The sequence below is a fragment of the Aulostomus chinensis genome, chromosome 21, assembly GCF_037954235.1.
Source record: "Aulostomus chinensis isolate RoL2024-O1b breed Wild chromosome 21, RoL_Achi_v1.0, whole genome shotgun sequence".
NCBI classification, from domain to species: Eukaryota; Metazoa; Chordata; class Actinopteri; order Syngnathiformes; family Aulostomidae; genus Aulostomus; species Aulostomus chinensis.
The window spans coordinates 8,861,258-9,002,898 of record NC_141340.1 but is presented as its reverse complement, the minus strand read 5'-3'; the positions used below and the strand labels follow the sequence as shown (position 1 = coordinate 9,002,898).

Genomic DNA, 141,641 nt, shown 5'->3' with positions numbered 1-141,641 from the left:
AAATCTGTCGTTCACATATTAGAAGTAATACCTGCATGAATTTTCTCGTTCTTCAAACGACAAAAACTTGTTACCAAACAAAACAACTATCATCATGCGTACCTAACAATCTTTATACGGAAAAGATAACCAGGCAACCTTGGAAGTCAGGTAAATGTAAAGGAAGTTTTTGTGTGTCGCGCATCGCTTCACTTGGTTTAAAAAAAACAATATTTTTGCTCTCTGATATAAATACGAGTCTAATGATGAATACGTTTTGATTAAAACGTAGGTTGTAGGTGTTTTCCACTCATGAACCTCTCTTTGAATCTCTCTTTGACTGAGGTATAATTGCACTCACCATGTCTCCCAGTTGTGCCATTTGCCTCCATTCTGAATCCAGCTCTAAACCACCATGCGCGGAGCCAAAGTCCACTTCTCCGCTGGAGTCAGCTCGATGATAATCATTCAACAACAACAAAAAAACACCACTCCAGTGACGAGACAGAATCCAACTTATGTCCCCCTCTGACTCGAACCACACAGTGCGCAATTGAGCCAACCCATGAGGTTCTTATGCGTCCTCAGTCAGTCCACACCCACAGCAACACCGGTCTGACGAGCTGTGTTTGCCCGTGTGACTTCCATTCACCCATTGGAAACAGAAGCTACACCTTACGCAGGAATTCTGTTTAAAAGCCTAAAAAAATATAAGCTTACGATAAGGTGATGTTTGAAACCTTTTGTTGGAATTTACAGTTGGACTTTTGACGTGATTTCATGAGGCATTCAGGTACCTGATTTCTTTAGGGTGTTGACCTAGTTTGGCACAGACTTCTCATTTATAGCGCTTGCCTCTCCCCTCTGTCTTCACACTTAGAGGTGGGTGCTTCATCACTCCACATCCCAACATGTTGACAGTCATCATTACTGTAATACCAAAGGTCTTAACACAAAGTTAAAGACACTGTAACAAGCATGTCACCGCAGGAACTGGCTGACAGTTTGACAAACCCAAGTATGGAGGTGCTGGTGAAAAAACAAAAAGTGTCACCAAACTCTGTATTTGAAGTCAATGGGGAAAAAGTGTTTGTGTGCGGGACACAAGCTCTCCTTTTCATGGATCATGACTTGAATGTCATATTCGAGGACTGGGACAGGCCCTTCTTTGTGCCTTTTTATTATCAGTGTCAGCAGGCCCGTTCTGTCCTATGAACTCCCGTGCTAGAGCAAAAACAGCTCCCTGACGAAGCACGCGGAGCTCCCAAAGTGGGCTTGACAATCATTTCTTTGAGATTCCTACTTGAGCACCACATGAGTTGATCACCACAGTGCAGGGTTTCGTTTTGAATGCTTTTGCCATCCATCTGTCACGATTAGTTCTATTTATTATTTTGTGACTTGTTCTCTATTACCCTGGGACTGCCCCCTTTTTTTGCAACCCAGTGCTCAAAGCTCAACAACGATTTGAAAAGATCTGTTATGACTCAATGTGAAATCATTTCTCCGTACTTCAGCTGTGGTTATAGCGACCTGCAAAGGAAGTTGGGAGGGATTTAGAGACAGTAGATGGGTATGATTGCTGTAAGTGCTGCATCTGGTCTCACGAGGTAGTCTGGAATTTAAGAAGTGATCAGGTAAACTTGTTTTTAGCGCCCTATTTTTCCTTCTTAAAGACATTGTAAATTTACCGTCAAGTCACCTAGCCTTTCCTGATTCTGTAATATGACACTGTGCCTCAAGAGGAATAAGTCAAATTCACATGAAGCTGTGACACCCAAGCTAACAGCTAATTTCAGGATGATTTGGCATCATCAGGCCCACACCATGCTAGCCACCCCATCCCTGCTCACTGGCTGTCAGCAACCAGGTGGTCATCACTGATGGTTTGCAATGAGGAATGTCTCTCTGGTACTTGCAAATGAAACGCTGTCAAAACATGTGTGGTCCCGTTAGCAGGGACAGCTTAATGAGCACGCCTGGGCTGTCAACAATGACCATCCCCAGAGACGGTGTCCACAGTCTAAACCACAACAACTGAACAGCAAATTGTAGGCTTTATCTAGACAAGATGACCACAGATCCGATGTTTAAAAACCTAACTAACTAACTAACTAACTAACTAACAGATAATTAAAACAAAGAGTTGGTGTTGGCCTGTCTTAGAACCTGTTCAGGTATTATCACAGGAGATCTGCCTGCCCTCTTGCTCCATCATGAATAAACCTTGTGATGCTTGAACTACTTCACTCCATAGCTCAGATAAGCATTACTGACAGAGTTCAGTGTTTTCTAAATAAACATTTCACACCAAAACTTCCTGGTGATGTGCTGGCCCCTACAGGTAGGAAGTGCCATCTAGTTTTCAAACTTGCAAGGTGCACCTTTAAGTGAACTTGTAAACTATTATAAAGACTAAATTCCAATTCAAAATATACGATTGTACATTTCAATTAAAAATGGCTTCTTGAGCCCAAATCTTCAAAACATCAGGTAAAAGAACTAGCCCTTCTGTCATTTACGAATTTAAGGATATCAAAAAACTTATATTAAAGCGCAGACATCCCAAGAATATATCACAATATTTATGCAAATTTATGATGTCTTCTGTCCATAGACAATGTGAATAAATGGCAAAAAAAACAAACAAACACAAAAGATTATATTTACTCGTGGAAAAAAAGCGGCTAAACTAAGGAATTTGCTAACTTTATCCCTGGAGACGGGAAGTCAAAGTTACTCTTCAAAGGTGTCAAAATTTTGGTTTGTTTCTGCGGCATAAAATAAGATGGGAAATTAAAATTTCCCCCGTCCTCCTTCCTGGTTTGAGAAAGAGAGAGCACGCGCTTCAATGTTGTCACCATAGCAACCGCGTGAACGCATAAACAGTGGACTGGAATATCTCACCATTTCCTTTAACCACGGTTGTGTGTGTTTGTTTGTTTGTGTGTATTGCGTACAGTTGTTTGAAACGTAATTTTCACATGAATAACTAAGCTAATGAGAAACTAACGTCAGCATTAGTAACCTGAGAACCCGAATCAAAACAAACATGTCGGCCTGAACCGTCACAGGTGAGATAAACCGAGCTCGTTCAAGACATTCCGCTCTGCATTTAATTTGTCCAACTGAAAACACATGATAGTACAAAATACCATAGGGATGAACAACATTATTTTTATTTCATTAAATGCGAGAAGTATGCCTCAATGATTCTGAGTGGATTAACTCAACAGTAGTTCATCCGTCCTACGTCAAACTAAGCTTGCTGATACTTCCAGCTCGTGCAGGACCGGGTTTAAGGGTCGATGAGACCAAAGACGATGCCATTATACTGCACTGTGATAGGATTCAGTATTGTATGTGTGTATATTCTGTGTAGTACTGTGTGTAGATCCAACTTGTGATTATACTGTAGATTTTAAAGTCTCAAGACCAATGGCTGAGAGGTTTTGTGACATCATGACCCCTTAAACTGCCACTTCCAGCACAGACGACAAGACTCCATCATGTCAAAAGGGCCTCTCTCTTGGTGCATAAGTTTCACAATTTTCCAATTCAGCCGTGCTCTTCCTGTGTGCTGGTTTCAGACTTCATTCTCACAGGGTAAATGACCATCCACTTTTAAAGACATTCCTAACCTTGCTGGTACTTTATTTTCTAAGAAAACTGTGAAGTCGACCCTTTATCACAGCAACAATCATCAAACACTGCAGTGGCCATCAACATATTTCTTGCTAGAAACACTCCCCCCCCCCCCAACTAATTAATTGGTTATGAAAAATATTTATTTTTCTTTCAATCTGCTAAGTGACAGTAAGTTGCATTATGGTATTTTTGTAGTAATGTGTTACATTTGTGATTCTTTAGTCAAAGTACTGCAGTTCATTCCTGCCCTTTTCAGTTCTTAATTTAAATATATACAATTTAATTAATGTCGAGTTGTGGCTGCAAAATTGAAATTCGTTTAGTATTGCATTACATTACCATGTTACCCCTAAAAGTGATATACTACTATTGATGTGTTGTTTCTGCAATTAGCTTTTCTCAACTAACTGATTAATCCATGAATTGGTGCAGCTCTATAATAAGTGAGAAGCTAACTGTAGCATTGGCAACATGAGTGGGCTATACACACCGGGAGAACCAGAAACAAGGCAACTATGTCAGCTCGAACCGTCAGTGGACTGTCGAAGACCCGCCTCGGGAAGTGGTTCCCAGGTATGAAGATTTACATCGAAAAACACAAAACTTCCTGCAAATTTTCATCTGACATTATCTTACAGATGTTCTCTCTCCCTTTTATATTAGGATATTTCTCATGTGTTAGCAAGCACTTTCAAGGATCTTTACACAAAAGATGGCATCGGCGGGAAAGACGCTCTGTCCAACCTTGTCAAGACAAAGACAGGAAGAAGTGGCTTTTATGACAGATGTGCTGAAGCATTTCAACAGGTAACGCACTGAAAATATAAAAACTACTGCCTACTACATCTATCTGTGAAACCAAGAAATCTGTGTGTGTTTCTCATGTATACAAGAATGTCTGTGGTTTGTTTATCTAAGTAACCGTTCACTCAGTTGACTCTGGACAGTGCATACCCGGTGCAGGCACTCAGAGGATTTGCAGTCCCGAATGAGAGGGTTTTGGGGGACCAGGGTCTGAGATGACAGCGCTTTTGAGATTGCAAACAGAGATCAAAGTCACAGGTTATCAAGGAGGCTTTTTGATGTCCCACAACCTCTTGGCTGAACTCCCAAAAGAGTCCCTCAAAGGATAAGGGGCAAGGCAGGTCATCGCTATGACAGTAGTGAGTCTGATATTTAAGTCAGAACCTCCTGATATCCAAGTCACATTTTAAAGATCAAAGTTAGAGATTAAATCAAGACACCCAAGATAAAAGTTTGAGAAATGACAAGGACGTCGATGATGTCATGACACCCCATGGCCCTGCCCCTCAAACAACAGGCTGGGTGTTCCAATATGGAATGAAAAGGTCTCTTTTTTTGAATTCCGTAGGCTCACTCTGAGCACAGCCGATGTATAAAGGAGACAGATGCCCTGGAGACTCAAATAACTGAGGCCAGTGTGCAGGCTGCAGCCAAAGAAAGCCACACCTTAGAGAGGATCAAAGAGGAATTTGAATATGTTCAAGATCTCCAGGACCTCAAGGACCTTCCAGCAGGTGAGAGACATTATATTAGGCTAACTTGATATTCTTTATGAAGGCGAACTGTAATTTGTATCTCTATATTTTGAATATTGAAGGAATATGATGATGTCCCTTATATCTTTTTTATGCCTATTTACAGTCAAGTCAGCCTTTCACTGGTGTGTAGACGGAGATCTCAAAAAGAACAACCTGATTTCTCCGCAGGATTATTTACCTCCACAAAAGAAACACACAAAACCAGCAGCAGCAGGTACCTGACCCTCTGTGGCCCGTCACGAGTCTTAAAGTCTTCTCCATGTTTTCATTCATTATTGTACTTTTCTTGCCAGTCAAACCAGATCCTGCCAGGCCGACCTTTGCCTTCTCCATGCGTGTGTCCAGGGCGCCACAGGATGACGGTTATACTCAGATTCCCAGTCCAGAACAGCCAGCGTCAGACGTGACAGAGCTCAGTCTGACTCTTGAATCCAGCTCAATTACCCCAAATAAGAAGAAAGCGCCCAGTGAGGTGAGGAGACGGATCTGATGATTCTCTTGAATCGTCAGGGCTAAGTGATCCTGTTGGTGGATCAGAGCTGTTATATTTATATCAATAAAGAACTCATTTACTCATTTGGTGGAAGCAGATCAAACCAAAAGCAAATTGGAAGGATGAGCCAAGCGTAAAGGATCAGGAGGAGGGAAAGAAAAAACTCCACAGGCTGAAGGAAAGACACAACTTTCTACGCAATCCACGCTTCCTTCCTCCGAATGCACAGCGGGGTGGCACATCGCTCATCCGCTCCTCCAGAGGCAAGGTCTTGAAGACGGAGCAGAGGATGAAAGAGACTGAGGAGCAACGGTACTCCTCCATTATTTCACAGTCAATTTTTGTCATTCTGTCACAGAGCAGCTAAAAGGATAAAGGCAGGATATTGACAACATGAGTCGTACATAAATCTAAAACCCAACAGCCAGACAGACAATAGCTCTTCAGTATTAACTGTAAACACAAGCACGCTTTATGTCATTGTTTGTGCAAAAGCAGAGATGTGTAACTTGATCCAAGTGGCAGTATTGACCAGGAACATGAATATCAAATGTGGTGCGTTTGCCACATTGTGGGTAAGATGTGGTCCTTAGCGGTTTTGTTATTTGTTTGCATAAGTTGCGGTTTTGTCAACAATTCACTTTTGATGCATAATATCAGCTTTGCTTATATGTAAATGCAGACGACTCTTCTTCGATTCTTAATACGCTGCCGAACCACTGAGATGCCCCCTCTGACTGTTCCAAACAGAAAGCAGGAACAGGAGGATGAAGAAAAATAGGAAATCTTAACTGACTCTGATTGCAGAGGTTACCATGTGTTGTGACTCTTTTGTCCTCAAAAGCCTCAATGATGATGATGGTGGTGATGATGATGCTGTTCCAGTCTTCTTGGCGAAGCCTTCAGTCATTCTCTTCACTGACTACAGCGCAGGACATCAGTATGAGGTGTGATTTCATTTGATATTACAGTGCCTGGGATGGTGTCAGAACGTCTTTGATGGTGAGGAACTGCAAACATTCTTTCTTTTCCTGTCTTGCCAGTGTACCCTGGAGTTTAAAAACACAACTTCCTCAAGCCGCGACATCCGGGTCATCCCTCCTACCACTCCTTACTTCAGGATTGGCCTGGGTGAGATCTGAGTCTAGCTCAGATTGAGTTTGATTTAGTTCCATTCAAGAAATAACTATAGGCTAATGACCTTTTTTTCTGCATAGTACTGTCTGAGAGTTTTTTTTTAAATGCTGTCACACATGTCTGGAATGTGATTTTGGCGAAAGATCAGTTTTTAAAAATCACCTTGGAGAATACTGGACTGAAAATGAAAAGGACGAGCTTCGCAGGATGTTTCAAATTAGTACGCCGTTCTTGACATCAGAAGTCCGTATGAAGAAATGAGGCATTAATCATTTTGTTTTGTGTCATATTGTTTTACCGCACTGTATTCATGTACAGGACTTTGTTGGGCTCTATCTGCATAAAAATGTACTCTTGGAATAAGCTTCATTTTACTTATTATAGGGAGATTCCCTGGGGAGGGTGGCCTTGTGGCTCCAGGGATGAATTGTAAGTACACAGTGTACTTCTCTCCAGACTCCCTGGCAGACTATGAGGATTTCATAGTGGTAGAGACCCAGGCTGAGCGCGTGCTTGTGGTCCCCATCGAGGCCTGTCGACCCCCTCCTGTACTCACCTGTGAGTCTCCACCTTTTTCATCCTCTGTTCGTTTTTCACTCCTAATGAGCGTCCTGACTTTTAAGATGCGTTTCCCACATTTTGTATTGTATTATAAACTGTTTTCTTGTCTGTAACAACATCTTCTGCACATCTGTCCATCCTGGGTGAGGGATCCCTCCTCTGTTGCTCACCCTGAGGTTTCTCCAATTTTTCCCTGTTAAAAGGATTTTCTGTTGAGTTTTTCCTCAGTTGATGTGAGGGTCTGAGGACAGAGGATGTTGTGATGATATCATGTAAAGGCTTTGAGGCAAACTGTTAGTTAAAACGGGCTATACAAATAAAATTGCCTTGCCTTGCCTTTGTTCTTATGTTTTCCCTTTAAAGTACCGAGAGTTCTGGACTGTGGTTATTGTCTGATTGGAGGAGTAAAATTTGTGGAGTTCCTTTGCCAAAATGTTGGTCTCAGCACCGGGACCTTCTGCATAATCCCAAAGAACCATTGGCCAGCCTCAAACCTCAGGGTAAAAATCTATCTAAAAGACATCTCCTTGATTGATATCTCTGCAGTGTGTGTGTATATATATGTATGTGTGTGTGTATATATATATATATATATATGTTTGTATAATAACAGGATCTGTGTTTAATTTCTTCTCTAGTCTGTGGTGAGAACCGACTTCTCTGAGCAGCCACCCTTTGCAATCTGCCCGTCTCTCTTCATGCTGCAGCCAGGAGAGTTCACTGTATTAGAGGTGAGATTGTCATGGCAATAAAAAGCTTCCTGGGAGTGCTTCTGATTTAGATTTCTTACTTCTCTGCAGCTCACTGTCTGTCCTTTTGCATTTATGTCTGTTTGCAGGTGGTTTTCTTTCCCACCGCTGCTGGGAAGAGTTGTCAGGATTTCACTATTGTATGTGACAACTGCCAGGTCAAAGACATTTCCATTGAAGGTGAAACTTTTTCTGGATTACTAATGAGCTTTTCTCAGAAATTCCTCTCGCATAAGGTTAGTTGAATCTCTCTCTTTCTGTGTGCGGTTGCTAGGTGAGGGTCAGCTGATTGCTCTCCAGCTTGTGTCTGGGGAGGAGGAGCACCATGTGTGGGGAGAGGTGCATGACCTCACTGCAGACCACTTTGTCCGTTTTAGTCCATGTAACCCTCACTCTGTGCAACAGAAGAAACTTGTCATCAGAAACAGTGTGTAAGCCTCTACTCCAGATATCATCACATCCCTTCATCACAAATACAGCTTGTCAGTCAGCAGTTTGACCACAAAGTACATCAGACACCCACTGGACTTCTTTATCAACCTGTGTTGATAAGCATCCACGGCATATATTAGCTCCAGTTAGAACTTCAATACTTGTCAGCTATAGAACATTGTTGAACTTCTCTCCTCTCAGGTAACTTAATTTTGATGATTTTTTGTTGTTGTTGTTGTTGTTTTTCTAAACAATGTTTGTTATGATGGTGGTTGCGGACATTTCATAGTTGTCTCAGCAAAAATTACAAGATTGGCAAAGCTTGTGTCGGTGATATGTTAGTCATGCGTGATGCTTAGCTTTGTACTTCAAATGAATCCATTAATGTTTCAAAAGTCATAAAATTGATGTTCAATTGTAAAGATTCTGTTGCTGAATAAAACATGTGGTGGACTTTGTTTAACACAGAGCTAATTTTCAGCAGAATCCAAAATTAGTGTAAAAATCCCTTTGGTTTATTCCAGGGTACCTGTAGCGACGCTAATGCTCTCTCTTTTAACCAAGTGCTGCTTGTCTTTGTTGCTTCTTTTATAGTTACAGAAGTAGAGAACATGTTCTCCTGCAGGGATCATTAAATATCACATTACATTTCATTCTCTCTGTCTCTCTGGGGATGAAGCCACTTGGAGTTGCGGTTCCACTGGCAGATCGTGAAGCCCAACCTGTACCCTCTGCTTCCAGGAGAGACCCTCGATCTGTATCGTATCCAGTTCCACCTGGCTACAGATGACGTTTTCCATGTCAGTCCTCCAACAGGAGTACTGGCGCCTTGTCAGGACCAAGAGTTCCTGTTCAGCTTCTGCCCGAAGGAGGTACGACATGCAAGAAGGAAGAAACAGGGGTTTATTGTATTACTAATATACAATCAAACTTAAGTATAAGGATACATTAATAATGGGTTAATTAATATTGATGCAAGAGTGATAAATAAGCATTAATCAAGCAGAATTAGCCATTTATTAATGCTCTTTGTGACCCTTATTGTAATGTTGAGAACATGTATCCCTGAAGCCACACCCTTTGAACGCCATTAGTAAATGACTGCAAGACACATTAGTTAACCGTTAACTAAAGGTTAACTAAGTGTTAATAATGTTCCCTTATTGTACAATTTTAAATTTATTATGAAAGAATTTTGTCGGTAATGTCTCCAAGAATTAAATCATTTTGTCTTTGGTTACAAACATGAAATATATCAGGGTTCAAAAGCTATTCTGCCAGATTGAAATATTTCTGAGTGACTTTCCTCATCGTGTTTGAAGTTGAAGGATTACCACAGTGTCTGTCAGCTTGTCCTGAGAGACGTCCCCCAGCTGCCCCCGGAGCCACGTGACAATGTGTAAGTCTACTGATCTTTGTATCCCACACATAGAGAACTCTGACATCACATACTGAACAAAAGCCATTTGCAAACCTTTCCATCTAATAAAGTGTTGGGTTGTGTAACTAGGCAGGTTGGGAAATCTAGCATCCTCCCACATGTGCACTCTGGCTCCAAGGTGAGCGATGTTATCGTCATGGAGATAGAGGTCAAGGGGTCAACAGAGCCCCTCGAAGTCCTACTGGAACCCTATGCTGTTGTCGTCCCTGGTGAACTTTTGATTTGCACAACAACCCGGAGACAGTTCAAGGTCATTTAAAACACAGTTTCTTTGTGTTAACCATAATCCACTCATAGTAGATTGTATTGAATCCAGTAATGATATTTTCATTTCTTGTGTGTATCAGATGTGGAATTACAGCAAAACCTGTGTCTTTTTTCAATGGGAGAGGATGAGCAGCAGCTGCCATAAGATAGAAGTAGAGCCCTCTGCTGGCAAAATAGGTGCATCACACATTAACAAACTATCTGCCACTGAAGCTTGAAACTCACATTGGATAGATTTTTATGAAGTATTTGCAGTGGGTATCTTTTTTGACTAATTGATTCAATTTTTGTTGCGTTTGTCTCCAGAAGAGAACGAGTGTTTTGATTTTGACCTGGTCATGACGGGAGGGAAACCGGAGAGGGTTGTGACGAGTCTGCTTTGCCAAATAGAACATCTTCAGGAGCCTGTCAGCCTGGCCTTGGAGGTCTCCTTCAAGGTAGCATGGTGCTATCACAACATTCTTCAAGTATAGTTTGTCTGTGCGCTCCAAACATTCTTTGTTGTCCAGGGTCCCACAGTAACCCTCAGCGTGCCCAGTGTGGACTTTGGGCTTCTGAGGCTCGGGGAGCAGAGACACACCACACTGGCCCTCACCAACATCACTCAGGTGGCAGCTTCCTGGATATTGGAAGAAGTTCATAATAATCAACAGAACAACCATAACTCACAGGTACAGCAGACCTGGATGATAGAGACAACAGTACATGTAACAGTTGGTGCTTTCAGTAGATTCTTTGCTAATGTTCACTGTAACAATGTTAAAGTGATACTTCACCCAAAGGGTGACCTTTCAAATACTCACAAATAGGTGTCTTTAGCTCACAAAGATGGTTTTCCCCTTCTGCATCACTTCTGTGTGACTCCAGAATGCAGAAGGAGCCAGTCACGAATATTTAGCTTGGAGCTAATGAAAGCTAACAACATTTCATGAGAGTTTGTATATTATCAGGTATAAGGCTGGATCAAGAGGAAGTGGACTATGCTGTTGGAGGTGCTTTAGAGTGTGTAAACAGACCTTTTTGGACAGTCGTTTTGTTGCTGCAGCTGTCAGTCACAACTGGTTTCATGGTAAATTCATGTGGCTGGATCCTTCTGCATTTTGGAGCCACAAAGAAATGATGCAGGATCTGTGTTTGTCCTTAGATATCTGTGGAGCCATGCAGAGGTGTGCTGCGTCCTTTGGCATCTTGCAGTGTCGATGTCCTGTTTAGGCCACATTTCTGTCAGCAGTTGGAAACAGACCTGGAACTGACCGTGGAGAATGGAACAGGATGGTAAAGTATATACTCAGCTGCATACAATTTTACTGATCTTGTAAAATGCATCTTGTAAAATGTATTTATAAGCAATGTGCCTGAAAGCAGCTGAAGCATCACAACCGTCATCGGCAGCAGTGTGTGACAGTGTCCTGTGTGTTCTTCACAGTCACCTGCTGGTGCAGGGAGATGTGCAGTCCCCTCAGGTGTGTCTGCTAAACTGTGAGCTGGTCTTCTCTGAGCTCTACATTGGAGTTCCGACCAAGGGGGCTGTCACTCTCTACAACCAAACTCTACTGCCATCAAACTTCTCCTGGATGGTGCGTTTAAAAATGTATCACTATTAAAGTTAAAAATGATTTGTTATTGATGATTAATTGAGCTATTATGTCATTAAAAGGAACACAATGAATTTTTGGGTAATTCGCTTATTTACAATCCTCCTCAGAACCAGACTTGCGGATAGATAACCTTCTCTCCTCTGTGTGTGCATTAAGAAGCTGAGACCCACCAGTTGGCTGCTAGTTAGCTCAGAGTGATGAATGGTAGTGGAGTGGAGGTGTTAGCAAAAAAGCCATCAAACAGAAGGAGCCTCGGGATCCTGATTTGTCCAGAAATAATAAGTAATTTATTGCGCTAAGATAAGTAGCACTCATTTGTTCTCTGTGGCTCCCTAATGCACATACAGTGGGTAGAGGGGTGTTTTCGTCAGCCTCTGGAGAGGATCTTAATTTGACGCATCTCTCTAAGGTTAGCGTGTTCCTTTAATCATCTGAGTTCTTCCCCTCCAGCCACATCTCCAGGGTCAGCAGGCTTCAATGTGCACAGCCAGCTTTGAGCCCTCATCTGGCACTTTGGGACCAAATGTCAGCACGGAGATCACTGTTCACTTCACCACTTACACAGATGTGAGTATCTCGAAAAGAAGCTGACGCACCAAAGACAAATAGACGGGAATGAAAAGAGGTTAGAAATTCTCATCCTGACATTTACCCCTCCTCTAGTTGGCGCTGACTGATGTAGCTGCTCTCTGTGAGGTCGAGGGGATGAAGGTTCCTCTTGTTCTTGCCATTGCTGCTTCCAAAACCAAGACGCTCAGTGTATCCTACTCACTGCCTGATGTCTGGTAGTAATTTTGGCATAAACCTTGTATCCAAACATCCAGTAGCTCCACTGCAGTTATTCACTTTACTCATAGTCAAAATACTGTTGCTGTTCTGTTCTTGTAGTTGTTCCCCACAGGATCAGAGCCCTTCTGAGTTGGTGCTCGACTTTGGTGAAGTCATTTTGAACAGACCTGTTATGAAGCAGTTATTGATCTCCAATCACTCCGCTATCCCCGCCTCTTTTACAATCGAGGCAGAGTATTTCAACTGCCATGCTTTGAAGCCCAGTAACCCACCAGAGAAAAGGTAACACCGCTAACTCATTCACCTGAATAACTGATCCAAAAATGACTTGACATCATAAGCACTATCTCGTAGGTTTTCATACGTCAAGAAGCCGCTTCACTCGCTTCAAGCTAAGAAAGAAGAAGAAAAAGCCCACAAAGGTACGTTTAACATTAATAGCACCCACACTTTCTATGTGAGTGAGTTCTGAATGTGTATTTCTTACATTGCTCTGTAGAGTTTCTGAGCAACCTGCTGGCTCATGGAAAAGGTGCAGCGTTCTTCATCCAACCAAATATGGGGATGCTTGGACCCTTTGAGACCCTGACCGTACACGTGATGGCCCACAGCGACATGTGGGGGGACTACACGGATCACCTCATATGCGGAGTATGATGGCGAAATATCTGTCTTGATTTGATAGCAAGCATAAACGGAGTTTAACCCTTCTCCTACTGTTTTCCTCCTGCAGGTGGAGAACCTCCAGCTCACCATCATTCCCATGCAGATGACAGTGAAAGGCTGTCCGCTGTATTTCCAGATGACAGGCCAGAACCAGGGACCTAGCATACCGTCTGTGTTACTTTCTATTAGTTGAATATTTGATTCTTGCAGGAACCCTTTGTTTTGATAAATTATTTTAATTTACATATTTAGGTTTGGCATGCACGTATCTGGAGGTGACACTGTATCTCGTTCTCTTCGGATCAACAATCCTACCACGTTTGGTAAGTATTATCGTAAGAGACAAGCAGACCAGGAATGAGACTGACACAATTTTTAAACGCTGTTTCTATGTCTGCAGTAATTATTGCAGCTTTGTTATTATTAATACATATAACAGTGCCGTTGCTTTTTTTTTTAAGTTTGTTTGAGTATTTTTTCATATCCTGGTATTATTTCATCATGGCATGAGGTTTGTTGTTGACCCATCTTTACTCCAAAATATGAAGTATTACAGATTTTTCCCAGAGAGGGAATACTGACCGTCTTACTGAATGTCCTTCTCATCATTTTTTCAGCTGGTTGCCATAGTTTCCTGGCTGCTAGCACTGTTTTGCTTTAAAGGCAGTGTGCTTGGGCAGAAATGGTAAAAGGGAAGTGCAACAGGAATTTAGAATTAAGGTGCACTTGAGGATAAAGATAGATATTGTTAGATTTGCATGGATTGTGGACGGCTATTTATTATTATTATTACTATATCATCTCAGGCTTTTTCTATTGTTGGTGTTATTCTAAACTTTAGAGGAAAGAAGAAACTCCCTTAGCTGTGATTATCACTCTTAAGTGCTGTCTGATTTAAGTTTTATTTTCTACGCAATTTTAAGGTTTCCATCCTCTTATATTGTATCTGTCATTCTTTACTGGCCTCATTTGGCATGCAGTACTTGTGATGTGCCTTTATGTAATTATTGATAAATCATGTGTGGTGTTCATTTTGTGGTTCATCTGTGTGTTTTTCACTCACCCACCCACCGGGACTAATAAAGATGATTAATTCTAAATCTTTGTTTGCTACCAGATATCCGTCTGGACTGGGAGACTTACAACATAGATCAGAATGACCGTAAACTGGTGGATGTTCTGGTGGTATATGGGGATGCATTTCCTCTCAAGGATGCAGATGGCAATGAGTTGCTGAGTGGAGCGGTAAACCTTCCTTACGGGAACATTCAAAGCGGCTGGAAAAGGACTCTCTCCCCGAGCTCTGAGAGAACGAGTGCCTCTCTACAAAGCTTGACTGTGAGTATAACAATGCCACAAACAACACAGATACACAAACAAAGTTTAATGGCATGCAATAACCTTGTTATGATGTGGCCTGGAGGAAATTCTTATGATGGCAGTGAACAAACCCACATGACTATTATTACATTGGTTTAATTCAAACTTCTGTCAATTTCAGGACATGGAAAAGGAGGAATATATGAGTGACACTGACTGTGAGGAAGCCTGTCTTTATCCTGAGTGCACAAAGAAAAAACTTTTCTCTGTCCATATTCGACCTCACATGGGAAACCGCTCTGATTACCCATACTGCATCACCCCGCAGCAAATAGTATGTTGACATTGTAGCCACACTTTGCCCTGTAAAGTGATACTTCACCCAGAAAGTGTATTTTGCCTTTCAAGTACTAAATAAGGTGTCTTAACCTCATTTATATGTTGCCAGTCATGTATATTTAGCTTGAAGCTTGCAATTAAGATCAATGGCTAACAACAGCTTCAGCAACAAAACATCAGCAAAACTGCATGTAAAGGTCAGTCTTAAAACTCTCCAGCACATCACTGAGTATAATCCACATTTTCTTCATCTAGCTGTATGCTTCGTAGTCTACAAATACTTGATTTGAGCTAAATAATAAACAGAAGCCTCAAACTCGACGTGTTAAAGGGTAACTGAGCAAACTGCTAGATAAAGAGGACTTGGATTACCCCAGCGGCTATTAGGCATCAAGCTAAATTGTTAGCTCCAAGCTAAATATACATGGCTGGCTCTTTCTAAATTCTTGAGTTAGGAAAATAAATGCTGGAGAAAAAAACATCTCAGTGAAATCAAGGTTCTTATTTGTGAGTACTTGAGAAGCAAAATACAACTAATAAAACTACAATTAAATGCCATTTTGTCCTTTGAGTAATGACATTTTTTTTCCTGCTGATCTCAAGGTGATCCCAGCAAAAGGCAGCGGTACTATCCATGTCTCTTTCACCCCGTTAACCCTTTCTGAATCCGCTTGTGAGTCCATTTGTAGGGGGTTTGGTCTTGCCTTCATGAGTTTGGATTCTGAGGTAATGAGCTCAATGCATTGAATCTTGTGTCAAAACAAAGACAAAAAAATCGATGTATGTATTGTCCATGAATCTATATACTGTATGTGTTCCAGATGGCCGCCTGTGTCCCTGGTAAAGTTAGACGGGTTCAGGGTTTGGATTTGGAGCCTGTCAGAGTGGATCTACAGGCAGTTGTAAAGCCTGCCATGTAAGCAACTCCACTCATAATATTTATGTCCTCAAAAGCCTCAATGCATTCAACTCAATTTATGTTTCCCAAGTTAAAATCAGCTGAGGTCAGGCAAAAGCTGTTCAGAGGTGGTCTGATTAAGTTGCATATCTTCATCTTGGCACCGTGTCGCTGCAGGCTGTTAGTGCAGATGGAGGAGGACGGCGGGATGCTGGAGTTTCACGCCTCGGCCGGTGATTTACTGCGGGAAGAACCGGACGAGGTCACTCCAAGAATTCCACAACACTGATGGTATAGCTCTGTTCAGTAATGTGTACGAGCTGCTTTTCTGATTGGTTTGTCCCACAGCTGCAGGAATTATACATAATACAGAAGTTCCAGCTGGAAAACCCCTCTGAGATGCCCCTGCACTTCAGCCTGGGGACTCACCTGCCATTTTTAGTGCTTAAGATGCCACATTGTGGCCAGATCAGTACCTCCAGCAGCCCGTCTACTTGTGACAGTCAATATTTGGTTCTGCGACCTCAACAAAGCATGCAGGTATGACACACAGTGGTGCAGAGACTTAAAAGTAAATACTATGATTCTTTCTGTATTGAGTGTAACTTTTTTGAACTTTTGACTCAAGGTGAAGGTGGCCTTCCATTGCTCTGCGTCTCTTCTGGACTATGCACAACTGCCAGAAGAGGGAGTGACACTGATCCATAGTGCAAGTGGACAAAGATGGCTGAGGTTCCAGCAGAACCTTCTAATTCACTACAGCAACAGCAGCCTGCAGGTGTGAATACCAATAGAACTCTGTCGATGGAGATGATCAGATAATTCTGTGTAACCACGTGAGTGTAATTACTCTCTGACGGTGAATGTGGTCTCGGTTCAGACGGTGCCGCTCCGGGCTCATCTGAGTCTGGCAACGTTGCATCTGTCCAGTGACGGCATCGACTTTGGGACCTGCTACGTGAGGCAGACACGGACCAGAGAAGTGGATCTCTACAGCCATGGAGCCCAGACTGATTGGAGATCAGTGATAGGTAACCAGTCAGCTATGTTTAATTGGATCCAGGGCTGAAATTCAGGTGCACTTTCCTACTACTTACTGGGTGTTTCACTCCAGTATAATGCGGGGTTTATGCATTAAAAAAGTGTATTAACATGGCTTTATACTGTGTGCGTGTCTGCGTAGAGGCGGATGAAGGAGTGACCCATGAGTTCAGAGTGACGCCAAACTTTGGGCTACTCGGGTCCAAGGAGCTCCATGTCACCACCCACAACCAGCGTCTAGAGATCAGCTTCACTCCCAGGTAACATGCTGCATTCCCGGAAGTCAGAATTTTTACCTGGAGATTTCTGACATCCAACATCATCGCAACTCAGAGGGCAAAAAAAAAGAAAAAGAAAAAAGTACGTTATTGTACTTTGAAGTTGGAAGAGATTTCCGAATTCTGGCTTCAGGGTGACTTGAAAGGGGAAAAAAATTCTACTCTGAAACATTTGCTAGTCACTGAAATAGCTGTTCAGTTCCATTTACTGGGTAAGTACACATCCAAACTTATATTAAGATATAAACAAGCACATTTATAAATTTAGTCCCTGCCATTAAGGAAGGCCGCCGCCGTGTTTGATGTTGTGCGTTTGTAGAATTTCAACTCCATTCTGTTCTTTTTCTGTCAAATCTTAGCGTGTGTTTTGTAATGGAGCATATGTTTTACTGTAAGGTCGAAGGCCGCCATCTTTAAAATAAAGGGTGATGTCAAGTTGGAGTTAGTTTGAATAGTTGTTGTACCTGTTTAAACTGGGGTTTTTTTTTTAAATGGAGGGAAAAAAGAAAGTCATGCTTCCAAATTTCCAAGTCAGAAACTCCTCAAGTCCTTTTTCCAGAGTTGTCTTGAAAGCAGCAAAACCGCAAGCTAACAAAGTAATTGTGGGCATTCATTCACTGTAAAGGTTAAAAACCTACCCAGATTATTAAATGTGTCCTTTGTGTGTTTTAGTGAGGTCAGAGAGTTCAAGGCCATTGTGGTGATCCAGTCTCATCTGGCTAAGACTCTTCTCACTCTGGTGCTCCGAGGGACCGGATCCCTGGACGAGGCGTTCCAGTCTGATCACCAGATGTAGTTGCTGCGCCACTGTAAATCACCATCAGCTGTAGCTATTTTATTTCTGTCTGTCTTTTTCTAGCTAATGAAGCATCCTCCTCCTCTATTTATCATTCCAGACCTTCATTTATTGCAGTGTTTGATCTGTGTTTCAGGTTTCAGCTCTGAGCTCACCGGACTGCTCAAGTTCCCATCGATTTTTAAGTCAATATCAGCCACAGTTTGTCCAGAGGGTGGAACAGTTCTCTCAAGATGACCCTTTTAAAGCAAAGCATAAATATAAAAAGAGCACATGGATAAACAAACAGGCACATCTGAGTGCTGCAGGGAAAGAAAAAGGCTGGTTCAATACTCATGAGATGAGGGGGGATTTCCAGGACTGCTCGGGCCCCCAGGACCTGTCCGACGAGCAACATAAAAGCCTCTGTCATATATTTCTCTGCCTGCCGCAGCAATACAACAAAAAACACACCTGCAGGGGTCAGAGTTCACACCATTATACTTGAATCACATCTTTCCAGAGCCCTGGAGTGGCCACAGCGAGAAAACACTGTATATCTTCTGGTCAGACCCCTAAATTGAATCAATTCATGGCCATAAGATATAACGTCTCCTCATAAATTTCATCAAACAACAAGTTATCCATATTTTTGGGCCTCAGACAAATTGAATTTAGGGAACAAGTTCAATTTCCCGAACATGAAAAGATAAAATTTCAGGAAAAGTCATATCCTGTGGTCACAAATTAACCAAACTGAGGGAACAAGTTACATCTCATATCCTCCAGATAAGTAAATAGAGGGAACAAGTTACATATTGTAGCCTCAAAATAATTAAATTGTGGCATGGAATTATATTATGGCCAAAAATATCTATTTTTTTTCCCCCTTACCTATATTTTTCTCTCTTTGGCCATTCCAGGGCTCCATACATCAAGGATGGAGGAAACAGAAACATAATTATAGGTAATATAATTTTATTTTTATGATAGATATGCAGATGTATGCAGCAATGTGTTCCAACATCTAATCTACAGAGATGTTCGCGAGGGATGGAAGTGTTGTTAGTATGAAGTCATAAAAACTACACGCGCAGATGTGACAGCTTGATGTCTCCTATGTTACCGCGGAGCAGAAGCATTCATGTGCTCCTCATAACCCTAAATGAAAGAGATTACTATTCATAAACCTGACAGTGAATGCATCCTTCTTTCCTCTGGAGACTCCCAAAATCACGCTGTAACGTGATGTGGCAAACATCAGAGGGACTGACAGACAGGCAACCTGTTATTGTTCCCAGCAGCTGCCTGTGGCGTTCATCTGCTGCACAGTTCACCGGCGTCTACCAGCAAATCCACCGAGAGATGCAAATATCCAATTGAAATTCATTGCACTCAAGCAGTCTTACACAGAGCGAGGGCATGTCTGATCACAGTAAAACAGAGCTGCTGGGAACTAATGTGAAGAGAGTGATGCTGGGGACAAGGTCAGTGGAGCACTCGCTCTTTCTGGATATTGTGACTCAACCTGCGCGCTTAAAGAAATGTGTCCCCTACTTCTCAACACGTGTTTTCTACTATTTAACAATTCTCAGAGCAGCATGCAGTCCTGAGGATTCTGAGGGCTCTGAGCGAGCTCTTGGATAAGCCTGAAGTAGCCTTTGCCATGGGAATTGAACCCACAACTTCTGGCCTATGAGGCCTGCGGGGCTCAGTATTGACCTTGTTCCTATTTCAGGACAGAGTAGAACAGAAGAGAAATCTGTGTCTCTCGTTCACTGAGCCCAATCGTGGGCCGTGAACGCGCTCAATTTGAAATGTTTTCAAACTGAAGCTCGCTGTTTTTGGAGGAAATTAATTTGTAATTTTATATTAGTATAATATAAATTAGTAGATTAGAATACATAGATCAGCCCTGGTAGATTAGCCCTGGTAGACTACAGTAGACGAGAACAGAATAGCATTGTCCCAGGTGCCCACCGGGGGGCGGTACACGCTTCTGTTTCACGCCGCTGCCTTGGTAACGCACCACCGGAGAGCGTCACCACTTCCTGACGCTGACGTCGCTGGTGACATCAGAGGCGCAGCTCCAGGGAGAGTCAGCTCCTCATTGTAGTGTACGTGTGTGCGTGTGTGTATGTGTGTGTGAGAGAGAGTGAGTGGAGACAAGCGAGCGACGCGCAGGCAGGAGAAAACTTTACTCTCAAACAGCTACCTTTGTAGTTTCTTGGTCCCGGTAAAGACGAGCGACTACTCTGGAGGATGCACCCGGAGGAGGAGGAGATCTTTCTGCCTGAATAGACTCTGTTATTTCTGCTCCTCAGTCCCGGAGCGCAGTTTCCGGATATCAGCTTTACTGTTTTGGGAAGATTTGCTTCGCATCAGTTGGGATTTTTTCCTCGTTCTCTCTCTCTCTCTCTCTCTCTCTCTCTCTCTCTCTCTCTCTCTCTCTCTCTCTCTCTCTCTCTCTCTCTCTCTCTCGTCTATCTGTGTCGTTTACTCTCACAAATCCTGTTGCAACAACCGGAACATGGAGACATTCAGATAACAAGGTGAGTCCACTTCACTTATTTCTCTCTCGGTTTTGGTGTCACTTTTTTTTTTAAAGAAAAGTTTATGTCCACGTAATCATGGGACATTAAAATAGATATTTGCTGGTTTTCTTTCTTTCTTTCTTTTAAATCGCAGAATTACAATGTCAACTGTGCAAACTTGAACATCTTGTTGAAGTGCATCTGTGCCAAGCGTCTTCAGCACGTTTTTATTTTCATGGCTGGAATATTTGTTCTTTTTGGAAACTTCGAGTGCTTATTTTTGAGCGGTTGTACACGGTGTTCACGCCGATGTGCACATTCCTCATCATCCTAACTGCATCGCTGGAGGTGTGAGGGATTTCTGGAAAGTCATTTGTCATCCTGTGTTCATTTCTTTCCAAAATGGAGAGCTGCACTTTTTTCTCTGTGAGAAGAGAAATATGACAGATAAGGGGAAGGGGGGGGGGGGTCCAATCCAGGAGTTAAACCAGCTCAGATCAGGTCCTTAAATGCACCCTCTACCTCGCCTTTCTTCACTTGGACGCGAATCTCCATCAGCGTCTTTCCCTCAGGAGTTCGTGTCCACGCTGTGGCCATTTTAGCATAAAATACATGAGGATGCTCAGTCACATATTCCTGGGATGGCAGACCTGAGAGGCAAATTAAATTTTAATGAGGCCGGCATGTTCTTAAAATCAAATCAATAGGAGCACCCCAAGCAATAAACTGATGGATGAGTTTATCAGCACATTGACGTGCCCTGGAGTAGCAGAAATAGCCCTCAAGTGAGAGTGAAACTGGCCGATGGAAACAACTCAAGCAAAACAGTCCCTTTGGTCGATAAGGTGACAGGATCCCTAAGTAGATCCCAGCAAGAAGAAGTAGATCTCAGTAAGAAGGACTGAGCCGTTTGTGTGACTTGTCCAGGTCATGTTGGTGCTTCTTCGATATTTCTGGCAGCCTGCTAAAGTTTCAAGGTGTCTCATGGCATTTTTATGTCTGGCTTGAGAAGTCAAGTTTTGCATTAAAGTCAGGATTCTCCTACTGCCACCCCAGTGGCATCTGGTGGCACCTCAGTGGCAGCTGGTGGCATCTCAGGCTCCATTTGCGCCAGCAAAGTTTCATGTTAAAGTGTAAAACTTGAACAGTGTTTGCACCTCACTACTACACAACACAGTCCTTCAAAAACTCGGTTGCACTCCGAGTAAATTTGCAAACTCCTGGGTTGCTGTCTTGTGTTCATTTCTGAACACGATGATGTGTTCACTGTAGTTGGCATTTTATGTAACACGTAAAACTGTCAGCGCCAGCATTAACTAATAAAAGATTCGGAGGTGAATGTTGCAAGGATAAAGAATTCCAGGTGTTTCTGACCTACGCTTCAGTGGCCCCCCAGTGGCATCCACTAGCCAGCAGTGGTACTGTCTTGTTTTCATGACAGCACAGCTGCCATGGAAGGATCCGGGCCTTTCTAAAGTTTAGGTTGTGGCCTGCGCCGTCTTTCTTAAAAGTAGCTGTTGCAAAAAAAAAAAAAGAGAGCGAGATTGTTGATTGATAAAAACAAATGTTTTCTCCGTATGATGCTTGCTGATCCTCTGTGATTTAGTGTGTTCTTAAAGGTGCTATGTGTAAGTATTTCTTCTTAAAAATGCACAGTAGCCCTCATCATTGCAAAGCTGCAACTCAAAACCAATCAGACGTGTTTTTAGACGCTTTTATTATCACTTACCATTGTTTTTACTGAATGATGGGCAGAGTAAAAGAAAGTGACATACAACTCCCTTTATTTGAAGTATGGAGTGTGAGTCAGATTGCCAATTTGTACACATAACACCTTTAAACTGGAATAAGTGACTCTCGTCCTTCATGTTCTGAAGGCAAACCACTTGCCAGATGCTGATCAGAGGGGTCAAAGGTTACTATGGCTCTTACAGGTAGATAAGCTTTTAAAGACCTACTTTAGATGTGTAGCATCATGACTCCCTCATCTTTTAGATATCTTAAGACTGTAGATCCACAGTCCATCTGGTTCTTACTCAGAGATCCTTTAAGAAAAGGATCAACAAGGATTCTTCCCTCTCAAAGAAAACCGCTGATTCCATTTCCCCAGGCGAAACAACACGTCCTGGAAGATCTGTGGATTAACTTGATGATCAAGTTTTCCAACACTTCCCAAACAGTATGACCTCATGTTTCAGGGGGGGAAAAAAGGAAGGAAAAAAAAAAAAGATTGATGGCTGCAAAGGTGTGTGGAGTTGGTTAGTACTTCCAAGGTGACGTAAAGCGAACGCTGATAGCAATGTTTGCTGCTGAATAAGTAGGGAAAAAACTAGCTTTCTGCTGAAGCAGAGCAGCATTCAGGAAAGAAAAACGAAGGCTTCTTACAGCTTTCTGAAGCATAACCCCCCCCCCCCCCATCCTCTCCACACACAAGAGGAAGTTGTCCTGATTGAGCTTTGTCTGTGTGGCTTGTTTGACTGTTTGGACAATACCATCAGCTGCACTGGAGTCTGCAAGGACAGCCGGATAGACACACTTCCAGACTGGACTCGTACAATAACACCAAGGACAAGCCTGTGTGCAGAGTTACCGTAACTGGTCAGACATCCTTGTTTTTGTTGTCTCGAAAGCTCGACAGGGGACCGCCTACTTAAAAAAAAAAAAAAAAAAAAGCTTTGTCAGTAAATTTACCATAAGTTATCTCATTCTTTTTTTAAACCTGGAAATGGAATCCAACCAACCAGTGAGCAGATGATTCACGATCGTAAAATATTTGATTCAGTGCAAAGGAAACACCATAGCAACAACAACTCATCATCTCCTACTTGAAAGGGAAATCACATGTCTGCAGGTTGTCAGAGTGATGAGATCAGTAAATATTTCTACCAATCAAAGTCCGTGCTGACACGCTTGAGGAGTAAAGTACTTCTTTGTGAGTTTGATTTGAGGTTGAGCTGCTATCTAGCAACAGAAGGGTCACTGGTTCAATCCTGGCTTCTTCCGGAGACCGTGTCGGAGGGTCCTTGAGCAAGATGCTGAACCTCTTACGTCCCCAGGTGAGGTTGGCACCACCACATTGAGTGATACAACATTGTCAAGTTCTTTGAGCCCCACAAAGGTAGAAAAGCGCTATATGGCATGTTTTTCTTAAGATGACATGCGAACCTCTACAGGTCTGCAGGTCCCATGGTTTCACAACCTGCTCGCTCCTGGTGAGCCGAAGCTCAGACGCTTCTGACGTTGCAGCTAATAATCAACTCCTCTGTAGAGAAGGGAATTTTCCCTCCAGGTAACTCACTGCTGAGCTCTGTTGCTTCTCAGGTACAGCGCTCCAGTAATTGTAGTTTGTTGCAGAGCCGTCGAAGTAAACCAACAGGGGAAGACTTTTACAGTCATAAAGTTACTTTTTCTGTCACACTCACTCAGCCTCTTGAGTATCTAAAACCCAGAACCGAGACAGTCTTCATGGATAAACAGCTTGAAATGGATAAACGACAGAAATACTTTCCCCCCTCTTCCTGAGCCACAGCTGTGTGACATTCTGTCTCGTGTTGAAGTCTATGAGCCGTCTCTGCATGGCTGCATTTGGGTGGAGAAACACAATGAATGAATGTGCTTGTAATAGCATGTCACCGCATAATGGAAAAGACAGCTTACTCTACAGATCGTGCTTGGATTCCTCTCGGGGTGAGAATCTGCTTCTCCCGATCCAGGCTGGAGATGTATCGTGGACGGGAGGAGAATCGCTCCTTTTGCTATTTTTAGCAGGTGTTTTGTGGCCGATTCTAATGGGAGACAGACCTACTTAGCTCAGAGCTAATAGAGCCATAACTGGACTTCTCCTTGGGTTTCCAGTCTCACTATCCATATTCCCATTGGTGTTGTGAGTTTACGAGCTGCTTTATCAAGTGACTAATGTTATTTTGGTGCTATGGGCAGCATGGCTTTTTCTGTAACGGCAGAGTAGGAGATGAAGAAGGAGAAAAAGAATAGCCAGTGAAAAATGGAGAGAGGTTTTGAGGAATTACTTTTGGTCCAGCAAGTTACACCAGGTAGTTCTGGACATGATGCATGCTAGTAAGAAAAGTGAGTTCAACATTTGCTTCGCTTTTTTATTTGTGGCAAAAAGGGGTTTTGCACAGTTCCTCTTTAGCAAAAGGGAAAAAAAACGTATGCAAAGAGGTGTAAAGAAAAAAGCTTTTTTTTTTTTTTTAATTTCATAATTCCTAAAAAAGTTTCTATGAGTGTCAGCATCGTCCTCTGTTGCCGTTGGTATTACAGGACGAGACAGTGGTTGGAAACGATGTCTTTGAACTGAGATTGACAAAAAAAATTCTCAATAAATAATCAGTTAAAATTTTGGAACACCAGGGGGAAAAAAATGAGCTTCTCAAAAATGAAGGTTTTCTAAAGTTTAGCCTGAAACAGTTGAAGTAATAGTGCAGTATCAGACTGTTTTTTTCTGAACAGAGCTTTGAAAAATTCTTTTTGACATTGAAAACCTCCACATCCAGTGATAAAAGCTTGATGGATGAACCCTTATGGTGATGGTTTTGGTATGGAGCTACGGCTGTATGTGGTGCTGGAGCTGGAGCTGCGGGGAAAGGTGGATATGTTCAAGGCATGGCTGTAATCGCCATGTCAGGTCTCTGGTATATTTGCAGATCAAAGGAGATCTGTAGTTTGCATTTATGTATTTTATTTTGAAGCAGAAGGCAACAAAGGTTTACACCATTTGTATCTTTTTTGGCCTCTGATCCAGAGTTCTTTTATTTGAAAGAAAGTGTAGATTTAGTGCCCGACCACAGGAAGAATCCTCTCGTGTTGTGGCGACGCCTTGTGCGCCGCTGAGGAGCTCGGATCTCCTCCATCAATAACTCCTGTTAGCAAGGTGAGCCAAGGTTATGATGGATGAGAGCTTAGGCCTCACATGGAGTGACATTCTCCTGCCCACACACCACCACCAACACCCAGGCCTCCCTGCAGGGCCACCCAACAGCAGGCCCAGCGTGTCCAGTACAGTATTGTCTTCCTTCCCAGAATCAGCCAACACAACACTTCTGACTCATGTGGGGCGGCCACAGCTCACTCACACCCCCACCGTTGACCTTTTAAAAGGAGCACGTCGCCTAAATATCCGTGGCTCACTCACTAATCACCCCTCACTTCCTCTCTGTGGTGCAATTCATTGTCTGCAGGGTATTGTGACCAGCTAACGGTCGTCTTCATGATGTCAGGCCTGTGATGAATTATTATGTGATCTCATCAACTCTGGAGTTTTATTTATTTTGGATACAACCTTTTAAGTGAGATTTACTGAATGATATCATGATTGATCATTGGCGTATGAGTGCAAAATATGACAGGATTCTGTAGTACTGCACCTCACATCCCAGCAAAATATCACTTCTGTTGTGAAGAATAAGTGCCAACATTTTTTTAAAGGTGCTGCTAATGCAAATTGCAGCTGGATATTCATGCTATTAAATCCTATCCCGTCTTCAGCTTTTCAAGATATATTTCTCTTTGTCCAGATGTTTCCTCAAGTTAGATGTGTTGCCATGACTAACATATTCGCCAAACATTGCCGGGAGCACAACTGTGTCATGTTTTGACGAATGAAACCACGCTCACTGTTGTTCTGACTTTATCTGCTGATGCGGCCCGGTGTGCAAGACTGAGTCATGAGATCACGTTAAATACCATCTTGTTAGGCTTCAGACTAGGTTTGAATAGGACTGATTGACTTGCTTTGAGGAGGAGGGTGTGGGTTTGATGTGTGTAGACAGGAAGAAACTGCACGTGCAAAGCAAAAACTCCTGAAGAGGTTTGCATTTATAACATATTTTAGCATAATTAGTACTAGGTTAGCATCTTGAGTGTAGTTTAGCATACATTAGCACCTCTAGCGTAAGTTTGCATCGACTGTGTAGGTAAGCCTCTTTAGGGTTGGTTAGCATCAATAGCATAGGCTAACATCCATCTTGCAGTTTAGTATCGAGCATAGTTTAGCATCTATGTTGTAGGTTGGCATCTTTTGCATAGGTTAGCATCTATTGCATGGGTTCACCTCTATAGCATCTGTCTTGTAGGTTAGCATCTATCTTGTAGATTAGCATCTCAAGCATAAGTTTGCCTCAAAAGTGTAGGTTAGCATCTCTAGTGTAGGTTAGCATCTCAAGTGTAAGTTAGCCTCTAGAGTCCAGGTTAGCATCTCTAGTGTAGGATCCACACCAGAGTTGCTAACCTAAACTAGAAATCTAGAAATGCTAACCTAACTGTAGGTTAGCATTTCTCGTGTAGGTCCAGTGTAGGATTTGAAAGCCAGGGGTGTGCAGCAGCACCATAATAATCTAATGTAGCGTCTACAACAACAATAAGGACCTTGATGGGTGACAGGAGAAGAAAATTCAAGGCGACCTGTTCAACGTCCATCCAGCAGCAATCAGAATCAGTGTATGACTGCAATACTGTAAATAAAACTGGGGTGATACTAAAATGAATACAACTTAAATACAAGGGGTTTGTGCTGTACTTTTACAACATACCAAAAAAACAACAACAACAAGAAAAACCACACTAACACACACCACACTCACGGTTTTTGTGTCTTCTGACCTTGGTTGACCCAAACAGTCATAGCCTCCAGGGTTCATATTGCTCTGATGCTCTGCATGTTTCTTGACCTCAGTGCATGACCTCATTGATCACAGCTGTCTACTCCACTACTCCGATTCTACTTCTATTTTTAGCGTCCGATAGTTGGTGCAGAGCAGCTGCGTTGGCTGATGTAAAGACGCTGCAAAGCGTAGCAGTTGAATCTGTGATTTCTTTGGGACTCCATAAGTGTGATATCAGAGTAGAGGTCGTAAAGCTGGAGAGACGACCTTCCTCATCCTTAGTCAAACAGAGGGGGAGTTCCCCTCTGAGACTTACTGTCAACATTGCTCTGATTTGGTTAGACGGTGATGTAATCGAGCTGAAAGGAGTTAGTGTATGTGCGTATGCAAATACATGCTTGCTTGCGTAGCCTTGGCTGTGGTTTCTCTACGTTCATTGCTCTCACAATTGCTCTTGGGGAAGCACGATGCGGCTTTGTGTGATTTCCTATAATCCTGGTCTGGGACTCCATCCTCCTGCTGTCCTTTTTTAAAAAATTCACTACATGTCTGCAATTGTTCCCATGCTGAAATGCTGGCTCAACTGTTATTTGACGGCTGAAGTGCGTCACAGCGTTGAGGCACCTCTGGATGTGTTGAAGTCACAAATGAATCGAGCGGAGAAGACCGTCTTTTCTTGGCTGGAGAGCAACGAGAGCAAGCGGCGCCTTGCATTTGATCTTCAACAAGAGGGGCTGTCACAAAACCCGCTTGCCAAGAAGTGTGTGGAGAGTTGGGCTGGCGATCAGTGGGCGCCACTAGCCTGGCATCACGCTGGGCAAAAGGGGTGAAACAGATGGGCCATCTGGCGACTCGTTGGCACCGGACAGGGGCTGTTCTGTTCCTGTGTGTGTGTGTGTGTGTGTGTGTGTGTGTGTCAGTGTGTGTGTGTGTGTGTGTGTGTGTGTGCGTGCGTGCGTGTGTGTGTGTGTATGTGGCATCAACAGAGCGGGCGACGTGGTGCTAGGAGACCACCTGTCTAGTGGCTGAGCTTTGGTTTCTTTCATGTGTGGTCAGCAGCAGAAACATTTCATTCCCCTTCAATCAGCGCTTCAGCAAATCAAAGTTTCTTCTCCTAATATAAGTTTGACTCCACTGACATATTTAGAGCACAGAGAGTGGCTGATCCTGAATCATTGTCCCAGATTGCATATTTGAATGCTCCTTTTTTTTGTTTTTTTTCTCTCCAGCCCTGCTGTGATCTGAGCCCCTGACAGTAGGACACAGTGTGCTCCCATGCATGTTCAGGCCCCGTGACTGTGCCTCTGGGGTTGTAAAATTGCTCCAGTGGTTGTTTTTATTGCTTTTATGAAACTTTTTTTGTTTTTTTTGTCTCCAGTTAACACACAGAGAAAGTCCCAGTGTCTCTTTAGATAGGCTGTAACATTTGTCTGCGTTGGGGTAAAAGACACACACTCTGTAACAAGACGTGGACGCTGGGGAGTGAAAGCAAAATAAATGATAGAGAAAAAAAAAAAGAAAAAAAGACAAAACCAATCCGGCGAGTGTTGCTGTGAGTCTCGCGGGGAGGGTCTTTAGTCTTTTTCTAAATAGTTTAACAGAAAAGTTTGTTGCTGTTCGTTGTACGCGCATGAACACAGTAGATTTCTTTATCTGTTCTCCCTGCAAGCTTTTAACCTTTAAATCATAAAAAAAAGAGTGAGCAAAAGATGCGTGCTTGCGTGTGTGTGTGTGTGTGTGCGCGACTGTAGCTACTAACAACAGTAGCTGTGATACTGTTTGGTTTCTGTGTAGCAACAGAACAGCCATTAGCAGCTCAGATCACTCAGCCATAACAGCCTCTTAGCCTCCTTTTACCAAACGTCACATGGTCTCCTTAATATCCCAAGAATTTCTCCTTAATCTGATCATAAGCACATGGAAAGCACTACAGCAGACCAAATAAGATGTACTTCAGTATCACTCAGGCGTTCACTCACTAAACGGACAGAGCCTGCCGTCAGGATCAGACGCCGTATTTTTCGTAGAATGGAAATAAAAAAAACTACGTTAGTGTCCTTGTTGCCTTTGAATGTTCAGTGGATGGAGCTCGACAATCGAAGTTTGTGACGATTCTCAAACAAATCACCTTCTCTTTCATCATGACCTCTCCTTGTATTCTGAAGCACGATGTGTATCTAACACTGTCAAAATACATTAAATTCCTTAAAATGACACCTATTATCCTCCCTCATCCAAAAATGCCTGACTAAATGAATATCATAAGCATTATAAAATATTGACATATGAAACAAATATTCATAACCAGGAAGCCAGCAGCTCGTATTTTCAGCTCTACTTCTTTAGATTTTGTTTAAATTATATGAAGTTTTGCAACACGTATCGTGTAATATTGCATCGTCGGGTACCATGGCAACACCTATCAACATACCATACAGTTGCTGCTCTGCCTGTTTCCCTTTCTAAACATGTATCCACAGAAAATGAGTGTTTGGAATAATCGGAAAGTTTTTAAATAAGAATCAACATTCTAAGATGGATTTTTAGGAAGTCTTTTTTTTTTTTGTTTTGTAATCTGCTAAACTGCCACAGGTCCTTCTCTATTCATAACTCAGTCTGTCACATCCAGCGGTCTTTACCTGAGGCGGGTTGGTTAGGCAAACGCCCACGCCTGCCTGGTTGTCACACCGCGGGAGGCTGCAGCATCACTAAACACAGAATTCCTCCGCTTGTGCTTCCTCTTCTTCTTCTTCTGCTGCCGTCTTGTAGTTCCCCAGAAACGGCGTTGAAAGGACGTCAGGGCACTCTCAGGATTTCAGACGGATTTGATGTCTCTGCGTGGAGCTCACTTAACTCAGCTGCTCTGTTGTTATTTGTTTTGCATGGAAGTTTCAACAACAACAAAAAAAAAGGATATGTCAATCTCAAGAGACACTCCTGGTTAAATAAAGATTAAATAAACAGACTCGCTAACACCGATGTTGAGGAAAATAATTCTTTTGGAAAAGCTTTGTGTCGGAACTACCACCACCTGCGTCCTGTTTTGCCACTGCTTTTGTGCAACTGCAGAAATACGGGCTGAATATGTGCTGAAGGAAAACAGCATCCCTTTCTTGGATGATGATGCAATGATTTTAATTTATAGTTTTTTCTTTTAAACTTTAGGGTGAAGTCTCCGCTCGCAGAGAGACGTTGAGCTCCGTGCTCGAGTTCACCAGGGTCACTTCCTGATGATGACAGTAAACATGGGTGAGTGGGATTCAAAAAAGCCAATTAGTGCACTCAATTTCTGGCACACACATGCACACACGCACACATTCATGTATATATGTGTAGATATACTACCTCTCACACTTCCTCTGGCAGGAACAGAATGGAGCAGAATAACACATTTAAGAGAGAAAGCGTGAGAAAGCTGCAGATGGCTTGTATGTTCTTTTGTTAATATAAATGTTTGGGTTTTTTTATTCATGCAAATATAGAAACAGGCTCCGGGCGCATATCTGTTCACACCTGTTGACACATGCTTTCACCTACGCATGCAAAACACACACCTGCATACAATAGCACTCAAAAGAGTACATGTGCCACACAGGCCCGGGAGGAGCGGTCAGCCATGACTGGTGGAAACAATATACAAATATTGGATTTTACAGTAGAATACGGAGATTGCAGTAGCTGTTTATACCCTCCCCCCATCCCCCATCCCCACCGCTGGGATTCTAAACTCCTGCTTTTTCTCCCTCAGATGACGGTCTCCAAAATGGACCCGGACAGCACAGGAACTCACAAGGTAAAAAAAATACTAATGATGATGATGAATTGTTGTGTCTTGCCGTCTTCATTTGTAAAAATACATCGTATCATATCGTCCACCGTCCAGTTTTTGTTTTTTTTACTCCACTGTGCTGAGTTGACTTGCGTCCAACAAAAAAAAGGACAGGGAATATTTTCCTTTATGAACTGTCAAATAATCTATATTTTACCCTCTACTACTGGCACTCTGGCGCAGGAGCTCAGACTGCGGTGATGCGGCTACATCAATGATTTAGTTCTCAGTAATGGTGACAAATGACCAGATCACTGCACTGTTCCAGACCCCCCAATGGATTCTAGGTCAGTCCAAGTGGCAAGTGGTCACATGACTCGCAGAAGCCTGGTGTTTATACAAAGATCTGCATGCAGAAACATCTCTTGATGTGTGTAATCACTGTGTGTCTTTGCAAAGTTTTAGTTTTGTTTATTTGCACAGGGACCAAAGCACATTAAACTCTGTAAAAGTGCCAGTTTTAGCCGTGTCGCTAGTTTGTAACAGCAACTTCCTGGGCAGGATGTTAGCAGCCAGTGGAAACACGAAAGCAAAAACAATGTAAACAGTCAGTTAACAGTATTAGTACGGACAGCTGAAAGGCACATGAAGCCGACTGAAACACAAGTGGACCAGAAATGACGTGCATACAACATACTGACAGGAGAGAAGTCAAAAATAACAACATGTACGCCGGCGTGCAGGTAGACACACAGTTTGGCACTGAAGTGTGGGAGGGAGCGAGCGGTTCTGTTCACACACCTGAACGTGTCTCTCAACCAGGTTCTAAGGGCGTGTTCAGAGGACCTGTATGTTTCAGCTCTCACCGGCGAAAGAACAATGTTGTCCCAGCTTAAAATGACAGGGAAGTCCAAAATACTGCAGTGATGATAACGGAAAGGTGTTTTGTTTTTTTAAAATCAAGAACCTTTATTGCCTGCTTGTAAATGGCCACATGTCTCCGTGATAACGTTGCAAAGAAACAAAGCATGTTGTTCCCATATAAAAAAATCAACATTCCTCTGGTACTTTCTAAGATATAGCCTCATAACCTGACACACTTTTTTTTTTTTTTTTTTTGCTTGAGAAGGTATAAAGCTTAGAGGGACTTTTTTGCTAAACATAGTGACCTGACAGTTTTATAAACTCACAGAAAGTTTGTTTAACACCTGATGAAGGTTTTCCTACAACCAACAACCTAGTTTTGTTGTGTCACCAAACACATACAGAAAAATGATTGAAGTATTTGGTCAGCAAGATAAGTAGAAGCCCAAGAGAGGTCTTGAACCTGTGTCCTGGGTATAAGTCCTATCTATGACTATGCTCACAGTACCAGCAAGTCTTTAGTACTGTCTTACTTTGTGTGACCAGGTCTATCAGTGAGCTTTAGAAGTGTCTGTGGACATAGATGCTAAGCTATGCTAATTGCTTTGAGACTTTCCACCAGAACCAACACCATGTCAAACAATACTTCCCCCCAAAATGTGTTTTTTGCCTCTAAAGTGTACGCAAATAGGTCTGTTGAATTCCTGAAAATGTTTTTTTCCCACATTGCGTCACTTTATTTTGACTCCAGAATATTAAAAAAGTGTCCGCCATGTATGTTTAGCTTGAAGCTAATGGCTATTGGCAGCTAGCGTTAGATAACGTGTTGTAAAATTAAAAAAAAAAAAAATTAAGCTTAAATTCAAGTGTTTATGGATTACTGAGCGCACTGCTTGATAAATGACATATGTAATACCAGAAAATTTGTTTGAAAGTTTGGAAATGGATGGATTTTGTGCAATAGTTTTGTTGTTGTTGTTTGTTGTTGGTTGCTATGGGGTACCATTATCTTCAAGCTGAGTATATATGACTGGTACTTCCTGCAATCTGAAGTCACAGAGATGTGATGAAGAGATTCTTTAAAGTATTTGAAAGGCATTTTTTAATTTATTTTTTTGTATGAAGGATCACTTTAACCATATGCTATATTGAAATCCTTGGAGGCAGTTAGCTTCATTTAGCATCTCTTTCCAGTAACACTGAGAGGGCTTCTATTCTTAACCTAATGATGTTTTCCTGAACCCAACCAAATATTTTTGTTGCCTTAACCTTAACGAACAGCAGTGAAAAAAAATGAGCCTAAAGTAATAGGTCAACAACAAGCCTCCTTGCCCATTCACAAACTGCTCCTTCAATGAACTTTGAAACTATTTATACATTGTCACCTGGCTTTGAGGCGTTCGAGGCAAACTTCTCCTATAATGATTGCCTCCTGGCTCCACCTCCATCCTCCATGGACTGGAGAGTGATATAAATAACTCAACAAACAGCTCTTTAACAGCTCATTACACTTCCATTACAGCATGGCGCTAATAGAGCTGACACAGGCTGAGAGAGAGAATGTCACCGCCTTCGGAGGCTGAATGCAAAGAAATGTTTGCAGACATTCCCCAGTGAAAACACTCTCAGCATAGACCATGTACAAACATTAATTGCACAACAATCGTCACACACCCAGAATACCCCAGATTACATCAGAGCTATTATTCTTTGTGAAACATTTACTTCAGAGGTTTAACCATCACGCCCATTAGGTGGATAATCAGCTGTCTTACAGTTTTCGACAAGTAGCAAGGTGACTTCAGAGTGTGCCGTGATTATTGTATTGCTGGAGTTTGTGCATATGTGTGCGTCAGAGCTCGGCCCGTGCTGTCTCTGCTGCTGCTGCAGAGCTAGAACTCATTTGGCTCCAGCTGCTAATCCTGCCGGATGCCTTTGCCATGATGTGTCTCTCGGCACCAGGAAATCCCCTCAATGTCTTTATTCAGGCAGCCGGACTCACACACAGTTGCTGCCTAGCTGGTTCTTGCACATACTGTGTTATCATGCAAGTTGAAGCCAGTTTCGTTCTTAAAAATGTCCCGGAGTAGCGGCGTGTTTTCTCTACCTTTTAGCTGTTGTGGTTTCTAAGAACGAGACTCAAGAGCTCACTAAATAACCTCAGACATTTTCATCCAGACACTGTCAAAAAAAAATAAAAGATGCAGAGCGGTGATGCAATGGTGAGCAATCTGCCTCCATTGTGTAATGTTGCTCACTCTGCTTGACTTCCTGGGATTCCCCGTTTTCTAATGCGAGTCACATTTTACCCCAGACACGGGAAGAAGCGCAGGAAATAAACTGCAGGTACCCAAGCGATGAGCTACAATCTCAAAGAAAATGATAAACTCTGCTGGGTCACACTGACATGAGGGTCCTAAAACGGCTGCTGTCAGTTTGCAAAGCTGCTATTGGCAGTGATGTGTGTTTGGGGTGTGAGCTGGTCGCTTTCCGCTGTGCTGGTGGTTAGCCTTGGCTGGCCTCAGGCTGGCAGCGGCCGCGGACCGGGCCCGAGTGATGTAATAACCTCATTTATAGGGGGTTATGGAAACAAATGTAGATATTTACAAATAAACATCATATATATTCAGGCATAAAAGTTAGATTAATAGCTTAATAAGAGAAAACTAGACTTGGATTTAATCAATAGAAATGAGGGTTGTCAAGGAATATTGTGACTTTTAGTGTGTGTGGTTCCCCCAGTGATCAGCTGTATCAACACTTCATATACTCTCTGTATGCATGAGTCTTTATACATTTCTACTCCTCTCTTTCCCCCTTGCTGAGGTGGTACATTATTTTAGATTTGTGCATTTGACTGGAACATATATGGGCTCTTCTCAGACCGCACCCTCCCCAACAACTGAACTCATTTTGCTGTCACGCTTGCACATTTACATGAAGCTCCCTTTGTGCTTCCCAAGCTGAAATAGAATTGTTCAACTTTCTGTTAGCAATGGGAGAAAAATAAAAACCAAGCCTTGCCAGGGGCCCTTTTTTTTAAAACTTTTTATCAGCTGTAGTCAATCTGTGTAAATATATGAAACTTTACAGTCAAATGAAGACATCTGCTGTTGTGAAGAAGAGAGAATTGTGTTGTCTGAAAAAAAATACAGCCTAAATTGGTAGCATCTGAATGACTGAGGTATGATGTATTTCAATTGGCCAACGTGGAAGATAGCAACACCTCGTGTTCCCTCGACCAGCCAGTGGGTTTTTTTGCATCGAATTTACTGAGAACAACATTGACAAAAGCCTGTGAGACCCACACCTCTTTGTTTCACGAGATAATTTCATTAAGGAACACAAGTTTTGCGATTTTTATGCAAAAATAACACTGTTAGCAGTACAAAGCTAACGTTATGCTGCTGTATAAACGGGCTACACCACAGATGCGTGGCTTCACCAAACCTAGCTCATTTTTAGCCATCAAAAACTCTGTGTAAAGTTTCTTTCTGCCACTTGTTTGCAACTGCTATTTTTAAGATACTTGAAAGTGGCAAAATCTACAAGTGCAGTATTTATACATACCAAACCCCAATGACTTTGACTTTGTCCAACGATCCTAACGTGTTTCCAACCTGGAAGTTAGCATCCCCATTGGGTTCCCTTGATCAAAAGCCAGATTTATTTTTACAGTGGATTTGCTGAAAATAACAAGAAAGCTTATGACACTTTTGTTTCACAAGATAATCCTAACAAATGAACAAAACTTTTAAAATTGTTGAAATGTAAATGCGAATATCACAAGCGAACGTTATGCTGCAAACAACATGAACTCAAGACATAGCTTGGGGCCTATTCTTATTTAGGCATGATAACATCTGCAACAAATTCTGTAGTCACATTTAGCCACTTCTTAGCAACCACCAGTTTTAAAAATACTTGAAAGCATTGAAATTCTCAAGTTTGTCTCAACCAAAAACCCCTAGTCTCAACAGTGCTAAGTTTTTTTTTCTCCAGGTTTTAAGACTCAATTCTTGCACCACTCATCAAGCTATCCCTATATACCCTTACATCATTTACTAGGTAAAGGAAATGTGCGGGTAGTCTTTCAGAATTTAGATTCAGGTCAGCTTCAGGGCAGAGGAGGTTTTTTTTTGTTGTTGTTGTTTTTTGCTGCTTTGCTTTTACTTCCACTTCTTGATGTTCAATTTTGATGACACATAAAATGGCGGACCTTTGATGAGGACACACAAATGGAGCGGACCATTAAGTCTGTACAGTCGTGGCGGCATCGGGAAGCTGTTGAGGAAACAGTAGAGTCTAATTCAGAGATCCATTAGAGCCAACGCTGTATACCACCACGCATTTCTCACACTGTGGCTGCCCCCTCTAGCAGCCCGCTCTTCCTCTGTACTATTATACGTACGTAGGTTACAGCCTCTGTTGTTTGTTTTGTATCCTTGACTGCGAACAGACGGGTGAGCAAAGAGCCTGGAGAGGTTGGACTAAAACAACACTCGTCACCAGAGAGAGACAGAGGGACAGAGGCAGTATTTGAAATAATCTGTGTTGGATTCATTGACAAAAATTTGTGTTTGTTTTTTTTTTTGTTTGTTTTGTGTCTGTGTGTGTGTGTGTTTTTTTTTTTTTTTTGATAAAACTGACGATAAGTTCAGATAATAGCTGCTTCTGCTGCATCTGCTCTGTTTTAATTAAATATCTTTTGGTTTGGGATTGTTGGACCAACAAAATAAGCAATTAAAAGATATCATCTGGCAAATAGTGATTTTTTTTCTGACTACCATTTTGTAGGACAGCAGATTAATTAAGAGTAGATTATGAAAATCTTTCTCTCAAGTCAAATCCCATAAAAAAAGAAGTCCCACTCATTCTTCCTTCCTCATGTGCAATATTAAAAAGGTTTTCTTTTGGTTTTTTAGGTTTGCTTTTTATAAGAGGCCGGTCGGGGTGAAAGATGTTTTCCCTCATGTCCCCATCTTTGACTGATTCAATAAAAAATCCATTAATTTGCTGATGTGGAATAACAGGCCCAGCTCTGTCTTGAGGACAGAGACGGTGACTCAGTTCCTTCCTGTTCAGAGAGAACCAGGCTGCTGCACTCACTCATCCACTCTAGCTGACAGCTGATATTACAAGAGGCCCCAGTACTACAGGGACTCGAGGTGGATTCACTTATAACTTAGCCTCTGGGTGGTTTTGCCTGCGGGGCGATGCAGGTTATTGACGTATGGTGTGATTTGGATTCTTCCATCTGCCTTATCTCTTAAACAAGCAATCGCATGCGATGTGTCTGTCAGTCACTTAGCGGGACCCAGCAACCCTCGTAAGAAGATGTAAACCTTGCATTCAAAGGATTCTGAGTTGCTAAAATTGTCACATTTATGTTTAACATTAAAAAATTATGCCAACAGATAACTTATTCTACACTTTCAGTCCTCTCTGTTTTAACTACGGCATGAGATGGGATTTTAATTCTTTGGTCCTTAAGTGCGCCTGCAATTGAAAACCCGTATAAACTAAATCTATTGGAACAGTTTACCATTGTTGTTGATTGAGGCATAAAGTACACAATACTCATCCATTCTTCCATTTTCTACCGCTTATCCTGTTAAGGGTCATGGGGGGGCTGGAGCCTATCCTAGCTGCCTTCAGGCGAGAGGCCGGGTTCACCCTGGACAGGTCACCAGTCCATCACAGGACCAACACATAGAGACAGACAACCATTCACACTCACAGCCACACCTACGGTCAATTTAGAGTATCAATCAGCCTCGTCCCCTCTTGATGTCTTTGGACTGTGGGAGGAAGCCGGAGTACCAGAGAGAACCCACACAGGAACAGGGAGAACATGCAGACTCGGCTTGAACCCGGAACCTTCTTGCTGTGAGGCGACAGTGCTAACCATTGCGCCACTGTGCTGCCCTGTACACAATACCTGTGCTTTAAAATCAAAAAATTTCGATTTAAATCCAAAGTTCAAATTAGATTTATTAATAGAACTTGATTATTCTGAGATGTCCCAACTCAGAAATGTTGAGAACCACAGTCCTGGAGTTGCATGGCTCAGCATTTGTTGTGCGTGTGTGTGACCCATTTCATTTGATCTTAAGCAACTTTGAGGTGTGTCCGATCCACTCTACTTACTTATGCTATTAAAGCAACATGGATGTTGATGTAGGTCACCTCTGCAGCACGTCAAGTCACAAGTTATGTCCATCCAAATTAAGTTTTATTCCGAAATTGTGACAAGTGAACTCTCAAGTCGATTTTTTGAAGGCCAGTCAAGTCTCAAGTCATGGAAAATCAGATTTACTTGAGTCGAGTCACTTGATTTATTCCGTTAATAACCTACAATTAATTCAATTTAATGTTTTAAACTCACATTGACTTCAGCTACTGTGTTACACCTGTATTTACCACATTTCAAAACCATATTCACTTACTGACACCATTTTTTAAGACTTTTTACACAATTATTAACCTATATTTTTTTTATTTACTCTTTTAAACCTGTATTTACTTCAATCTCCATTACACACTGACGTTACCTGATCTAGAACTTTTAACTTGTATTTACTCCTTTTCAAAGCTATGTTTACCTCATTTACTCAGTTTTCTAATTGAATACCAAAAATGAACAGTCAGGTTGATCAGTTTATCAAGATAATAACAACAATAATAATAATACATTTTTCTGTAACGCACTTCACATGACAACAATCTCAAACTGCTACACAGTAAGATTAGCATAATTAAGCACGACAGGAGAGAAGGCTTGGTCACCCGTACTGTGGAGGAGGTTCTGGGGGCTTGGAGTTTGTGAGCTGTTGCAGAACAGAGGAGGATGCGAGGAGGAAGTTGTCATTTCTCGAGTCCCAAGTCTTTGACCTCTGATTCCAGATTGGGTCTCACTCTTTTTTCTTTTTTTTTTTTCCTTTTTTTTGTGGTCTAATCACAGGTCATCAATACAGAGAATCGAGTCAACACGAGTGTCCAAGTCGCAATGACTCAAGTCCCCATCTCTGCTCGATGTACATCTGTGTGTGTGTGCGTGTGTGTGCGTGTGTGTGTGTGTGTGTGTGTGATGCGACCCCTCAGTGAACCTACAGACTGGCCCACTGTTGGCGAACAGCTGGCTACAAGAGTTGCTCAGTGGGAAAAAGATCAAATGGCACCTCAGACCCCATCTGCTTGCCATGCTGCTAACACAGACATCCAGTAACATTCCCCTTCTCTTTATGAATGACTGGTCCCTTCTCTCTCTCTCTCTCTCTCTCTCTCTCTCTCTCTCTTTAACACACACACACACACACAGACACATACACATACTCACTCACGCTCACATATTCATACATCCTTTTAATTGGAAAGAATGCAGTCTTTCCTGCAGGTGCTGTTTGTGCGATGTAGTGCTGAACAGTGAGTGTGTGTGTTTGTGTGCATTTTCTATTGAATATACCCATGGCTCATCTGAGAGGCAGGCATGAGCTGAGGTCAACAACCTCTTCTTTGTATTGTAATCACCACACTCGCTTAATTGGGCTATTAAAGTCTCTTGATAATGCTTGACATGCTCATCTGCATGATTGCTCAAGTGTGTGTGCGTGTGTGTGTGTGTGTGTGTGTGTGTGTGTGCGCGCGCGCACGCACACGTTCATGTGGGACAGATGTATGAAGTAAGAGTTGAGGGGTGAGAAATGAATACCAACTAGATGCTGAGGTGCACTCTTTTGTATGTTTGATAAATGAATTCAGAGCGTTCTAATGAACACTACAGGCCTGACACATGCCCCCCCCCCCCCCCCCCCCCTGTGAGGAGGAGGAGGAGGAATAGGAGTAGGAGAGAATTATGAATGTGAAACACACTTGACTTGTTTAGCCTTGGATTTCTTCATCAAAGTCAATAAGATCGTGTTCACCTCCACCGCCCGCAGCTTCACTGACTCTGAATCTGTCAGTGCTTGACAAAAGGAAAAGATCAATCTTACTGGAGCCCAAACTAAAATAACCCTTTTGAAATCCCTCTATTGATATGTAATGAAATATTGAAGTGTGTTATTAAACACCTTTGCCCGTATGTGGAGTGATTGGGAGCTTAAATCATGAGAGAGCTTAGGTGTCTGCCAAGGTGTGCCTCTGGCCCCTTTCATGCTCGGGCTCTGATTGGAGCTGCAAGCAGCCACTAGCGGACCCTCAGATCCCTGCACACCTACTGTGGGAATATCAGTTCCTGTTTGCACAAGGTGGCGCTTGTGAACACACCCTTATTGTATAATACCTTCCTGTATATGACATGAAGACATTACATTGTAATTCTAATGTAAATCAAAGCCGGGACTCTTCAAGCAATAGAAAACAACATCAAAATCAGAATTAGCTGCATGAGTTAGGACTCAAACCATTGGCAAACCAATCGAAAGGTGTTTTCCACTTTCTTGGTGTTTTCTATTTCCATATGTGGTCGACCTCACCTGAGAGGTAGACAGTGGACAGAATCAAAAAATATGCAACAACAAAGATGGCCTTTATGTGAGACATAACCCTGCCCCCCTCCCTCCAAACAGCCGATCGTCTTTGCGGTCAGGAGACATATCAAGCTGGCTGTGTCATCTCATTGTGAATGCATGCTGGATAGCCAAATTGGTGGGATTAAGGACTCTGGATTGAGCTGGAAGATGAGTTTATGATGTGAAATCTGGTGTATATCATGACAATTTTATCCTCCAAGTTTTTATGTGCAACGAGTACTGAAAGTGCAAATTCAATCAGGTAAAACCTGTGTGATGTTCACCAGAAATAAGATCTAGGCTAGGATGTGCTGTTTTTATTTTTTTTTCTTGGGGGGGGGGGGGGGGGGTGGGACTTTCCTTCATGGAAACTCTGTCATCAGACTAGGTGTTGCCTCATTGGCTGGTGTAGTTAATCCCATAAGAAAAATGACCAAACTGCGTCATTTTCTTCAGCTATCATCACTCATCCGTCATCTTGTGGTCACATGGGAAATTTGAGTAAATTGAGTTTTACAGCTACAGGAAATGTAAAGTGATTGGACATTACAGATGCGCGTGTGTGTGTGTGTGTGTGTGTGTGTGTGTGTGTGTGTGTGTGTGTGTGTGTGTGTGTGTGTGTGTGTGTGTTTTATCTCTAGATGACGAAGAGGCGCTCAACTCCATCATGAAGGACCTGGCAGCCCTGGGTCGTTGCTATACTCAGCACAACAGCCACAAGCCTAAGAACAGAAGCTTACTGTACAAACAGGTAAGTACTCACACACACACACACACACACACACACACACGCACACACACACACTGCATGTTGAAACTTGAATGTTGAATGTTTTTGCATCAAAACCTAACCTCTGGTAGGGTGGAAGCTTAACAAAAAGACCTCCCAGCGTAGGAATCAGTTGTAACTATGACTACAGATGGTGTGTGTAGACTTGCTGTCTCAATTAAACCTCAATTAAAGTTTATTAACCACACACAAAAAAAACATAGCGGTGCCTTAATTATCTTTTCTTTCTTTTTTGTTTTGTTTTTTTCAAACCGACAGCTGCTGTCTGACAAAGTTCAATGACGCTGTAGCTGAAGTGTTGACAGTGACAACAGTGCACGTGTGACCGACACAGTTTAAAGCAACAGTGCATCATAGTTTCGTATAAATGAACATCCCTTATATTAAAGTCCTCACTAAATAAGTTCACACAGTTCTCATCAAGCTCATAGCCAAAGCTAACTCTTTAGCTAAATCAAGCTAAATCCTTCAGTTCTGCACAGCATATAGTGAAAGTGCTGTGCCACTTTTGTTTAGCTTAATTTTGGAAGTTCTCCATCATTTTACAGTCAAAACAGAAAGGCCGGAGTTGTTGAGACGGCTAATTTTGGTTAGCCTTGTGTTAATTTGAATGTAAATACTTCAATTGTGTGACTCTTTCAGACTTTCCTATTGTTATTTGACCAAGTGGATCAAATTCTGACCATGGAACAAGTCATTTGGCGTAAAATATGGCTTAAAATAATCTTCCACTATGTCAGAGACTCTGGAGTAGGCCACAGCTCACCTAGCTTCTTTTGGTTAGCGCTTGGCTTCTTACGTGAATACAAATAACTTATTAATGAGTGCTTTTTTCGGATATTACAAATTCTATTAGACCAAACAGGTCAATTGCTGATCATAAAATGTCATTTGTATGGCTTAAAACAAATTATCCACCATGTCATGGACTCAAGAGCAGTACGGAGTAGGCTAAAGCTTTGCTAGCTCCTTTCGGTTTAGCTGTCTGCTGTTAACTTGAATATAAATAAAAAACTTAATCATGTGGCCCTGTTGGAGTTTCTAAATTTTATCTGACCGCGAAGTAAAACGACTCATTTCATGAGGTTTTTTTTTGTGAAGCTCAAAATAATTTATCTCCTGACAGGCTTAACAGAAAGAACAGAGTAGGCCACAGCTGAGCTAGCAAATTATGGTTAGCTTTTTGCCAATGCGAATGTAACTCAATCGTGCAACTCTTTTAGACATTCCAAATATGAAAAATGGTACCCGCAGATATTTTAGACAGCTAATCATCATCCCTCATGGTTTTATTACACTCCAGGATTTAATTCCTTTCAATCACCTTGGGCCTCTCAGTGTTTTCTAATGTGTTTGCTGCCTCTGTGGAATGATAATTGGCAAATCCTCTTATAGCACATATGCAAGTTGTGGGCAATGAGATATGTACAGTATATGCAGTAAACAAAACACTAGAAGGAAGGAGAGTTTCCGTTCAGAGTGCCGCCGTGCTCTGTGAGATGGGGTAAACCCCTTTTTCTTCACCAATAGTCATTGCACCATGACCTCATGCAGACTTACAGGCTCCTCCAGATTCCTATTCCCTTCGGTAATGCTTTTATAAATAGACATCTTGGATTGTGTCATGCCACCTTTCTGAGAATAGTGTTATCTTTGTGCAAAAGAGTTTAAAATGTATGAGGCACTATCAAAACTGAAGTACCTTTTTAAGCCAAATACAGGAAATGAATCATCATTATGCAGTTGGACAATTAACATTTCTTTTGCAGCTTATCATTTTCATTTATTCAGGGGTCCAACCCCCCCCCCCCCCCCAACCCACCCCCATTAACCATGAATCATTTTAACTTTCCACTTCCATAACTCGCCTCTGTTGTTATTTTTCCTCTCAACAGGATTTAAGAGTCAAGCTGGAGCATGAGAGAGAAAAACGGTACGTTGGAACATCCGTATTGTTTTTTTTCTTTACTCCTTTAACTCTTCCGTTTTGTTTTGTTATGCTTTGCCATGCCTGGGATTTTGTGTCGAGGGGAAATCAGTTACATGCCAGAGACGCATAAAAAGAAGGGAACATTCTTGCTTTGACATTTAGACTGTTTGAGAGAGCCCAAGAGAGGGAATGTGCAAAAAAAAAAAAAAAAGAAGGGGGGGTGCCAAGTGTCCAATCTTCCAGGAACGCCTTAAATTAATACTGCATCTTCTGTATCCTTTTCCTCTGTCCTCCAAATCCTTCACCCAGCAGTCAACTGTCCTCCCTCGCAGCTCCAGAGTTACTCCAGAGGCAGAGCGTGATTACAGGAACTCTGTCTGGAGACCGTCTTATGAGGGTTTTTTTTTTTTTTAATTTCCCACCAAGGTGCCTTACAGTTTGTTTACAGCGTCACAGCTGAGACGCCCATCACTCGAGGCTGTAAATGGTGCTCAGCCAAATCCTTCCATGTGTGGATGCTGTGTGTCTCTTGAGTTCTGGCGTGGCCTTTAGGCATGGGAGAGGTCTAAATTCAGACGCACCCTGTCCCCCTCGAAACCCTGGTTTGACGACCCACGGAGAGACCAGACACCCAGTCACTCCTAAAGGATAGGCAAAAGCCAAACACTGTTTCTCTGGATGGAACATCAGAGAGAAACTGAGCAGAACCCTCCAGAATAATTGCCTTGATTCAGCAGAATATAGACCAGGGGAACAGGCTGTGATTATGGAGGCTCACAGGAGTGAGAACCAGAGGAGGAACGGCACGCTTATCCAGCAGAACAGGGCTTCACACTGGGTCTCTTCACTTTCTCACAGCCCTAATTGGCTACTGCTGAGGAAGCGACGAGTTTTCCATGTCGCTGTGTCACAGTGTCTCTCTGCCTCCCTCTGTGTCTCTGTGTCACGGACTTCTCTTTCTCACAAGCTCCCCTCACACTGATTCACTCTCCCGGAGGAGAAACACAGCAGTTGCTCTGCAAGACACCGTTTAGAAGTTTGAATGGCAGCTCTGTGTGTGTTTTCATTTTTTGATTCACTTGCTCAGTTCGAGTTTTAAACACTTCACTTTGAATCATGGCCTGTTAAGGAAATCACTTTGTTACCTGCTGGGGTAAAAATAGTAGCCAGGATTGGCCAAAGAATTAATTATTGCAGGTGTTAAGTTTTATAGCAGCAAGTACTTGGCCAATAGAGTCAAATTACGCTTGATGCCTACCCTGAAATGCGATGTAATGCAGCTGCAATTACTACTTATGGCCAAAGGTGCCGCCAAAGAGAAAATACCAGATTTTCAACATTATAGCTTTTAAAAATCTAAAAATTGTATCAGATTTAAATAAGCTTGTAGAGCACATTTCACACTCCAAATAAACAGAGATTTCACCCAAAAATGATTTAAATTGAAAATAATTAAATAATAATAATTAAATAATTTAAATAATAATAAAAAATCTACTTAGCATAAGCTCTGCATTTATGTTCAAACACCAGTAGACGTTTGCTTGGTGATTGAACGAATATGGTCACTGGACATCTTTTGTAAGTCGGCTCATCTGGTAGGTTCAAGTGTCGGCCTGAATTTTCCCGCCGCCGCTGGAGTGTAGAGCTATGACGAGATAACAGTAGAGTCTCAGATCCTTCGCGCTGCAGCGGCGCCTTTGAGGAACAAAGCGATATTATTAGTACGAACCACAACCAGCTTATTGAGGCTAAAGTTATACCCTTATAACCTTTAAATAATGAAAGTATCATGAGAAGATTCTTGATTACAAGTTTTATTGGCTGTCTATCCAAAAAAATGGCACAACTGTGATCCCAGGTAGCAGCACCGTAGTGGGATTTACATTTAAGGGCTGCGGCTAAAGATTTACATCATTGATTAATCTGCCATTTAATAATTTAGCCCATAAAATGTCAAGATAATTGGAAAAAATGTTTTTCACCATTTCACACAACCCAAAGTGACATTTTAAGAATGGCTTCTTTTTACATTCAACTATCTAAAAGCCATAAATGACCCCCAAAAAAAATAGCTGCAACAAATCCTTGTGGTTATGAAACTGGAACCAGTAAATGTTTGACATTTTTCCTTGACGATGACAAATGGATTCATTTTCTTTCAAATGATCTATGAATTGTTGCAGTTCTATTACACTGTGTGTGAGATTGTCCACCCTGAGTCAGGAGAACCGTGCTGTCTGTCCTCAATGGAATCTAATTGGACGGTGTCTCTTTTGGTTGGCCAGCAGCACTGAGGGTTTGGGGCAGGAAATAGGAGCGATGTCTCTCTCTTCCCCCGGCTTTGCCTCGGGGTCTCCTGCCAGAGAGTGAAGGACCTGAGCCAGACTTTTTTTCCCCTCTCTCTCTCTGTCTCTCTCGCTCCCTCTCCCTCTCTCTCTTGCTCCCTCTCTCTCTCTCTCTCTCTCTCTTTCTCTTTCTCTCTTTCACTCTCTCAGTGATTGTGTTAATAAGAGTAGCATTGGGATGTGTGCAAATATTTTCTGTGTTTTTGTGATTTTTTTTTTCCTCCTTCTTCTTCTCTGTGACTGAGTGTGTGTCCACATGCTTGCACAGAGGAAGGGAAAGCCATATCTCTTGGAGCAGCATCCTCTTTTTCAGCCCCTCCTCCCCCCTCCCACCTCCTCCACATCCCTGCAGCTCTTTATCAGACACATCATCGCTGAGTATAAACAGAGACAGCAAGTGTTTAGCTGTGCTGCTGCTCGCCTCTGATCTGCAGGCCTCCCTCTTCCCAGAATCCTCTCCTCAAATGAGGAAACCAATGAGCAGTCATCAAGATAGGCAGCGTCTTTTGCTCTGATGAGGAAATGATGGGATAAAACAAGTCCTTTTATCAGGATACTATAAAGAGATAGCACGCTGGAGATTCTTCAAAAGCAGAAAAAAAAGAGGAGAGATAGATGGAACAGAGAGGAGAATAAACGCCAGAGAGAATCTCCTCCTCTTTCTTGCCTTTATTTTCTCAGGCTGTCTACTTTATTGTCTCTCCTCTCACAGTCTGTAAATATCTCCGCGTCTCTGTATCTTTCACTCTGTCACTCTTTAGAAGAGGAGGGAAAGACACACATCCTGCTGCTTTTTGCTGCCGCTCCAGTTTTTTTTTTCTTCCCCCTTTTCCTCTCAGGAAGTTTCCCATCTGCCTTTGTGCTGGCTTCGATGAGAGGCCCGCTGGTGTTGAAACAGTGGCTGATGCACACACTGATTGGGAAGCACACTCATGCATGTAGAGTTTTACAAACACACACAGCATCCATATATATACACTCACTGATAAGCTGGGAGTCAGACAGACGGACGGACGGCATGCACACCGAGTCACACACGTAGGCATCACAGGAGACCAGCACCCTCATATGGCTCTGCTGTCTTGGCATTAATTAAAGTCCTAATTAAATCCCACTGCTCATTCCTCTCCTTCACCCACATGACCTCTCCCTCTTCTCTATTGGAGGTGTAGAAAGAGTTTTTTTTAACATAAACACAACACCTCTGACTGTGTTGCCCCCCTCCCCTTGTTTCCCAGAATAATCCCGTTCCAAAGGCCGCTGAAGATCAAGGAGCTGCTGCAGAAAGTGACAGAGGCCTTTGGCCAGCAGATGGACATGTTCTTTATGGAGAAAGAGGTAGACATGCTGCTCTGAAACATATGGCTTCCGTGTCATGTGACCTAGGGACTCCAAATCTGAACCATGTATTCGTATTCAATGGGAAGTGCAGGCCACATCTCTTTTCATCGCAGTTGTTTTGTTTTGTTTTGTTTTTTGCCTTATAGGATTATTATAGTGCAAAATACATCTTTCATGTACTGGAAAACTAACTGTTGTCTTCAAGAGCTTCCATGTCATGTGACCTACAGATTCCAAATCACTACCAGATTTAGTTCAAGATGGGAAGAATAGACACACCAGTTTTTGATAAGTTTTTTTTTTTGTTGGAAGCAATTCGCAAAATTAACAGGACTTACAGAAAAAAGACCCATAACTTAACACAGATTTTAACGGACAATATCTTAAAGAAGATACAGTGTTGTAAGATTTGTAGTTTTGGATTAGATATTCAACAGATATTCTTGTCAAACCATTGATTTTTGCAGTTCAGTAGAAAAACAATAAAGTCAACAGTGATATTTGTGAACTGAAACAGACGCCCGACCAGGGTTGAGTAGGTGATGCATGTCAGCAACAACATCTACAGGTCTGATGCTCGTACTTAATGTCATGGTGGAATAAAGGACAACCAAAAGGTCACATGCTCTTTGTTCTCATGTGCATTCAGTTGCTGCTGCCCCTGAAGACGCAGGAGGACCTGGATCAGGCGGTGCTGAGTCTGAGCTGCAGCTCGGGGACCAACGGACTCCTCAGGATTCTGCTGAAAACCTCCAAGAACAACCATGTGAGTTTATGACCAACATTTACAGAACACAGCTGTGTGTGTGTGTGTGTGTGTGCGCGCGCGCGCGCAAGCATGAGAAGGTTTTTTTTTTTTTCGTCATTGAGGTGACTTTCTTTTTAGAACTGTCTGAGTCAACCACATCAGAGCTGATCCAATCTCTAGCTAAGAGGAAACAAACTTCCTCCACCAACCTGATGATGTAATCGGACAATGATGTAACACCATACTCCCCCCCCCCATCCACTCTTCTTTTCCCTTGTGTGTTTTCCTCTCCTTGTAGTACCTACAGGTGAACAGCAGGGACAAACAGAGCGAGATGAGGTCGTCGCGGTCTCTGGGGGATCTGAAAGGCTCCCTGCTCAAAGGCTCGGAGAGAGTGCGCAAACACTCAACAGGTGAGCCAACTTGTAGGGACGCTCACATGAAAGTAAAGTCACCATTGATAAAAAAGTGTTCTTCTCGCCTCCTCACACCTGATGGAATCCCAGAATAGGGAGACAGATCCTGCTGAGGGCTGCTGAGGCTCCTGGTCTACAGACTTCAAGGGTGGCTTGTCAGTGTCAATTTACAACAGCGAGACAGTGATGCCACAGTCGTAGGAATGTTAATGTCAAGGTGACAGGCTTTTTCTGAATGGACAAATGCAAATGGGAGGTGAAAGTGACAACTGTAACAGCGAGAAAAACATGAGGTCAGAGCAAGGACAAGCTTCAGCTCCCATACCAAGCAGCTCTCAGTCGCCATCATCACTTTGATTAGATGGAACAATTATTCTGTTAGACAGAGAATCACAGCTAGTCAGGATGCTATCACAATAAGGGATTCACTATTCAGGGTTGAAAACTGAACTTGTTACTTTTATTGACTGAATTATGTTGGTTATGTTGAGGACTGATTCAAACATTTGGGGATATGACAGCGTCTTAATGTGCGCTATACCACCTTTTGGGGGAAATAGGCTTATTAGCATCCTCTTACAATTCAGACAAGAAGATAGAGACCCTTTTTTCCTCTGTGTGCAAATTAAGGAGCAGAGACAGGCTGACCGCTAGTTAGCTTAGCACAAAGAATGGTAGCGGATGGGAAGTGTTAGCATGTGATCATCACTTTTAATTGTTTCTCAATGAATGTTATCCCTAACCACAGTTATGTTCATGTTAAGACTGTTTTGGTTTGGAGAAAATGCATTTGAAGGCTTTTGACTAATGTTAGACGGATAAGTTTTATTAGAACTTTATTTATACCTAAGGAACTTCATTAAGTCAGCCGCTTGCATCCACTCAAGTCAGAAGAAACCGACAATAAAAACACCAAAATGTAAACTCAAGGCCAAAAAAACGTAAAAACAATAAATAAACTGCATGTCAGGGTTCTATTAAACATTATAGGCTAACATTTCCTACCCACTACCATTCATTGTGCTAAGCTAATTAGCAGTTAGCACATTTCTGTGCGTCTCAGCTTCCTAAAGCAGCATAGATGAGGGAAGAGTATCCAGCTTCTTTTCTGGCTCTGGAGAAGATGGCAAATAAGCACATTTCCTCAAAAGTTACCTTTACTGATCATCGATTGTGAAAAGTTTTTAAATGTTAATCCAAGCCCGAGTAAAGACGGACTACTGGTCTTTTGCTCGTCATGTCAGGCTCGGTGGCTCCAGTTATGTTTTTCTCCCTGCTGGTTTGGAATCTTAGCATAAAGGTTCAGTTTTCTCCACACACGACTTTTGTCTTTCCCTTCTTATCACGTCTCTCCAGAAAGGTCATATCTCAACCTCAGACACACGCAGCAAACAAACACAGAAAATGATCGCTGCCAGCGTCAATCTATGTCTCACCGCAGCAATAATGTCAGCGCCGTCACCATCCTGACTCATGTAAACTGTATCAAATCAACTTGCGCCTGTCAGTCAGACAGGAGTAGAGTCTGTGAGATGGAAGTGGAGGGAGTGATGGCAGATGAGAGGTGACAAGGAGAGAAGGTCCCACTGGATGGTTGAGTGAAGCTGTGAAGCCTGGGTACCTCGGTGATGTATAGCAGCAGGAGGGGGGGACGGAGGAGTTACAGTTTTGACTTTCAGTTAAAAAAAACTCCCCTGTTTATTCAGATATATTTACAGTTCCTTTTTGTACCTATGGCCCCCTGCACTTCTCCAGTATTTCTGTCTCTCAGACTTTCCGGGTCTTCTCACTGTGTCAAGGACAAGTGCTCGGTCTCCGCTGCAGCTCAGCCAGCCACGCATTTGTCACAGTAATTGAGGTTAGAGGTGGCGGCTGTGTGCTTTAGTAAATCATTCCTGCTTCTCTTGCCGCAGTTGAACTTGTACCCATGAATAAGACTGACGCCGTTTTCTCTCCTCTGCCCCTCGTTCTCATCTCTTCGTCTCCATTCCCTCTCACCTTCATTTGTGAATTTTTCTTCACGCATGTAATCCTTCTCTCCCACTTTCGACCCGCCACCCTCCCAGGTTCCCTTCACACAGGTCGGACGTCCCCGCCTCCGGGTAGCGTTCCTGAGGAGCAGCAGCAGATCGCTCGCCAGGGTTCCTACACCAGCATCCACAGCGAAGGGGAGTTCATCCCTGAGACTCAAGACCAGAATGTAAGAGCAACCGCACAGAAAAAAAAGCTTCTAGTCTAGGACAATTAAAACAAGAAAAAGAAAAGAAGCCAGAGCCGGCTGTAAGAGATCAACAGCACGCGGTGTGAGCGCCTTTGGGGCGTTCATATTAGTTAAACGGTGAATAATCTGGGTGCAAATTCTGGTTCAAGGTGCAGGGGGTTGCTAGATTAGAGCCACAGTGTTAGTTTTTTGACCATCACTTCCGATGCACCAGGCATAAAACAGACCAGATAATCTGGAGTACCGAAATCATCAATATTCCTAAACTTTTGCTTTTGAACCTTAGTCACATTTGGGTGCTTGTCCTGGTTGAGGAAATTACTGCTGTCCATGGTAGTGTGACTTTTCTCCACCTGCTCATCCTCAAGGCTGTGCTACTTGCTTCCCCCCCCCCCCCCCCCCCCAAAAAAATCATCCTTCATTTAACCGTGGATTTGTCAGGGCTGGTGATGACACACCAACTCGTTGATTTGATACTATTGTGGCGCTTGGCTGCCCAATTTCATTTATTTCACAAGAATTTGATAAGAATTGCAAATTTGAATATTATTGTTTATAAGGACTTTTCTTCACCTTTTTCATCCAGGAATGTTTGCTTAAATTACTCTAAACTGAACGTTAGGCCAAAACATAAATTTAACACTTCCCATAATCCTAAACTTGAAAATTATTGTTACTAAACCCTGGATTGGATCTAATATTAATAAATATAAAGAAGATGTAAGATATTTTACTATCCTTTGAAGTAAACTAAACTGGCAAAAGCAACTTTTACTTGTTATTGCTGACACTCAGTTTTTGCAAATCCAGATTATGATAAACCAAATGAAAAATTGCCCAAAAAAAAACCCAGTCAAAATAATAATCCATGATGCTGAAAGAAAAGAAAAAGCCTGCAAGTTGCTCAAAGTAAATAACAATACAGAAACAAATTCATAAGATAATATTGACATGCCCCTTTTTGATATTGACATAAATATATCTGCTGATGAAGTCACATGGAAAGTCACATGTCCCATCATCCAGCATATTAATGAAAAATGGAATGAGATTAATTGAATTTCAAACATTTCAGGCGATCTCCTTTTGCGATCCATCCAAAGTATTATTTGCTCTCCGGCACTTTTTTCGGACGGAAAAAAACGTGTATCTTGATTCTTGATGACATTCATTATCTGTTGATATACTGCTCTACTGGCAAGTATATAACTGTTTTTCAATCCAGACTGTGTGAAAATAAGATTTGGTATTTATTTTGTGTTGTGTTTAGTCTTTACAAACAATTACTTACATTTTAGAAAAGAGGAAAATGGTTGAGGTAACTTTATAATGATGATTAATAAACAGTTAAAGTGGTGTTTCACAAGAGGCCGTTTTGTTTTATGTAAAATGTATTTTCAGCCTTTTAGGAGACACAACTACATAAAGTACTCGTGCCCCCTCACACTGTTATATCGCCCTGCAGTAATACTCTGCTCTCTTTACTGTGTTCTGTTCTCCCTCTCATGATTACATGCTGGGTGACCCTCCGTCCTCTCTTGTGTGATTACATCTGTCAGATGCTGGATCCCTTTGGGAGTGCAGACAACTCCCTGTCAAGCAGCTGTCAATCAATAGATCAAGCGCTGGACAGGTGAGTCATCAGGTGGCTGTGTGTGTGTGTGTGTGTGTGTGTGTGTATGTGTGTGTGTGTGTGTGTGTGTGTGTGTTTGTGATTTATGAGCTGCTGTGAATTTAGATTTATGATGCACACATTCATGTTGGAGTGATAGGAGAGTTGTTGCATGTTGAGAACTCACGCGTGCACACACACACACGTGTCCACGCACATGTGCAAACACACACACACACACACACACACACACACACACACAAACACTCACACATTCTCAAGAAACCGGACTGAAGTTTATAAAGGCCAGCACCCTGCCCGCTGCTCACGAGGAAATGGAATCAGGTCATTTTGCTGTTGCTATCGCGACGCAACTCTTATCTGGACGCCTGTATTTCACCATTACTATGAGAGAAACAGAGTTAGAAGAGCAAGAATGAAGTGGAAGGACTGAAAAAGAGAGATTTTGAATTAACGGGAAGAGAAAAAGCGAACAAGAGTGCAGTTGAGAGAGTGTAGGGCGGAAACAGCTCTACCTGCACGAGGCTTATCTGGACTCCAGGCTGCAGAACAATGGCAGGAAACGAGTGCATGGAACTTTTCCCTGCGAGCGGGCATGCGTGCCCCTTATCCAGGGTCTCGTGGCCCCATGTCGCCCCACGGTCAGCAGAGACGTCACTCTCTGCGGGGTCATAGGGGCAGGGCAGGCCGCGGGGAGTCAGGGAGGTTGGGGGGGGTGTTAAAGTATATGCACATATTGAAAAGTTCAACAAGAACGACACACACTTTCACTTTCTTATTGTTCGCGCGAGAGGATTTGGCCTCCTATAATGTCACTGGCATTCTCAACACGCGCCTTATCTCCTCTAATTCAGGGCATTGTTGTTTCACATCAGTTAAGACTGAAAGCTTTGAATACCAAAGTCATTTTCAAGCATTTTGTGTTGCTTCACAGACGCGGCGATTGTGAACGTTTCAGGCCTGCAGACTGTTTGAAGATAAGCGGGGAGTGGGAGGTGGGGGGAAAGGGGGGATTACTGACTGAAATAGAAAATCACTTCTCTACCCCTCTGCCCCTCCCACCTCCCAACTCTCTTGTCATTTCAGTCCACCTTTTTCGCAGAACAACCGCGACAATAATTACCTGAACCTCAACTATGAATACAAAGGTAAGTGGAGAGAGGAATGAGCAACCCTGCGACTGTTATCGTCTGTTCAGTTCTAAAAATACTCCTGCCGAGATAATTGTCAACTCTGCAGAAAGAGATGCAATAAGCTTGTTCATTATTACAAAGCGTGTGATTGTTGGTCACAAAATCACAGGAAAAGAAGTAAAGCTGATTATCTAAGCACCATGATCGCCAAACTGGGGTATGTGTACCCCATAGGGTTTGTCAGGGGGAAAGGCCAAAAGAATCCTCGCAAAACCCTCCCAAAACAAGTGTTTATTTTTATTTTTTTCACCTGGATTCTGCAGAGATTCGCATCTACTCTTCCTCTGATTGGCTCTGACCCTGATCCATCTCACTCCACATGCCCAGAACCACCAGGTTCTAGCCAATCAGAGGCAGAGGAAGTCCATAGACAGGTTCCCTAGGGATTCACACCCAATTTAACCTTTCCTCCAGGGACAGAAAAAGATAGGCCCCTTTGGGCCCAATTCGGTTCCTAACTTGATCAAATATGGATTAAGAGTTGAAACAGTCAGGCCTCAAGTTCATGGGTTCAGCAGGCGGGGATTACTGCAGCATTCTGACAGAGCTAGCGTTAAAATTAGCAGTGCTATCTTCGCCACTGGTGGTGCTAGCCCCATCTATGGAGGTGGACGGGCCACACTGCAGGCTTAAAAAGTTTTGGATTCACTGTCCAGCATGTGGTATATACTCAAAATGAGAGCCAGGTCCAAGATATTTGAAATCTTGGTTGTATTTCTGAGCCTCTCGTGAGGAGATGAGGCCATTGTGATCTTAGATTGCTCCACTTTATGTCCATTTTGTCATTCCTATCTCTTATTCCCCTCTTCCATTTCTACCAGGCATTGCTTTTTATGATCATGCCCTTGCTCATCCGCCTCTTGAAACCCATCCCCCTAATGGTCTTCTCCTGGTCCCTCGGGTCCCAGTCTGTCCCTCTTCCTTCAGAACACAGATCAAATAGAGCAGAATGACAGATAACGCCACCCTGCTCCTTGTGAACGGAGCATATAGCAGCTCTCCCAATCTGGTCATTTCTTCTGTTTTTTTTTTTTTCTCTTGCACCACCCCCGTGCTGTAAATTACAGAGGGAGTGCTGAACATTGTGTACACAGACTTGGAACTTCATAGAGCTGCAGCAGCACTTGAAGACCCACTTGCATGCATGCACGTGCTCGCACGCACACATGCACGCATTCCCTGATGTAGAGCTGTGTGGCCCTTCCTGCTGAGGGCTACAGTATTTGTTTATCATTCCCTGTGAGTAGATTTTTCCTCTCCATCCTGCACTGCCAAACACAAAAAATAACTCCCGTCTCCATGGGATACGGCCACAAAAACAGTGCAAGGGGAGGTAGTCATCTGACAGAACAGCTGCTTTCAATTGCAAGTGGCTCCGCCGCTCTGTGTTTAGTGTGTGTGTGTGAGCGAGAGAGAGTGTCAGCGCTCGCCTGCGTCAGCACTGCTCCCCACCTGCCTTTAGTTACTGCTCCACTGGGTTGAGAGCTATAGCTAAGCTAGCACACATGAGCTGTTTTCAGCTCTCTTGGCGGCAGTGAAGCCATACATTTCCTTGCTTGAAATCTGTCGTCTCCGCCTCTGCTTTCACACTCCACAGTGACATCACACGCCAAGATTAAAAAGCAGTGAAATGTCTGTCAGATGTGTTCAGTCGAAAAGGGGAATTCTGTTGACTTTATTTAGCATCTCTAGTTTGTATGCTTGCCGCTGTTTCAAATCAATCAAACTTGCAGTTTTGGGCTAAATAAATGAATGAGCAGAAGTGTAAATTGTGAAGTTTGCTTGTAACGAGAGAGTTGTTGTTAACAGCTCTGTCTCACTGCTCCCCCCTTAGGTCGCCATGGGAAAGGAGGGACTTTCCCTCGACAGTTCCAGTTGCCCAATCGCAGCAAGGACTATGGAGATCGTAAGAAACCAGCCTCACTGACACTATTGTTGCACAGACAGGTTACTATGTGTTCAGAACAAAACAGCACTGAATTTTTTTGTTTTTTTCAACCCCAGGCTGATGAAAGATCACATTCCTTCTACTTTACTCTGCTTCAAGATTAAATATTTTAGTTTTTTTTAGTTTTTTTTTTTTAACACCCTGTGTAGCAGTGGTACATGAAGTGCTGGCTTCATGTTCCAGGCAGCTGCTTATAACTGCCTACTCAGAGGCTAACCTTGGCTAGCAGTGATTTACGTTTCCCTGTGGCGAACCTGAACTTGTATAAAAACACAGCACCCTGCTTCCTGTCTGAGGGGAAGTGGGGCGGAGTGGTAAGAAGCGCTCCGCTTGAGCTGCTGGCCAACAGCTCTGTGGCACACCTGTAAAGTAATTCATCTGCAGGGCAAACAAAAGATGCAGTGACCCTTGTGTGTTAAGTCGTTAATATGTCTATTATTTATATGTGTTTTTAGGTCGCAGGACACTTCCGCGGAGTTTCATGCCGCAGGAAAACTTGTTCCAGCTGGTTCCCTCCAGTCGAACACGCAGTTATAATGGAGACAGTACGCTGCAGTACAGTGACCTGCGTTCACTGGGCAGAAGTACTGACAAGAGCTGCCAGCGTGGTACCGCCAAGTGTGAGTGTTTGCTCTGAAACATCTTGTTGAGGAGGAGGAGGGAAGAAAAAAGGAAATATTCATGCTGGTTGCTGCTGGATAGATAAATAGTCCGACTTTTCTCCTGCTGGTGAAGAATAGGTTTCATAAATCAGCATGTTTTCGATGCTGCCTGAAAAAGGTATAAATCCCTCTGCAGGTTATTATGAACATACTTTTTTTTGTCTAACCAGTATAAGTTTAGTAGTTTGGAAGGATTTATAGCAGAAAAAAGAGATAATCCCCCACATTTGTGTGTAAAAGGACAGATACTAATTGATCACCATAATAATTTTCAAGGACATGTCTTATCTAGGAATCAAGTCAGCTCTTGATGACCTCAGTTGTCCCAGTAGATGTGTCATCTTGTTATTTGCACTAAAAAACAACAAAAAAAAACCCACTGTCTCTTCGTATAATTGTCTATTTTCTTGTAACACTCATAGGAACAGTGGAAAATTCACTTTTTGGTGTCAAACAAGCAGATAGCCTCCTTTCCTCTCTATGAGCATTACTGTGTTCCAGACTTCCACCGGACGGCTAATTGCTAGTTAGCTTAGCTTCAGTAAACGCTATCAGTTAGGCATGGAAGCCTCGAATACGCTATTCTCCAAAACGGCCCTTGCCTGAATTAATAGAACGAGGGTTATGTTGAACATGAAAGAACTGTTGAGAAATTGTGAGACGCTGTTACTTCTGCAGCTTTCATTACAGCTAAGCTAACTAGCCATTAGCCATCCGTTAGCCATCCTGGATAATGCACACAGAGAGGAGAATCCTACACAGGGAGATGGTACTTAGCAGTGTAGCAGTACATGATGGTGGTATTTGCTTTTGCTGTTTGCCATTATGGATACAGTCTGCTAAAATGAGGGGGTGTCATGATAATTTTATTCCACGTATAATGGGAGGCAGCAGATACTGTGTGTCACAGCAGGCAGAGATGGCCTCACATCCTGAAGTCAGACTCAGAGCGTCACGTCTCAGAGTTTCGGCTAGCATTGCCCAGACGCTGTGAAAGCTCAGCAGTCTGTGGCTGACATGTCTGTCTCCAGCACCCCACCCGCCAACCCAGCCGCCATCTAAACAGCCACAGAGAAGCCTGTTAAAACCAAACAAAGTCTGGGTGGATGAGCATTGTTGAGTTGATTTTCTCGGTTCTGACAGCTTTCTGTCGGCTGATTGTGTGGTTGGGCTCAGATATCCCGGGTTTCCCAGTCTGAGTGGGTCTAAGATGGGAATTACATAACGACTGCGGTGGATTTGATATGTGGTGAAGTTACTGTGTGTGGGTCTTGCGGATTATTTCAACACAAGCTTCAGAGTTAGTGCTTGTTCCAATCAGTATATCACAGGGGATCTGTCTGCCTCTAGGGGCTGAGTAATAAAGTGATTTACTGGTGGATTTTCATCACCTGGCGTGTTGTTTCTGCAGCACCGCGGGCGCCAGTCAACTGGCGGCAAGGAAAGCTCCTGGGCCGCGGGGCGTTCGGGGAGGTCTACCTCTGCTATGACGCTGACACGGGCCGTGAGCTGGCCGCTAAGCAGGTGCCCTTTGACCCCGACTGTCAAGAAACCAGTAAGGTGAGGGAAATACATCACGAGCTCCAATAAAAGTTCAAATATATGTGAATTTCTCTCTGATTGAGACACTGAAAGGCTTCTCTCTGCAGGAGGTGAACGCTCTGGAGTGTGAGATTCAGCTGCTGAAGAACTTACGTCACGAGAGGATCGTTCAGTACTATGGCTGCCTTCGGGACCTGGAACAGAAGAAACTCACTATTTTTGTAGAGTTTATGCCTGGGGTGCGTATTATGTAGGGCAAGGGTTCATGGGCATCAGAATAGTTTAATATCACTTTTATTTGAATAAATGCAATGTATTTAAGTAAATCAAATTTGACCTTTTAAATAGATTAATTCATGTTTTTCAAAGAAATTTCGAAAGAAGTGAATTTAATGAGGAAATGGTTAACAGAATCTTCTAAATTACACCAAACGGTTTTATCAGACAATTTGCAATAAAACAAACTTGAAGATAGCACATATGAATAAATGAATAAAAATGTACTTCTCCTACTATTTTTCCGATTATTTTTTGTTGCTAATTTCCTTGTCATTATTTGCAAAAGTAACCATGTAGCAGAAAGTAATGCAATTAAAATAACGATTTCCAGCGACTGAGAAAAGTTTGTGACGAGCGCATCATTAAAAAAAACACATACAAGTACGAAACAAAAAAGAAACAACACCTTAAGTCTTGAAATTCTTCAAAAATGGTAAAAACGTACTTACCGCTGGGTCAGGTTTTTTTCTCTCTTTTTTCCCCCCCAAGTACAGCATCGATAAAATAACAAATAACGTCTGCAGTTGTAATTATTTTAGTTGGTTGTCTGTAAAATGGGTACACGCACATTTAAAGCCAAACAGTCAATCTAATCCTTCGCAGCCACATCTGTTAAAACCAATTCTGAAATGTCGCCAGCTGTCAACAAACAGCGGTTGATGTCAGCCGAACAGCTCTGTTTATGAGATCGTTTTCTCTCTAAATGAGCGTCTTAATGAGCTGCTGTCGCCTGTGGACTCTGTCCCCGAGCAGAGTGTTTTAATATCTCCTCCTCTGCCTTTCTGTTTTTGTGTGTGTGTGTGTGTGTGTGTGTGTGTGTGTGTGTTTTTGTTGTTTTTTTTTCTTTGTTTTTCTGAGCAGAATTCAATGTCCTATTCACATTGTCTGGAAAATTGGAAATGCGTGTATGTTTCAATGGAGTTTACTGGCAGAGACGATGGAGAAGTGAGTGACAGAGCCAAGTTTGAGAGCGACCGCTCGGCATGGCTGCACCGCTGCGCATGACCGATAAAGCTTTAGTGGCCCTCGGAGAGCCAGAGAGCTCTTGAGGTGTCTTGTTGACAGCTGAGAGTGAGGAGGCGAGGAGAAATGACATAGGAAGGTGTCCCGTCCCCCCGTCCCCCTTTGCCAGAGTCCAAAAATACGTCACAAGTGTCACTGGATTTTTGCTCCTGTGATTTCCTCAGGAGCTGAAAACAGGATATCAAAGGAGATTTAAGACAGTGAAAGAACAGATAGATTTCTTTTTGCTTCTTGTATGGTTTTTTTTTATATGAGAGGAAAGAAATATTCAAGGCTTAATCCATGTCTCATCCTTGTCTTCCTGATGGATTTAAACAAATGCTTCTCCGGTATTTACCAGGACACGGCTCCATTCATCCTTTCCTCAGTAATTTAGAGGAGAAAAAGTGTTAAATCATGATGATTCCCTCTTCAAAACATATTTCTAGTTATATGAGGAGCCGTTTCTCCCCCAAACTCTTCCAAATTAGTTTGAATTGTCTTCCACTCCAGAGCCAGACAAGAAGACAGTTACTCCTCTCTCTTCTCTGTGTGCATGAGACAGCTGAGACCCAGTGACCGCTAGTTAGCTTAGCACAAATGAATATAAGTGGATGTGAAGTGTTAGTGCACTTTAGTTAAAAGTCGTTGATGTGTCGATAGAACTTCGGTTAACTATGAAAGAAACATTTAAGATAACAAGGTAAAGTCATTTTACAATCAGAGAAATCGTTGGAATGACTACAGCACCATTTTAAAACTTGGACAAAGAAACAAAACGTGTTGACGACTTGAAGAGTGACTGCTTCTGTTAATCATGGCCGACTTTGTAAGAGAGGATGAGGATGATTGCTTTTGGACAAACCAAGATGCTGAACGATAATTATTTGATTACTTTTCACGGTGGTATGCTAACACTTCCCATCCACGACCATTCATTGCGCAAAGCTAAATAGCGGTTAGCTTCCTCTCTGTGGGTTTCAGCTCCGAACGCAGCACAGTGGAGAGAAGAGTATCCGTCTCCTTTGCTCTTTTTGCTGAGGGAATGATGGTGAAAAAGTGTATTTCTCCTAAAAACTGGTTCCTTTAAGTTAATAGTCTAAATTTCATGTAAATAACTGCACTGGATGTGTTCAGAACTGCTTTTGATTAATCACACTTGCATAGTTAACTCTGTGTGCTGCATTCAAATGCAAAACAAAAAACAAACAACCCAAAAAAACAACAACCCCTGGATAAATCCAGTTGATATGGAACTGTTATTACAAATTTCAAGATGTCACTTTCTCATTCTGTCCTTTTCATCTGTAGGGCTCAATAAAGGACCAGCTAAAAGCCTACGGGGCCCTGACAGAGAAGGTGACGAGGAGGTACACCAGACAGATCCTCCAAGGGGTTTCCTACCTGCACAGCAATATGATCGTGCACCGAGACATTAAAGGTAAATTTTGTAAAAAATAGCAAAGCAAAAAGGTCAGGATATGATTTTAATTTGATTTTCAACCAACCTACATGTGAGACAGCTGACGAGCAGTCTTTTTTTAGATTATTATTGCAGCAACGGAGAATAAAAAAAATTGATGATTTTTTTCTAGTTGACATTTGGTTAATCACCGTCTGCAGAAAAAATCCTGGGGGAAAAAAAAGTGTGCTATTTTGAACGCTTCTTTTGAAATACATTAAGTTCATACTGGGGAAATCGGACAGTCTAAAAGTGTTCAACACCGGATGGAAAGGCATTAATTTGGCTGTCTGCAACCTCTTTTTTTTTTTTTTGAGTCACTGCTTCATTTAGCCACAACCAAAAGGAGGGAAATATACTGAGCGCTGTGGAAAAAAGATAGTAGGGGTCTCACAGGACACAGGCGGGCTCTGTGAAAGTAGATGTGGGTGGGATTTTTCCACTTAGAAATACTCCTCATGTGAAATATACCGCGTACGTTCATCCCGCTACACAAGAGTTCTTCTGTGTGCAGTTTAAAAAAGAAAAAGAAGAGCTGTCAGCACGCGCAGATTCTGGAAAGAACTTTAGACTATAAATTTAGTAAACGTTCCAAAAGGGCCAAACAAAAACCTCGAATGCCGTTAAAATGATTTATGGGGGCTGAGTCTCACATCCTCGCAAGAAGTGGTGAGGCTTTTGGAAACGGGCTGAAGGAGTGAGAATTTGAGGGCTAAAGGTTAGAGTCTCTCTCTCTCTCTCTCTCTCTCTCTCTCTCTCTCTCTCTCTCTCTCTCTCTCTCTCTCTGTCTGTCCCTCTCTCGCTGCTCGCTGTGGGTGCGGAGGTGGAGTGGCTAGTGGCGTGCATTAGTCACTGATCAAACAACGCCTGGAGGAAATGGGATAGACACAGCTACATGTTGGAAAATTACAAAGGAGGAGTTGATCTTGTAGAGATGATTTTATTCCCTGATGTGTGACGCTAAAGAAAGTGAAAGTTTAAATCTAAAACCAAAGAAAGTGGTTTTGTTTTGTTGTTTTCTTTTTCTTTCAGGTAAGTGTAGAGTAAATAAAAATCCCGGTTCTGGAACAATCCCTGGAGGATATTTTGCGGTTCTCTTGAGACTGTGGTTCTGAGTTAATCTGATTTGGTTCCACCAGGTGCTAACATCCTGAGAGACTCCTCAGGGAACGTGAAACTGGGAGACTTCGGAGCCAGTAAACGGATCCAGACCATCTGTATGTCTGGAACTGGCATCAAATCTGTCACTGGCACCCCCTACTGGATGAGTCCAGAAGTTATCAACGGGGAGGGATACGGCCGTAAAGCTGATGTGTGGTGAGAAAGAGACCAGAATGACACCCGGGAGGGAGATTTTGACTGCTGCCTCGTCACAGACATGGACGGTAGCAAGTAAAGAAAGAAAGACAGACATCAAATAGAAGCAAAAATCATGTGAACATGCTCATATTGTGTCGTGAAGACAATAATACTAAAGCAGAAATATTATTCACACAAGAACAGTGTGAGTCAATGAATTAGTAGCTAATAAACCAGCCAGAGAGATTTTGATTCTTAAAAATCACTTATGAATGTGTTGGATGTCACAATCCAGAGCAAAAAAAAACCCAACAAAACCCTGATCCAATCAATCAAAGGGTCTTCGAGGACTCATCCATGGAGCCAGATGACACTCGTGTTTGTCCTTTCCAAGTAGAGGAGGAACGGCTGGACTCAAGTGTTGTTTGAGACCGTTTGTTTTTCTGCATCCACACGCTCGCCGATGGATGGCGTCAGAAGATCGTACGATTCAGAGAGCAGAAACAAAACACACACACACACAGGTCTGATGATGAGAACTCTGTTTGAACAGTTTTAGCTGGCTGACAGCCTTGTTGGTTTAGATCCTGTTCAGCACCAAGTCAGCCACTAATAAATGAGCTACGTCTTCAGTACACAAATATCTAAAATGTAGACAGTCTGATGGGGAAATTTACATCACCTGCAGACAGTGTATCATTAGTTTTAGCCTGGCAAAGAGAAGCAGGGGAAAAAAAGAACCTTTATAGCCTTTGTGCATCATTGGGTTCTGTAACAGAAACAAACAGAAGACTCATTTTCTTCTCACACGTCTTTCTACTTGCTCTTCAGGAGTGTTGCCTGCACTGTTGTGGAGATGCTGACCCAGAAACCCCCTTGGGCAGAATACGAAGCCATGGCAGCCATTTTTAAGATCGCCACCCAGCCTACAAAGCCCCTGCTTCCCGAGGGAGTATCCGACGCTTGCAGGGACTTCCTGCGACAAGTTTTTGTCGAGGAGAAGTGGCGGCCCACTGCAGATGTTCTGCTCAGCCACCCGTTCGTCCAAGGTAGCTTCTGAGGCCTGTGGAACCTCCCTCCCCAGCGTCCCCGCTCCCCTTTGCCTGTGAGGCCGCTACGGCTCCGGCGTCTCCCCCTCCTCTCCGGCCCACCCCGTCCCCAGGGCTCCCTGTCACCAGGCTCCAGGACTTCCTGCCCCGTCGTGTATCACCAGCCTCGCCAGGACCGAAGCAAACCCCGCATCCCTCACCAACTGGCTCTGATTCGTCCACGAGAGGCCCGATTGGCTCTCCAGCGTGTTCCTTCAGGAGGAGACTGACAAGAAAGCACTTGAGCTGGAGGATGCAGGAAGAAGGACCCACATTAGAGAGCAGAGACGCTCTCAGGGTCTCACTCACCTACTGCCGCAGAATCGGATCGGCCAGACATCAGATAATCTCATGATAGTACTGTACGTCGCTCAATAACCTAAGTGACATTAAGATGGTCGAATATTTTTTTATAAGAAAGACACATAAAAGTCGTGGGTTTTCTATTGTCACCTAAAAATATGTCAATGTATTTTCCATCAACGCCTTACAGTAAGACTTTGTAAGCAAGAATGTCTTCATAAAAGAAAAAAAACATCTAAGAGGGTTAACATCACCATAACACTCCGAACATTGCACTTTTGATATCATGCATCGAAACATTTCCAACATGCAGGATAAACAACTGAGGAGATATTTTTCTATTTTCAGCTTTTTTTTAATAATTTTTTTTTACACACATACACACACACACATATAAATATATATATATATATATATGTATGATTCCATAAAACGAAATGTTGTAAAAGAATCAAGCGTGTTATTTAGCGTGCAATTTTAAATGTCTGTTGAAGCAATATGGACACTCACGTTTGAGTCTGTGACATCCATTCCAACGCAGCGAGCCTTCACAAGTGGCCAAAGACAATTTGAAACGGAGGACGAACGAGTTCCAACACTCTCTTGTACCGTATTAGAGGCGTTAGATTGTCAACTCAGAGCCCTACAAGCCTTCTTTATATTATGGCAGCTTGGTGCATCGCAACCAAAAAAAAAAAAAAAAAAAATCAGATGCAATCAAACATCGCTATTAAAAAAAAAGAGAAAAAAACCATGGCGATGAATCATATTGAAGGAAGTGTCATGTTCTTTTTTATTGTTAAGAAGGAAAAAAAAAATCACAGCACTGCCTTTACTTTGCTTTCCCACTCTAGAAGTAGCTCATTCGATGACCACTTGACGGCGGCGCACCTCAATCCGCTGTAAAGGAAAACATCGCCAAAAAATAAAAAGGGTCAAAGATGGGAACAGACGCTGTCATTTGGAGGAGGAGGGATGATTGGCACTTAGAATGATCAGTGGACCCTTGTTAGTGCCTTATCTGAATATGCTTGTAAAAGCCGCTCTACCGAGAGGGAGCACACATGCACACACGCACACACACACGCACGCACGCACACACACACACACACACATGCTGAAGTACTTTTATATGGAAGAAGATTATACTGTAAATACATATTGTTCTGCACTTTTGTATGAAAAGTTTCTTTACATTATATACGGATCTATTTGACGACATAGCTGCGTTATACAGTAGATTGCACTGTGATTTGGAGCGGGGGATGTATACGGCTGTCTCTCGGAGAGCTGTTAGGCAGGAGGAAGACGTTGGTAGGCTTTTGATTGGGACAGTTTTGTCTTAATGACAGAGCCTTGAAATATGACATGTATCAAGTCATTGATCTTTTGTACATTTAACTTAATAAATCAAAGGTCTAAGGCTATTTTTTTCTGCGCTTTGTTCTGGTTGTCATCCCTTGGCTTTATTTTGAGTGCCATTTTATTAAAACTAACATCCTGTTTCTATTCTCCCATGAACTGTCACTAATGTCAGTAAACACAAACATCTCAAGGTTTGCCCCCATAAAAAAAGAACAAAATATACAGTTGGTAAGTGTTGCTGATGAACAACTACACAATGTATGGTTTTATTTTCTCGCCTTTATGTCAGTAACCAGAAAACAATTTAAATGGGCTGGGCTATAACACATAGACCAATTTTGTTTCAAATAAAAATATAAGTTAACACAACAAACAACAAGGCGGCACAGTGGTGCAGTGGTCGGCACTGTCCCCTCACAGCAAGAAGGTTCCGGGTTTGAGTCCCGGCTCCAGCACGGGATCTTTCAGTGTGGAGTCTCCATGTTCTCCCTGTTCCTGTGTGGGTTCTCTCTGGTACTCCAGCTTCCTCCCACAGTCCAAAGACATCAAGAGGGGACGAGGCTGATTGATACTCTAAATTGACCGTAGGTGTGACTGTGAGTGTGAATGGTTGTCTGTCTCTATGTGTTGGCCCTGTGATGGACTGGTGACCTGTCCAGGGTGAACCCTGCCTCTGGCCTGAAGGCTGCTGGGATAGGCTCCACCCCCCCTGTGACCCTTAACAGGAATAAGTGGAAAAAAATGGATGAATGGATGGACAACAAACAACAGTATTGTCCTCTATTGGATCCACTTGGGAATCTAAAATTAATTTTAAGCCAAAATAATACATTTGACCCAGAAGCGCTCTGATGGATATTCATTTTTTGGAAATACATTTTAACGTGTTTTTTTTTTAAATTTAAACCACGTTACAATTGAATCAGGAATAATGTTGGTGCATTTTTTAAGAACTTTAATTACATATAAGGGTAAAAGAAAACATTTATGCTCTAACTTTTCTGCCGTCAAATGTCAAAACAGGTCCGAAGATAAAATGAATACAAATTATGAAAACTGAATCTTTACGTGTGTCCTGTCAAGATTGGACTAATGTTTAACTCAATGTCTAAAGGGAAGAATAAGGGGGGGGGGGGGGGGGGGAACCTAATATGCATCATCACATATGAAGTAAAAAATGTAATAAACCGCTTCTTCAGTTTAATCAAAATAATCCATAATGGATTTCTTCTCTCTTTTTGATGAAGTGGTTTGTGGGTATTTTTTTTTTTAATAATTCGAGCAATATTTAGTGTATTTTCTAAAGGGCTGATGTGTTAAAGGTGGAAAATTATTTTGATAAAAGCAGCTGTTAGAAAACACCTTACAAAACACGGGCGTTTTGTAACAGCGTGTCTGAAAACGTGACGTCCGCCTCCAGCCCGAGAGGAGCCGCCGCTGAGTGCACAGACTCCGGACCACGCTGCTTCAAACCCGCCGGTGTCTGTGGTTTAAACGCCCAACCACTGCTTCTTCTCACCGAAGAGAGCCATGTCTACCTCTCGGACAGTTATATGTTTATTAAGAAACGATTTACGGCTCCATGACAACGAGGTAAGTCAGCCTTAAAAATCGGATGCTATCTAAAGCTACATTTAGAGCTCATGTTGAAATGAAAGTAAACTTGTTTGTTGTGTGCGGGTTATGCGTGGAAATTTTTATATTTTTTAATTTACATATTTCTCGATTTTCTCAGAATTATTCGGAAAAGTGTGGTATGTTTACATGACAAACTCAAGCTTCTCAAGCTTTGCTAGCAGCTAAGACGCACAATTTCCGGTCCAAACCTTGAAAATAAAAGCGTCTTTCGGAGTGAAATGAATTTTAGTCAATTTTTTTTTTTTTGCCTGACTTGAAAAATGTATCCACATATTTATTTACACTCAGCTTGAATCAAATCCAGATGTTAAAATAGCAATAATGTACGTGGAAAGGCATTTCTATGACTCATTTTAAAGAAAAAAAAACTTGTATTCCTAAAACTTGGATTCTGGTGTTATGGGAAATATTTTCGATGCCAGTTAGTAAACAAACTCAATTCAGGTAAGTCTGTTGTCACATACGCGTAATTAAAAGCCCGTTTTTTTAAATTGACCCATCATTAATTTTCATCTTTGGTTTATGTACTTATTGTACTCTTCGCACACAGCTGTTCCACTGGGCTCAAAGAAATGCAGAGTACATTGTCCCACTGTACTGCTTTGACCCCAGACATTATGGGGGAACTTACAACTACAACCTACCAAAGACCGGACCTTTCCGCCTGCGCTTCTTACTGGACAGCATCAGAGATCTCAGAAACACGCTGCTCAACAAGGGGAGGTACCTACATTGTCCTGATGCAGATTCGATACATCTACCTGAGACTGGGGTCCACTAGAGGAAGTAACAACCCTTCTATTAAGGGTGCAGCTTGTCTGGTGTTGTGGTCAGCTTCTCTTCCTGTGTGTGTGTTTGTGTGCATGCGTGTGTGTGTGTGACAGCAACCTGGTGGTGAGACGGGGTAAACCAGAGGAAGTCGTTGCTGACCTCATCAAGCAGCTGGGCTCCGTCAGCACTGTTGCTTTCCACGAAGAGGTCATTTCCTCTCCTAATTGTACACATTTTCTTGATATGATTACACGAGCTGATGTTAGCTTACCCGTCGTGTTCCAGGTAACCTCGGAAGAGCTGAATGTGGAAATGCGAGTGAAGGATGTCTGTGCACAGATGAAGGTCAAAGTTCACACCTGCTGGGGGTCAACGCTGTACCACAGAGATGATCTTCCCTTCCACCACATTTCCAGGTTTGATCTTTAGGCAAAAATATCCAAGTTCTGCTTGATCAATGCACGTCCTTTTTAAAATGATTTGAGCTGTTGCGTGACGGGGTTTCATGGATAACACAGTACTTTACCGATACGTGTCATTTTCCTTTGACGTACTCACCAAGTACTCATTTTCCCTTCTTCCTGTATGGCTATGAAAGAGCTGTCCATGTTTTTAGCTTGAAGCTAATGGAGACTGACTTCTGACAACAGAGACATTCCACTATCATGCTTAGGTTTCTCAATTCAGGAGTCACCCAGACAGCATACAGGAAGGAAGAAACGTCTTTGTGACGGTGAATCTCTGAAAGGCAAATGACACATTTTGAGTGATGTGTCACTTTTTAGAATTGATAAGTGGCAGTAATGATTTGTAACTTCCACTGCCAGGCTGCCTGATGTGTACACTCATTTCCGGAAGGCGGTAGAGACCCAGAGTAGGGTGAGACCCGAGTTCCTAACACCAGAGCAGCTGAAGCCTCTCCCCAAAGAGCTGCAGGAGGGAACCATTCCGACAGCTGAAGACTTGCAACAGACAGGTGAACATTCCAATGTTGCATCCACGTCATAACAACAACAAAAAAGCTGTAATTCGTAAGTAACCGATCTGAGAAATGTTAATCATGGAAATGAACCCATTTCAATTTGTTTCACCGGTTTAATAAAATGGAATTTTGTAAATGTCATAGGAAGCTGAAATTGTTTCCTTCTACTAAAAAAAAATCCACACCTTTTTTTTTCTCCAAAATTTAATAACAAAAAGAGTTGTGTGTCAGTGAGCTTTGTTTCCTTTCATATGATTCCATTTTGCACATCATGTCATGAATTCACTGAACCTGTTTTCTCGTCAGAGCCACTGGCCGACCCTCGTTCAGCCTTTCCTTGCACCGGTGGGGAAAGTCAGGCCCTGGCCAGGCTTAAACATTACTTCTGGGATACGGTGAGTACACCCCCCCACCACCACAACCACACACACACACATACACACTCAGTGCTGTTTGGCCAATTTTAAACATTATTCATACCAATTGCATATTAAAACGGAAAAAAAACCCCAGACCAAACTGATGTGTTCAAATTCAGTCAAGCACAAATAAAATGAATGGGATGCTGCGAGTCTCGTCCACTAGATGGCGGTAGTGGGCATTTGTGTGGGTCTATAAAGTGAACCGTTAAATCAGAAATGGGCTCGTTTTTAGCTGCAGTTCAATAAAACTCCCATGACTCATCACAGATATTTTCTGTAGGATGCAGTTGCAACTTACAAGGAGACTCGTAACGGTTTGCTTGGCGTGGACTACTCCACTAAATTTTCACCTTGGTGAGTGTGCTCGTAATGTTCTTTGTAAATAACGTTGCTGAATCCCCCACTAATGAGCAGCACTGGCATTTTGCAGGCTGGCGATGGGATGCATTTCACCCCGGTACATTTATCATCAGATCCAGAAGTACGAGAGAGAGCGGACAGCCAATCAGAGCACGTATTGGTGAGGCCCAACACAGATTGTTTTGGAATATGAAGACCATTTACATGCAAAGGAGAGAAAACAACAACAACAAAATGAGATATACTTCTGCAAAGGGGGTCATACTTTGGTGCTTCTTGCAGGATTTCTCAAAATCCATGAGGCTGATGTCACAAAAAGTGGTGGAAGGATAGAAGAAGAACCCAGTAAATTTTTGGTTAGATCTGTTAAACATGGTGAAAAAGTTTACTTTGAAGGTTGCTTTAGTGGAAGGATACGCTCCCCAAGTGCCCTCATGTTTGTAACAGGGGCATGTTGGTGATTGTCATGTCCCTGCACTTGACTTTGAAAAGTTTCTTAAGTTATAAATGCTGTATTTTGGAATTTAAAGAGATACGTCTGATTTTTTTTTTCTTTGTAATTCCTACCCCTATTTTCTACTCTCCGATGATGATGTTGAATTTAATGGCTTCTTTCTTGGTCTGTGCCACATCCCTCCACCAGTTTTGGTGGAACTTGATAGAAACTTTTTTGGCATAATTCTGCAGACAGACAAACAAACTGCACCAAACCAGGACCTCTTTAGTGAAGGCAATCATCTCTTCTGCCGTCTAAACAGATCAATGTCGATCTGTATTTCTCGTCTTCTTTACAGGGTTCTTTTTGAGCTCTTATGGAGGGATTACTTCAAGTTTGTGGCGGTCAAATATGGGAATAGATTGTTTCAAATCAAAGGTAAAAAAATATATATATGTAATTTTTTTTCTTCTGTTCTTATAAAATCAATTCAAAGCTAATAAGTTGATTTCGCCTCAGGACTCCAAGATAAATCAGTGCCATGGAAAAAGGACATGAAGCTTTTCAATGCATGGAAAGGTTTGCACCTCTTTTATTCCTCTAAATATCCCCAAGCATTCATCTATCTGTGTCTTATACATAAAGGTATATGTATACGTGTGTGTGTGTGTGTGTTAAACTGAGTGTATCATTCATTGGTGGTCACAGAGGGACGTACTGGAGTACCCTTTGTGGATGCCAACATGAGGGAGTTGGCCATGACAGGCTTCATGTCCAACAGGGGACGCCAAAATGTTGCCAGCTTCCTGACGAAAGACTTGGGCCTGGACTGGAGGATGGGAGCCGAGTGGTTCGAGTACCTCCTGGTAAGCTGAGTATTTGAGATTTGGAAATTCAGCCATCCATGACTGGAATGTGACTGGCATGGCAGGATACCGATAACCACATGTCCTAAGCTTCAAACTTTAGCCCCTCCTCCTGCATAGACGATAATGTCGGACTCTATTCTCCTCCAAAGGTTGATCATGATGTCTGCAGTAACTATGGCAACTGGCTATACAGTGCCGGGATTGGAAATGATCCCAGAGAGAACAGGAAGTTCAACATGATCAAGCAAGGCTTGGACTACGATAACCATGTATGTTCGTCAATTTGTAACTCAGCGTTGTGTTACGCTACAACTCAGCTCCATTCGTTAGCGTCTTCCTTCATAGCTCAACGGCCTCTCTGTCTGCCGCAGGGTGACTACGTGAGGCAGTGGGTTCCTGAGCTGCAGGAAATCAGGGGATCTGATGTGCACACACCCTGGACCCTCAGCACTGCTGCGCTGTCACATGCTCATGTGTCCCTCGGTGAGACGTACCCCTCCCCTATCGTCATGGCGCCTGAATGGAGCAGACATGTTCACAAGAAACCGGTGGGTGTTTGCAGAAAAGGGAAGTGGATTGTGTGAATATCCTGCTGTTAACTGATTTATCAGATGACTTGAATGTTTTTGTTTTGTTGTTTGTTTCTTTCTCTTTTTGACAGAGTGGCACCGGACCTTCACAAAGAGGGAAAAAAGGCCCTTCTCACACTCCCAAACAGCATCGGGACAGAGGCATCGATTTCTATTTCTCCAAAAGCAAAAACCTGTAAAAATGAGCTCAAAACAAACACATGGAAGATGCGTGAAGATGGTGGCCCTGCTGATACAAACCCGGAAGTTTTCTGTTAAATCTCATTCACGCTGATGTCTCAATTCAGGGAAAGCTGCCTTATTTCTGCACTGATGACAGGAATTCAGGAACGAACTATTTCAAGTGACATCATAAGAACAGCTTCTGCAAACCGTGATTTAAAGGAACTCCACTGGAAACATAAACTCCATTGTTGGATAACGCTTTCGACAAGAGACATGAAAATTTTGGGGGGGGGGGGGGGGGGATTTCCTTATTTTTCATCCTCCCCAGAGCCAGAGAGGAAGATAAATACCAATATCTTCTTTTTTTATGTACTTTCAGAGATGAGACCCAGAGGGACCAGCAGACTATTAGCTTGGTGCAATGAATGGTAGTGGACAGCACAGAGGAGAGAAGAGTGTCTTCTTGTCTGACGCATTCCTGTAACTCGGCAACCCAAAGTCTCCCGTCGGTCTTCAGTTGTAACATCACTTCCTGACTCGTCAAACTATCCCCCTCTGTATGAAAGGATTTATCATGTTTCTCATCTCATTGTACCATTGTTGTGAGGGTTTTCCTTTAATTAGTCTCTCTGCGCCACAGAAAATAGCAGATAAAGTGTAGCTCATAGACATCCGGCCATGTTTCTTTTATGCCGCTGTCACATGTTGTGGTGTCTTAACACAGTGGATCAGTAATAATGATCTCAGCGATGATGTGTTTCTGTATTTTAAATGTCTCTTTTTTTTCCGTTGAAAGTAGTTTTTGGATTCTCGCTTTTTTTTTTTGAGGGGTCGGCTTGTTAACCCTTTGCACAATAAAACTGAAATATGGATGAATGCCTGCTCAGTGTTTTATTTGCGTAATGCAGTACATACCTCAACATAAATAAAAAGTAGCAGAGCTCGTCTCATTCTACGCTTATTAACCAAAGAATCATTTAACCGTTCTTTTGGTCATTTACAACAACATCGAGAACTAAGGGTAGGCCGTGGACGTGTTTCTGGGAAGCTGTGACGTTGTCTAGTGAGGCCCCGCCCACAACCGACAGCGAAATCAGATCGCATCACTTCCTTGTTTTTTTTAGTCAGGTAGATTAGAAACCCCTGAATGGACGCAAATATAGTCACGTCCTGTTAACGAATTCAGTATTTTTGTACTCTTAAGTTTTGTTTCTAAGAGGTTCCTTCGGAACATGGCTTGCGCCGACCCGGACGTGGACTTGCTGGTGACCCCACTGTTTGCGCTCAACATGAGGGTGAGGAATCGGCTGGGGCTTTACCTGAACCCCCGGAACGCGGTGGCAGCCGACTGGATGGATGTGGCCGAGGCCATGGGCTTCTCTTACCTGGAGATTCAGAACTACGAAGCTACCCAAAACCCCACGCTGAGTGTCCTGAAGGACTGGCAGGCTTCGTGCAGGGATGCGACTGTGGGGAAGCTGTTGTCCATCTTGGAGGAGGTGGAGAGGAAAGACGTGGTGGAGGATATTCGCCCTATGATATGTTGGTTGGAGTTGTTTACAAATATTCTACAAAATTCGATGTGCAACAGTCCGGAGAGTGAGCTTCTTATGGGCTTTCACCGCGTCCCAAACTCTCAGGAAGTTGAAGAATTCTCCTCAATACTGCACACAAAAACGTGATATATTTGTTAAAATGGCGTTAAATTAAAGTGAACGGTAAAATCGACGGAAACAGGTAGCGGCAATTCTTCGATTTTTTTTTCAATGCTGATATGCCAAAACCAAGTTTTTTTTTCTTATTGCGGTCTCTCAAGATGACGTCTTCATAACTATATAGTTATAGTCTTGATAATATATATTATCAAGAAAATCATTACTTTGCCCGGACTTGTTTATTTAAAATGACAGGCACGCTGATCACCTCTTTACTAACGTATTGTATCACGGTATCGTGATATATTGCGATATTATATATAATTCAGGAAAATAAATAAAATAGAGCGGAGGATTCAAGCTGCTGTTCGTATGAACTCCACATCAGGTGTCAAACTTCTGCTTTAAATTTTCCATGGGGTTTTAAGTTTTGCCGCCATGTTGTATTCTGACTGGCCACTTCCTTCAGCAGGAAATGCAAGGCACTGTTGTGGCTGTACTGCGAAGGTTGCATCGTATTTACAATCTGTCTAAAACATGAAATATTACTCAGAGAAAAAAAGATTAAGAGCTGCGATATCTGCATTGTATCAGGATAAAAGTATCACAATGTATTGCCATATCGATATTTCTTCTCACCCCCCAAAAACCAATATCGCAATATTTATATTGCATAAGTTATTGTCCAGGTTCTAAGTACGAGAAATTGATAGTCGCTGGAAAAAAACTCATTGAAGATGAAATTGTCACATTTAGGAGTACATCCGTCGTTGTCGGAGCGCACATCAATCAAGATTTAACACAGCCAGAGATTAAATTTGAGGTCTGAAATGTTAATTTAGATATAATGATGTAATTATGTAACTTGTGTATAGACAGATATACCAACAGACTTCAAATGTCCAGCACATATTCAGAAACCCTCAGAATGTTCTAATGCGTGTGTATCTTTGTGTGTGTCTTGTAAACAGATGAAGATATCAGGAAGTATAATGAGAAGCTGAAGAAGCAGGCCGAGGCCCCCCTTCAAGTCCCCGAGGTTGACAGCTGCGTCCCCCGCACCCCGGAGAGGTTTGGAATCACCCTGGACGATGATCCCGAAGGTTGTTACACATCACCCATTCATGCATTTATCGTTGTTGTTCTGGCTTTTTTTTTTAAAAAATGTTTTATGTAGTATTTTGTGGTGGACAGAAGCATGTTAGCCAAGATGACATCCATCTTAAACAACACCTCCCACCCCCTGCACTATACTGTGGAGACCCTGAGCAGCTCCTTCAGCTCCAGACTGCTGCACCCTCAGTGCCAGAAGCGGCGCAGGTCATTCCTGCCTGCAGCCGTCAGCCTGTACAACTGCAATGTGCAATGATTGGTGCAGTAAAATATTCCCATTTTTCATGCTTGATGTAAATATTTTTTCTGTAAAAAAAAAAAAGAAAAAAAGTTAATATTTATTTATTCCAGTTTTTGTTTGTGTCTTATTTCATAAATATTTCTCTTTCTCCTAACTGCTGTAACTGCCTAAATTTCCCCTGTGTGGGGTTAATAAAGTATTATTATTATTATTCTTTATAATGAAGGACACGAAATACAGGCTATATTTCAATCTTATAAGTAAATACAATCGTGTCTGTCCAACATAAACAGACAGAAAAGGGGCTTTAATCCCACCTCAGGCAGGAGTTAGTGTGACTTAGTAATGCTGTTGTAAAAACCCATGTGAGGTGAAAATTTTGTTTGCTGAGGTATCAGACAGGAAAGGCTTCATCAGACAAGCGCTTCCCTGTTCCACTACCCTGTTCAGCCTTGTGGTTTCCTTGTTTTATTTCTGTAGAATTCACCTTGTTTGTCTCATCCAGGTTCGCCTGAGTTGTTCGACGCCTTCATCTGCTACTGCCAGAGTGACATCCAGTTTGTCCATGAGATGATCCGAGAGTTGGAACAGACGGAGTACAAGCTGAAACTGTGTGTGTTTGACCGAAATGTTCTCCCAGGCTCATGCGTTTGGACCATCACGAGTGAACTCATCGAGAAGAGGTGGGATACCAACACGTGATGTTACTGTTTGTTTGTTTTTTTAATTTGACCTTGAACACACATTATCCAGTTCTGATGCTCGGACTCAAACTTGGCTAAATGATTTAATTGCTAAAGTCAACAGATCGCGTTCTATCATCTCTGGCTATTTGGGTCTAAATGAATTATCAATAGAAACATGAAGGTTGGAGCTCTATTAGCTCAGTGTGAATACAAGTTGTCACCGCTAGCAAAACCTCACATTTCTGATAACAGCAGGTGTTTCACAATCGCCAAACAAACGGCTCCTCACCGTGTAGGTTCACCTGCTGCCTTCAGACAGAGCTCTTGAAGTTGTGTTGTTGTCCACAGTGAAGGCTTGGCATTCAAGTGGTAACCAGATGAGAACACTGCTTTGACCCTTTGCTAACGCTATATTAGCTAACTTGATTATCGCTGAGGGCTGCACGGTGGTGCAGTGGTCAGCACTGTTGCACCCGGCTTGGGCACTGAATCTTTCTGTGTGAGTCTCCATGTTCTCCCTGTTCCTGTGTGGGTTCTCTCTGGTACTCCAGCTTCCTCCCACAGTCCAAAGACATCAAGAGGGGACGAGGCTGATTGATACTCTAAATTGACCGTAGGTGTGACTGTGAGTGTGAATGGTTGTCTGTCTCTATGTGTTGGCCCTGTGATGGACTGGTGACCTGTTCAGGGTGAACCCCGCCTCTCGCCCGTTGATGCTGGGATAGGTTCCAGCCCCCCCCGCGACCCTTAATTGGAATAAGCTGAAGACGATGGATGGATGGTTAACGTTATTGTCACTGTGGAGAAGCATGGGGGTGAACAAGCTTTTCACATAACTGAAGCGAACGAGAAGGCAAAAACGCCACTAAACCGTTGTGATATTTACATGTTCACCAGACAAGTCATCACGTGACAATGATAAAACCCTAAATGTCAACTTAAAACTTGTCCATGCGCTCCATTATTTCTAAAAATATCAGTAAATACATCACATGGGGTGGACTTGAAGCTTTTCATAAAACAAGATTTATCAAGTGGTGAATAGAGGGGGCTTTCAAATGGTCTCCTCTCGTAATCACTGTATACACAACCGAGTCTGAAGGCACTGATCCTCAACGGGAACCAGCTGCACAAACTGCTTAGTCATACTGTTAGCAGGACAAGTTAGCATGGTGCCTGAAGTGTCCCCAAAATCATCATCCCAGAATGCACCCCACCAGCTTTGATGCTGTGGCTAAACACGAGATACATGATTTGACTGTCTTCAGTTGTAGCTGGCACTGGGACAATCCAATTCCCGTCCATATTCATACTCTTTTGTTTAAAGGCGTGTAGCAACCAGAGACCAACCTGTAAAAGTGCATTAGCGCCACCATGCTGCAGCATTAACCAAAGCTATTTCTAATTTAAGCTAACTGCAATTGGTAACATTATGCTATGCTCAAAATGCACCATAGATGCATGACTTAAATGACATCTCAACTAGCTTTGCATTTTCCCTTGAAGTTATATGTAGTCTTGTATTGCCACATGCTCGCAAATGACTTTTGAGACATATAAATGCGACAAATTTTACAAGTGTTCCTCCCACTTATCCTCTTAAGGGTCGTGGGGGGTGGCTGGGGCCTCCTCCAGCAGCTTTCAGGCGAGAGATGGGTTCGCCCTGGACAGGTCACCAGTCCATCTCAGGGCCAACACATAGAGACAGACAACCATTCACACTCACAGCCACACCTACAGTCAATTTAGAGTATCAATCAGCCTCGTCCCCTCTTGATGTCTTTGGACTGTGGAGGAAGCTGGAGTACCAGAGAGAACCCACACAGGAACAGGGAGAACATGGAGACTCCACACAGAAAGATTCAGTGCCCGAGCCAGGACTCGAACCGGGAACCTTCTTGGTGTGAGGTGACAGTGCTGACCGCACCACCGTGCCGCCCCCCTGTTCTATTCATTTAGATCAAAATCTTAAACTTCAATTTTAAGTCATTTTTTTCTTAAGTGTTTAACCCTTAAAACTCAGCACATGTGACCGTCTGTACAGGTGTAAAAGGATGGTGGTGGTGATTTCTGATGAATACCTCGATAGCGACGCTTGTGACTTTCAGACCAAGTTTGCTCTCAGCCTTTGTCCTGGTATGTTGCATGCTCACCTACTCCGAAAATGTCCTTTTTTTCTGGAGTTACTGTATGTTTGTGCCAAACTAACATTTGATTGTTTTTGCCTTTTACAGGAGCTCGAAATAAACGGCTTATCCCAGTTGTTTACAAGTCAATGAAAAAACCCTTCCCCAGCATCCTACGCTTCCTGACCATATGTGACTACACCAGGCCATGCACACAGACCTGGTTCTGGGTTCGGCTGGCCAAAGCTCTGTCCCTGCCTTAATCATGGACCATCGAGTTAATTGTGTCTTAACGGAGCCTTTTCGTTCCCTCAAATGGATTATAAGACCATGTTGCTATTAATTGCAATCCACATCCTACTGAATCCTGAATGCTATAGGCATTTTCTATAGCAATATGTGATGAATGCCAGTCAAATGTTTATCAATGCCTTGATTTTTATCAACATCCTCCCCTGCTGCCTCTTAAGTTTCTCCCCAGACAAACTGCTGACTAGAATTAACTTAACTCTTGGTAGCATTGTGGCTTTGAGTCTTCCTCTTCCTGTTTCCTTTGGTCATCTTGAAGACCTTATATGGGAGGATCCTCCTTTCACTCGGCTTTACCTCTAACTAGGAGTGAAAAGCTGATCAGTCAGTTTTTCTATAATATAATGGTCTTTTTTGGGGGGGGGGGGGGGGCAGTTTCATGCAATATATGACATCCAGCAGTGAAATGTTTCCAAATAATGAGTCAGGTTTATAGGCGGCTCAACAGTGCTTTTATACCTATAGATTCTAAATGATGGAACACAATTTTGGACAGCTGCGACTCTGAGAGTCCATCTGAATGTTCTGTATGAGGTATTCATGACCTTGTAAGTAGAAGTTTGCTCAAAGGTTCTTTGCTCGGTTTGTCATGTAGTAAACGTGATTTCCTTTTATTTGTGTTAATCAATGCAGAAAAGCAGGAAGTGGTTCACCCCGGGTCGATCTTTCAAAAAAAACAAAAAACCTTTATTTAATGTCTGAATTAAAATTATTATTCCGTTTTTTTCAGTGATGTTTTAAACCGTCATGTTGTTCTTTGGGTCAGTTTGACCCCTTTCCAAAAGCTACACAGAATTTAGTAAAGATAACACTGCAATGGCCTCATGGATGTAGGTATTTGGGGTAGCAGGTACGATGTAAGTGTGTGTGTGTGTGTGTGTGTGTGTGTGTGTGTGTGTGTGTGTGTGTGTGTGTGTGTGTGGGCCGCTTCCTCTTCAGATTAAAGTTCTAAATGAGATTTAAGGTTAAGAGGAAGTGATATCATGTTTCTGGTAATTTTCTATATGTGGTTTTGCTGACTGCTGAGCTAACACCTGCCTTTCTGACTCCCTCTGGCACAGTGACGTCTGAAGATTTCATTTTATATTTTGTATGGTCTTTTTAATAGATATAAATATATTTTACCTGACATCAAGCAGACCATAATTTTGCACCAGTCCGACTTAAACAAAGAAAAATTACACAGTTTTATTTTATTTGTAAGTCTTGTAATTAAAGCACAATTTCCTCCACAACGTGTCGTGATTGTGCAAGTGGTTATTTCAACACCAGCGGTGTCGCTACAGAATGCTGTAAAAATAACTAAAGGAAAGTGAAGTACATTTTTGCAGTTAACCTAACAACAGCCAATCACAGAGCAGGGTAAGAGATATCGGCCAATCACAGGAAGGAATACGCCCATTTTCACACCATCAGACTCATTTTTATGTGCCCTGAATTTCGCCTGTCAGGTTGCATTTGCATGAATCAAACCACTCATCTTGCGCTGCCATTCACTTAATACTTGATCATGAGTATTTATTCGTTTATAAATAGAGAATTTTTGCCAAATAAATACCACATGACTGAAAAATAATGCCTCAAAGTCTTAATGAAGAGTAAAAAAAAATAACAAAGACAACCAACCGCCATCAAAAGTGTGGCGGAATCCGAACTTCCCTCACTTATTTGCGTATTTGTTTTTCATGATTGGAACAGTAGTTTTAGCCGTTTGTTTAAAATTAAAAAAAAAAATACTCGGAAACGCGCTTTAATCTTATTTGTCACCATTTTACATTCCGAGATTCCCTTTCCCCACGTAATAAACGCCAACCCAACTGAAAACATTCAAATTCTTATCGCCGACGGCGCACGCGAACGTCCCACACTCAACATGTCCGCCAGGAAGGTCCACATTTGTTCAGGAGGAATGCGGTAGGCGGGGCTGCGAGGCCAGTGTCAAACTTTGGGAATGACAGGAGTGCTGCAGGATTCGCAAAGGAGGGGAAGAGTCGTCCTGGTTAGTGCTGCTTGGATCACTTGGACTTCTTTTTACGCACAGTCTTTGGATTCACCACTTTTATAAGAGATAGCACGGCCGCGACACATCACCCCAGCCATGTCGGAGGACCCGAGCTCCCAACCCTGGTCCATCAACAAAGATGATTATGAGCTACACGAGGTGATTGGTATGTGATAGCTTGCTAGCTTGTGTTAACCGTCAGTCTGAATCAATGTCATGCTCAACTTCGAAGGGGCGGATACTATCGCTAACACCAAAACTAATGTCTTTGAAGTGTTTTAGTAAACGAGGAGAATTCATCTCCTTTTCCTTTGGATAGGTGTCGCTTGTGTAAACCAGGCAGTCCCGGCCGGGCGGTGTTGTGAATTTGAGTCAGTGAAATGTGTTCAGTTAGAGCGGATACCCCACCCAGTTAGGCTGTGCTGGTGTAACAAACGAGTGTCTTAGCGTTACAAACGAGTTTGGCTAATTTTTCTGGAAAATAAGGTCTTTTATTTAGCATTCAGCTAGTAACACTTCATTCAAAAAAAAATTCAATAAGAAAGAAAATTGCTACATATCTATTCATTGAAGAATAATGCAGAAGGGGTTGGATTTATTAAGTCTCGACTTATTCCCACTCCATTTCAGACGTGTAAATTCAGTGTTTGATAATTGACTACGCATTTTTCTTCATCATTTTTTTTCGGTTGTTTTTATTTTTTTCTATTGAGTTTAACTCACTCAAAATAAAAAAAAATCAATCGTTTGCACAAACTCTGGCTAAAAGCTATAAATGTTGCAATATTGATATTAATGTAACTTAAAATGTCAGTGTTTATAATTCAGAGCGCAGTATTTTGCTTTAAGGGAAAGAGACTGCAATGCTCACGCTAAAGTGAAACGTCAGCCTCATAACTTCAAGACAGAGCAATTCATATGTATATGAGATGTGTTCACGCCCATTTCTTATTAAACTGATGTACAAACTGTCTCAAAAGCTCCTTTTCCTGAGTTCAGTCAGATATGCTATCTGAATTTTTCATTTTGCATGATAAAATGGCCTGGCATTTACATGTATTACCCTTTTTTGATGCATTGGTCTGTTAGTTGGTATCATGGGCCAGCTTTGTTCTAGAAAACAATGCACTTCATTCGTGATACTTTCCCAAATGTTTACCAGTTTATACCTTGGTTCTGTACAAATATTGTCTATTGGTTACTTCAACTGGAAAAATATCGGCATGTCAGATAATCCAGTATCCCTCTGAAGTCTTCCGTGAATGCACAGGCTTTTTGGGGACATTGATTGGTAATATATGACTTCGAATAACTCAAGACAACTGGAAAAGTCACTTCATGATTTGCCGTTCATATTTTCGCTTACTAATAATCTCTCTAGTTATGTAAGACTAATGTTCTGTCTCCACTGCAGTAGAACAACACCTCTCCTCTCAGAGTCTTCTCTGGCTCTTGGAATGACAGATTTTTACTTGTCCCAACCCTCCCAAATAGCTTCCCCAGCTTTGGATGAGTGCATAAAGCATAATAGGGGTGTAACATATATGTATATTTATTTAAAAAAAAAATCCATTTAAGTTCATCTGGTTGACTTTGCCAAAGCAGTGCATGCTTCCTCTACAGGGAATATGTGTGTTTACTGAGGACTCATCCTGCTATGCTTTCACTAAGCTTATGTCTATATATATTTATATATTTTTTTCCTTTTTTTTTAAAGAGCGGAATTTAACTTCAATTTCTTTGGAAAGTCAAACACTAGATAATTCCCCTTTGCAATTAAATGCACAGCTTTGAATCCATGCATGTGTGGAAAGCAGCTGTGTGTGCAAAATATCAACGTGGAGATGAATGGTACGGCTCCTTAAATGTGAATTGTTCGTGAGATTGTGTCCTTAGACTAGATGTGAATACAACTCCTCCTGTTTGGCGTCTGCTTCTGTTTATACTGATCTGTGCCAACTGTCCCGTGGAGCGCTCGCTCTCTCTCTCTCTCTCCTTCTCTCGCTCTCCTTCTCTCTCTCTCTCTCTCTCCTTCTCTCTCTCGCTCTCCTTCTCTCGCTCTCTCTCCTCTCTCTTGCTCTCCTTCTCTCTCTCGCTCTCTCTCACTCGTTGCTCCTATTATTGATATACCTTTTTCTTAAAAAGTTGCATGCAAGGTGCAGCAATGTCCTCTCTCTTTCAGACCTTTTACTATCAGCGGTTGTTTGAATTGGCGTAAAGTACTGTTCCTTTAATTTTTTTTCTTTTTTCCAGTATCACGATGAGGTCATATGAGGGAATGAAGACTAACTCAATTGGGAGTCACACCTCCATTTTTCCTCTAGTTACCATCTTTGTCATTTGCCCCTCAAGGCTTTCATTTGACATACTGCCAGTCCTCAAGGACAGTGAATTCAACGTACACTGGAAACATATGTGCGGAAGAAGAATTCCTCGGTATAACGTGGACAGAAACCGTTATTTTGTAGCTCCTGTTTATGTGACGTCTCCTCAAGGTTGCACAATCAGCTTCAGTTGGAATGTTTGCGACTTGATTATCTCAACTCGCCAACTGATGCACGTTAAACTCGGTGTGTGTGTGTGTGTGTGTGTGTGTGTGTGTGTGTGTGTGTGTGTGTGTGCGCGCGCGTGTGTGTGGATTGCTTGTAAAATCTGGGGTCTCTGAGCCGTATGAAATGACATCTTTGGTAAACCCCCCAACCCAAGAAAAAGCCAAAAAGCATTTTTTTTTTTGTAATTTGAATTCTATTGTGGTGTTAGTTGGATAGAATTTGAGATGAAACAATGGCTCTACATCAAAATGCAGAGTAGTCCTAGCTTCTAGCCTCGTTAGCATGCATATATATGCATATTTATACAGTAAAGAAGCTGTTAAGATGGCGAGGGATCTGTTTCTAAAAGCTGTTTTAACAAAATATCCATAGTTGATGGCAGTGTAACCATGTCGCCAATAGTATTCGAGCCTTTGAACTCATGGCTCCAAAACCACCGAATTCTCTTCTTTTGTGTTACGGTCTGCAGTCTCTGTAGAAAAATATGTAAAACAACCCAAGACTCACCTGTTAAAGCTGGCTTTTACTTTTACCTGTAGATGCCTCGGTCCTCTGCCTGTTTCTTTTGGGGATCCTGTTTTGCCTGTGTTCTTATTTTCTGTCTTTTTGTGGCAGTTTTATTGTTCTTGTTGCCTTTTCAGTCGTGCTTATATGTTTTTATGATCTTTTATGCTGTGTTCTTTTGCAGCACTTCATAAAATTATTATTGTATTATTGGAATAATGATCTGTTGTCCCACCCAGACTGAGACGACGATCGGGATTCTGTCATCCTGACTCATTTCCGAATCCTCGACTGTAAACTCAGCGCTGCACGTCAACTTTGATGTGTGAGGAGGTACAAGAGGAGTCTTGAGTGCTGCTGCTTGTGTTAGAAAGCGAATGTAAACAGATATTTAATGGGATATCTTTTGTTACTTTGAGTACAGAGCTGATTACGTCGATACTGCTGCAGGTGAGAAGCTGTGAGCAGCTAAGCCTGGGGCCTGCGTACCCAGTCTACCCAGCAGAGCTATTGTTTTGGTTTCTTCCCTAGGGAAAGAGGACATGTTATTACATAGTTCACACACACACACCCCCCTGAACTCACCTCATTGTGCATTGGATCATATCATACCATTACCGAGCCAATATGGGAAGCATGTCCAGCTTCAAACTCTCATTGGATCATTTGTGTTGGCTAAACTGGATAGGAAACTTTCTGCCCTCTCTGTTTATGTCCAGCGGCGACCATTTTTCTCCCTGTTGAAAGACAAACTGCTGCTCTACAGCTGCTCTTAGGTCATGAAGGAAGACGTTGACACAGCCCTCAAATAGTGTCCCGCTCTCATTAAGGAACTAATTCAAGGCTGAGCTAATCTGATCAAACATGATTGCATACGCCCTCTGTGTCATCGGCAATAAATGAACTTAACGCAACCTTTTGAGTAACGCCTTCCCCTTTAGATGTCTCGCGTGCTAGCGTCATAACGTGACATATTGTATTCACCAAGGAGGTTACTGTCGTTTGTCTTTTTAAGAGGATAGCTACAAGGAAAAGGGTGGATTTTGATGAAATTTGGTCATTTAGGTGGAGGAACACTACAGATCTGATGATGTCAGACAGCCTCGATTAAGTCACGCGGTTTTTGAGCGCCCCCCAATTCGGAGTGTGAGGCTCATGTGGACCCCTTAAGGAAACCTGACCGTTTATGTAGACTTCATAGAGATGCACAGGAACGCAAACATGCTCGAGTCAGATGGAGGGCTGAAGACTTTGGACAAAATATCTCCTTTTTGTTTTTTTGTGTTTTACTGATATTGCAATTCCAGTATGAGTCACAGTCATCAATTGTGTGTAAGTCATATTTTTACCAACAAACATGATGACGGTGCATTTTTAGCAGCATTTTAGTATTTTAGCAGGGACCTGTACTGCCGACTCACTGGTTGGAGAGTATGGAGGCTTAAATCGTCCGGTCCATGACATCACATTTGTGTGATAATAACCATCAGGTTAAGCATATCTAGCTCATCTTGTTTTGAGGAAACATGCTTACAGAAAACAGTGGCTTCTTTTCCAAAGATCATGATTGTTTTGTCAATGCATCCTTCGCTGAAATGAAGTTTTTGTCACGCTGTCTGCAACAGGGACGCAGCTCTTTGAATTCAGCGATACAACAGATTGCGGCACATTTTAATTAAATGAGAAGAAGGATTATGAATTTTAACATGACAGATATGAAACCTTGGCTTCCAGATCCAACATCAGAGGATAAATGTGGGTCCTTGGTGATTGTTAAATCCACATTAATTTAGAATATTTCTAGAAAACACTTGAGAAAGTGAGAGAGAGAAAAAAGAACATTGACAGGTAATGGAAACAAAATGTGAACGGACATACAAAAGCAAAAACAAAAGCAAAAACAAAAACAACTCAAAACGCACAAAACTTGGAATCGCTCCTCCGGGTCAACATGCCACACTTGCAGTTCGCAGCTGCTGGGTCATCTTCATTTAATTTTGCCTAATGTGGTAACTCAATTTATAGATTTGATTTAGCCTTCCACTTTCAAAACAAGCTAAATGTAGTTTTTATGCGCAGCTGGAAATAGAAAAGAGAGACAAGAATGTAGTTTATGGATGTTTTTTTCTTCATATTTGAAAATACCTTCCTTTTCCTCTAACCATAATCAGTTTATGCATTACATATAATTTATAAAAGAAACAACACTAACTGCTGTCCCAGAAGATTGAAGGACTGAGCGTCTCAAAGCGAAATAATCAAGCGGATCAGGAAGTTCCGTTAGAAAAAGAGAGAGATATTAATTTGCTTCAGTGCACCTCAAAGCTGTGGCACCGCTTGTGAATATGACTTCATACTTCTTCTTCTTCTTTGAATATCTACAATAAAATGTCTGATGGCATGCAGATAGTGGCACAACAAAGACAGACTAATTGCATTTAAAACTTTTTTTTTTTAATGTCTGCACAATAACGCCTTTTGTGCTCTGACTCGTTTCTATTTTGTTGAGCCAGTCATCGTCGTCGTGGGCGGGGCTAAGCTAGGATGTGGCGATGGTGCCCTTGGGGTAGGAAACCATGTTCTGTTTAAGGAAATGTTTATATACTCCTTCCGGGTGTATATCTTTTCAGCTGTTTACAGAAATCACTGATCAGGCTTCCTTTTTTTTTTTGATCCAGGTATTTGTCAAAAGATTTTCAGTGTGTAGGTTGTTTCTCCCTCACTAGCTTGGAGTTCCGTTTGATGAGCTAGCGAGAGGGACTTTTTATGTCAGTGTTTGAATGCATCATCGGGGGAGGGGGCAAAGCTGGTACATGCCAGTCAATTTAATCACAGCAGCTTATAGTTTCTAGTGTTTGTGTAGTCAGCTACGCTACATAGCTAGCATAACTTAGAACCGATCTTCGCCCATAATATCAATACTCTGCACATATTTATCAGAACCACTGCTTGTTTTTTGTCTATGCATTCTGCAATAGAATGTTGAGGCAATGAATATCAACAATCTACGTTGCAAATTGCCCCTTTTTAGTGGGTAGTTTGCTACTCGCTAGCTAGCTTTGAGTTTTGTTATCGTTTCACCTAGCTAGGGGGTCTTTGAAAAGGCAGAATGCTAAAATCAGAAGGGGAAGCTTAAACTTGCGGCGCTCTCCCTGTTGTGCTTCTACAGAAGTGATGATGTGTTGCGTATATTATTTCTTTATAAGATGATCATTTGTTTTGCCATCTGATTCTATCACCCCATGATGAGGTTTTCATATTGCTTCCCTAATTAGCTGATATGCAGCTCTCGTTAGATCCTCAATGCCTAATGAAGTATTGAATGATCTTGTAACTGGAGAGGCACACATCCTTGGCTAAGCCTGGAAGTGACATATCAAAGAGCATCAGGTTTGTATTAACGCTAACCGGGCCTCAACATGTTTAAATAACTCAGAGAGCCTTGCTGACCCTTGACCCTGCTCGCTACAGATCTCTATGATCTCCTCTTGTTTTTTCACCATCTTTCCAACTTTCCAACTCGTCCAGCCACCCATGACGACTGGCTGTTTGTTTGTGTGGAGGAATTTACGCTCCACCATGTGCACGGTAACTGGCTCCCTGTGGCCATCACTGGCCCACCTCCAGAGATTTGTACGGATGTAGTAGTACTAGTGGTGGTGTTGTATTTTGAGCAAGGGAGGAGTGGTCCGTGATTATTTGTAAACTGGAAAGTTGGATCAGATATTGTAAAAGATTACCACCTACTACAAAAATAAAAAGACTTTCAGACGTATGTAAATCATGATGAAAGTGACCCTTTGCTACAGGAAATTACTAGGAAATTACAATTTTATTGGATTATCATGAGAGCCAGCATTTATGCTTATTCTCAGAGATATTTTATGCTCTATCATTCTCTTTCTCTCATATAGCCCGAAGTCATAATTATCTAGAATGAAAACAATTAAAGTTAAAAACCGGTCACGTCTACAGGGACAGATTTTCCATTTAATTAAAGATCAAGGAGCTGTTTTTTTTTTTTTTTTCAAATTTCTTTTAATATAGCGCCACTATTTTTTTAACCTCCATACACTGCAGGCTCAATGAAAAGTCCAAACAATGAGGACTTTGTTAATATTTGGGCAGAGCTAAGGGTAAAGGAGGTTAGGAAAAGCTTACTGGAGGGTGGACGAACTCACCACTGGTTCTTGCCAGAGGAGAAAGTACTCCTAGTTTTGCAAGATCATTTGGAAACAGCCATGTGAGTATTGAAATAAGAGCACTGAGGAGGCAGTGAAATGACCTCACACAATGAAGGAACAGCAGGCACATCTCCCCTCTGGAGGCTTCAACTCAGACTACCACACATTTTCCAAAGAGAAAGACACTGTTGCAGGGTATCGGCTTCAAGTCGTAATTTGTGCGTTTTTTTGATAGCATCAAGCACAAAATTTGCTGTTGGGTCCCAGAACGTATGTAGAGTCCTCTCAAAGCCCCCCATCCCAAATAAACCAGGTTTTTTTTGTCCACCTGTGAAGACCTGCCCCCGTTCTTAGCCAATCAGACGCAACGAAAGGCCGCAGGTGGGTCTTCTGGGGTCTTTGAAAGGATCTTGCCCCGCAACCATTGGAGCAGCAGCGGATGCAGTACATCCGCTGAAGCTAGCTTTAACATTAGCACTTCTGGCTTAGCCACTGGTGCTACTAGTGCCATCTGGGGAGGTAGAGGAACCACAGGACAAGACCTCGAGAGAGGTCCCTGATTTGATGCTGGCCCTAATCAGATTGGCCTCATCAGGAAGGATTTGGGAAAGCTGATTCATAATTGATGAAGAGATAGTTAAGCCATACTAAAGAGGAACTCTGTTTAACCCTCCTGAACTTTCAGGATTTAAAGTTAATGGATTAAAGTTAAGTTTCTTATCCAATAGTTGCTGTGATTTAAGGAGCCTGGGTTGGAAGGGTGATATGTTGTTGAATTGATCCGTAACCAAAGCATCGGTTCTTTCTGTTGTAGGGAGTGGGGCCACAGCCGTGGTTCAAGCAGCCTACTGTATACCACGCAAGGAGAAGGTGGCCATCAAGCGTATCAACCTAGAGAAGTGCCAGACCAGCATGGATGAACTCTTGGTAAGACACACTCACTGATCATTACATGCATATTAAATAGAAAATTTGTGTTGTTACTTTTCATTCATGATCAAAGAACCCATAAATTACAAGACTTCACTTAAGGTCTGCGGTCTGGGCATGTGGATGGAATTAGTTCCACCTCTGCTTTCCCCTTCTTGTTTTCTCCAAATCATCCCTGTCACTTCTAACACTGTTCTAGCTGTTCTCTGAACGGGACGACCATTTGCCGCCAGGAAAGTCTCACACCACAGCAGGACATCTTCCTGCAGGCTCTATAGTCTCTTTATACCTCCTCAACTCAATCTGGAACTGCACCTCAGTACATCATTTTCTTTCTGATGCAGTTTTTACAACTGAGCTCAAGAGGCGGAGGGATTAGCACCCCACGCAAAGGGACGGATTATTTCACAAAGGCAGTGAGATTTGCCTTCTAATTGTCAAAGCAAAGGTTAGAAAATATTTTAGAACTGGAATATATTCAATGAAATGCTATCATGATCAAGACCTACCATAATCTGATTAGTTAGCTGGTGATATTACACACACATATCTCCATTTGTATCTCTGTCTATCTCTAATCTGAGCGTCCTGATTCACCGTCCTCTCCCATCGTTCCTGTGAAAGTAACAAATGTTGGACATGAACTGGGGAGGAAGCCTTCCCCCAATCCCTAACCGCCCACCCCCCACCCCCCACCCAGCCCCTCTGATTTGCAGAAGATGAATCAGGAGAATGTTGCTCTGGGATTCCTGGAGCAGGCGGTCACATGGAATACAGTTAGGTCAGATTTCCTGTCTGTGGTTCCCCTCCAGTTCCACAGCCTGCCGGGTACCTGCTTAAACAGCGAGGAAGCATGAAATTGAACCCAGATTGCCCCCCCCCCTTTTTTTTAAAGAAGAGGGATGCCACAAGTTTTTAAAGAGGTCTGAGGGTCTACTGTATGTCTTTACTCTGAGCTACTTGGACGTCAGAAAAGCAATGATCTGTCATGTCTGGCTGTGCGGCGGCGTGTTGTATTTATTCCTGGCACAGCCCTTTGATGGACAGGCCCTTTTGAGTTACTCAAATCAGATGAGATGAAGAAGTGGAGCATGTAGGTTGCTCTCTTGAATCATCCCAGCTGTGCCTTTTTATCACTTTTGTTAAGCGTAGCACAAAAATGAGACCAATATTGAGATTGAGAAACCAGTATGAGCCTAATAATTAGATATGAACCCAATTTAGACAAATCTCTAAGACACTGTCATGTTAACAGTATTTTCTGTCTACCTGAGCTTGAATGATAGTAAGAGTTAGCGATAAGAGAGGAGTAGTATTCTGATCTTTACTACATTATAGAAGGCTGTTGTAGAAATGTATGCACCTCAATCACAGGATGAAGTCCTGTCGACGTGTGTGTGTGTGTGTGTGTGTGTGTGTGTGTGTGTTTGTGTGCGTGGTGTGGGGTCATCATGAGGGCTTGTTGAGCTCTGAGCAACCGATAGTGACGTAACATGGCTGCTATAGTGGCTTCTCTGTGCCATCAGTGTGATTGTGTGGCACCAGTTTGTGACCCAGCACTGTATTCAGTTTGTGACAATAAGCTCATTGATATTTTGCTGGGGTTCAATTTCACACAACGCACCGAAGATCAGACTTAATAAAGAAAAATGCATTTGTCTCAGACGGTTGTATTTCTTATTCATAGTGGCTCGGCTCGCATCCTGCATGACGTGCGTTTAGCTTTAGAAAGGCCAGCGTCGCTTCTCTTTATTAACGTAGTAAATTTTACATCAGTCACATCATTCAAAAATTCAGAAGTGACAAAAATGCACACATTACTCAGGAAGTATAGATACGCTGATAAAAGTAGACGAACCGATTCAACCAATTTACAGGTTTTGTAATTAATCTAAATTAATCACAGATATCTATTTAGGTCATGACAAGCACATTAAAGATTTCAGATAAGTGAGTAGATACATTTTATATGTTGGAGAGGTCTTAATCTTTAAATTTCAGTCAGACTAGATGCAACCAAGCCGCATTGCTGCTCAGCTATCCTTTCACAAGTTAGATCCACGAGTGAGGGAAAGTTCACCATTAATTGTGCACATTTTTAATGAGTTATTTTTGCTGTAATTATTAAATCAAAATTAATCTGTTATTATGACAACTCTACAAATTTTTAAATGATATTAAAATGAGTGCGCGGTGCATCTTTGAGACAGCATGTTAGCAGCTCAGTGAGACTTGGTTTTGGTTTATTATTCACACAGAAGTCAAAATTTACATCCCACTCTGCAATGTAACTAAGAGGGATTTTTTTTTGTTCATTGCTACATCTTTTATGTCATTTTTGTCTGCCGTGCATCAAAACTAAAGTAAAAATTCTGTTTTGAAAATGTCATGAGTAGAGGAGTGCAGATATTTGTGTTCAGATGTAGGGAGGACAGATGAAGAAAAGCTAGAATATCAAATCGTGAGGTAAAATACAGATTTCAATCATTCACTTGCACACTGTCGTGCGGCGTTTGTTTGGAGCAGGCCAGTTGCTTCTTGGAGCTGATCCTGAGCCAGCTATTCCTAAACAATCAAATGGAAACTCAGCTTTTATGACTTGGTTGCTTCGACAGAACCACAGCAGTGATAAAATATGGTGGGACAGCTGGTAGTTACTAAACATAGCGTCCAGAGCAGCTTCAGATCGGACAATCAGGTTAGCCATTTTGTTGTTGCTTTGACTGTTCGGACCTCTTTGGTCAAATAGCTGAAACATGAGGGCCACACACCTGAGAAAATGACATGCATGCATTCATTTATTAGAGGGATGACTTCAGGACAGACAAGTTTCTAAACCAAGAAATGTCCAAAAAGACACTTTGATCGGATATTTATACTGTCTGTTATCATGTGAATTAGTTTTTGACAACTCAAAAAATGTGCTAACCTGCATTCAACCAGGAAATTAGAATTTGATTGTCATAACATAAAGATACAGATACATGATTAATCTTTTGCTGTAAGGGTGGAATCATTATGGAATGTAAAGACCAAGCAGGGGATAATTATGAAGGTCTCAGTTGGCGTCTGGTCATGATTCTCTCTCTTCCTGCCTCAGGCATGACTTGGTCTCAGGCTTGACTTGGTCTCAGGCTTGACTTGGTCTCTGTCTTGCCTTGGTCTCAGGCTTGCCTTGGTCTCAGTCTCGACTTTATCTCTGCCTTGAATTGGTCTCTCTTCCTTGGTCTCAGTCTTGACTTGGTCTTGCCCTGCCTTGGTTTTAGTTGTAGCTTGGTCTCGTCTTGCCTTGGTCTGAGTCTTGACTTGGTCTCGTCCCGCCTTGATCCCGGTCTTGGCTTGGTCTCAGTCTTGACTTGGTCTCATCCTAACTTGGTCTTGGTCTTGGCTTGGTTTTGCCAGGCCTTGGCCTTGGTCTTGGCTTGCTTTCTCTCTGCCTTGGTCTTGGTCTTGTCTTTGTCTTGGTACACGCTGATTAAGGTCAAGACTTGGTCTCAGTTTCGGTGGTCAGGATTACAACACTATCAGGTTGTGCTGAATGTACAAGATCTCTGGGTTCTGGCCCACAGTCGCCTGTGTGTTTCCTGCCTGCACAAGTCAGGATGTCTGTCGTGAAATCTATTCCCTTTATTGCTTCATAGTTAAGACTTAATGTAATCAAAATGTGTATCCATGATTAGATTGTTTTGTAATGGCTTTATTGACTTGGATGAGCTTCGTCTAAGACGTCACAGAAAGCACAGACACTATGTTCCTTTACTGGCATGGACCTGACAGGGATGTTGTACGGCAACTAATGATGTCGTTTTCTTGGGAACATGCTCACTTTCTAGTCAGCATTGAGATGTCTTCATTGATTGTCATAGGTCACACATTAAACTGTGCGAAAGGTTGAGAATATTTGCAGTATTTTAGCTTTAGCATAGGTTAACGGTGACCTAATCCCCACAACAAAGAGTCTCTCAGATTCTCTCATTGTCTGCTGGGAAAAAGATGTGAAAACCTGCCAACTACCAGAGCACGATATCCTCCCTGTTATCCCATTGTTTGTCTTCTCTGGGGTTACCCTGGCCTGCAGAGCTGTGATGACCTGCCTCTTCCACTGTGCTGAGAACAGAAGGGGGTTAGGCTCCGTGAACAGCCAACAGGCTATATCATTATTGTTCTCTCTCAGCCTCTACTGTCCAGAGAAAGAATGATAGGGAAGACAACCCGTGGAGCTGGTTGTCTGGTCCGCCAGACTGGAAGTTATATGCTTGATAATCAAGGATGGTGCGGTATGTTGGCTCACTTTTCAGTCAAAAGAGGTTTTGTTTTGTTTTTTTTTTTAAATTCCATTCTAAGTCACATTCAAACATTTTGGATCTGAATAGCTCAGAGAGGCAAATGCTTCTGATTGGCCATATTGACAAAGTAATAAGTAATCCTAGAGTAATCATAGAGTGCTGCAGGGATGATGTGTTTTTGGATTGCACCTGGAAGTTGAAAGTGTTGCTTTTCTATCACCATTTTTGAGGTCATGGTTTTGTTTCATTGTCCTTCATAGGCAGAAAAACTTCGCCAGCATTAAATAATAAAATAAGCCATCTAGTCTGAACCACCGACCTTACTTCAAGGGATGCACAATAATATCGGCACATCATCGGTAAGGGCAGATATTTGTCATGATTTAAATATATCTGTATTGGTCTGACGGCCAAAATCAAGATTCGTTTCTTCATTTTTACTCAGTTTTGTGGTTTTTAACTAAGCAAGAGGCTTTTCCTACTTTTCCTGAAATGAAGAAAATTCACTTTTTATGTGTTTTTCAGTGTAAACAAGATGTCAATATGTCAATTTGTTTTCTAAATATATATGTATGTATATACATATATATTTATGTGACATACCAATGAATAGCCAATTAATAGCCCGGTGTCAAACTGCCGCCGGGTCTCATATAATGGCCGAGGGTCTGACCTCATTTTGTAAAATAGACGCCTGTCTCAAATAAACGCCAGGTTCATTTAAACGCCTGGGGGCCATTATTTGAGATTAATTTTATCTTAGCTTGGTTTCATGTAAGATTTTGCAATTTATTTTAACTTGCCAGTAACTTATGTCACATGACGTTAGTGCACCGCAAACAGAAAATCTTCAAGCTCATGGTTCCATGCAAAAAAAAAAAAGATCTACAAGGTGATAACGAGTCGGCCGTCGGCGCGTTGTGAATGTGTAGATCTGTTATTTTGGCTGCATGAGACTGTCGTGGAAGTTGAAGTGTACGGGCCTCAAGTTGTCACGCCCCAAACAGAAACAGCACGAGTAACAAGAAGCATGGCGGATGAAAGTGAACGACCGGTGGATGAAGGGAACTTGGTGGAGAATAATAATAATGGTCCAGTGCTGGCCAGTTCCAAAATAAATAAAAGCCGTCGTGGTTCAGAGGGTGTCGGTCTGTCGCCACCCGTATGATGACTCAGTCCACATTCTTCCTCCCTGTTTGTCACCTGCTTGCCCTCGCCTCTCTGGGAGGAGCCACTGACTGGGGGCCACAGTTTTGCTAGCCATGGTTCTATATGTCAGCTTAGGCTTCATGCTCCCTGGAACATCGGAGGTTGATTTTAACAGATGTTTTCAGTTGACTATCAGTGTATTTTGGTCTATTTTGGTAGTCGCGCCAAGGGAAAGGGGAACTATGTATTACCACACTCCTGATCTGACTCGTAGGGTAGATGTTCTGAATCTGCTTTTGATTTCAACCAATTCTATTTCTAATTTAATATCAAGAAAGTTCCTGTAAAACAATGCAAACTCCAAATTTTCCAAATATTTGCTGAAAGGATGAATGTGGAAACCTGCCCATTTTATGTCTCTCTATCATACGTTCTCTGCATTTGAGAACTGTCACTGACCAAAAGTAAAGTGTCATCTTTTTTCTAAGTGACATTCCCTGGTCAGTACAGAGATGCTGTGGTTTGAACCTGGACAGATGTCCGTACTGTACGATTCTAGGGATGTGAACTCAACCACTCGAGCCACCGATGGTTGTCAATAAAGTTTTGTTTGATAGCACCGAGGAATTTGAAAAGGAAAGGGACGAAGAGGCTATCAAAGTTGAATGAGTTATCGAAGCCGATGTTTCTTTCAGCTCCGCTTTCAGTATGCATGATGACGACAGCTGACCAAAGTTTCTGACATGTCTGAAATTCATCAGGAGCAGCTGCTTGAACACAAGCACTGCCGAATGAAAACAAAATTCAGATGTCAAAATGTATCCTGCAGCTCAAATATGGGCCTTGAAACATAGGCTTACAGTGTATCCCCAGCTTCCCAAGGCTCTGGTCACAGGTTCAGTTTTTCTTCACGTATTCAAGCGTAGAAGCAGCAGTAAAAACCTAGGTGAAGCTCTGCAGTCTCACCTCTGAAGCCTGCCAGAACGGGAACTCGTCCATCCTCATTTGACTTTGAGACTGGTGCCGATGTGATGGGCTAGACCTCTGCGCCAGCATTACCTCAGTTCTCCTCTCCTTCCTCCAAGCGTATACACACACACACACACACACACACACACACACACACACACACAAAGACGGCTTTATAGCTGTATAAAGGGCTGAGTACTGGCCGTTTATGCTTCTGCACAGAAATGCATTATATTGACCCTATTTCTTATCGGGCTACTGACGTCATCTTGGGCCTGAAGCATTGCGCAAAATTTCCAGAATAGCTGCAGCATCAGTTGCGTAGGCATTTATTGCATATGCATTTGATTCATTTCGTCCTCCCATGCTTTTCCATAATTGGCCAAATGACAACAGTGGGTGCTGTGTGTCTTGGATGAAAACTATTTGTTTGCAGTTTTAATTCACAGCTTTTAGAAAAGGTTTCATTGATGCTTCAACAGTACGATTAATGATTGATAAAATCACACTGGCTCTGATACACAAACTCAGCCCTCCAAATGATGATGTGAGAACGTATTTATAGATTTAGCTTTATCATGTTAACTGCACGTCAATTGTAAAACTATCTGTGTGTCGGCAGGTATTTGCATTATTAATTTTTATTCATTCCCTTCTATCTTTGTGTATTTCTCTTTTTCCTTCCGACAGAAAGAGATTCAGGCCATGAGCCAGTGCCACCACCCCAACATTGTGTCTTACTACACCTCATTCGTGGTAAAGGATGAGCTGTGGCTGGTCATGAAGCTGCTAAGCGGTGGTAAGTAAATATACCTTCCATGGCACTCTTCCTCTATGAACGTACAGCCTTCAACATCTACCTGTCAGTCTGAATGCTGAGATACCAGAAAGATAAATATTTCAACAGTGCATTGCTGGCCATATGTCATGTCATGAGAGCCCCAAAATATTTGGCAGGGCATGTTGTGATGAGAGAAGGACGGCATGAAGAGCAGGGCTAGTTCCTGCTGATGCTATTTGTGATTGCAGGGAATGTGACAGCATTTATCCTCATTGTGTCCCGTGTTGTGAGCTGCAGCTCTTTCGTGGCTTTAACTCAATTGGGTGCAGAAGCTAATGACAGAGCAGAGTTAATAACAGCCTGCAGGATGGGCTCATGCTAACTATGTGGCAGTGCTACAATTACCTAGAGAGAGGAGCACCAGGAGGAGGAGGAGGAGGAGGCCACCATGGAGAAAAAGACCCCCATAGTCCAAGAATATATGTCTGATAGTCCATGGTGATGTTATTGGAATTACAATATGGTTATGGTCGGACTATGTCCAAATGGCATGAATTTGATTGAAATTAAATGTTACAATAAACATCATTAGAAATGAAACATTTTAGGGCACCAGTACTGAGCCCTGGAGTCGCCACAGAGACAAAGATAATTGTAATGAAGCCACAAGATATAACTTGTTTCCTCAATTCAATATTTATTGGCCACGAGGTACATTATGTTCCCATAATTTTGTTACTTTAGGCCATAGGATATACCTCGTTCCCTTGATTTAATTAATTCTTTGCCACAAACTGTAACGTGTTCCTTCAATTGAAATAGTAGCTCTAACTTGCCCAGGCAATTTCATTATTTCATATTTTTTGAATAAGCTATGTATGGTTGCCTTCATGGAACTAAATTTATATGTCAAAGCCTTAAACAAAAATCACATTCATCAAATTCAACATATCCTGGTTAAAAAAAGAAAATTGTATCTTTTTCTTTTTTTTTCATCCAATCATTTTGGTGAAAAAGAAGCCATCACTGTATATTTCATGAAATTTTTCTGTATGATGAGTTCTTACTTCCGTTTTTTCCAGTTAAGAATCTCTATATGCTAATTGGATCTTGATGCTGTTCTGAGGTGAAGAAAGAACAAGAAGAAGAACTGGTCTGTTTATAAAAAGCCAAGAAATTGCCTCTCATCCCTCTGCTAATCCTGCTTTCAGCCTCTCATTCTCTACACAGATACATGTGCACATTAAACATTCCCCCTCTGTTTCTAGCCTGCCTTGTTCCTCTCAGGCATCCAATGTAAACAAGCTCCTATTGTAAGCGATAGCTCTCAGGTGGCATGTCTGGCTCTCTAGGATACACTCCAATCATCAGCCGCCTGGCAGCTGGGCCTGGGGCACGGTGCCCACCACGGTGCACGCCTGCATATGGCCAGCCTCACAGCAGGGGCAGACACCACTTAAGATGGCCTCTCTCCTTCCACTTTATCCGAGTTCAACATGGGCCCTTGATGCTGAGTTTTATTGTGTGGGGTAATTAAATAACAGGCAGGGCGACGTCTGCCATGGCGACAGACCCCAGATGAGGTGGAGTTTATGGGCCACCAGTCCACGTGGCAGAGCAATCTCAAAGAACTCTTCTCTGGGCTAAGAAGTCTCCACCCACTGTCTCCATCCTGTCTTCTGCTGTTGAAAGACTGATAACAAGTTGGCCCATTGCCAGCTCTGAGTGGAATGTCACTGTTGACTATTGGTATGCTATGGCTGTTCCACTGGTGTATGGCATTTATAGATGGGGAGTGATACATCTTGCTGACGGACACCACTGTTCACTCACCAGTAGAATGAATTCAGGGTCAGTAGTTGCCAGGGTGCGACATGGAAAAATGTTCGAGTTGCTCAGCTGATTGGAACATTTTGGTAATAATTTAATTCCTCCACATATTTGATTTTAAGAGGAAAATAAGCCTGCAAATTGGATAAAGGCGACCACACAAGACAAACCTCTCACTGCTCTCAGTCAGCCGGAGGACCTTAACGCTGCATGCTGGGATTTACTGTCAAAATTCTAAAGCCTAAAGTCATGTTATACATCAGTGGGTGCTCCGAAACTTGCACAAATGGACTGAAAAGTTTGCAAGAGCAGTATCGGCTAGTTTCAGATCAATTCAGGAAATGCCTGAAGGTTCTCGAGTGTGCGTTACATGACTGAGGAGTTACAGGCCAAACCCTTTTTTTTTGTTTGTTTTTTAAACCTCACTGCAATGCTCCTGGTGGTCAACTTGCATATAGAACTCATGTCACATTTTCAACTCGTCTCATGGGTGTTGAGAGGAGATGTGAGAAGGTACCCTTTAGTTTCAAAACAACTCTGTCCATCAGTCTGTTCTCTGGTTGATGTGTTAATTGAAGAACCTTTATTTTAGAACAGCAACTTAGACCACATCATAGAGCTCATACCCCCCCCCCAAAAAAAAGAAAGAAAAGAAACTCTATAAAGCCCTGTATTTTTTTCAAGATTGCCTTCATTACTGGGAAATCCCTTCAAGGTCATTCAAGGTAAAGCTGAGTCCTGCGGTAGGAAAAGAAGGGCTTTTCCGGAAATTCCTGTTGTGAACGTGCCATATGAACTGTTGTGTTAGAGTTTCTGGTCACGGGACTGTATTCACATCAGAGAGACATCTGAGGAAACCACAGGGACAGAATATAAGTCATGCCAAAGCAAGCGGAGGAATGTGTTCCCGCAAGATTAATGCGCAGTCCTGCAGAGCTACAGTCTCTGCTACTGAATGCCAGCTTGAGTGGAATCAAGCTAAAAGAAGATTCTTATTGACTACAAATTTAGCGAATGCCCATAAACTTGTCACATCTTGATGTGGCCTGCAATTGTCGCCACAATGCTGACGAGGAGCTTTGATGGTGACTGAGTTTATTTAGACACAAAATTAAGACTATGGGAATCTAACGCACCAACTGGTCTCATGTCACATTTCGTTGTTTGCTCTCTACATCGTTTCTACCTCCTCATTGCTGAGAACCGTGGGCCAAAGCTGGTGATATGTTTCTGTTTTGTTTCTCTGTCTGTCCCATTCTCACGAACATAATATCTCCAGGATCTTCTGGAAATTTCTTTCAATTTGGAACAAACGTCCACTGGATCTCAATACTTATCTTAGAGGGTTTTTGATGATCAAAAGTCAAGTTCACTGTCAGAAACACCTTCTGGAAATTTCTCAGTATTTCACACAAACTTCGACCTCATGCAATATTTAACCCATTGTGCTAAACGAGACATCTCATAAATTCCGACAGGGACTCGAGGGTGAACCAAAAACCTTTTGGTGGCCAAAGACTCAGGCTGCTCTGACCTCATGGGTTGGTGGTATATGTCCCACTCTTCTGAATGCAGCATCTTGAGAATGCCTTGAGAGCATGTCTTCAAATTTCCCACAGTCATCCACTGGGACTGGAGGATGAACTGAAAACATTTTTGCGGTCAAAGGTCAAGGTGACTTTGGCAAGCTTACTTTGCCGTGGCATGCGACTGAAACGATGTATTTCATGCTTTGCTGCAGCCCCTCCCCATGCCCCACCCTCTCTCCTCACCTCCCAGTAACTTCCCTTGGCATTCCTCATTGGCCTTTAGCACAATTGGCACCTGCTCTCTCTCTAAACCCCTCTCCTTACCCACACCTTCTCCCTCATTCTTAAGCCTCCGACCCAAAGAAGAGATGGAACGATGTTACAAATTTAAAAGAGCCTGACTTTATAGCTTCACATTCTCATATCTCCCCTCTCATTTATATAAACTCTCCCCCCTTGATCATGGCAGGATGCCAAACGGTGTCATGTAGTTAGAGATGAGTCTTTAGATTGCTAACCTGTCATGAAGCATCAGCGTGTTGAAATGAGGTATGACGAGTTCAATCAGATGAATAGGAAAGCAGCTGACGAGGCTAGTATCTAACGATTCCCCAAAGCCCCACATTTTCCTGTGTGTGTGCGTGTGTGTGTGTAAAAAGGACCATCTTAGCTTATCAATCAATCTTGAAAAGTGATGACTACACACTTTGCTTTTTTTTTTTTTGCCTCTTCATCGATCCTTACCAGCTATCTGGTATTGCAGTCATTGTGTGTAGCTAACAACTTTTTAGACCGAGTCGAATGGGCAAGAAAGGCCACATCTAGAACCTTTTTCTCATGTAATGACTCCTTCATTTGTCGGCTCATTAGGACGACACCCACCCACTCCAGCACCTTACCCTACCTGTCACTTCCAGTCACTTCCTCACCTCCCTGCAGCCGTTTCAAGACAAGATGATGAACGTCAGACTGAAGCGTTGACAGAGTGTGGAGAAAAAAAAATTCAATAGTCTGCTGCTCTTTCTCAATGAGCTTCAAAGAGCTGTCACATTAGAGCTCTTGCCACACACTCGATTCGCTTGCTTGCATGTACCCCAGCTATCTCTCTCACACACATCCTCCTCTCTTTCAGCGTCTCTTATTCCTCACTGCTGAATCACATTTTCTACCGTGCGCTGCGACTGCACGAGGAACCCGTTGAACTCTCCTTCATTCTGTCTTCTTTCTCTGGCTTGCTGCCTCGCGGTGTCTTTCTGCAATCACACCCAGAGTCTCAGGTGGCAGCGAGTGCTCGGTGGACTGCTGCAAGGCGAGGACATCCTGAAGTAATCGAGCAAATATATGTCTTTGTACCCTTGGCCTGGCACAGTAGCTGAAACTAAAACAATCAATTTAGTCCTGGAATTGTGTCACGAACAGCACTCGGGGACCTTGAAAGGCCATTTCCAGCTTTTGTTTGTGAACACTGCTCAGTGTGTATGCGCAAGAGAGGGCGAGTCAGTCAGACAGTGTGGCAGAGTGATGTTTGTGTATCGCCGCGGCACAATACAGCTCGTCAGGAAAAGTGGCTTTTCTTTTCGCTCCTCTGCTTTGTTCCCATTCAACCGTGTCGCCCAAAATTTCTGTTGCACCTCTTTTCAGAGAGTTGTTCTTTATTTAGAGTTCAAAGGAATTATACGCTGACAGCAGTCTGACTTGTATGCAGCAGGAGCCAGGCGGAGGCATGCGTGATGACCTGTCGCCAGGCCAGGTCAGTGAGCAGAGCGGCGGCGCTCCATTCAACCAGGGCAAGTGAAGACAAATTATATTAATGAATTAAGTGTGAGGGTGGATTTAATTGGAACATCTCTGGATTTAAATGAAGATCATTTGAACAGAAACCTTCACCTTTACATGAGGCCTCAAATTATTTCAAAATCATGAGACCCCATAAATGTCATCTAATGAGTGGCTGAAGTCACCATGCTGTTTGCTCTCTATCTCTCCCTCTGTGTGTCTCTCACACACACACACACACGCACACACACACACACACACACACTGTATAGATGTGTATTTACCCTCTAAATGAATGTGCTGATCTCTCCACTCCACCACTGGTTTGTTTTGCCATGGCCAAATTAAAAGGTCATCGTGAAGTGTTTTTGTTCAAATGCTGCAAAATTATTTGTTTTCTTCTTCAATAAAAGTAACCAAATTGGAACAGAGGAAAAGGTCTGGGTGTTGTGTGTATTTGCTAGATTTAAGCAAACATTTTGAGATTATATACGAATGATCTGGGTTGAATCTTGCTTTGACAGTAAAGGCTATCCCGAGGTGACTTTCTCACAGTCTGAGCCGATGACAGCGATGAAGTTCCTGCATCTGATGTAGAGTTCTGGACATCACTTGTGTTCCCCGTGACGTTGAAACATGACATCGTTGATCTCTCCATTTTCATTAACCGCCTGTCCTGTCTGTGTTTGTCTCAGGCTCGGTGCTTGACGTGATCAAGCATATCATCTCACGAGGCGAGCACAAGACAGGCGTCCTGGATGAGGCCAGCATAGCCACGGTGTTAAAAGATGTACTGGAGGGTCTGGAGTACCTGCACAAGAACGGTCAGATCCACAGGTAATGACAATTCACGCTTCTCCACACGAGTGCTGCTTTCCATCCTCACAAAGAACGGGGACTTTATCAGAGTTGGCCTTGAGAGTTTATGGAGCAGAGATGTTTAACTCCTCTGTTGCTCTCCACAGTTGCTCTTGTAATAGACGTCATGCTAATATTGTGCCCTTGTAGCCATGGCGACAGGGGGTATTTTGGAGTGTTCACACATTTTTGTGAGCACAGTCATTCAGATACAGAACATTATAAAACTTAATACCTCATAACTTAAACCAGAAAGTCAGATGGCATGACCAGGGGCAGTTATTTCAGGCTCACAAAAGTGATGGTCTTCATTTATACAGCCTTCATCCGTGGGTTTTTGGACCCCCTCCCCCCGCCCCCCCCCCCCCCCCCGGATGAATTTAGTCCCCTAATATTGATCTCATACTTCATATCCCTACTTCTTAATTAATACACACATTGTCTGGAGGAACTGTAATAGAAATGAATTCATTAAATACGTGTTGACATGCAACTTCTACTCAGTATGTAAAACATTAAAGCTATTGTGGATCAAATTTTGTTTGAGTCCCGGCTCCAGCACGGGATCTTTCTGTGTGGAGTCTCCATGTTCTCCCTGTTCCTGTGTGGGTTCTCTCTGGTACTCCAGCTTCCTCCCACAGTCCAAAGACATCAAGAGGGGACGAGGCTGATTGATGCTCTAAATTGACCGTAGGTGTGACTGTGAGTGTGAATGGTTGTCTGTCTCCATGTGTTGGCCCTGTGATGGACTGGTGACCTGTCCAGGGTGAACCCCGCCTCTCGCCCGTAGCCACTGGGATAGGCTCCAGCCCCCCCGCAACTCTTAACAGGAACAAGCGGAAGAAAATGGATTGATGGATCAAATTTTGATGTAAAAGAAGGTCCCTTACAGGAAAGCTCTCACCAAATCAGTTCTCATCATAATTATCAAGCTTATCACTCCCTGGTGAATATCTGCATTTCACTCTAGGCTGCGTCATTTGTGGTGATATTGTGGCGATTATCCTTCATTGCCAGTGGAATGTATACTGCACATCCTCTATTGGAAAGAGCCGGGTACTTCCTGTTAGCCCTCTGCCTATCTCTGAACCCATTGGCTAAGCTGACAGGTTAGCCTCTGACAACAAGAGCCAGTATTTCAGGGTGTCCGGTGTAGGCAGCGGACATCTGATCCAAGACTTCGTTGTTCCATTGGCCTCTCATTTTTTTACAGTCTGTATAGCAACTTGAGACTTTTGCATGGAATTGAAAGATGATGAATACTAGTGGATTGTTTGAAAAGTACCTGGTTTATGCTCATAACAGTTTAAAACCATGACAATGGTTTTGTTTATGAATGCACTGCCATTTTTTGAACCTTGTATTTTGGCCAGTGCTTTCCCTCCCTTTTGTAATCCACGCCGACTGCTTACGTGGACGCAACTGAGGCTTGTTAAAACAAGATTGGTCAAGGCTACTTTCAGAGGGAAACCAGAAGCTCTCCTGTCCCCACATTTTCAGTTTACCTACAGATTCTTTATTTATATACAGAGATTAGCCCTCTGCTAACATGAATGTGGATAAATCCTTTAATCGCGTGGCTCCTAAAGACTTCCTCGATGTTATCAGACTAAATGGGTCATTCTCACAGCGACTCGTCATTTTGTTGGGGTTGCATGGCTCTCAGATTGATTTATCCCCCGTTTTAAAGCCAAAAAAAGAAACAACAGAGTAGCCTGCAGCAGATGATCCACACTGTGATTTTAATTTTATTCAGTACTCTTAAGATAATAACAATTAAGTCATTTTTAGAAGTATTCATCATGTGGTTTAATGCAAAGTGCAACGTCTGTATTTTCCTCAGATCAGACTCATGACCGTCCCAAGGAAATGGCTTTGGCAGACAGTCACTTTCACTCTTAAAAGGTCAGAGTTGTTACTGGGATCTATGTAGAGATGAGGCCATATACTTCCTCAATGAGGCCGCGACAAGTGTTCCAGAACAAGAAGCACGAATGACATGTTTATGGCCCATTGCTAAAGAAGACTTATCAATACAAAAACCAAAAATATCCTACAAAGTTCTACACAGGGAAAGTGCATAGCCATGCCAGTATGTTACAACCTCTTCTGAGTGTGTAGGACTTCCACTTCTGGACTGTTTCCGAGTCATTGTATGAATATGCATTAGTGGAATGTGTCAAGGGCTTTGCGTGCCGCAGAAAATGTGATCCCGAAAGCTCTCCTCTAAGCCAGTTCAAGACCCGGTTAAGTCGCTACACTCAAGCTGCTCCAATGAACCCTTCCGACACGCCGCTGGAGAAGCCGTCACAATACCTCCTCTGTATTTAATATTCATTGCTCATTTTCATACTTCTCATTTGTTTCTCCTCTGGCACACCCATAGGCCGGGACAGGCTACGTCTGTAAATAATTCATGTAGCTTCTTGGCTTGTTTAAGTGCTTTCAGAGCGGCAGGGAAGTGATTGATAACTTGATGACATGGTCGGATGTGTGTAGTTTTGTAGATGGAACAGTGATATCATCAGCTCATTAAACAGAGAATGACTCTTAATCCTTAAAAGTGCTCTGTTCTTTAGACGTGGAACCAATTAGAGCTGTTTACACACAGCTCCACTAATTAAGAGGAAAATTCACTGCAACGTTCCGCTGCACTTCAATATCCATGTTCAGCAGCACAGTGTGACAGGGTTATCGGTCAGTGCCAGAGACAGAAATATTTCTCCTCTCTGCTCAGTCTAGGGAATCACGAATAGATCATTCATTCATCACTCCTGTCCAACCTTCAAGGTTTGACTTGTGAGAAAGAAACGATTGCAGTCCCTCAGGGCTGAGAGGAGAGAAACCTTGGCCTCCTTGTTGATTGCTGTCTAAATGTGACCACATGGCCCTGTATGCTCTCCCCATGTAAAGCTGGATCATATGAGTCGGAGCCTCGGGCCAAGGGGTTATGGAGAGAATGAAGGAGAAGTAGAGGGAGCGTTACATCCAGCTTTCGGAGGGCAGGAAAGCAATTAGAGTCTTGCGGCCGGCGTTGTGTTAGACTCAACCAGAGACATTTACCACAAACCAGTAAAGTGCTCCACCTCCTCTCACAGCAGCTTGGAAAGTCTGTGATTCAAAGGTGACACTTGACCTCCAAAGCCACCACCAGCACTAGACCTTCATGACACAAAACTTGATATGAAGTGTAGTTCTGCTGGTTGAATCTTAAAAACATCATCCTGCTCGTTAATTACAGAAAAGCTCCGTTGACAGCTGTGATCTTACTCTTGCGGCGAGCTCCCTGCGTGTACGCTATTCATCTCAGAAACCTCACGTCTTCTGAGGCTTAGCCCTGTGAATTACTTGGTATGCACTGTGGCGTAGTGATGATGGAGTGAGCGGCTGCGGTTATGTTTCCTCTCTGATTGTGGCTTAGAACAGATATGACATAGAAATCAGACAAGAAATGGAGAAGGTTTTTTTTCGCGGTTCAACCCCTCTTTTACAGTCCTGTTAGAGTCGCAGGATGTGATGTCACAGAAGGTGACTCAGTGGAGCCGAGAGGTTCGATGGCTGCTCGAATGAGAGGGATAAATCTAGTTGACAGTTTCATACCACCCCTGTTCCCACCTGGCTCTCACCATCATCCAGTAATATCTTTCTATGATGTTGCTGCATGACTAGCAGGAGTTGAGACCGCCCCCCCCCCCACTCTCCCTCCCACTCTTCCTCCCCCTCCCCTCTGCTCCACTACAGTATTTCTTTGAACTTGTATGGTGCATTGTGCCACCACCACCTCCTCCCTCCCTCGCGTCTCTCCATCCCTCCTCTCCCTCCCTCCTCTCCCTCTCCTGTGAATGTTAATGAGCATTACAGTCTGCTGCAGTGAACCATAGCCTCCATGTGCAGGGAGGGGCGTAATCACATCGCCTTGATCACTCTTTGAACGATGCATCTTCAGCGGGTTGCCTTTTCAAAGCATGTTAAATTAGAAATGCACCTAAGTAGAACCTTGGAATATGTCCGATTGAATTTGTGAAGAGCAGAAAGCAGCGTGTCGTGATCTCTCGTCGAGACAAACATCAAGAGCCTCAATGTTCTCATTCATGACTATAAGTCCTACTTTCAAACCTCTTTTTGATGTAAAATTAAGCTTAACTCCATGAACTCAAGAAGTCACCTATTAATGTGTCAGTCAGACAAAAACATTACCCCTGCAGCCCCTCATCTGTAATTCAAATGATCGGTGAGTGACCCGATGGATGCTTTGATTACCACATCAGAAAGGCTGGGTCTTGTCAAGGAGCTCATTACATGATACTTTTTGCATCATGATACAATTTGATGACGATATAATGCAATACAGCATACCATACATATTACAATCCTCTATTTAGTTGGCTGAAAACTTCAAAACAGCTGAAAATGCTTGCCATGTAAATTACATTATATTAGTAACTTAACTGAAGAATTCCAAACTATGTAATTCAAAATTTCTACCCGTTAATTATAACAATATTTACATAGTTGCTCAGTTAACTTCCCTCTCCCTGGCCACATTGACCAGCTGTGACTGGGGGATCCCGAGGCATTCCCAGGCCAGCGTGGATGTAGTCCTTCCACCTGGTCCTTGGTCTGCCCCGCAGCCTCCCTTCAGCTGGACATTGCCTGGACACCTCCAAAGGGAGGTGGCGTCCTGACCAGATGTCCGAATCACCCTAAGTGGGTCCTTTGACACAAAGTAGCAGCAACTCTGCTCCCAGCCCCTTGCGGATGACCGAACCTCTCACCTTCTCCCTGAGGGAGACGCATTTTGACCACTCGTATTTGTGATCTTATTCTTTCAGTCATGACCGCAGATGAGATCAGGAACAAAGACTGACCGGTAGATCAAGAACTTTGTCTTCTTGTTGAGGTGTCTTGACATCACCACGGTGCATTCCAGCAAGCACAAAACAACTCCCGCTGCTCCCATTGTCCGGCCCATCTCACACTCCCTAGTCCCCTCACTCTAAGACACTCGCACTCTTGCACTTGTTCTAAGGACTCATTTCCTACCCGCTGACAATCAAACATTTTCCATCTGAGAACTGTGGCGTCAGATTCAGAGCCACCGATCCTCATCCCAGCCGCTTCGCACCACATCATCCACAAAGAGCAGCAATTCATTCCTCAGCCCGCCGAGCTGCAAACCACCGCAACCACAACTACTCCTTGAGATCTTGTCCAACAACCCTCTGTAATATGACATCATCTGCCATAGTGTCATATTTAAAATAAAGTGCAAAGAAATTCTTGTTGCACACAATTAACATTAATACACTGAGATATGTATCTGCCATAGCATGCATGGGTCCTAAGTTTATCATGATATATCAATACCAGGGCCCACAATATTGATGTGGTTTCGTTGTGGAGGGTCTCAACATTATCACTTTAATTGCATAGTCCGACTGATTAGTTATTTTTTTATCCAAAAAGTGAATCAGAAGCGACACAATAACCATTAATTCCTCACAAAACCCTTCAAAAACAACCTGTAAGCAATCCTAGTGGCCAGTCCACGAGGGACAGTAGTGTGTAAATGAGGACAAGTATTTTTGGGATGGTGCCAGGGTGGTTGTCTTCTCTGCACCACCTCCTTCTCCTCTCTCTCCTCCTTAAAAAGCAACATCTCCAATTACCTGAGGTTATCTACGTCGCAGAATATTGATAAAGCACGAGTAGTGAGGTACTGTGACCTGATGTCCATCAGCCGGGATGAGCCATGGTAGAGCCGCGGAGCATAGACGTCCGTATGTCTCTGGCTGCTGGATAGTCAAAGCCATCAGCGATAACTGTCATGTCTGCTCCTCATCCACGTGTCATCATCATCATCATCATCATCATCATCATCCCCACCGTGACAGTTACATAATTGAGCTTGTCTAGACATAAAAGTTGTGTCACATGTACAACACAGACTGCTCCCAATACCCAGTCTGACTCTGGATAGTTTATCCACCTTGCAGTGGGAATCGTTGGCAATCTATGGTCCTAATATGTCACACATGCTGCATTCCACCACCCCACCACCCTCCACCCCCCCAGGCCGGTCCCTCCCTGCCCCTGAGATCTTTTAGTTGTGCTCATAGTGAAAGAGGCCTCAAGTATTCAGCAACAAAGATGTGAACTCTGACCTGGGAAGTGCCTCTCGCTTAATACTACATTTTAATGATCTAAAGAAAGCAGCATACATATCTCTCTCACTCACTCACTCACTCACTCACTCACTCACTCACTCTCTCTCTCTCTCTCTCTCACTCACTCACACACACACACACACACACACACACACACACACACACACACACACACACACACACACACAGTATTGGATGTCTCCACATAGGTAGAGCAAGTATGCATTGCATAATGTCACCATGAAGGAGACAAGTGAGGCTTTCTTTCGTAGAAGCTATGTCATGTCTCAACTCAAAACCAGAGATATTTTTACATTCATTGAGACCATTTCTGTTACTGGAAGAGCTCTTCCAGTGTCTGTGAGGAGAAGTTGTACTCCAGTGCCCCCTACTGGTGGCAAGATGAACTACTTAAATGTTGAGATTTGTTCTCTTGTGTCTTGACAGTTTTAGGTGGTGCTGTCTCAGGCTAATTTGAGCTAGCCTAATCTATTCAAGGCTGACAGTGTTCTAGGGATGTACCACTTTAGCGTATTTTGTCTGCCGTACATTCACTTCCTGAAAGCTGCAACTGCATAAAGAGCTAACTGTGACACTCAGCTATCATTACTTTTCATTTCCTTGCCGTTTCGCTTGACCCTTCGACTTTTAACTCCAGAAGTCTGTTGCCATGACGACTGTCTGGCTGGTGAAGACGGCAGTATTCATTCTGTGTGGCAGTCGGCGTTAGTTTTGTGTGTGCATATGTGTGTGTATGTGAGTTAGCAAAAAAAGAAAGAAAGAAAAAGGTGCAGACAGGCAAGTCAGACAGGCAGCAGTCCCTCCCGAATCCTCTTATCACTGCCAGAGGAGGCTGGACAGGGATGAACAAATTAACTACAGTGTGTGTGTGTGTGTGTGTGTGTGTGTGTGTGTGTGTGTGTGTGTGTGTGTGTGTGTGTGTCGCTAATAACGTCTGGAAATGAAAAGCAAGCCCAGAGTGCAGATAAAAAGCTTCAAAGTTGTTTAGCTGTATAAAGAAGGAGAGAAGAGCAGAAAATCTCAAGTTTTATTGAGTCGCTAGCCAGCAATCAAGTAAACAAGAGACGCTCCATAAGCCTGTTTAAAACTTGTAATTCAACTGTAAAGTAATGTTTCCAACTGGATGATAAAAGAGCCGTGTATATTTTTATGATATTGAAGCTTTACACAAGTTTTCTGCACATAGAAGTATGCACTTTTACACCACAGAGCCATGTAGCCTTTTATACACATCATTTTTAACATTAAATTAACAATTTGTTTGCTTCAACTAAAAGTTTCTTTACTTTTAATGTTCTCCATTTGATCCACTTTTCTTTGACGGGTCCGCGATCGAGGTATTCGTCTGTTTAACATCCAAATTCTTGACTTTCAGAGACCTTAAGGCGGGAAACATTCTTCTCGGGGATGACGGATCAGTGCAAATAGCAGGTATTTGGCTGCAAGGCAACATCACCACCTTTTCACTATTATTCACGAGTCACTCGCTTCAGGTTTGAAGTTGCTGAAAAACTCCATCGCCCTGTTCTGTCACCTCATTTAGCCTTGGTACACTGCAGCATCTTCTGTGTGTTTTAGCACAGGAACAAGTTTGTGGAAAGAAATTCACATTTATGGATTTTTGTGTGTGTGTGTGTGTGTGTGTGTGTGTGTGTGTGTGTGTGTGTGTGTGTGTGTGTGTGTGTGTGTGTGATTTTCCCCTTGCTTCCTTCCTGCAGATTTTGGCGTTAGTGCCTTTCTAGCCACAGGTGGTGACATGACTAGAAATAAAGTGCGTAAGACGTTTGTGGGAACTCCTTGCTGGATGGCCCCAGAGGTCATGGAGCAGGTCGGTAACCATGGCAACACGAAGACCGAAGAGCCAAATAAGGGTTGTAGCTGTAAACAAGTTTCTTAAAGATGTCAAAGCGTTTGAATTTCCTTATGTGCGATACTGAGTAAGAAATTCATCAGGACAGATAATGTCATTTAATTTCAGTTAACTTATTTGTTTGTTTATTTTTTTTTATTCATTTTTGAGGCAATTATTGTACCGGGGAATCTTTCACCATTGCAACCTTAAATGTAATTTATTCACGATCAATGAAGTTCAAGTCAGTCTTTTCTGTTAATTTTGGATTGATATTATCTTAACATTTTACCGATTTTCTACACTTCCAGCTACAGATCCTAGTCTCTGGTATCAGTAAACATCAGGGCAACATCTGCTATAAATGTGGGATTTTACCTCTTCAATTATTCCAATTTGAAATGACAAAATGAGCCTTTTTTTTAACTCAAAAGCCATGTATCATTTTGTAATAGCCCTTTCATACATTTGAATACAAGGTTAAGCTAATTTCTCTCTCCTCAGGTGAAGGGTTACGATTTCAAAGCGGACATCTGGAGTTTCGGTATTACCGCCATCGAGCTCGCCACAGGGGCTGCACCTTATCACAAATACCCACCAATGAAGGTCAGAACTCTGAAGACCGTCAGCCTAAAAATGTTTTTTTAATGACACAGAGCGAATGCACAGTCAGCTCTGTGGATTGAGTCGGAATTTTGGTGATTTTTTTAATTTTTTTTATTTTTTTTCAATGTTTCCTGTGTTTTCAGGTCTTGATACTGACGCTGCTGAACGACCCTCCGAACCTGGAGACTGAAATCACAGACAAGGAGACGGTGAAGAAATACGGGAAATCCTTCAGGAAGATGATCTCGTTGTGTCTACAGAAGGACCCCGAGAAAAGGTGTTTAATGTGTTTATAGAGAAAATAAAAAACCCATGTAGAAACATGTTCATGTTTTTACCTCAACTGAACTTGATGGCCAATATTCCAATGTCATCTTGGTTGTCTCTTCATCTTTGCTTGTCACCTGATGAGGAGACAAAAGGGATATGATTGATGGGATTTTCTTAATGGAAATTTAAAAAAAAAAATTGTAAACATTCACAATGTTTAGATGTGTTTTTCAGTCCACAAATATCACAGAGAACACCGACGATCTCGGATATCGCCGAAAAAAACCCAAAACATCGTTCAACACTGCCATTTACATTTAAAGAGCATCTTTAATTGCAGACAGCTGCTTTACAGTTTATAGAACTCATGAACATGATGACAAACAACACATTCATTTTGATTAATTGATTGATTATTGATTATATTACACAGTAAAACTTAACACACCTGTGTGCCTAAAATCTGACTGATTTACATGTTTAAATTAAATATTCATATGTAGGTGCATTTCTCAATTCTGTATGTATTAATTTCACTTACTCAGGTGACCCACCAGCCTGAGACATGGTTTCATGTCTTCAAAACAAGTTAAAACACAAATTCTGATGATATATCTTTTTTAATGTTTTGTTTTTGAGCACAAACTGATCAAATTTTACCACTTCAATGAGTCGGGGCTAAAAATAGAGGAGGAAGGTTCATCTGGACCTTTGACCCCATGTGTGGCTTTAGCTAATAAATAGAGAGCGTTAATATTTGGCTCGTATTGTCGATGGTTGTTATGGCCATCTTTGCTTTTAAACATAGAAAAGTGTTCTGAATGTATGGAAACGAAATATATAACGAAAATACTTAAATGCATGTCATGGCCAAAATTGATACATACCGATTACCTTTTTTAATTTCGATTAATTAAACCAAAAACCTCTTAAAAACACATTACAGCTTCAACCGTCTCACCCCTCCTGTGCCGGGTGTCAAATAAAGACAGCTAATTATTGGTCAATCTGCTGTCTTTCAGGCCCACATCTTCAGAGTTGTTGAAGCATAAGTTCTTTCAGAAAGCAAAGGTAGGTGTTTGAGCTCCCCGTGGGCCTCCAGACTGAATCACAGTGACTCAGCACCTTCCCTGTTGATGAATAAAGGAGTGATTTAAACTGAAGCTGCTCTTTATCAAGCTCCTTTGATGCGACTAAAGGATTTAAAATGTGAGAAGACCAAAGAAAATAAATACAAAGAATGTAAAGGAATGAAAATAAACCAGATAATATCTCACTCTCTCCCTCTCCCTGAGGTGTTTGTGTGAGTCAGGCTTTTTCTTCTTACTTGGCTCAATATATCAATGTGTCCGACCCAAGTTGAGGTCACTGCAGCATTCCTCACATTATTGGCCGTGCAGAGCTGCTTCTAACAAAAGCAGGGATAAGCAGTCGAAGTCCAGCCTCTGGCTTTCTAGTGCCCTAGCAACCGGAACAACAAGAGCGCTGGCTCAGCACAGCTCCCCCCCCCCCCCCTCGTTACCCCCTTAGGCCAAACACAACCTGGTTTGATGGATAGGACTCTGGTCAAGAGACAAGAACTGCAATACTTTATGTTATCAGCAGGGGGCAGGCTTTATCACCACACATCTGGCATGAGCTGTTGCTGTTCAAACAGCTGAAATCTCTACAAAACCTGAAAAATCTGCTCCAGTTTCATCACCTGTTTGCAAAATGAGTTTTATCGAAATTCAAATCTGATGCTTGAGTGTAGAAATGTACCAAAACATAACCAAAAATCCTTCATTTCTTCCTTCTTGTGACAGACTCACGAGTATTTACATGAGAAGTTACTTCAGAGAGCTCCGACAATAACAGAGAGGTCGAAAAGGGTGAGTGTGAAAATACATGCTAGATTTGATTTTTTGCTACCAAAAAAGATCCCAAACTTACTTCCTGTTGTTGTATGTGTGCATCAGGTACGTCGAGTGCCGGGTTCCAGTGGTCGGCTCCATAAAACCGAGGATGGCGAGTGGGAATGGAGCGACGATGAGCTGGATGAAGAAAGTGAAGAAGGCAAAGCTGCTGTCGCTGCCTTAAGGGTGAGGAGAGAAGCTGTTTCTCTTTCATATCCACACATTAATTGATGCTTTAGTCCACATGTCTTGTGTCTTTTTAATGTGACATTCTCATGTCTGTGCGGTAGCATGCTCGTATCTCCACTGAGTGTCTCCTGTATATGTCTGTGTCATGTTCTATCTGATGGCCAAGGAGCAGCACGTGAAGCCTGTTGGCGCCCCCAGGCGACAAGTGCGCTTCTCCTACCCACTCGAGCTGCCTGCGTCCAGGGTTGTTCAGTTACCACCACAATACAGATGGCATTCCCATAACAAGGAAGGACTCTCACTGCTGCATGTGTTAGCTAAGGGATGACATCACACCTGAGGAAGAGGAGAGGATGATATTAGGTGGAGGAAAGGGCAGATGTGAAAGGTTTACCCTCACAGCAGGTCTACTTCAGGTTACTTGAAAGCTCTACGCACAGAAAAGCTCTTATCCTTCAGACAGTAGCCACTTTGTTCTACTCTTACATAACCTCACACTAGAAGACAACTCGTAATTACCAGAAGAAGTTACGCAATGGGCTTGTCGAACAGAGAAGTCAAGCCAGATCATTTTGAAGCATGCTGCAGATCACATGTGAGCGGAATTTGACCCCCAAGTTCACCTCGTCAGAGGCCATTAGCCTGGACTTAAGGCCTCTCTTTACAACAGCAAACATACTTTGGGTCGTGGGAAAGGAGCAAACGTGCCTTTTTTTTCTTTTGAAGCGCTCTATCAAAACACATCTAGGAATACAGTTGATCGGGACACAGTTGATATTTGTAATAAAAGGAGTGAGTTACCATTCCTGGAAGCCATCTGTATTTACGTTTGTTTCTCTCTAAGTCTATTTTTTTTTTAATTTATACTGACCAAATCACATTTAATCAAACTGTAAATGATCTTTAGTTGGAACACTAATGATCATACAAGAATTTGAATTTGATTTAAGCTGCTTTTTTTTTCTTCTTTTCTTATGGGCGACTTGTAGGCAAACTGAACTTTGAAGAGTTTGTTAGAAATATGCAGAGATTTTAATTGAACGTTCAGCAGTGCAGCTGCGTATTTCCTGTCTGTGCTTTTAATGGACTAATAACAGGGTTTATACGCCGAGAGTCACTGAATTTGAAAATGGTTTTATAGGTTTTTTTTTTTCAGAAAGAAAAAAAAATTGGATACATCATGGAAATTTCCAAGAAAAACATATGTTTCTCTCTCATATTGTTTCACTTGAGGACATTTATCTAATTACCTAGTTTGTATTTAATTTCCCTCTAAAATTTGGCTGATAAATTTTGACATGGATTCCTTGTTTCGTTTTTCACGTGTAAGCGGACATTTTGCGGGAATTACCGGTCATGGAGATGAAATGTTAAAAGTGCGTATGAACCCTGTAATGAACACGCCGTCGCTTCCTCAGTTTGTCTCCTCGTGGGCCTGCGGGGTTTCTGTCTAAATCTGTTCTTCCTCACTTGCTTGTTTTTGTTTTGTTCTGTTTTTTTCACAGCCAAATAGTTTGAACGTATAATTGTGTGCCGTCCCACTGACCTTTGCTGCTTTGAGTTTTTCCAAATCTAAAAAAGAATAATTGAACTGAAGCATGTTTATTGTCACTCGTTTACATGAAATCCAGTCACCGTGAAGGGTAATGTGGTCAGAAATCCCACTTACGGTTTGTGTGTAATTTACCGTATTGTACTGAGAATAAGACAACCCTAATTTTTGTATGCATTTCCAAGAAAATGACACCATGTTGTATTCAGAACGATACGGTTTGTCTTGTTTGTAAAAAATAAAAATGTTCATTTATTGCTTGTCCTTCACATTATACAAACAACAAAGCAATGTCCATGATCCATTAATCCCTTGAATCCATTATTTCCATTTAGCATCTGAGTAATTATAATCTGGCTCAATCTGGAAAAAGTCTCAAATACATTCACCTATATTTTAGCTACATTACCAACAATCATGCCATCACTACTGTGATTTGTACCTCAATACATGCAGGATTACTACCGGTAATACCTGAAAGAGGGTGCTGACACTTCATCTGAATGAGAAAAGTAAACGAGTGAGCAGTTTTAATACCTCACTTCCTGTGTGTTCTTTGCTGCTGTTGATGCTTTGCTGAAGCCGCGCAAGAAAATGCCCTGGTGCGTTATCTTGTTTTTGTTTTTAATTCTTTTTTTTTTATAACAGTCACCGAGAGTGAAGGAGGGATCGCAGAATTCCGAGGTGAGTTCTTCACACTGGAACATCCATCCATCCACCAGGTGGCGCTACAGCTAATCTGCTTCAAATTTAAATGGATTGTTACTTGGCTCATTTCATGTCCCTCCGCCAAGTGTGGTGAAAATCGAATAGTTTTACGTAATCCTTCGAAAAGACAAACAAATAACTAGAAAAGTACATACTGTTTTTGGGGGAGGGGGGGTTTGGCTGATATCTGACAAGCCAATATTTTATCAATAATTTTGCTGATAACAATGATTTGATGTCATATAGAAACACGTTTATAGGATATTCATGTTTTGTTCATTCTGAAAAGCACACAAAAACAATTTGTCTGATCTTTTAAAAAAAACAAACTGATACCTGCCGATACCGATGACAAACAGGTGCCAGCGTATTGCTAAGAAGAAGTATCCGGATACATTGCAATAATGATATTTTTTCCCACCCCCAACTGGATCTGTGCATCACCTTGGAACATTGAATTGATCCTCTGTCACTACAAGCTAACACGCTCGTGACTCTTACAATGGATGCAGCTCATGCCGGCCAAAATAATTCTGTTGCACGTGTCACCTGTGTAATTGTTTTTAATTTACTGCTAATTTAGTCCCTCCAATAAACAAATGACATCATCCCACAGGTTTTCCAGACCCCCGACCCTTTAACTAGTCAACTCCAGCCTCCTGCCGGTCCTGCAGGTCAGGCAGAACTACCTCAGGCTGCAGGCCAGGTTCCCCTGCAGCCCACACCAGTCAACCCTCAACCTGCTGCCCAGGCTGCATCTCCCACTCCGGGCGTCCCCGCCGCCGCTGCTCCTTCCGCACAGGTCAGATCGACCTGGACTGTGTTTCCTTATCACCTGCTGTGTTTGTCCACAATCTAAGGTCACTCACTCGCTGCGTAGTCAGGTGACACATGAGCAACGCATCACGTGACCGTCAGTGGGTCGTGTCCCAGCGCTGACGGTTCGGATGATGATGTCATTTATGTTGTCAGTTCTATCAACTCAGATGTTTCAATCCGAATGACTCAGATGTGTAAATACAAAAAAGTCTCAATATGCCAAGCACTCCATTTGAAAGTCTCATTTTATTCGATAAACTTTATTAATCTCTCACATGGATTACAAAATACACTTTTTAAGAACAAGGAAATTGGTCGACATGCATTCACGTTAGACAGATTTTAAAGCACTGTACATGTTAACACAGACACTCAAATAAAGGCTACGAAGGCCTTCAATCTCTAATCTCAGATTAAATGTCTCCATCTGTGTTTTTATAGGCTCCGGCTGCCAATATGAAGGCTCCCATTAGTTTGGTTTTAAGGTTAAGGTACGTTTTTACCAGTCAAATCTGTTTCGCTCCAAGTTTAAGATTCATCCATTTCTAATTGCTTTCTTGTCAGTGTGTGAGTTTGTATTTTTCATCCCTCAATTTCTCTTCTCATCTCTCCAGAAATTCGAAGAAAGAGCTAAACGACATCCGTTTTGAATTTATGCCAGGGAGAGGTACGCGGAATTCTCTCTCTCTCTCTCTCCTGAGCCTGTCCTGAGCATCAGGACACATCATATATTCAGTAATAGAAGCTGACACTTTATATCTCAATATTCATGTTCATTTGATGCTTCAGCTCCAATCTGAAGTATTTCGACTGCAGGGCTTTTCAACCCCGTCAAACAACAACAGTGCTTTAACGCTCTTTCATCACACGTCTTTCTTCAGCTGTGTGTGCGTTTTGCTCAAACTAACTGTGAACTATTGAACTTGAAAGAAGTTTTACAAATTATTAAACCACAGTTGCACTTTTGTTCATATTTGCTTTGTAACCCCCCCTACACACACACACACACACACACACACACACCAAAAAAAAACCTGTTACAGTCTGTTCCTTTTTTTTTCCAGACACAGCAGATGGCGTGTCCCAAGAGCTGGTGTCAGCAGGCCTGGTAGACGGGAGAGATTTAGTAATAGGTCAGTGATAAAATCGTCCCACACACTCTTCTTCTCCTCAGAAGAGTCGCCTGAAGAATTACAAATCAAACAACTGACATCACATTTCTGTAATATACACATTTCTCTCTCTCTCTCTCTCTCTCTCTCACTCTCTCTGTCTGAACACAAATACAACACAGCCACAGTTTTTTTTTTTTTTGTCTTTTGTTTTTCATCGGACTGAAACATTATTTTTCTTTTCAGTTGCTGCAAATTTGCAGAAAATAGTTGATGAGCCTCAAGCCAATAAAAATGTCACTTTCAAACTGGTGAGTGCTAAACCTTCATCTGTAAACTGGTTCAGAGTTCCTGCCGTTCTTTGCTTTAAAAATCCAACTTCTCCCCGGGACCTGAGCGGAATCGAGGTTGATGTACATTATGAAGTAGAACGTAGAGTTAAATATCCACCGGTGCTGGCTAATATGACGAGGTAAGTTGTAGGCACACATATTTAGTCATTTAATTGTAATGATAGCGTTCGTCAGCGTAACGCCAGCGTGGAGGCACGTGATCGTCCACCTTGTTCCATTCTTGTTGTAAACTCTTGAGTTTGATTTCTACACGTTTGGTTCACTTGGACCGGAGGATGAACTGGTGAGGTTTTGACGGTCAAAGGCCAAGTCAGAAATTCTAGTTAGAATTTGAACCCGTGTCCTGAAGGAGAACCTTCCGTTCAGTGACTCTGAACTACTCTTACCTTCGCTAATGGACTTTGTCACAATTGTTGTTGTGTCACCAGACCTTCCTGACTCTATTTCAGACAGATGTTTCATTTCAGAAGAATGACTCCCCCCCCGGGGAAGCGTTTCTGGTAGACAGCTAAACCCTCCGAATTTACAAGGTCAATCAAACGCCACTCGCCCCCCTGCAGTGTTCCACACCTGCATTGGTTAAATTAACGCCATGTTCTTGACTCACTGTCCCCTCGCGGTTTTGGCCTTTTCCCTAAATGAAGCGGTTTTTAGTTTCACTTTCAAAAGACTTTAAAGAATCAGTTTTAGTCTGTCCCTAAACATCGCTCACACGCTCATGTTGTTGCTGTAGTTGCTCGTTATGTAACTCAAGTTTTAATGACTGGGGATAAACAAGAATACAGTTGTCAACATCATCACCTGTAAATGTTTCATTGTTTGATGTCTGAACAGAAAAAAAAAAAAAAATCCCTTCTTTTCATTTTTTTGTATGGTTACATTTCTGTCCAAGAGTCTGGAAGGACAAAGCGGTGATGTTTCTATGGAACCTTAGGAAAGTGTGTCAGTTTTCTGCTAATGCCTCCTGTATATTCTCACGAAACGCATCCAGCAATGTAGGAAAATGTGCAGTTCTCTTATGAAATTCCATGCGAGAGCCGCAAGCTGATGTTGGTAACGCCACCAACAGGTGAAATTGGAACAAAGACAAAAGGCTTAGCTGTCGTAGTAGAACCGTACAAATATCATGGTGCAGTGTTGCAATCGTGCAATCATGTATAAAATGACGGAAACAGCTGAAAAAGCATTCTGAAGGAGATGGATGTGAGATGTTCATAAAACGATCATTTAGCCATGTAAGTAGAGGAATATACAGAACTTATATTTGATTAAATGTTCTATTTATTGTAATCTGTTATATTTGTAACTCTCACACATCATACCGGCTCCGACTGATTCAATGGAGACTTATATACTAAATATATGATCATTTGTTTTTGCTCAAACAAAGTTTATTTCTGTCTCTGCAGGCTTCTGGAATTGAAGGATCTGAAATTCCAGATGACGTCAAATTGATGGGTTTTGCTCAACTCAGCATTAGTTAAACTTCTACCTGGGACCGTGACTTGCCTAAAAAATGTGAAAATTGGAAAAAAAAAAAAAAAAAGATTAACGCATTTCTTTTTCTTTCTATGGCTGTAAAGAAAACCACTACTGCCAAAGAAAACAATACAGGTGTGTCACCCATAGGATTATCCAATACCACCTGGTTGAATTCGGTGGTCGGTTGAAGTACAGTATAAGAATCACTCCAGAAAAGTTTACAGTGTACACGTAGAAGGGTATCTACTTTAAACAGTTTGATTTATCATTCTGCTCTCCCTCATTCTGTCTTCTTTTTCTCTTTTTTTTTTGTTTTAAATACATGATGCATTTGCACAATCTGAACTAACACCCTTGAATCCTGAGAAGTATAACAATGCCTTATATTCATCAGAACTACTGAATGCACATCCTGGGGGAGAGTCCCAGCTACCACATGGAGCATTATGTTGTCTGAAATGTACAAATGTAGTTTCAGTTAGTTACGTCAAACTTTTCACTTAACTCCTGATCGAGAAGGGGCTGCTGCTGAGCAAGTCGACAGAGAACTAGAACCAAATTTTCACTCCACCTGAGGTTTTCCCACACTCCCTAACAGTCCGTTAAGATCAAGGAAGTTCTTCAGATTTGCTGGAATCAACAGGTGGATTGAAACGGCGTTAATCCATCTGTTGACGCATGACTGCACTGTCTGTAGCGTTCTTGTCTATAACGGCAGGAATATCAAGTACAGTAACGGTTAACAGCAAACTAAAATGTCCTCGCTGTGGATCCAAATACATTTGGTGCATTCGGCTTCTGTTTTCTTTACTGTAATTAGGGAAAATGTCAGTAAGTGAAATAGTGTATTTCGAACATGGGAGCCATATAAAGCAGATGTACAAGCTAGCGTACATCAGGCTAAATGCCTCATTTCCACATGCAGACATTCGGGGCCTGTAAATCCATAAATACACTCCATTCACTTCCTGTGACAGTGCCTCTCAGACTTTTCTTAAATCCTCCACCCTGTGAAAAATTCAACTTCCCGCTGTGCACCCCCCCACCCCCTTCACATATGGTGCTAGCACCACCAGCAGCTAGCTAGCACTGCTAGCATGCTCGCTCTGTCAGACACAGTACCAGAGCCTCACAGCAGATGGTTTTCCACAGTGGGGATCCCTAAGCTGTTTTACTGTGTCCCCTGACCCACACCCATGGGTGTGGAGGAGGACTGCACAATAAATAGTAAAATAATCAGTGTCATCTCATTTCGAAATAAAAACAGTTTACCCTCTCCTACTCTTACTGTCACCAAACAAGCACTTTGACATATCTTATTCCGTCTGTTCAAAGCTAAATATTAAGCATCTCAGGAGCTTTTTTCTTTTTTGTAATGAGTGCAATAATTGTTTTTGTCACAAAAAAAAAAGGCCAGAATCAAATGATCTCAATGCTTCAGGAGAAAAAAAAAATCACATTTAGCTGAAATCATGCAGCCCAAGTGTGGAGCTAAAAGCCATTAATCCATATTGAGGCAAGTTCATATCAGAAGTGGAAGAGGGTACTGCAGAATACAGGTGGACAAAACTAGTTTTTTTTTTTTTAATCATTTTTGCATACCATTTGATATTACTGTGCGTACCCCTGGAGTTAAGTGTGCCCCAGTTTATAGAGCTCCTCCTTCCATTTATTTTTAGCCAGCTATTTGCCTCGAGTAAGTTGATAAATTCAACTTTTGCTACATATTCTGGATATGTGAACAGCATGTGAGCAAAAACACAAGCTAACGGGCTACAAATGAGCCGTATCACAGGTTATTACTATGAAGGATTGGCCTGCAAAAATTTCAACCAAAGTACTCAAGTTGAAGTGCAGGCTAATGATGAATATCATTTTACCCTAATCTGCAGGGTAATTAATTTTTTTAGATAATGACAATTATAATTATAACAAATTAGATAATTTGGTCAAAAATCCAAACTGATGAAGCATGAAACCAGAAGAAAACTAAATTTCTCTTTTTCCCCTCCTAACTTGTCTAATTAAATATGAATGTTTGTAGTAAAAGGTTTTACAGTAACTGAAACTACATTTTACAAACAGTTGTGTCTGTTGGTATTTAGTTTGTTTTAAATTGGTCTTTCAAATTCTTAAAATTAAAATGCATATTTGTTTATGTAGATGAAAAATAAGTACTTGATTTAACTCGTGTGTAAATAATGACAGATGGCTTTGATTTGTTTTTATACCAGGTGTTTCACTCTTGGCCTTTTATTTTTCTGTCCTTTGACACGAATGTGGGTTGTGAAGGAAGATGACAACTCTGCAAATTTGAATTTAGTTGTTTTGCAGGACATACTGTAATTGTGTGTTGTGTATGATGCTTATTTCCCTTCACCCCTAGAAAAATTCACTTTTTGCCTTCGAATATATATATATTTCCCGAGGGTTCCTGAAGCACTGCATAGCGCCTGTCCATCTTGAAATTCTCCAGATTTCGCACTCGATAGCAGCAAGTTTATCTCCTGCGGTTACCAGTGGAGGCTGTTTACAAAATTTATTGTACATCTGAAGTCATTCATCTACTTAGTCAAACATTCTAAGGAATTAAAAGGAGGATTTGGCTAAGCTATGAGTGTAGACATTCAGAACAATCAGAAATGTATTTCTGTCCAGATCAAAACAACCAGAATTCTTTATTAAACCACCCCCTGGATGTTAATGTGCATTAATGACCTGCTACGATCCTTCTGTTGGTGCCGATGGCAGCCCAAGATTCATTTAAAACTTTAACTTGAAGGATAATGATTACACATATTTTACTGTTTTCAATTAATGGAGTGATTATGTCCCAACCCTCCAGATGCCATATTAAATGATATGAATTGTTTGGTTGCAGATAAAATGCTAAGAAATATTTGAATTTTGATTTTAAACATGTTAAATTTAATGCTAGCCTTAAATGGAGCACGGCAGGGCTGACGGAAACTAATCTGAAAGTTAGCATCTCCATGGGTTCCCTTAACTAAAAACAGTGGGATTTGTTATTTTGGATTGTAGTTGTAACATTTTAGAAATTGTTAAGCAAGACAGTCTTCACAAACACCACTTTGATTAATTTAGAAGCGAGAATGAGATTGTTAGCCATGCAAAGCTAACGTTATGGTAGGTGCAAATGACGCAGTGGATGCATGTTACCATCAAGCTTAATGCTTCTTCTGCTTTGATGACGTTTGTAGTCCTGTTTAGCCACAAGTTAGCTGTAGCTGTTTTTCTCACAGATAGATGCTTCAAAATTGACAGGTGTGGTATGAAATGACATGTTTTTATTTTGTTGAACAAAATGTTAATTAAGGGCTGCACGGGGGTGCAGTGGTCAGCACTGTGGCCTCACAGCAAGAAGGTTCCGGGTTTGAGTCCAGGCTCGGGCACGGGATCTTTCTGTGTGGAGTTTGCATGTTCTCCCTGTTCCTGTGTGGGTTCTCTCTGGTACTCCAGCTTCCTCCCACAGTCCAAAGACATCAAGAGGGGACGAGGCTAATTGGACACTCTAAATTGGCTGTAGGTATGAATGTGAGTGTGAATAGCTGTTCGTTTCTGTATGTTGGCCCTGCGATGGACTGGCGACCTGTCCAGGGTGAACCCCGCCTCTCGCCCGTAGACGCTGGGATAGGCTCCAGCCCCCCTGCGACCCTTAATAGAAAGGAATAAGCGGAAGACAATGAATGTATGAATGAAAATATTAATTAGCGGCATGGTGGTGCAGTGGTCAGCACTGTCTCCTCACAGCAAGAAGGTTCCTGGTTCAGGCCCCGGCTCCAGCATGGGGTCTTTCTGTGTGGAGTCTCCATGTTCTCCCTGTTCCTGCGTGGGTTCTCTCTGGTACTCCAGCTTCCTCCCACAGTCCAAAGACATCAGGAGGGGACGAGGCTGATTGATACTCTAAATTGACCGTAGGTATGAATGTGAGAGCGAATGGTGATCTGTCTATATGTGTCGGCCCTGTGATGAACTGTTGACCTGTCCAGAGTGAACCCCGCCTCTCGCCCGTAGGGATAGGCTCCAGCCCCCCTGCAACCCTTGACTGAATAAGTGGTAGAAAATGGATGGATGGATGGAAATTTTTTAATTATTTTTCAGCTTTTAATCAAACTAATTCATAATAACTCACTGACTTAAAGATGAGGGAAACAGATGTTAAACAATGCTAACTTCTGGGTTTGAAAACTCATCCCTACGCTGCTCTATTCAACATGACTAACTTTATTAGTACTTTATTCAATCATAGTGTCATCACAGTCTTTGCTTTTGTTACAAGTGAAGATATTTTACCTGAAATGAAGATGTTTTGACCGTGTTTCTCCTCAAAGGAGAAGCAACAGCTGGCATCCTCATGTTACTGAACTGCAGTATTTGGTGCCATTCTCCTGGTGAGGTTTGCAACTGACAGCAGACCCGAACAGGATATGTGTGTATGAGAAAAGTGTGTGTGTGTGTGTGTGTGTGTGTTTGTTGTGTGCGTAGATTGAGCCTGGCTTTTAACAGAGTTGAAGAACTAATGGATTTGTTCTCATCCTTTATCCTTCACCACATCCGTCTCTTCTGTCCTGCTTACAAGTAGTTCATCACGGCTGTAGCAACCCAACAGATGCCCGGCAACAAAACACTTTAGTCCAGGCGATAACTCATCAAGGCTGTAATATATTTGATTCTCAACTTGTTTTTCTTTCTTTTCTTTTTTTTCTCCCCAGTCTCAGCATTCTTTCAGTTGCTCTGTTTTGGTTCGTTTTTGCAGTTGAAAGCATGTTTCTCTTGAACATTTTTAATCAATAAAGAATGAGCATATCAGCCTCCTCTGTGTGCTTTATAATACAGCATTACATGCAGTTCAAGTGGAGCCTGGCAGAGAAAAATGGGATGTAACTGTGCTTTTGGGATCCAAGTCTGATGATCTATGATATTTAACTCGCTGTCAATCAAGTGCCCTTATCTGAAGTATAATTTTCTGTGTGAATTTGTTGTCTTGGTGCCCGAGCTTGGACAACCAACACGTCCTCCAAACAAAGCGGCTGAGTACGTCCCCTTCCATCCCCTCTGTAAAGGTATGTTGAAGCATTTGTCCACATGGAGACACTCACACAGATTGAGTACCATTTCGTCCCGCAGTGGCCATAGAGAAAAGGAAAAAATACAAATTTTGGTATAACATACTCCCACAAATGATTAATTTTTACCCATGAGATGCTATGCATTTTTAAAAGTGTGACTAGATGGGGATGACATGATGCAATGAGCAAGTTGTCGCGCTTTGATTCATTTGATTAAATATGACTTGTTCCCGCGATTTGATTGACATTTCAAGTTTGTTTGGTGGAGATTTTCATAACTTCAGGACGTAAGGGAGAAATTTAAGGGTACAGTCAGGTATTATTTTATAAAAAAAAACAAAATAAAACCATCACTGCCTATAGAATTTCAGCGTGGAATGAGGATTTTTTATTTATGTTCTGCTTTTAAACAGTCAAAAAAAGAACCACTGGTATGAAAACACTTTTACTTTTGGATCACATTACTTGAAAAGTTTGGCAAGGAGAAAATGGGAAATTCTTGAAACAATACCTTAAATTTTGTGCTTGCTACAAGAGCGTCAGTAGGACAGTTGACAGACATGTCTCCTCCTCTCTTTTTATACATTAATGAAGGAAACTGACAAGAAAATGTTATGTTTTGCACTCCAGTGATGCTGTAGGCAAAAGTTAACTCAGGTTTTTTTATACTGGCAATAAATGAGGAGAGTTGCTTTGAATAGCGCCTGATTTTTTTTAATCTTTATGCCTTTATTGTGTGTTGGTGAGGAAAGATCTTGGTAACGTGCAGCTTCATGCAACCTGACATGTTACCTTCCAATTTTTTGGTCCTGTGTTTGGCTCATAAAAGACAGTGAGTGTCAGTTAAACATTAACTTACATGATGAGAGTTAAGTAGACTCTTGTGCAGTTATTGCGTAAAGGCAGACACTCGCTCTCAGAGGACGTGAAGACTCCAGCATGAGCAGCTTCGCAGAGATCCTGAAGGAGATAGGAGCGTTTGGTTTGTTTCAGAAACGTTTAGTGGCTATCCTATGTATCTCCAGCGTATTTGTTGCCTTCGATGTGATTGGCCAGGTGTTCACAGGGATGAACTTCCCACATCACTGTAACACCGACTGGATCTTGGACCGAGGGCCCAACCTGACACAAGAAAGGCAAAAACGTCTCACCCTGCCGCTGAACAAAGATGGACAGTTTGAAAGCTGTAAAATGTTCAAGCCTGTGGATTTGGATCTCGAGATTATTGAAGCTTATGGGATTAACGCCACAACGGCGTGCATCAACGGATCTTATTTTGATGCTCCAAAAGATGCTTCCAGTATTGTGACAGAGGTGAGACTTACTATTTCACTTAATGTGTTCTACTTTTTTAAAATTTTGCTTGCCCAAGTGAACAGTCAATGTCTGAAACAAAGTCTGCGGTTCACATATATTTATGATATTTTATTTAACATTTGTTTTTATTTTAAGGCAGAAAAATGTCAGTACATATGAACACATGAACTTAGAAACATATATGTGTCTGAAAACACGTAGCTTATGGAGATGATAGCGAGAACCCAGTATAAATCCCATTGGCTTTTAGCTGAAGGAACCCATAAGGATGCTAACTTCTTGGTTGGTTGACAAATGTACACCATCCCTGCTGCACTCTGTTCTCCGTGTCATTCCGCTTCACAGGTTGTGGTTCAGTGAAAAGTCAGTTAGAAAGTTAGCATCATTGCTATTCCAGTCAAACAAAATAATATTTAAACATTTTATTTGACAACATGTTCTCTGCCTGCATCTGATTCATCGGTCATTCGACAATGATAACTCCCATAATCCAATGCTACTTCGTGACATCATCAAACTACAGCGTTTATTATTGTTTTGATGAAACAGACTCCGAGTGGAAGAAATTACACACTGTGTCTTTAAGAACAATGACCAGTTCCAATAATATTGAGAGATTTATGGTCTCCAAATATCACGGCAAATGATTAACATGTCTTGCGTTCGCATTGCTTCAGCAGCAAGATCAGAAAACCTGGATACCTAATCAGTAACTTTCTCTCATACACACGCTGCAAAAAGAATGAATTTGTTTTTTTGAAATTTGCTCCCTGTCTTTTGGTCCCTCAGTTCAGCCTGGTGTGTGACAGGAGCAGTTTCATTGAGGCGTCTCAGGCCGTCTACATGGCTGGTCTGCTGGTCGGAGCCCTGGTCCTGGGCCAGATGGCCGACAGGTAGAAATATTATATCACTCCTGCCATCATTATACCCAGTAGTTTACTCTTTTTTTGTGTGTGTGTGGGGGGAGTGGCTTATTTTTATTTTGGCAGGTTGAAAAGCATCTTTAGAAATTAAACAATTAGATGGCGAGGCTAAAAAAAAAAAGACTGCTTTTTACATTATTTTGAATTCAATTTTATTCCGTGTTAATCTAAACCTGCAGCACCTTTTATTAGTCCCGTGTGCATTGTGCAATGAATAAACAAAATTCCCCGTGGATTGCTTATAATTTGACTTCGCTAATAAGACTCAAAGAAAACATCACACACGATATAGCCTGCCGATTTTTTTCTTTAAAGAAAATATTTGGAAATTTCTCTTTAGATCCATACAGACATGTTTTTTTTTCTTCTGTCTTTTAGGTTTGGCCGGCGTTTTGTTGTCCTTCTTTCTCTCCTTCTCCTGTTCTTGTTCGGAGTCGGTTCGGCTTTCTCACCCAACGTCTACGTTTACATGGTTCTCAAGTTTCTAGGCGGCATCTCGATTTCAGGAATTGTTGCTAATGGATTTGTGATAGGTAGGTACAGTTTTCCCAGCAAAACACTAAAAAAATGGAATGATAAACAGCTGCACTGCCTTTTTTTTGGTACAACCACTGGGGGGCACCAAAGTGACATTTTTAAATTATGTATCTTATGACTTTAAACCACAAAACACAAACTTAAAAAACTAAAAATAGGCGAACAATTTTGCAGGAGTGTGTAATATGTCATGTGCATTTTTATTTTTAAAATTTGCAGCTGATCTTAGGTAAAGTGACTAATTTTGATTTTATAAATAACATTGGAGGGCTGCAAAGTGAGGGAATCGATGCGAGAAATTCAACGATTAAAAAAAATGTAATGGGTTCTTCCTGTTACACCCCTCCACCATATATGGTGTAAATCGGCCTAATGGTTTTTAGGTAATCCTGCAAACGCGCAGGGTAACGGTAGAAATGATGCCATCTCCGTGTGTTTTGCGGCTTTAAAGGTGGGGAGTGGAGCGATTCTACCAAGTTTGCTTTCTGCACCATCATCTGCCACTCTTTCTTCCCCATCGGATTGATGATCTTATCCGGTGTTGCCTATTTGATCCGTAACTGGAGGGTCCTGCAGATGGTGCTCTTCGGCCCGCTTCTTCCTGTTGTGGGAATATTTTACTGGTCAGCAGCTTTTCACGCTACTTTCCTCAAAATTTTAATCGTTAAAAAAAAAAACAATACAAAAACAATTTCCTGGACCTCTAGGATCCTCCCAGAGTCGGCACGCTGGCAGATTACTCAGGGCAGGAAAAAGGAGGCCATAAAGGCAATCCGGAGGGCAGCAAAGGTGAACGGGAGGGAGGTTCCAGAAGATCTGCTGGACAAGGTGAGCTGCAACATTTTTGCCTCAGGAATCATCAGTTTCTCAAACGAGTTTCTGTCTACTATATATTGTTCAGCTGGAGGTTGAGGGAACATCCAAAAGAGGGAGCATGCTGGATATCTTCAGGATATCATATCTGAGGAAACGTGCCGTTATCATGAGCTTCGTCTGGTGAGTCGTGACTCCCTCTTTGTTCCCTCACAGGCCTTCTGATGTGCTAATGAACATATTCCTTCCCGTCTCCGAACAGGTTTGGAACCAGTCTGATGTACTACGGGCTGAGCCTGAGTGTCGGTAATTTCGGTCTGGATATCTACCTCACACAGTTCATCTTTGGTGTAGTAGAACTTCCTGCACGCCTGGGTACTTTGGTCCTCATACAGCACTTTGGGAGGAGAAAATGTCAAGCAGGGATGCTCACGTTCGGAGGAGCCGCTTGCCTTGTGATCCTTGCGATTCCAGAAGGTAGTTTACTCTTTGGTTTTACAGCCAGATCGATCCAACTGGGTAAAACTTTATCTTAAGGCTGCATCTAAGAATGCTTAGTTATATGTAAGAGGAGCAAATAAGCATCAAATGAACCACTTTGTGAGCCTTATTGTAAGGCACATGTATCCCTTTAAAACATCAGTCGCTTTGTTGTTGTTTTTTTGGAGCTCCCTCCCTACTTATACTCAAGAAAATTATTGCTGCATGACCTACTTACATTTTCCAGTAAGTATTTAAAAAAAAAATCTTTCTAAGTTGACAATTTAAAGTATAAAACTGAAAGCAGTGGCACCTCAGAGCACATAAGGCACTCCTCTCTGGCGCCCCCCTAAGGAGAACCCAGGTTAGGAACCATTGCCTCAAGTAATATTCTCTATTCTATCCATCCTTCATCTGAAACCCGTAAAGTTAACATGAAACTCCCTCCGTAAATGACAGCTAATTTAGCGTTTACTTAGCATCGCTGTGAATTTTTACCCAGCTGTGATGACGAAAGAGCGATGCTTTTCCGTTCTTTACTCGCCAGAGCTTCCTGTAGCGGTAACAGTCGTCGCTGTACTGGGGAAGTTTGCCGCCACTGGTTGTTTCTCTATCGTCTATGTTTACACAGCAGAACTCTATCCTACCATTCTAAGGTAAGGTAGGTGATTGGAAAGCTATAGAGAATAATAGATCACTTAAAAATAGTGATAATGATTAAAAAAAAAAAAAAACCTGGATTGATGATTGGGCCGTACTTGCAGGCAGAATGGGGTGGGTCTGAACTCCATGTGTGCTCGCGTGGCGGGCATCCTGGCTCCACTCATCAGACTCCTGGATGTCTACCACCACACCATCCCCATGGTGATGTACGGCACCATACCCATCGCCGCCGGGTGTCTCTGTTTGCTACTGCCAGAGACGCACAACACTGAACTTCAGGACCACGCCGATCTCCCGTGAGTTTCTTTGATTACTTTCTTTGGCTACTAGAAAACAGTTGCATCCCGTTTAACGTTCATCTCGGTTTTTATTTGCAGAAAACCTGAGACCGGAACGGTTGAGGATCCGCGGAAGTCCCTCGAGAAAGACCAACAACCGGTGAAAGGCACAAAGTTGTAGTTTTGATGGACATTCGCAGTTTTTGGTATCAGGATTAGGAAGTAGTTGCTCTCATGCAAAGATTCAAAACAATCTTCTTTTACTTACCAATTTATTTTAGTAAGTAAATCATTTTCATACATTAAGATTCTGAGTGTTTTTGATGTATATATATATATATATATATGTTGTTTGTTTTTGTTTTTTAACTCAAGTCACCTTGGTGTCCTGATAAGCATGATTTGTAAATATGAGTTTGATACCATCCGTGTATATTTGGTTCACACTCTTTTGTTTATCTCACGGCTGCCTAAAGTGTGGCCCGCGGACCAAAAGTGGCGGCGCGGTCTGATTTTGCCCAAAAATTTAAAAAGACTTCATATCAAAAACAGTAAAAATATTTTTAAAATATACTGTTAGTGAAAAATACTGTAAGTGTTTCATTATATTATCAGGTAAAAATGCCCTTTTCACATGAAGGATCTCTCATTATCAGGCAGCAGAGTCGTTGATGCGCTGGATGGCTGAATTCGACTCCACCTTCCTTTGTTACTGTACATTTGTGTTTCTTATCCTTACCTGCACTTGAAAAACATGACAGCGATCATCTTAACAAAATAAACTGTATTGCCACTGAAACATTTTCGTGTTAAGTTTTTTTTTAATTCCTCTGTTGAAAAGCTGAAACCGTATTACACGAAATGAGCACAACTGATGAATTAAAATAAAGCTGATCAGTTAGAAATGATACAGTTCAAACACCATGATGGGGGATTAAAACAGTACAATCAGCAGTCAGGAGGGAGAAGTGATTGATTGAGTTCAGGACTATAAGTGTCCTACTGTATAGACAGAGCCGTGTTCAGCCCCAAATCAAGTCATGAAGAAGCGGAATGCATATTTAAGTTTGTTCTCTATGTAATGCAGTTTATTTTAAGATTATTGAATAATTTTCTGCAAAACAACGAAAGCTTGATTCCATTTCTTTTTAATCTCAGTTAAAAAAATATCTATATCTATATAGATATAGATATAGATGGATAGGTAGATTAAGAAAATATTCCCAGATCTTGCAAATATTATATTTACACACTATCTTTTGTTACCAATCAGATATTTAAAGTGGACAGTTCTGACGACTCTACAGCGCCTCCCATGCAGCTTCAGGGTGTTCTCCCAGTCACCATCACATCAACTGAGAACAAGAGGAGAACATTGTTTTTGTTCGGGAAAATGACAAGATTCTGTTTGCTGCACGCGACAGAACGTCCATTCGTACTCACCTTGTTCCAGGAAGATTCTCATGCCTCAGATTCACAGGACTTCAGGGCCCCGGTGTTCTTAAAAAGCCATCGGCTCTTGTGCTGGGAATATCCAAAACCTTCGTCATAGTTCCCTTTTCTCCGAAACAGTTGTTGGTAGTGAAATATGCAGTAGAATTCCCCATATAAAGGTGCATAGTTGAACATGCTACAAATGAGCACAATTGGTCAGTTACAGTAGAAAACCAGGAGATCAACAGAGTGTTGCATTGTGGGTCGTATGTCTCCTATTGGCATTTGTTGCTAGGTCAGTGAGTACTTGCTGGAGTTGAGCTGAGGAGAAGGCAACGTAAATGCTACATGTTTTGCTGTGGAGAAGATACTGTGATACCTGCACAGGTGAGGCTGATGTCAAGCAGCACCTGAGGCCTGCACTGAAATGGTTTGCTAACATTAAACTATCGCTTCCATTGACGTTCTGACAGCAGTCCTCCGCTACATGCATGTAAAATTAGAGGAAAAGACTTTCTGGACTTAAAGTATTTGGGAGGAAATAATTATTTATTTTTTTGAAGTTTCATTCATTTTATTTATAGCAGTGTTGAAGAGAGAAGCAGATTGCTAATGTTTAGCAGCAGCACTTTAGCTGAAATGTGCACCTTGCCTTCAACTACTCACAAATGCATATCTTGAGCTGACAGAAGCGTTGTTTCCCTCCTGCATCACTTCTTTGTGACACCAGAAAGAGCCAGCAACATTTAGCTTGCAGCTAATAGTGACTTGCAGCTAACGAAAGCAACAGCAAAACTGCACTGAACTGAAAGAGATAGTAGTTTGTTTTTAGCACAAATCAAAGTGTGGGTTACAGAGCACATGGCCAGATAAAGAAGTGAATTATATCTAGCAATGTGCTTCAGAGTTTTTAAATTAACTTTTTTTTTGGGGGGGGGGGGGGGGGGGGGGGGAGTGGTGGTGGTGGTTTGCTGTTGTTATCCTTCAGTCACCATTTTAGCTTCAAGCTGAATGAATGTACTGTATGTGACTGGGAGTTCAGGACATCTACTTGTGAGTACTTTCAAAGGCAAAAACAACTTTTTGGGTGAAGTATTACTTTGAGCACTGTTACTGAGAGGTAGGTTACCTGCTACCTGTACACATCTGTATAGAATAAAACTGACATAGGCAGCACTTGTTTTCACATGAAGAAAACATTTTTTTTCATTGTATGATAATGATGTATTACCTCGGGGAATTATACACTTTGCTCTTGACTGTTGCTGTTGCTTTGCTGATTATACTTATCAGGTTACCTCTGTTTATTTAAATGATTGTCCTCAATCGATTGTAGCCATTGAATCATCTGCATTTCAGCCAAACCGTTACAAAGAAACAACTTGTCAGGTCCTCCTGCATTGATCACTGCTGAGGCTCATCGTATGTTCAACAAATCCCAAGCTACACATATTTAAAAAAAAAAAAAAAAAAGCATTGATTGAGATTTTTTAAAAAGTAGAATATTTAAATAGCTCACCTTAACCTTTTCTTGCACTGTTTACAGCAGAAGCAACTTTTGTGAAAAATGTATTTGTCTGCAGTAATTTTTTCCATGGGATAAACTGGCTTCAAACAGGCTGAGCATGTTTCTCGGCAAGCCGGTTGAAACTGATGAGAAAAAGCGAGAGACGAAGGCATTTGAAAATCAATCCTCTGTATTTTATATCGAAACCCCCAAAAAAAACAAAAGTCTGATAAAAACAAATCTCGGGACATCAGGAGAAAAGTAATACACGAATAGGCACAAAATCACAAAAAAATATTGGCACATTACATTCTGTACATGACAGCTTTATCATAGAGTAGAATTAAGGTTTCTGATTGATGGGCAGCCGAACCTCTGGGTACGTGGTGATCTGATAGGTAGTTGGACTGACCACAACCTGACCCGTGGATGATGTTGTGGTTTCTGGTTGAGTTGTGACAGTAGTGGAGGTTTTGGATGAGTAAATCCGGTTACCACAGGTGTCGGTCCTCTCATAGTTTTCCGTGACTGTTTTGGTACCTAAAATGTTTGTCCCCCCACAATCAGTCTGGACCTCAAATACACTCATCTCTCCTTTAGGATTTAGCGGGGAGGATTGCCTTTGTCCGCCTTTCATTGGATGGCGTTTCCTGTCCTGAGCAGGGCTGTTGCATGTTATAGTTTTTGTTGTGCGGAATATCTCCTCCGTCTTTGGGCTGTGCTGACACGTCGGGCAGGTTTCTGGTGGTGGTAGCTCGGTTTTATCAGCCTTCCTAGCAGCTGACTGGATAGAAATAAAAGCAGGGGAAGATAAAGGACTGGCTCTGTGTGTTGCGGAGGTTATTTCGTTGCTTGCACCTTGAACATGTGGCAGTACCTCTGTGGTGGGGCCTTCCTGTGTCGGCGCTGACTTAGCTCTGCTTGAGCCAATGCTAATTTTGCTAATGTTGCCAGAGGATGGGGATTCTTGCACTGTTCCTAATGACTCTTTAAACAGGCAGGACAAACCAGCAATATCGGACTCAGATTTGAGCGTAGAGACAGAATAAAGAGCCTTCTTAATGGCTTCCTCGATGTCCACAAGCCTGGCTAAGGTCTGTTCTTTTAGATTCATAATTTCCTCACTGGCTCTTTCAAGATCTCCAAAAACATGTGCCATTGAGGACTTAGTTTCATTATTGTCTCTTAATAACCTCTCCTCCTTGTGTTCTGGTTTCACTTTTGTTTGTTTCCCTTTGTCTGGGTTGACAACCCAGTGAGGAACATCCTCAAATACCCGTCTCAGTGACTTTACGTCAACCTCACTTGTGTCCTCTTCGATTTCTTCAACTCGGCTGAGAATGCTCTTCAATTCCTCCTGCTTCCGCAAGTTGTCAAAGATTTCCATGGCTGCTGAAGTGTTCCCCCTCATGATCTCATCCATGTGAACAGACAGACGCTGCCGGCGTTCATCCTCTGTTTCAGCTCTGCCTTTCTTCTCCCTCATCTGAACTTCCTGTCTAAGTTCATGTGTTTCTTTTCTGTCAGCTGTTTGTCCACTTGGTTTGCTATACGATCGGTCAGGTGTGGTTTGTTGCACAGGAATTTCTGGTTTATTATCTTTAGATGAGGGTTTTTTGTTGTCAGACTGGGCAATTTTGGCTCTTTTTGGCTTTGCAGGGGCACTCTTCCCTGAGGATTTCTTGGCGCCTTCAAAAATTTTGCGTGCTTCATTAAAATCTACATGACTTTCATCTGTATCATTGGTATTATCTTTGACTGGGATGTTTTGGGGGCTTTTGTCCTGCGCAGTGTCCTTTACCTCATCTTGTCTATTTACGCTGTCTGTTTTGTCACTTTCCATGCTGATGACTGACCCTTGAATGTTGCAGCTTTCATGAATTTCCACACACTTTTGTAAAGTTCCACTGAATTGTTGGTTCCCACCAGGACTTTCCTGACCCACTGAATTTGGTTCTGCACAAGAGATGCACAGGTCTTGCTTATGCCCATTCTTCTCTTGCATGTATGTTTCTCCTTTCACTGCTGTGTTGGTTGACTGATTAGGATTTTGTTTCACCCTTAAATGTTGAGGTTTAGGAGGGATGGCCGGTTTCGGACCAACAGGCCTTCTACCTTCCACTAAGGAACAACTTGCAGCTTTAAGGGTTTCACTTTGGGGCTTTTCATCTGCTGCAGTCGCCTTTTTTGTGGCTTCATCTTGTGTCAGTGGTACTTGAGTTATTGTTGGTTCAGTCTCAGCACAAAACTCACTTTTGGTTTGTCTTTCAACAAACTCTTCACCCTTAGGTTGGGTTGCTTCTTTTAGAGATTTGGAAGAGTTTCGGTATATCATTGCTGCTTTGAAATCTCCTCTTGTAACATTAAGGTTGGATCTCTCCAGGGAATCCAGGGCTGCCTTAAGCCTGCCCTCAAGGACTACTTCCTCATCTTGTTGCTGTGCAGCTGTCTCTGAACTATTTGAAGGCACCATAGCGGTTTCAGAGAGTTGTTTCTGGACCGCCTCTGTGCAAGTTTGACCCTTTTCACTCCCATGAATTTCTTCATCCTTCAGACATGCCGTCCCACATTGATATTCTGCTTCATGCTCTGAAGTTGGGATAATTCTGTCGTGAGATAATTCTGTTTGTTTTATTAAGCTGACACCAGGTGTATTTATGGAGGATGGCTCAAAAGATTCTTGAACAAGGAAGCTCTGTTTTTCTTGTGAAGAGCAATAAATAGATTTGGCCTCCATTGTGGCCTGTCGGAGGCTATGGATTGCCGTTTGAAGGTTCAAGATTTCATCCTTGCCATCCACCACCTCGACTAATTCAGCCTGGTGGACTCCATCAGCATCATGTGTCTTTAAGTGCGATATAGCGGAGGAGTCACTTACTTGGCCACAAGAAGGGACCCCATAACTCTCTGTAGAGGACCAACCACTCACAGGTGATGTATTTTGACCTTGGGGGGTGGTAGATTGAACTAGATTTTTACTGATATTTGTATAGAAATATTGCTTAGGTTGGGCTGGCACTCCGTCTCCAGAGAACATACTTTTCAGCTTCTTTACATCCACTGGTACCCACTCAGAAGTACCCTCCTCTGTCAGATCTGGTCCTTGTTCCACAGGAAGTTCCTGCTCTTGAACCGTCGGCTCAGCCTGGAGTGTTTTCAGATACTCCAGATCACCTTTTTCAATACAGTTCCTAAAAAGTTTCACATTGACTTTGATTGATTCTTTGCTGATTTGATCTGGAGAGGTTCCTAAAGGGGAATTTATGGGTGCCCCAATTGTGAGCCTTTCATTTTTCATCTCAGTATTATAACTTCTGTCTGCCTCTGGTTCATCGTGCTCTGAACATCTTTGTTGAGGATTATATCTTCTCACATCTTCCTCATCAGCGTACTTGTAGAGGGAGTAAACAATGACGTCTGTAAACTTGTCAACTCCCTCCTGGATTATCACTCCTTTTCTCACAGAGTTGTCTTGATTGAGAATATCCTCAATAAGTTGAGCCACATTGGCAGTTTTACACTCAGTGTCGTGGGCAGTGGGGAATTGATGCTGCTGCACAGGAACGTTCACCACTGAGGTCTCAATGTTACCTTTACTGTCCTCCTTCAGGTATGTGATCTGAGGCTTTAGGTTTCCCCTTGGTAGCAAGTGCAGGATGAAGTTTTGAGAACTGCCTTCAGCCACTTCATCATATTTGATCTGGGGCCCACTCTCGGTTAATGTGAACTTTGCCTTTCTAGCTATCATTGTCTCGGTAACCTCAATAATTGAGCCATCTGAATGAATGGCCTTAAAATGATGAAGAGAATTCAGTGATTCCTTGATTTTCTCCACCATTGTCTCAATTTCATCCTGGTTCTGATGTCTAATTTTGTCAAATGGCATTGATTCAAACAGATGGGCTCTGTTTTTGACGTTAGCTGGCAGACAATCCCCACCGTCCTCTGCTTGGATGTCGGCTTTTGTTGTATGAGTGTTAGCCTGCTCTCTTTCAATATTTTTTGCGATGAATGGGTTGTTTTGGAACAGGGCTGCACTCGTATTGACTATTTCCCCTAATCTATCTGGGTTTGTGGGCTCATCCTCAAAGATCGTGGAAGCCTCATCCCTGTCACAAAACCCGCGATCAACGCCAACAACACATGACCCTTGGTTACGGGGCTGGTCTGTCAGGTCGCTGCTTCCGTCTTTGCTGTGAAGATTGCCTTTGTGACACATTTCAAGCTCCTGCATTTGTTTCTGGACGGTCCCTGTTTCACCCCCAGAAATAGAAACTTTACCCTTGTCATCTAGATTTGGTCTAGATATGTTGACAGACTTACTTTCAAAAATCCTTCTGGTTGCCTGGACATCTATTCTTGTCATCTCCTCCTCACATTCTCTGTTAGAATCTGGACTGGAAGAACTTGAAACAAGAGGCTCTGGCTGCTCAAATACAGCTGATGTTTTACTGACAGCGCTTCTTTCCACTGTTTTGCCTGCTGTGTGAATCTTGGGTGTGTAAGGAGACACAGGATTACTCAGGGAACAGTTCTCGAATATCAAGCGCCTTGAAAGGACCTCTCCCTCAAAATCAGCTTCAGCAGTTGTCGCTTCCGTCTCTGAACTCAAAATCTCAGCAAACTCCTCATCTACAGCCTCATCCAACATCTTTAGCTCTGGTTGTGTGTGCTTCAGGAGCCTTCTCAGCTCACATTTCTGTCTATGTTGGTACAACGTTTCTTTGGGAGGTGGGGATGATGCAAATTGTTGGGGAAGTGACCCAGACTTGTTGCCTGATCCTAGCTGATGGCTGACTGATGCGACTGGAAGGTGGTCATCTTTCTTTTGTTGGGCGTCTTCGGCCATCTTGGAGGAACAGAGTAACATTCTCATCATTTTTGAATTATCCGGTGAAAACCATGCTCCAGAGAGGGCAAATGTGTTTTAAAGAAGGAGATGCATACATTACAGTACGTGAGTGGGTGGCTTTCTGCATGCGTAGTGTCAGTTTGTAAGCTCAACTCCAAAGCAGCCATCGTTGTGGGACAGCATCATTAACAACAATGATATACAACACAAACCAGTTCCCAAAGTCAGTGGAATCCAGCACCTATGCCATGCTTTCGAGGGTAACGTGTTAACTCTCAGGAAGCACACATTTTGCATGTTATTCTCATTTTTGTCACCATGCAAAGCCCGAAGTGAATCAGACAGATGCACCAACCACACCATCACTCACAAAACTAGTGAGGCAATAACTTACCTTGATGACTCTTTTCCCAGATTCGGATGACTGATCTTGGGCCTGAATGGAGACAAGAATAATTTCAGGTAAGAATGATTTTAATTAAGTAGACTCATGTTATAATTTGATGCTAATTCTTTGCCGTGTGTCGCAGCACACAAGGGGATATGTTGTCACCGTGTACATGCATGGTTTGGCTTTAAAACTGGACAGATATACTCGGTCAAATAATGGGATTGGCCTCAACTGTCTGGTATCGGTCAGGCCCTGGTTGTTTTTGAATCAAAACGACAGTCTAGGTTTATGTTTATAGTTGGCTTGTCTTTCTCTCTCTGCAGCAGAATTGAGGAAAAAAAAACCCAATTCAGCTTATTTTTCTGAAAGTAATAAAGTAATGTGTTTAGTGTCTACTTCCAAATGCGATGCTTAAACAGGCATACAAAAAACAAACAGATAAAACAGTATCTCAGAGATACTGCTTGTAAGATAGCGTCACCGATTCAACACATTTAATTAAGGATGAATGAAGCATATGAAAGGACTTTAGCAGAGCCTTGTTTACTGAGAATTTTCCTCCTAATGAGTAGAGAGACATGTACCGGTTTCAAAAGCCTGCTCTTTGGTTCCTGAGGTGCTGCCTTTGACAGATAGAGAGCAGATATTGCTTTGACAGAGACACAAAGCTTCTCCTTATTTTGGATGACGGAGCTTCCTCTGAAGTCTGCAGTCGACCTCCGCTTTTCATCTGCAGAGAAATCAGACACAAACGGGCCTTTCAGATTCTTCACATGGGATTCAGAGTCCAGGCAACATTAATACCCATCGTTTAGCATAGATGTCTTCAAAGTGGGAGGTGGGCCCCCTTGAAGGGAGAGGAGGCTCCAGACACTTTTAGGGGACATCGTTTACAGCAGCTGATTAGGTTTAATTTATGGTTAAGATACAACAGTGTGGAGGGAATTTCTGCCTCGCAAGAGTCAAACTTATCGTCACAGACGGTTTTCATGTATTTGGTGTTCTCTGAAGTTATTAAAACTGCAATATCAGGCAAGTTTAAATTTCTTTACTACTATGAGATGAATGAAAAAAAAATATATATATATATATAATACACACACGCTCTACCTAAGTGGAGGGCCACCATCTTAGACTATGTTGGTCGCTGTTAGCTATGAACCTGCAGTCACATCAAGTTTAAAATGGCATTGTTTTCCCCCACTACATCATAGCTACATTGCATATATTACACATATAAACTACATCTGCAGTATATGCTGAGTGTCAATCACATGTTCATTTTCTAAGTAGATGTGGAGCAGCTGCCATGTGGTCGAGTTATAAATATAACCCTTATGATGGTGAGGGAGAGATACCTGACTCCACTGACACACATACTGATTGAAAGGCCTGTCACGGCGGCTACAGTTGACTAAGCATGGAGAAGCAGAAGTAAACACACACACACACACACACACACACAGAGCTTTACTCTTATCAAAGCAGTAAGTCAACGGCTTCTGGAAAATGTTTATCAGTAAAAACTTGAAGCAGGAACTTGGTAAATGTGGGTTCTAACAATTAGGTCAACCTCAAGAGATTTTAAGTGAATATTTACAGACAAAACTATGTACTGATTATAAATACCATTATCCACGTCACTGTACTCGAGGATTTATAGTGATGGAAAGCTTCTCATAGCATATACAAGCCATAAAATATGCATGCAGTATTATTTGTACCCAGCACTATATCCAGATTATTCTCTCGTTGTCATCCTGGTTGCAGTATGAACAAAATACAAATGAGAACTCACCACCAATGAACAGATCCTGCTTTAGCCTGTTGTCTTACTTTCTGTGAATCTGCACGTTATTGTAATTTCCTTGTCTGCTCCTGCTGCTCCTGCTGCTCTCCAACTCTCTCCCTCTCTGTCTGGCTCACTCCCGCTCTCTCTGAGTCCCTTCTGCCTTCGTGACAGCTGACCCTTTCACCCTCTGACACTTATTCGGGTCTCCTAGCATGTCGGCTATTTCCAGCCTGCGCGGTGTCACACCAGTTTGAGTCAATCACACCTCATGCAAAGTCACTGGGCATGATATTCATCTCCATTTCATCTCCTTCCTGTCAGTCATGCCACCCACCGCCTTAGCCTGAGTCACAGGATTCACGGGGGGGGGGGGGGGGGGGGGGCGCTTTCAAGGGAACCTTTTCCATTGGAGCTGCCATCTTGTTTTGTTTTGTTTTGTTTTTTGGATTATTTTTTAAAGTTGTGTAAGGATTCATGTTCTTCCTGCTTGCCAAAGCACAATGCAAACAATAACAATTGATAAGTCCTCATTCATACCTCTGCCAGATAGGTCATGTTTTTATCCTTTTCTTGTCTTTTAACATAAAAATTATGAAGCCGAATTTCACCGAACTTGGTTGAGGAGGGTACCACGAGCCAAAGACGACCCCATTGAAATTTGAGGCTGATCCATTTTACACAGAGACCAAAAAAGTTCTTTTTCCTTCAAATATTTACGTTGAGTTTGGCTGAGGTCTCCTTGGAGGAGGGATGTTCTATCCAAGCTGTCATACTAGCTATCAAATAAATAATGGCTTGACCCTAATTCTAAGTCCACAAGGGCAAACCCTGTCACTCATTTCTTTGCTTTATAGCACTTGAGGTTGGTAAACAATATTGTAGATTGTTTTACACTTGAAGAAAGGAAAATAATTGCACTCACCAACTTGAGAAGCTACAATTTCATCAAAATCCACCGCTCCAACTGTTCTCCTCCTCTCTACCAGGCTTTGATTCACCACCTGCTGGAGACAGCGCTCTTGAAACTGTCACTGCTAAAAATATATTATGTTTATGACAACATGAAGTGTTGTTTCTATTTCTGGAGTCGGTCTGATAGACAAATATTAGATTGCAAATGTATCACATTAATGAGGCTTTCATGATTTTATTCACCTCTCGAGATGCTCTCCCTTCTTCTCCATCATCTTTAGCATCAGCAGAAATGTGGCTCTCCTCTGTAGATCTCCTCACTTCCTCAGTCACTCCGTTAATCACCGGCATGACATCTGTTGCCTTGGTGTTTGCCGCTCTGAAACGGCTCTTCGGCTTGTTTTGTGTGGCAGCCTTTGACTCAAACAGAGCTCGCAGGGCCTCTATGGACCCGGCGCTGTTTTGAAGACTCCCCATCGACTTGCTGCGGCTCAAATTGGTTTTGACTCGAACGCGTTCCCATTCATCTTTTCCCCTCATAAGAGACTCCGGATGAATCTCTTTATTTTGCAGCAGGCCACTCGAGGGAGGAGGAGATGCTGTTATCTACAGTAGCAGTACAAAACACTTGGCTCAGCAATTAAAAACTTTCTGTTATAAAGATTCCACGTTATAAGGTCAAAAGTCACCTCATGTGGCGTTGTCTTGGCGTCACCGTTATCTCTTGATGTTGCTTGAACAGAAGCTTCTACTGCAGTTTGATATCTGCCATGAACATGAAAGTCATCTACCCATGTATGAGTGCAGTCATAAAAGAGTGGTAAAGATAGTGAGGTGTGGTTCACCTGGCAACCAGCTGGGACACAGATGCTCTCTTATCCTGCAGCCCTGTTTCTGCCGAGGAGTCACATGACGAGGCGACGCTCCTCAATGACTGGGTAAGCCTCAGGTTGCTCTTCCGCTCCATGACCAATCACTTTACCACCGCACAGTTTGTTAATAATAGAATTGCCCAGAATATCTGAGGGATAATAAATAGCATAGTCTGGCGTAGTACCTTTTATTAGAGTACTAGCAGGTCTTTCTTCTTAAAATGATACTTAATCCAAAAAGTGGATTTTTACCTTTTCAAGTACTCACAAATAGGTGTCATCGTTTCACAAATATGTTTTATTTTCCCTCTTTCATCACTTCATTGTGACCCCTTCATGCAGAAAAAGCCAGCAACATATATTTAGCATGACGCTTAGAGCGATTGACGGTTAACAACGCAGAGGCAACAGCAAACCTTTCCAAAAATGTCTCTTCACCAACTCAAGTAAAACGTCTAGTATAATCCACGTCTTTGTCCAGCTGTATGCTGGGTAATCCACAGATGTGCTTTAGAGTTTGTAGTTGAACCTCTATTGGACAGCTTTGCTCATGCTAGCCGTTACGCTCCATTAGCAACAAGCTAAATACACATAGCTGTTCTTAGTGCAGGAGGGAAGAAAACCGTTTTGTGAGTTCAAGACACCTATTTGTGAATACTTTACTTTTTTGAAGAAGAAGAAGCAGACGAAGAATTGCTTGAGATCACAACGATGCATTTGTTTTAACAGCCGATCAGCATTTCACCTACTAGTCACATTTTTTCTACTAACCCCCAAAAATGGCAAGTTATAACATCACTAATGGATCGAGTAGAAGAAATGAGATGAGGCAATGTAGAACAGATTAGGATGTCTCAACAGTACTGCAGGTTGAGAGAAATGCAAACTTTGCCTTTAGCAAAAGATGTATTTATTTTTTTTTAAATTGAATGGTTACCTGAGAGGTGTCAGTCGGTGTCCGGGACTCTCGGCTCTCCTGCAGCATCACAAGACTCGCACGTGATGTGAAGCGTCTGGGAGCAAAGTCCGTTGCCTCGCTCATTACCAGTGAATGTGTAAAGGGGGGAAAAAAATGGATGCACGTACAGATTGATGACCGCATTACACTTCTGGTACCTTCATCAATAATTTTATTCCCCTGTAATTTGCTCCTAAGTGAGTTGTCAGGGAAGACTTGTTGGATGTGATGTGGAATTAAACCTGCAAAGTTCAGATGTAATTACTTGATCTTTGAGCAGCAGCAGGCCATCCGTTAAAATTAAATGAGGTTACCTTTATTGATCCCAGGAGAAAATAGTAAGACATTGACAAAGGACATCAAACAGAACATTGAACTTAATGAATGAGAGTTGCTCTGTGCAGCTTTGAGGGGAGCACACTCATTAACGGAGGTTTTCAGGTTTACAGAGGAATAAAGAGGAGTGGAGGGCAGCAAACCTCGCGTTAATCGTTTGATCGCGTTCCAAACAATGCATGCAAAAAAATGTAGGCTGGCAAGAACCTCATGATATGCTTTTATTTTAATATATTTGGGAATGTTGCATGTTGTCATCATTTAGAGTTCAACATGCTGTGTGACTTCCTGGCTGCTCTTATCATGTAATCTTCCCTATTATTGATAAATCAGCTGATAAATAGATGATTTGATTCAGTTTTAATTCATGACAATCGGCAACATTCCCAAATATGAAGATCCCCTCTGTTCCTCCTTTATTCCTCTGTAAACCTTAGAAACTAATGTAGACTAAAATATGCTTTATATTTATATCATTTATAGTCTGTATTCGAGGCTGGAATATTGATGCAGTACTGTGGGGGGAAAAGTAATATTTTACTGCTTCAATTGTATTGCCCGAAGCCAAATACTTCCAGTTACTTTTGAGGTACTAACCAAATTCCTAATAGTTTTTTGTAGATGTAAACATCTAAGATGGAGAATTCATGGTTTTAGATTTTAGGGGTTTTAACAAATCTGATGTTTTATATTTACTAATAAATGACAGAATATCTAGTGGATTAAGGACTCCTAATCTCCTCTTAATCACATTGCATTTTTGTGTTTTGTTAGATTACTTTACAATACAAATAGGAGGATCTGAAGAGTCATGCTCAGTCCCATCCTTACGCAATGATCTGCCCATGGGAAACCCCATCATTCATTCTAAAAAGCAGCAGTGAAACTAAAGTATTATCTTCCACAGTTTCTCCCCAAATATCTCCGTGCTTAAATTAGATTTCAGCTGGCTGAAGTTCCTCGTTCTCCTAGACAGCCTGCAAGTGTGGAAGTTCGTCTCCCCGCAGGAATTCCAAGCTCTTGTGACCTGGGAGAGTGGGAGGTTTGGTGGTGGGGGTGGGGTTAAAATATGAACATGAGGAATCTCTGGTCCCTCTTGACCTTGCTGACGACACCAACAGACGACCTCCTCCTCCTCCTCCACATGCTCCTGGCGCTGAACGCTTCCTATGATGAGTGAAACTGAATTATTACATTATTCCACTGCAGCGTGCTTGAGTTTGTCTCGCTAGTCTGGCGGCTGCCACACTCTCACAGCGCACGCGCACGCACGGGGAGAGCGGCCTTTTCCTCTTGAATCTCTGCAAAATTTCAATGATAATTCCATCTGGTGGTGTAATTTTTTTTTTTTTTTTTTTTTTACTGTACAGAGAAACACTACCCCGTGAGAGGGCCCCCACGGCTCGCCCATGGTAGTTGGGGAAATAAAACAAAAATATGCAAAAAAAAAAAATCCTGTCTTCCCAAACTTCAGACGCAAACAATCTGAAGTAGAACGCTTTGAGAACCCTTATTTTTAAGATTGAACTCAAGTAGTAATACATTTGTGAAAGAAGTACGAAGCCTCAAAACATCTTGTGACTTTAAATGACAATTATCTCTCCACTAAAAGAGGGGGGAAAAAACCTTAATAGCCACCTCAGCACTGATGAAATGTAGAAATCTTCAGTATGTTATTGTAGTGATAGTAATAGTACATGGTAAAAGCACGAGTTAGCAGCTTTCATTCGATGAAACAAAATTCATTTCTTCCGATTATTATTTATCATTCATCCTGCATAAATTGTCATTTTAATCTTGGCTCTCATTTTTCTGCGGATGCTTTCAAACTTTTTTGCATTAACATTTGTCATGCAGGACTGTTCTGCTAATAGTGTGATATTTCTATTTTTACACTCTTTCTCTGT

At 42.2% G+C, this 141,641-nt stretch overlaps 8 protein-coding genes across 14 annotated transcripts in view; 6 read left to right on the top strand and 2 right to left on the bottom strand.

Moving 5' to 3' along the window:
• Positions 1-512, bottom strand: part of plcd1a (phospholipase C, delta 1a) — an 18,307-nt gene extending 17,795 nt beyond the window's left edge. The window contains exon 1 of the mRNA XM_086190689.1: positions 341-512. Within this exon, the coding sequence (XP_086046815.1) occupies positions 341-371 (31 nt within the window). The 5' untranslated portion in view covers positions 372-512. The remainder of the gene's footprint in view (positions 1-340) is intronic.
• Positions 513-2,831: 2,319 nt separating this feature from the next.
• On the top strand, positions 2,832-19,137 carry dlec1 (DLEC1 cilia and flagella associated protein). 5 transcript variants are annotated; one of them, XM_086191833.1, is made up of 41 exons: positions 2,832-3,053; positions 3,468-3,585; positions 4,060-4,200; positions 4,291-4,434; positions 5,000-5,165; positions 5,293-5,403; positions 5,483-5,661; positions 5,780-5,994; positions 6,527-6,629; positions 6,726-6,813; positions 7,204-7,377; positions 7,744-7,880; positions 8,019-8,111; positions 8,219-8,309; positions 8,404-8,560; positions 9,241-9,433; positions 9,884-9,960; positions 10,072-10,252; positions 10,350-10,446; positions 10,576-10,706; positions 10,779-10,940; positions 11,414-11,544; positions 11,696-11,846; positions 12,318-12,434; positions 12,531-12,652; positions 12,756-12,938; positions 13,011-13,078; positions 13,156-13,307; positions 13,390-13,490; positions 13,575-13,645; positions 14,440-14,660; positions 14,824-14,976; positions 15,585-15,707; positions 15,803-15,897; positions 16,057-16,141; positions 16,228-16,419; positions 16,508-16,657; positions 16,760-16,910; positions 17,063-17,180; positions 17,871-18,007; positions 18,131-19,137. In XM_086191833.1, the coding sequence occupies exons 3-40, from the start codon at positions 4,099-4,101 to the stop codon at positions 17,992-17,994; spliced, it is 5,109 nt and encodes a 1,702-aa protein (XP_086047959.1). In that variant the 5' UTR covers positions 2,832-3,053; positions 3,468-3,585; positions 4,060-4,098; the 3' UTR covers positions 17,995-18,007; positions 18,131-19,137. The 5 variants fall into 5 exon arrangements, with proteins under 5 accessions (XP_086047959.1, XP_086047958.1, XP_086047956.1 ...); XM_086191832.1 differs by having other exon boundaries at positions 3,398-3,585; XM_086191830.1 differs by lacking the exon at positions 3,468-3,585 and having other exon boundaries at positions 2,833-3,053; positions 17,871-18,024.
• Positions 19,138-20,085: 948 nt separating this feature from the next.
• map3k22 (mitogen-activated protein kinase kinase kinase 22) lies at positions 20,086-63,981 on the top strand. The gene is made up of 18 exons (XM_086191621.1): positions 20,086-20,525; positions 30,293-30,376; positions 30,876-30,920; positions 40,915-41,024; positions 42,959-42,996; positions 46,580-46,679; positions 47,332-47,448; positions 47,729-47,843; positions 49,913-50,046; positions 51,627-51,700; positions 52,787-52,848; positions 54,728-54,799; positions 55,297-55,461; positions 56,915-57,063; positions 57,153-57,284; positions 59,638-59,767; positions 60,928-61,105; positions 61,919-63,981. The coding sequence occupies exons 2-18, from the start codon at positions 30,358-30,360 to the stop codon at positions 62,145-62,147; spliced, it is 1,869 nt and encodes a 622-aa protein (XP_086047747.1). The 5' UTR covers positions 20,086-20,525; positions 30,293-30,357; the 3' UTR covers positions 62,148-63,981.
• Positions 63,982-65,228: 1,247 nt separating this feature from the next.
• cry-dash (cryptochrome DASH) lies at positions 65,229-70,948 on the top strand. The gene is made up of 14 exons (XM_086191061.1): positions 65,229-65,436; positions 66,032-66,204; positions 66,366-66,459; positions 66,538-66,668; positions 67,080-67,228; positions 67,541-67,629; positions 67,937-68,010; positions 68,087-68,176; positions 68,811-68,890; positions 68,972-69,031; positions 69,161-69,318; positions 69,471-69,590; positions 69,693-69,869; positions 69,983-70,948. The coding sequence occupies exons 1-14, from the start codon at positions 65,374-65,376 to the stop codon at positions 70,088-70,090; spliced, it is 1,566 nt and encodes a 521-aa protein (XP_086047187.1). The 5' UTR covers positions 65,229-65,373; the 3' UTR covers positions 70,091-70,948.
• Positions 70,949-71,164: 216 nt separating this feature from the next.
• Positions 71,165-76,573, top strand: myd88 (MYD88 innate immune signal transduction adaptor). The gene is made up of 5 exons (XM_086192145.1): positions 71,165-71,618; positions 72,703-72,834; positions 73,591-73,768; positions 75,816-75,907; positions 76,006-76,573. Exons 1-5 carry the CDS (start codon positions 71,309-71,311, stop codon positions 76,158-76,160), a joined length of 867 nt encoding a protein of 288 aa, XP_086048271.1. The 5' UTR covers positions 71,165-71,308; the 3' UTR covers positions 76,161-76,573.
• Positions 76,574-77,896: 1,323 nt separating this feature from the next.
• On the top strand, positions 77,897-121,411 carry oxsr1b (oxidative stress responsive kinase 1b). 2 transcript variants are annotated; one of them, XM_086192143.1, is made up of 19 exons: positions 77,897-78,374; positions 86,263-86,375; positions 93,473-93,581; positions 99,394-99,535; positions 107,120-107,175; positions 107,463-107,572; positions 108,098-108,199; positions 108,343-108,476; positions 109,492-109,540; positions 110,275-110,340; positions 110,428-110,550; positions 110,720-110,797; positions 112,754-112,789; positions 113,430-113,615; positions 114,074-114,123; positions 114,247-114,299; positions 114,697-114,765; positions 114,991-115,055; positions 116,507-121,411. In XM_086192143.1, exons 1-19 carry the CDS (start codon positions 78,305-78,307, stop codon positions 116,579-116,581), a joined length of 1,686 nt encoding a protein of 561 aa, XP_086048269.1. In that variant the 5' UTR covers positions 77,897-78,304; the 3' UTR covers positions 116,582-121,411. The 2 variants fall into 2 exon arrangements, with proteins under 2 accessions (XP_086048269.1, XP_086048270.1); XM_086192144.1 differs by lacking the exon at positions 110,720-110,797 and having other exon boundaries at positions 77,900-78,374.
• Positions 121,412-122,558: 1,147 nt separating this feature from the next.
• Positions 122,559-127,468, top strand: slc22a13b (solute carrier family 22 member 13b). Of its 2 annotated transcripts, XM_086191274.1 has the most exons (10): positions 122,561-122,983; positions 123,776-123,879; positions 124,288-124,442; positions 124,898-125,069; positions 125,154-125,274; positions 125,348-125,442; positions 125,522-125,736; positions 126,287-126,395; positions 126,504-126,698; positions 126,780-127,468. In XM_086191274.1, the coding sequence occupies exons 1-10, from the start codon at positions 122,609-122,611 to the stop codon at positions 126,859-126,861; spliced, it is 1,623 nt and encodes a 540-aa protein (XP_086047400.1). In that variant the 5' UTR covers positions 122,561-122,608; the 3' UTR covers positions 126,862-127,468. The 2 variants fall into 2 exon arrangements, with proteins under 2 accessions (XP_086047401.1, XP_086047400.1); XM_086191275.1 differs by lacking the exon at positions 126,780-127,468 and having other exon boundaries at positions 122,559-122,983; positions 126,287-126,400; positions 126,504-126,640.
• Positions 127,469-129,636: 2,168 nt separating this feature from the next.
• LOC147241568 (xin actin-binding repeat-containing protein 1) lies at positions 129,637-139,896 on the bottom strand. The gene is made up of 8 exons (XM_086192355.1): positions 139,378-139,896; positions 138,414-138,589; positions 138,258-138,333; positions 137,812-138,174; positions 137,579-137,657; positions 135,449-135,594; positions 134,868-134,909; positions 129,637-134,470 (listed from the first exon to the last, which is right to left on the bottom strand). The coding sequence occupies exons 2-8, from the start codon at positions 138,533-138,535 to the stop codon at positions 129,965-129,967; spliced, it is 5,334 nt and encodes a 1,777-aa protein (XP_086048481.1). The 5' UTR covers positions 138,536-138,589; positions 139,378-139,896; the 3' UTR covers positions 129,637-129,964.
• Between the last annotated feature and the right edge of the window lie 1,745 nt (positions 139,897-141,641).

Bases quoted from the DNA above. Each gene is read 5' to 3' on its own strand.
- dlec1 (XM_086191833.1), top strand. From the start codon at position 4,099: ATGAGTGGGCTATACACACCGGGAGAACCAGAAACAAGGCAACTATGT. The intron at 10,253-10,349 runs GTCATTTAAAAC...TGTGTGTATCAG, and splicing joins CAACCCGGAGACAGTTCAAG to ATGTGGAATTACAGCAAAAC. The intron at 13,491-13,574 runs GTCTGTGTTACT...TTACATATTTAG, and splicing joins AACCAGGGACCTAGCATACC to GTTTGGCATGCACGTATCTG.
- map3k22 (XM_086191621.1), top strand. The intron at 52,849-54,727 runs GTAAGTGGAGAG...CTCCCCCCTTAG, and splicing joins CCTCAACTATGAATACAAAG to GTCGCCATGGGAAAGGAGGG. The intron at 57,064-57,152 runs GTGAGGGAAATA...TTCTCTCTGCAG, and splicing joins ACTGTCAAGAAACCAGTAAG to GAGGTGAACGCTCTGGAGTG.
- cry-dash (XM_086191061.1), top strand. From the start codon at position 65,374: ATGTCTACCTCTCGGACAGTTATATGTTTATTAAGAAACGATTTACGG. The intron at 66,205-66,365 runs GTACCTACATTG...TGTGTGTGACAG, and splicing joins ACGCTGCTCAACAAGGGGAG to CAACCTGGTGGTGAGACGGG. The intron at 68,891-68,971 runs GTAAAAAAATAT...ATTTCGCCTCAG, and splicing joins TAGATTGTTTCAAATCAAAG to GACTCCAAGATAAATCAGTG.
- myd88 (XM_086192145.1), top strand. From the start codon at position 71,309: ATGGCTTGCGCCGACCCGGACGTGGACTTGCTGGTGACCCCACTGTTT. The intron at 72,835-73,590 runs GTTGTTACACAT...TGTCTCATCCAG, and splicing joins CCTGGACGATGATCCCGAAG to GTTCGCCTGAGTTGTTCGAC. The intron at 73,769-75,815 runs GTGGGATACCAA...CCGTCTGTACAG, and splicing joins AGTGAACTCATCGAGAAGAG to GTGTAAAAGGATGGTGGTGG.
- oxsr1b (XM_086192143.1), top strand. From the start codon at position 78,305: ATGTCGGAGGACCCGAGCTCCCAACCCTGGTCCATCAACAAAGATGAT. The intron at 99,536-107,119 runs GTAATGACAATT...CTTGACTTTCAG, and splicing joins AAGAACGGTCAGATCCACAG to AGACCTTAAGGCGGGAAACA. The intron at 114,124-114,246 runs GTACGTTTTTAC...TCATCTCTCCAG, and splicing joins AGTTTGGTTTTAAGGTTAAG to AAATTCGAAGAAAGAGCTAA.
- slc22a13b (XM_086191274.1), top strand. From the start codon at position 122,609: ATGAGCAGCTTCGCAGAGATCCTGAAGGAGATAGGAGCGTTTGGTTTG. The intron at 125,070-125,153 runs GTCAGCAGCTTT...CTGGACCTCTAG, and splicing joins GTTGTGGGAATATTTTACTG to GATCCTCCCAGAGTCGGCAC. The intron at 126,699-126,779 runs GTGAGTTTCTTT...TTTTATTTGCAG, and splicing joins CAGGACCACGCCGATCTCCC to AAAACCTGAGACCGGAACGG.
- LOC147241568 (XM_086192355.1), bottom strand. From the start codon at position 138,535: ATGGAGCGGAAGAGCAACCTGAGGCTTACCCAGTCATTGAGGAGCGTC. The intron at 137,658-137,811 runs GTGAATAAAATC...TGTCTCCAGCAG, and splicing joins AAGGGAGAGCATCTCGAGAG to GTGGTGAATCAAAGCCTGGT. The intron at 134,910-135,448 runs GTACATGTCTCT...GTCTCCATTCAG, and splicing joins AGAGCAGGCTTTTGAAACCG to GCCCAAGATCAGTCATCCGA.